The 123180-nt window shown below is 51.6% G+C and overlaps 1 protein-coding gene and 1 long non-coding RNA gene across 2 annotated transcripts; both read left to right on the top strand.

Moving 5' to 3' along the window:
* The first annotated feature begins 6503 nt into the window (after window positions 1-6503).
* LOC128101100 (uncharacterized) lies at window positions 6504-40202 on the top strand. The gene is made up of 4 exons (XR_008214995.1): window positions 6504-7278; window positions 26381-26539; window positions 37355-37511; window positions 37745-40202. It is a non-coding gene; the product is annotated as an uncharacterized LOC128101100 (long non-coding RNA).
* Window positions 40203-40866: 664 nt separating this feature from the next.
* Window positions 40867-116933, top strand: Bmp7 (bone morphogenetic protein 7). Its single transcript, XM_052723907.1, has 7 exons — window positions 40867-41763; window positions 67410-67602; window positions 92554-92702; window positions 106506-106703; window positions 110848-110924; window positions 112367-112477; window positions 114976-116933. The coding sequence occupies exons 1-7, from the start codon at window positions 41349-41351 to the stop codon at window positions 115123-115125; spliced, it is 1293 nt and encodes a 430-aa protein (XP_052579867.1). The 5' UTR covers window positions 40867-41348; the 3' UTR covers window positions 115126-116933.
* Window positions 116934-123180: the final 6247 nt, after the last annotated feature.

The raw sequence follows: 123180 nt of genomic DNA, 5'->3' as shown, positions 1-123180 counted from the left end.
GAGTGAATATGGCTTCCTCTCCTTGCAGACCGGGCTAGCCATTTCTTGCTCTGTTCTCCCTGAGCCTTCTAGAGCAGAAGGCAGGTTTCTGAGGCCCTGGGAAAGACCCTTGACTCTCAGGCCAAACAGGAGAGAGTGGGATGAGACGAAACACTGGAATCACGGTGCATGAACGGGCCCCGGAGCCATCTGACTCCAGGCCCCACTGGTCAGTTTTGTTTTTTGTTTTTTGTTTTTTAAATTCAAATTGGTTTCTGAGCAGAAATAATAGACTCTTCTGGTCCACACTGACAATTGCCGGTGTGCATGTGTCTCTGCACACAGGTCTTGTGTTAAAGGTCTTTCTTCATTGTTACCACAGTGATTGCTTCCTGTTGCCTCGCCTGTGCTAAGCAGTACAGCTTACTGAGGAATGGGGAAGCTAGTGTGCTCAGGAAGCTCACAGTCCATGGAGAGGCAGGGACCGAGTGTAAACAGGTGAACCCTCAGTTAAGTTGACTAGGAGAGACAGAAAGGTACACTTAAGAATCCCTCCAAAACCCTAGAAGGGAAAAACTCTTCCTCGTTTTCAAAATGGAGGGACTGGGGCTCCAGGAGGTTAAGTGGTATGTGCAAGGTTGGGGCGCCGCCAGTAGGTAGGTTTTCAAACCAAGAGGGAGATCTTGATACCAGGTTCATATCAAATCCTTAGGAACCGAGGTGACTTTAGGGGTCTGGCTCAGAGTGAATCCACATTTTATAGGGTACTTCCCGGCAGAATTAGCCCTTTGGCGTGGGTGGTGATTTTTTGTTTTAGTTTTCCTTCCAGATGAGAGCCCCATAGCAAGCAAGCTTCCATCTACCATCCCCAGAGAGGAGCCAGCCAGCCGAAAGGCCTTGAAGAAGGCAGGCAGGGTGACATCATGCAGACCATCTCTCCTGGGCTACACTTACTCCTGCTCCGGGGTTTTGGCCATTGGAGATAGGCGTGCATCACCTGGTTGGCTACAGACTCCACCAGAGGCAGCAGCCTCTCTCTCTGGGATGTGTAGTGGAAGGTCCTGAGGTGGGTGGAGGTATAGGGAGGAGATGACAGCCAGCGGATGAACAAAGCCATCCAAACTTGCTATTCCTGCGGGAGAGACTCAAGGTTCAAGATGCCTGGCAGGGGTTCCCACCTCCACAGACAAGGTGAGGGAGGGAGGGAGGAGTGTTCTGCCAACAGCTGCGTCTGCCTCTGCCCTGCAGGCATCCTGCCTCGCTCTGGGGAGAGCAGCCAAGTGCTGTGTGCCTGCAGCAGCTGCTCACAACACCTGCACATCAAAGGCAGTTTCCCGGCCCCATGCCGGGAGACAGAACCAGAAAAACACATTCGGCTCCAAGCAAGCCGCAGCCGGCTTTTCCTGGGCTGAGTCCCTTTCATCCTGTGGTCCTCTGAGCATCTCCCCAGACTCTGTTAGGAAGGTGTCTTGGTTTCTTTTCTGTTGCTACAATAAAATGCCCCCACAGGAGCAACTTAAGGGAGAAAGGACTTATTTCATCAGGTAGTTCAAGTCAATCACGGAGAACTCAAGACAGCAGGGTTTTGAGGAGGCTGGTCACATGGCACCCACAATCAGGAAACAGGGATGAGTGTGTGTGCGGACTTGGCTCGGTTAACTTATTTTATGGAATCCAGAATCCCCTGCCCAGAGAATGGCCTTACCCGGTTAAAATGGGTCTTCCCACACCAATCAACTTAAAAGACAATTGTACACTGGGGCTAGAGATGGCTCAGCAGTTAAGAGCATTGGCTGCTCTTCCAGAGGGCTGGGCTTGATTCCCAGCACCCACATGGCAGCTCACAACCATCTGTAACTCCAGTTCTGGGAGATTCAGTGCCGTCTTCTGGCCCCTGTGAGCACAGGCACCGAAGTGGTACACAGACATACATGTAGTCAAAACACATAAAAATAAATAATAAATAAATATTTTTAAAAGATAATTCCCCATAGGCGTGCTCAGAGGTATAATTCCGCATAGGCGTGGTCAGAGGTATGTCTCCCTGATGATCCCTGATCTTGTGAAGTTGACACTGTAACAGGTCCCCAGAACTTAGTAGGCCCTGAGATCTTAGAACAACTGACTCCTTGGTGGAAGTACTCTTCAGGCTCTTAAAGTTGGCACAGAGACAGCACCACCTGTCAAATCTAAAACAAAGGCCCAACCATCAGAATCCACAGTTAGGGAAAGTCTCTAAATACACTAACCTTGCTTTATGGCTTCTGTAGTTCTGCTTCTGGCTAATTGTTCTTGTTAACTGAAGTGTGTCAACCCAGGACATGGTTTTTTGTGCTTAAAAGCTGATCCTGATAAAGGCTTGGGGCTACACTGGGATCCCTTATACCCAGTGGAGTCGCTGGCTGGCTAATAAAGACTTTCTTTTGCTTAAACCGATGTCAACCATACTAACTGTCACAAGGCTGCTTTTTGCAACCTCATTCTAAACCTCTGAAACCATAGGCTGTGGGCAGAGCATCATGAATGTGTAGGACCCCAAATTCCAGGGACCCAAAGTGACTGTCCAGTTCATAAAATCCAGGATCGTGAAGGCAGCTGACAAAAAAAAAAAAAAAAAAAAAAAAAAAAAAAGACAGATTTTTATGATCGAATGTATGGGAGTGGGCCTAGGAAAAATGTGAGCCGATTCAGGTCCATTTAATGCTCTCCTGGAATGCCCTGTCCTGGCGCTGGCTTGACCCATGCTGCCCATTCTTGGGGGCAACCTCCCTTGTGAGGCTTCTTTGTTCTGCCTTCCCTGGCTTTTCCTGCCTCTCAGACCTGCAGCTCCTGCAGTCCTGACTCTGCTGTGCGGCACTCACACGGGGCTTTTCACAAAGCCCCAGCTAGTTGATGTTGTTAGGATTCTGCCGCTCCTCCAGCTGCATGACTGCACACACACAGTTCAGTAGCTAAGCAAGGGGTCTTACGTCTTGCTTCATCTGTGCGCTGCGTGATTACGTAATGCGCGAGGTGTGGTCACACAATCTGTGCATGCATGGCATAACTCTGTAAGCCCACATGCGCATGTGCAGGGGAATCCTTAAAAAGCCGGTCACAGGGGGCTGGGGAGATGGCTTAGTGGTTAAGAGCGCTGACTCTTCTTCCAGAGGACCCGAGGTCAATTCCCAGCACCCACATGGCAGCTCACACCTGTCTGTAACTCCAGTTTCAGGGGACCCTGACACCCATGGTAAAAACACAAATGCACATAAAAATAAAATTAAAAAAAAAAAAAAGCCGGTCACAGACTCCTCTCTTCTCTTCTGCTCCCCGCCCCCCCCATGTGTCTTCCACAGGCCTGGTCACACTCTTCTGTCCCTTCCCCCAATAAAGCTCTGATACTGGGTTTTGTCGTGTCTTGTGACACGGTAACAGCGTTGCTTATTATTTAAACCAACAGATGTTCCTTCCCTTTCCTGCCAGCAGACTCTCAGGCCATTGGGCCTCCAAGGTCTGTCCCTCCAGTGTGGTCTGGTGAGACATCTAAGAAACTACTGACCGGAACTTCACAGAGAGGCTCTCAAAGCACCATGAAGGCATGCAAGGAGACCAGAGGACGTGGAGAAAGATGCCACCTGCAGGTACGTGAGCCAGCATTACCAGTTCGAAAATGTGTGCGGGGGAATTGGGGTCCGATTACATAGCAGTAAACGTTTTTGGATTTTGGATTTTTTTTTTTTTGTGGGTTTGGTTTTGTTTCATTTTGAGACAGTCTTACTATGCAGTCCAGGCTAATCTGGAACTTCTTGCTTTGTAGCTCAGGCTGGCTCAAACTGACAATCATTTGTCAGCCTCCCAAATCTCATGGGATTACAGGCGTGTGCTACCACGGCAAGTGGAGATTGCATTGCAAATGGAAGTTGTCAAATTATTTCTTTGGCAAGACAAAGCATGAGGAACAACCTGGATGGCATAGAAGAACATGTTGGGAAGGCTTCTCTCTACAGTCAAGAGGCCTTTGCCACACACTAGTTACTATGAGGCTAATAATGACACCATCACAGAGACATGGATAAATAACAGAGAGAGGGAGCTTCCCCCAGGTGACCTTGAAGATGAGAGCAAAGGATGAGAACAAAGCACAGCATGGGGACAACTATTCTGATAAAAAAAATTCCACTGGGGGCTGGTAGGATGGCTCAGTAGGTGAAAGCACCTGCTGCCAAGCCTAAGGCCCTGAGTTTGGTCCCTGGAACCCACATTGTAGAAGAGAACTGACTCCCCAAAGTTGCCTTTGACTTTCACACGAGCACTGTGGCATGTGTGTGGAGGACTGCACATGTGGTGATATATTGTGTACCCTAATAAAATTTGCCTGAAGATCAGAGAACAGAACAAACCACTAGATTCACAGAGGCCAGGCAGTGGTGGCACACACCTTTAATCCTAGCACTTGGGAGGCAGAGATCCATCTGGATCTCTGTGAGTTCAAAGCCACCCTGGACTACATGAGATTGACTCAGTTTAGGAGAGAAAACAGAGCCAGGCAGTGGTGGCACACACCTTTAATCCCAGAAAGTGATGGCTGGGCAGAGAAAGGTATATAAGGCCTGAGGAGACAGGAGCTAAAGGCTTTTCGGCAGAAGCGTCCCTTTCAGCCAGAGGCTTTTTCAGGCTGAGGAGTCCTAGAGGTAAGAGGTATCTGTGGCTTGTTCCTTTGTCTCTCTGATCTTTCAGCATTTACCCCAATATCTATCACCGTTTTTTTTTTATTATTATTAAAAAACGGTTTAGAATTCGGGTTACACAGCACTATCTTTTTCTTTCCTCCCTCCCCCTTCCCCTGTTCTGCTCCTTCACCCCCTTCTCCCTCCCTCCTCCTCCTTCTCCTAATGATGTTTTTGTTTTTAGTTTTTGTTTGAGATGGTGTCTCACTGTGCAGCCTTGGTTGGGTTGGAAGGCTGCCCTCAACTCATAGAGATTCTCCTGTCTCTGCCTGAGAGTGCTGGGGTCAAAGATGTGAGTCACCATGCTTGACCTCTTAAGCTGTTTTCATTAGTATATATTATATGATTTCATTATGATATTTTCATACATACACGTAGCATACTTCTATCACAGCCTCACCCATGCCCATTCCCCACTGTGTCCCACTCCCAGCTCCCTCTAATTCCTTCCTTCTCCCAACTAGAGACCCATTCTGCTTCTGTGTCTTCTCTTTATGGGACACTGGGTTTCATTTGAGTTGCTTGCAGGAGAATGACCACCTTTCCCCCCTCAACCCAATCAACCATTAGCTGCACGTAAATCCTCAGGGAAGGCTGGGCCCCGTGGCCGCCTCCCATTTATTTCCTTGGACCTCTCTATATTCCGACCAGCTGTGGGAAGGTGCTGCCCACTATGGAGGAGTCTTTCCTCCTCAGACCTTTCTGGAAATGTCCTCACAGACACTCCCAGAGGTTTGTCTCCTAGGTGAATGTAGATCTCCTCAAGTTGACAATCAAGATTCCATTTGGCTAAGGGCAGGTATATCTCATGTGAGTCAAGGAGGCTGCTGCAGGCCTGGAGCAGCTATCCATGCAACCCCACTGCAGGGGTAACATTTCTCTGTGATGGGGGATAACCAGGCTGCACCATGGGGCAAGAATGTGGGAAGAGCTTGAGGACTACACTGTCTAGCTCCAGTTGGACTGCCCACACTAGTATCCTTTCCGGAAGATACCATGACCTCATCCTTCAATTCACCTGTAGCTGGCTGACCTGTGACCCCATGACCACCCTTCTGTTACTTGGATTCTGACTGATGCAGTGAGCAGACTCCTGGGTTGTAGGTTTGCTATGAGAACCCAAGGTAGTGTTTACAGAGCCTTTTGCATAACTCTCTCCCCACTGTGCCTGTGGACGTTGACAGATACTAGCCAGGGGGTCGCTAGGACACAGATGCTCGGCAGCATGGTGGCTGCTCCCAAGCTGTGGTCACCTGGAGTCCCTCACAGGACACCTGCCCCATGTCAGCTCCGCTTACCCCAGCTCATCAGTGAGTCCTTGAGGGACATCTGAGATCTGTCTTTAATTACCTTCATTTCACCCATGAGGAAACTGAGGCTCAGAGAGGTTAAGAGTCTGTAGCAAGAAAGGAGGGGAGCTGAGACCAGAATCCAAGCCTGTCTTCAAAGCTTCTCCATCCTCTAGGAAGACAGGCATGCGCGCATGTGACGTGCACACACACACACACACACACACACACACACACACACACACACACACACACCGGTGGGAGCTCCACTGGCAACATTTTACCTGAGAACACAATTTTGTGTTGGAACCACAGCGCCCCCCTTTCCCCAGCAGAGTGGCCTTTGGGCCCTCACTGGCCACATTATTGTGCTAATAGCAGCTATGTTGGCAGGGAGGCAGGAAGAGCCAGGCTCTGGCTCAGAGGTCTCACTAATAGAATTGAGATGTTCTTTCCGGTTGGGAAGGATTGCTCTAGGAACCGGCGAAACAAGCCACGTACTCAGCTGCTGGAGGCAAGAGACAGACCTGGCTTTGGCAGCTGGGGTGTCTTGGGTCTCAGGACATGGTGAATGGAGAGGGGTCTGTGAGTGGGGTGCCAGGCCATTGTGGTTGGAAGAGTTCCCATCAACTCCCTGGACTTCTTATGTTTCTGTCCTGTGTCCCCTGCTTCTGAGCCATGCTCCATGGCAGCTCATGAGACCTCAGTCCTGAGGGCCACAGACCATGGGTCCGTCACATCCTTTTGGGGAGTCTTGTCATCTGATCAGCCAATGAAGGGGACAGCAAGGTGTTGAACTCTGAGGAGGATCCCCTGGTGGTCTCCTTTGACCTCATCACATGACCTGCATAGATGAAACACTGGCTCTGTTTGCTTCTCTATTCCTTCCCAGCTCTCTCTGTGGATGTTCTTGGCTCACTTCCACTTGGACATCGTTGCACACTGGACTCCCTCTGGAGCAAAGAGCCAGATGCTAATGAAGTCACCACCAGGCTCCCTGGAGGCTTCTGGAGGCACTAGTCAAGACTGGCAGTCTGGTCCAGCAGCCTGCATCTGCAGTCTCCCGAGGGCTCCTGAGTCTTGTGACTCGGGGCAGGCCATGAGTGCACCCAGATTTGTTTTCTTTCTCTTCTTATCCACAGATCTGCAGCTCTGCACCCTCCTGCATCATGTGCAACCCGTGTGGATGGTTACTGTCAGGATGAGCCTCCTGCTCAGTGTCCAGCCAAGGGCCCCCAGCATCTGCATCCTGTCCCATGGAAGGTCTATCCCGGGGGAAGGTTCTCATACTCTGCTCACAGGTAAGTGGCACCATGTCTGAAGCTATGCTGATCTTTTTGACTCTGTCTTAAGCCTATGCAAAACTCAGGCTGCTGTGAGGAGCATGTGGCCAGTGTCTGTTGTAGAGTATTATTTTAAATGTTTTACTTTTTTTTATGTTGCATTTGTTTAACTCTGTGAAGCTGTGTTACTGTGCCTGTCTAAAACACCTGATGGTCTAATAAGGAACTGAACGGCCAACAGCAAGGCAGGAGAAAGGATAGGCGGGGTTGTCAGGCAGAGAGAATATGTAGAGGGAGAAATTTGGGAGGAGGAAACAAAGAAGTAGCCAGAGAAGAAGGAGGACATCAGGGGTCAACCACCCAGGGACACAGCAAGCCACAGAGTAAGAGTAAGATTTACAGAAGTAAGAGAACGGGAAAAGCCCAGAGGCAAAAGGTAGACAGGATAATTTAAGTTAAGAAAGCTGGCAAGAAACAAGCTAAGGCCAGGCATTTATAATTAAGAATAAGCCTCTGCGGATCTCTGTGAGTTCGAGGCCAGCCTGGGCTACAGAGTGAGTTCCAGGAAAGGCACCAAAGTTACACAGAGAAACCCTGTCTCGAAAAACCAAAAAAAAAAAAAAAAAAAAGAATAAGCCTCTGTGTGTGATTTACTTGGGAGCTGGGTGGCAGACCCTCAAAACAAACAGTGTCTGCTGGATGCCGGTCCCAGTTCACAGCCTGTGCTGCCTTGAGAGGAGTCGACCTCCAGCCCTGGGCCCCCAAGGTGGCCATCTCTTTCCAGTGCTGGTTCCAGACCCCTTTCACCTTTGCTGTGACACAGTGGCACCAGAGTGTGATGAGGTCACACATGCTCCATTTGAGGCTTTTCTCATTGCCCCTCCTTCTCAGGAAAAGAACATGTTTCAAAGGAACTAGAAATCATACCCTCTCAGCTCCTGGTCTGTCTCTCCCTCCCTTTGATTGCTCTATCTATTATCTATCTGTGTATCATCTATCTGTCTGTCTGTCTATCAATCATCTATTCTATTATCTATCTGTGTATCATCTATCTGTCTGTATATCTGTCTGTCTATCAATCATCTATTCTATTATCTATCTGCCATCTGTCTGTCATCTATCATCAGTCTACCTATCATCTGTCTATCATATATCATATTCTGATTATTTCTATTATCTATCGATCATCTATTTTTATCATTTATGTATCATCTTTGTCTTCTATCATCTATATCACCAATTCTCAATTTTCCATCTATTCCATCCATCCTATCATCTTATCTGTCTATCTGTCTATCTATCTATCTATCTATCTATCTATCTATCTATCTATCTATCTACCTTAATACCTAGATAGCCATCTTGCCATGCAGCCCAGACTAGCTTCAAACTCAGCCATCCTCCTTCCTAAGCTTCCTGGGTGTCACCACAAAGCCTGGCTTGGTCTGTGTTAGTTTTCTTCCCATCCACATCTGGCATGGCTTGTATCAGGCCATGTATCAGCTACTTCAGTAGGAACATTGGAAGCACAGAGTTGCGATTCTTTTTGCTGCGTCATGGCCAGTGTCTAGAAGCAAGAGTGTGCCCTGTGTGTTGTGGGAGCTCAGTCAGTGGTTGGTAGACACTGTGCACATCTGTCCACTAAATGTTCATGACTGGGCGTGGTATGACACCTTGAGTGCTGTGGAGGACACCAACAGTGGCCATGTGACAACAGCTTATGGCAGCTAGTCTGCACATCTTGCTTTGTCTTCCTCTTCCCTTGTGGAGTTGGACTGGGGAGCAGCAGTTCCAGGAGGGCTCTACCTCCCTGCCACCAGAGACAGTTTGTCCCCAACTCCTGTGTCAGTTCCCATGAGTGTAAAGTGAGGCAAGTGAGAGCATCCAGCTACTGGGGATGTGGCTGAGACCCAGTGAGGTAATGCAGCAGAGCAATAAAGGCACCCCCAAGGGACATGGGCTCAGCAGCAGGCGGCAGTCCAACCAGGAAGGAGTCACAGGGATCCCCCAGGGGCAGGTTAGGAAACTCAGGGAGCTCACCAACAGAACCAGGAAGCATTCCGGCATGAGCTGCACCTGCTCTCCCGGCTTTGCAGTTTAGTGTGAGAGAGAAGCCCGCCTCATGGGTGACCCAGCTGTGTAGCACAAGTGCCCACGACGGCTGACACTGAGCTGATTCCCACGTCATAGCTGGGGATCCTGAGTCTCTCAGGCACGTGGGCTGGAGTGGCACACCAGTGTCTCGTGCTGTGAATAATTTTATATAAATAGTAGGATGTGTAGAAAGAGTTCAGTAAATGGGAAAATTCCCACAACTCAGATCCCAGCACAGTGGCAAACTAGCGATGATCTGGGGTGGACATGCTGGTCTCATTCATAACTAAGTGCAGTTGGGGGGCCTAAGTAACGACCTTTAGCCTCAGCCTCTTTGACTCTGGGTCATGACCTCATTTAGGGGATTTCTGTAACTAAACAGTGTGAAAGATTTGGTGCCAGTAAAAGACTTTTGAATGCACAACAAGAAAACGTTAATTCTGAGGTGTGGTTGCTTAACTTCGATGTGTGGTGTTTTTTATTTTAAAGTTAAAGAAAATAAAGTTTAAAGATTCTATTTTAGATTTATTTATTATTTATTTTATTTTATGTGTATGAGTGTTTTGCCTGTGTGTATGTGTGTGCCTTGTGCTCTTGGAGGTCAGAAGAGGACCAGATCTCCTGGAACTGGAGTTACAGATGGCTGTGAGCCACCGTGTAGGTTTTAGGATCCTTCCTCTGCACCAGTAACAAGAGCCCTTAACCATCTTCCCAGCCCCTCTTTGCAAATTTTTATAATAAAGTTTAAAAAAATTTAAATTGCTCGTTGAGTTGCTAACTTGAATTTCACTTAAAAAAAAGAAAGAAAAGCCGGGCGGTGGTGGCGCACGCCTTTAATCCCAGCACTCGGGAGGCAGAGCCAGGTGGATCTCTGTGAGTTCGAGGCCAGCCTGGTCTCCAAAGCGAGTACCAGGAAAGGCGCAAAGCTACACAGAGAAACCCTGTCTCGAAAAACCAAAAAAAAAAAAAAAAAAAAAAAAAAAAAAAAAAAAAAAAAAAGAAAAGAAGGAAGAAAGAGAGAAGAAATGAGTTTTGATTTGGGAATCACCACAGAACTGCCAATAATTTCTGAGTGGCCTGAAAAAGCCTCTGTTGTTTTATGCTATGTGTGTATTTATTTTTATTATAAATAAAAACATTGGCCAGCTCTGAGAAGCATTGAAGATGTTCTGCATCTTCCCCTATTAAATATTTGGCCATAGTTTAATTCCTCAGGTAAAAATAAATAAGGTCATCAACATGCAAATTACTTTAGTCTCTCTCTCTCTCTCTCTTCTCTCTCTCTCTCTCTCTCTCTCTCTCTCTCTCTCTCTCTCTCTTTTTGGTTTAAAGATTTATTTATCATGTATACAGCTACAGTGTTCTATCTGCATGTGTGCCTGCAGGCCAGAAGAGGGCGCCAGATCTCATTACAGATGGTTGTGAGCCACCATGTGGTTGCTGGGAATTGAACTCAGGACCTCTGGAAGAGCAGCCAGTGCCCTTAACCTCTGAGCCATCTCTCCAGCCCTACTTCAGTCTTTAATGAATAGTAAAATTACATGTATCTCAAGTATTTTAAAAAATTAAGTGATTTATTTATTTATTTATTTATTTATTTATGTTTTGGTTTTTCAAGACAGGGTTTCTCTGTGTTTTTCTTTGGTTCTTGTTCTGGATCTCACTCTGTAGACGAGGCTGGCCTCGAACTCACAGAGATCCGCCTGGCTCTGCCTCCTGAGTACTGGGATTAAAGGCGTGCGCCACCACCGTCCGGTTTTTTTTTTAAAAAAAGATTTATATTCATTATTTTCAATTATGAGTGTGTCTTCAAGGAGGCCAGAGGCATTGGTCGCCCGGAGCTGTAGATACAGGAGGTTGACAGCCACCTGGCAAGGATGCTAGGGACCGAACTCAGGTCCTCTGGAAGGGCAGTACATCAGTAACTGCTGAGCCATCTCTGAAGTCCTGAAATAAATTTACTTATTGCCGGGCGGTGGTGGTGCACGCCTTTAATCCCAGCACTTGGGAGGCAGAGCCAGGCGGATCTCTGTGAGTTCGAGGCCAGTCTGGGCTACCAAGCGAGTTCCAGGAGAGGCGCAAAGCTACACAGAGAAACCCTGTCTCGAAAAATAAAATAAAATAAAATAAAATAAAAAATAAAAAAAATAAAAAAATTTACTTATGATTTATTATCACAAACATTTGACTTGTGTACATTTTATATACCTATAGACCTGAGGTCACATAGAAAAAATTCTTGGATAAAATGGCGTGTCAGGTGGAAAGGTTCAGATTTAAGAAGCCTGGCATGGGACAAGGCTTCATTTCTGTTGTAAGCCCCCAGTGCTGGGAATTGAACCTAGGACTTCCTGCATGCTAGGCAAGCATGCTCTACCCTCGTCCCTTGGTTTTGTTTTAAAAGCATGGATTCCAGGGCTCCAGAAGCTGACCAGTACAGTACGCATACTGCTTATTCCAAAAGCCAAGATGGACTGTACCTTGCAGGCCACTGTTTGTGACAACGCCCCCCCCCCCCCCCCCCCCCCCCCCATTCCCCAGGCACTCCCTTCTCTGCACAACAAGCTGTAACCTGCTGAACATAGGGGAATCATTACTGGGCCTGCCTTTGAACTTCCCAGATGTGGTATTCCGGTCTCAGAGGCAGGCTGAGCAGGCGCTGGGGTGGGCCTCCAGGAGGGGCTACATCATCAGTTAAGAGTTTGCAGGTAACTTCCCAGAGGAGATGGCCAGGGCTGGTGCCAAGTTGTGTCCTCCAAGTCAACGTGAGAGTGTAGACAGTGGACTTGGGCTAAGTCTTGGAGAGAGAAGGTTCTGTTCAACAGAAAGACCTGGTGCCCATGGGCCAGGTCAGTGTGTGCAATATTTAGTAGAAGTCAGTATCCCCGTGTTGATGAAAAAAGGAAGCTCGGTCTCAGAGAGGGTCAGGAATCCTCCCAGGTCACATAGCTGTGATGTTGACACTTAGTGTGCGCATGGGCTGGGAGGCCTGACTCCAAGCTCCACACTCCAAGCCTGTGCTTGCCAGCTCATGATTCCCCCTCTCAGGGAAACAGGAGACAAGTTTATACTCAGAGAAAGAGAAGATGAACAGAGAGAAGGATCCAGGGGCAAGAGCTGAACATGTGTTGGGAAGTGGGCTGAGGTGGCCTCCGTGGCTTGCTAAGACTTCCCCTGGGACCCTGGGACCCTGGGCTATTGGCCAAGAGAAGATGAACAGAGAGAAGGATCCAGGGGCAAGAGCTGAACATGTGTTGGGAAGTGGGCTGAGGTGGCCTCCGTGGCTTGCTAAGACTTCCCCTGGGACCCTGGGACCCTGGGCTATTGGCCAACAGCACCTCAGGACACTGAGAGATAAGCAGGGAGGCATGAGCAAGGCAAAGCAAACTGAGTCACGCAGTCTTTCTGCGGGTGGTGGGCGCCTGTGTGACAGAATGGTCTCCTGCGGCTTTGTTGGCCACACCAGGTGTGGAAAACGCCTGGTTTGACACTCACACAGGAAGTGGCCTGAGGATGCGTTTCTCAGAGCGAGCCTGTCACTAAGTCTGACAGTGACGGTTAAATGTTTTGCCTTTGGGTTCCAGTAAAGTCATCAAGGACAGACAACCCATCGAAACAGATCAACAGGAAAAGCAAATATTGGTGCATGTGACTTAACTCCCAGGTAGCAGCTGCAGGGAGGCCTGTCTCCAGATGTTCAGCTGTCCTCTCCTTTCTCAGGGGCCAAAAGATGGTAGTCAGATACACTCATGCTCAGCACTCAGCAGCTCCACTGGGGAGAAGAGTGTCCCGAAGATGACAAAAGAAGCCCCAGGACCGTGTGTTATGCGCACTCCTGCAGCTAGCGTTTTCCTGCCTGGCCCACAGTCAGGACAAATCTCTCTCACCTGCCAGTCCCACAGCCGCTCAGACCCGACCAAGTAAACACAGAGACTTATATTGCTTACAAACTGTATGGCTGTGACAGGCTTCTTGCTAACTGTTCTTACAGCTTAAATTAATCCATTTTCATTAATCTATACCTTGCCTCGTGGCTCGTGGCTTACTGGCATCTTCACATGCTGTTTCTCATCGTGGCAGCTGGCAGTGACTCCTTCTGCCTTCCTGTTCTTTCTTTTCTCCTCTGTTAGTCCCGCCTATACTTCCTGCCTAGCCACTGGCCAATCAGTGTTTTATTTATTGACCAATCAGAGCAATTTGACATACAGACCATCCCACAGCACACTCCCCTCCCCTTCAACCAGTGCAGGGGTCTGATGCAATTGCCATGGCAGGGGAAGAAGCTCATGGAATGGGACTGACTTCTTCCACCTGGGCCTCCCCTCTTCACTTCCACCACTACCCAGTAGAGCTATCAAATCCCAAAGTTGTCAATTCATTTAGGAGCTCCGAGCCCTCCTGCCCCAACCACTTTCCAATAAACAGCTTGTCATGTGGCAACTGTGCCATGATAGTGAATATTGGCTGTCAACTTGGCAGGATCTTGAACATCCTAGGAGATGCCTTTGAGCATGCTTGTAAAGGATGATGTAGACTAGGTAACAGAGGCGGGAAGACCTATCCTGAGTGTGGGCATCATCACTCCATGCACTGGGATCCTGACTGCATAAAAAGGAGAAAGCGAGCTGAGCACCAGCATTCATCTCTCTCTGCTTCCTGACTGTATGGAATGTGACCAGCTGCCTCACGCTCCTGTTGCCATGATTTCTCTGCCATGATGGGCGGTACACTCAAACTGTGAGCCAAAATAAACCCATGTCTTTTGTTTATAGCAACAAGAAAAAAAGAAACTAATAAACCTAGCTTTGATACAGGAGTCTCCCAGCTATCAGTCCATAGCTGTGCTTGGACCACGTTCCTACATCCCATCTAGATAGCTGAGCTTGCAGATAGCTTTGCAGAAGACAGCTTTGTAGCAGCTTTTCTTAGGTCATGGCCCCCACGACCCCATCCCTGCAGTGTCTGAGGCCGGTTCCCTGCGATGAGGTCCAGCTTGTGTCCCTGTGTCTCCTAGCCACAGACAGACACCTTGACCCTGGTCTCTGGGTCTTCGAGGGACATTTCTTGTTTTGCCCCCAAGGCTGCTTCTTATGCTTTGGCTTCTTAGTGAGCATTTATGGAGAGCATTTATGGTGCTGGGGACATCGAGGCCTGGTCTGCTCTCCTGGAGTCCCCTGTGTCACTTGGTAGGCTGGTAACTATCAATTACACAGAGCATCATGACTGAGTTGTATCATTGCAGTCCAGAGGGTAGTCCCTCCAGAGAGTTCCTCTGGGAAGTCAGGAAGGACCCTAGAGGGAAGGGACACCGGAGCTGAAGTGTACCTGGAGACACACTAGGCTGGAGATGGAGACAGGCGCTCCAGGCAAAACCTGCTGCCCGAAGCGGGTCAAGTGGTCTCCAAGAGGAGATTTCTGCCAAGAGGAGACTTCCACCTTTGAGAAATGAGAGGCCTCAGATCCAGCAAGGAAGGAGTCTTCAGTAGGTATCCAGGGACATTTCCTGGTGCACTGCTGCTCCAGGACACCGGCTCCTCCACCCACTGTTGAGCCCCGGAGCCTCTGTCGGAGGCACCGAGGACCTTGCTCACTTTCAAGGGCGCTAGGCCTCATGCTGCTGTGTGGGTTTTCTTTTTCCACTTCCTATGCCCTTTATAGTCGTAGCTAATGAACAGATAGATGTTGGCATGTGTCGGGGTACGACCACACCTTGAGATCTGTTCCACAAACAAGACCAGCATTTTTTCTTTTGATCATGAGAAGTTTCCAGGACATAAAAAATGGTGTGCCTCTATCCCATCCTTCGCTGAGGGTCTGTGACATTTTACTGCATCCCCTTCCTTTGGTTGCTCCTGTGTGACATGTCCGTCTCTCCTCACCTATCACCCACTTTATTTTCCACAGCTGCTTCAGTTTGCAAAGTTTGCAAAAGTGACCCTGAAATTTACCTGAATGAAGTTTTTTCTTCTCTCTCTCTCTCTCTCTCTCTCTCTCTCTCTCTCTCTCTCTCTCTCTCTTTTTTGTTTTTCAAGATAGGGTTTCTTTGTGTAGCTCTGGCTGTCCTAGAACTACCTCTATAGAGCAGGCTGGCCTTGAACTCACAGAGATCCGCCTGGCTCTGCCTCCTGCATGCTGGGATTAAAGGTGTGAGCCACCACCTCCCAGCAACTTTTTTTTCTTTAAGTGTTTTGCCATTGTCTCTAGGGTAAGCGCGTCCTCTTTCCCACCTCATCATAAGAGCTCCCTTCCTGGATTTCTGCCTCAGAAGTGTAGGGTAGATTTTCAGCTTTGGAAGTGCGTGAACAGGGCAAGGCAGACAGCTCACTGGGTAAAGAGCTTGCCTTTCAAACATGAAGCCCTCGGTTCCAACCTCAAGGTGATATGAGCTGGGAGGGAGACTGGTGAACCCCAGGGGTTCAGTGGCCAGCCAGTCTAGCCTAGTCAGCAAACTCCAGGCTAGTGAGGGGTTTGATCTCAAAGACAAGGTACATGGCCTGAGGAATAGCCCTCAAGGATGTTCTCTGACCTCCACACACAGACATGCACACCTGTGTACACACTCACACTCACACATGCACATACACATGTTCTCTCTCTCTTTCACACACACACACACACACACACACACACACAGCACATGTACAAGGCAGGCATAGTGGTGCATGCTGGTAATTGCATCACTTAGGGGCACTGAGGCAGGAGGATAGAAAATTGAATTGAAGCTTGAGCCACATAGTGAGTTCCAGGTATCCTCAGCTACATGGTAAGATGTGGCTTCAAAAAAATAAAAACAAAAACAAATGAACAAAAAACCCCAACCAACCAACCAACCAAACAACAACAAAAAACAAGAACAAAAAGAAGTATACACAAAGTTCTCATTCCCATTCATCTGCCCATCTGTCCATTCATTCTAAAATAGGAGTTCAAATCCGAAGTCCTGGGAGGTGCTAGATGTTGCCCAGAGTCCTTGAAGCTACTTGGGACCTAAATAGTTGAGCAGGGCACGGTGTTTAGAGGCCACCCAGTAAAAATGTGTTGTGTGTTGCACAATAAAATGAATCTCCGTGTTCTTTTTCTGTTGCTGTGATAAGACACCATTATCAAAGGCAACTTTAAAACAGGGGGGGGTATGGTTTATGGGCTAGAGTCCATTAATGAGAGGGAAGACATGGAATAACCGAAGGAGCAGGAAGCTGGCCAGTCACATTTTCATACAGAGAGAGAGAGAGAGAGAGAGAGAGAGAGAGAGAGAGAGAGAGAGAGAGAGAGAGAGAGAGCGAGCGGGCAGTGAGCTGAAACTGCAGAGCTTCACAGCCCACCCCCAGTGACATACTTCCTCCAGCATGGCTCTACCTCCAAAAGGTTCCATAGCCTCGAACAAGGGACCAGTGTCACCAACTTGGAAGCAAGTGCTCAAGCACAGGAGCCTCTTGGGGACATTTTCCACCCGAATTGCCACCATCTGTGACTAGCTTCTCCAGCAAAGACGTTCTTGTATGGTGGTTGATTTATTCATGCCTTGGTTTTGTGATTATTTTCATTTATTATGAGTTTAAGTGCAACTTACGGTTTGTGAAAATTGGAAAACACTCTAGAAATGTTCAAATGTGTAAATTCTCCCATTTCTGACTTGTGTTATTTGGGTTAAATTGTTTAAATGTTTTCAGGATGTTTATTTTATTTTATTTTTACGCGGCTAGGAATCCAACTTAGGCAGGGGCTTTATTCATATGAGTGCCAGCCCCACAAAATTTTGGTTTCTGTGCCCCAGATTTCAGGAACTTCCTTTTGGTTTATCTGTTTAGGTCGGGGGATTTTTTGAATTAGTAAATATGGTGTGAAAATAGGCCCTGGAGGTGGTTGTGGTTGCTGTTGTTAGGGGTGCTGGGGATGGAGCCCAGTGTCTCACACAGATTAGGCAAGGGTTCTACCACTGAGCCATACCCCATCCCCTGGCAGAGTGTGTTTGTCTTTCCTCCACCCCTCCTTCCCTCCCTCCCTCCCTCTTTTCTTTTGAGACAGCGTCTAAACATGTAGCCCTGGCCTGGAAGTTCTGATTTTCGGGCCTTCACCTGTAGAATTCCAGATTGCACCACCACCTTGGCTAGCAGGAAGCAAGCAGTAACACCCCAGTCTTGTTGCGCGCGCGGGGGGGGGGGGGGGGGGGGGGGGGGCTTAGGAGGTGCTCAGTACACAGTGTCTGACCCCTGCTGTGGATTATGCCATCTCCAATTGTGTGCTCGACCAAGGCAGCTCAATCATCTCACAGACCCCAAAGAAAAAAGCTCTGGAGGGGACTAGGCTGCTCCACAGGTCTGGGGCCATCTTGGCCTTCCACCCCTCCATTGTTTCATCTCCTTCCTTGATGCAGCGCATTCCTTCCCTGGTCCCAGAAGTGCATGGTCTCTGTGGTAGTTCAGGAGGGCTGATGTAGCATCAGAGGCCCCTCTCATTTACTGCCTACACCTCTGACTCAGAAGACATTGCCCCAATCCAGCCCTCAGGTCACCCACAGAAAGCCACACAGACCTCCAAGATTCCTTCTGAAAAGCATGGGACAGCTTCTTCCAGGTCACTGCAGTGGAATGTGACCTCTGAGCCCCATAGTCAGGATTCCACCGTTCACCCTGCCCCCTCCTTAGACACAGTGCTGGCTGGTTTCCCGCAGACAAATTCTGCTTGTACTATTTCTTGATCGTGAAGGTCATACAAACACTGAAACATAAATAAATAAATACTGAAACATGAGTGGAAGAAGCAAACTCCTTCCTTAAAAGCACAAGCAGTTTGGGAATATTTCATTTGCATTCCCTTGTCTTCCCTGGTTGATGATGATGATGATGATGATGATGATGATGATGATGTGTGTCTCTCGCGCACACACGTTCCTGTGGAGGCCAGAGTCATTCTCAAGTGCTCTTCCTCAGATGACAAACACAAAAACCGTCAGTGGTGCCTGGGTCTCACCAATGAGGCTGGGCTGGCTGTCCAGTGAACCCCAGAGATCTCTTGTCTCTACCTTCTCAGTGCTGGCATTACAGGTATGCACCTCCATGCCCAGTTTGTTTATTTTTTTTTAAATGTAGGTTCTGGGGATTTGAACTCATATCCTCACCCCTGTGTTACAAGCATTTGACCAGACAGGGGCTTTTAAAGGAGAACTGAACAGAACACACACACTGTTTAGTCACCTCCCTTCTGTGGCCAACTTCCCAGACATCATTGCAACCACCAGACATCACTCAAATGAGTTCTTCTTCCGTACTAGCTGCAGAGACTCCCATGGTGAGGCCCCTCTCAGTGCGTAGGAGGTCCGCAGGCCTTTACAGTCACAAATGTTACAGAGCGAACATGCTTGACTGGTAACATTAAAAACTGGAATTCCGTTCAGAAAGGCAGACTCACCAATCAAATGATAACACTATGAACCAAGTCCTCAGCACGTACTTTCCTAATTACTAATGAGCCTGTCTCTGTCTATGACCCATTTTACAGGTGTGAAACCTGAGGCACAGAGAGGAAACTGAGGTACAGTGAGATCACATCATTTGTTAGAGGCTCATAGGCCAATACAGACTTTTGGGAATATCATTTATTTATTTGTTTTGTGTCTGTGTGCGGTGCTGGGCTTTGAACTCGTGGCCTCACACATCCCAGGCAAATTTGGTGAGCAACACCCCAGTTTAACTTCCAAATGTGTTCCCATCAGCAGAGCCTGCCTCCCTGGTCCAGTGATGGCAGGAGGAAGCTCACTTACCTAGAGCTTCCTAATGCTCTACAGCAGTGACAGCCAGCCATTGGGGAGGGGCCAGAATCACCCCACTTTAAAGGAGACTCACCCAAGCACGGAAGTCAGCATTTTAAGATGATGGAGGTAGTACAAGCAGCTTGGGGGATGTGGCTCCTGCCTGATTTCCAAATTGAATGTAATTTGTGTGCAAGTAATTTTAAGAAGTTCCTGGCCAGCCAGGGGTTTTCCTGAGCCACACAGGTGCCCCACCCCACCATTCCTGGGTGTCACTGGGGACTTGTTGTCATCGCAGGTGGTAGTGGTGACGGCACTCATGAGGTTTGTGAGGGCAGCCGGGTGACAGGGTCTGACCTTCTGAGATGAAAGGCGAAGCTCTCCCCTCCTGCCTGGTTGGAGGGAGGCAGGACAAGAATCCCACAGGTGTAGTAGCAACTGGGTCCCTGAGTGGAGGAGTCTATCAGGGCATCGCTGTCCACTCCCTGCACATGGTCTGGCTGTGCTCATCTGCCTGTTTGCGGCCTGCAGCCTCCACCTTCAGGCACCGTATCAGTCTCCCCTCTCCCCTCCATAGCAGTTACTTTATTAGCAGAATCAGCTCAGCGCTACCCTCATCTCACTGCTCCCAACTCAGAGCCTGGAGGTCCAGTTGGGGACCTGAGAAAGGAAGAAAGCTGTCCCTTCTCCCAGGACTTATCAAGAAGGAGAAAGACACATTCCGCATAGGCCTGTGGGGGGGGGGCAACCAGCTGATATTGTGGGGACAAAGCTTCCCCAGAAACCTGCTTGAGAACCAAAAGACCCCAAGCCAAGAAGGAGAAGGAGATCCAACAGCGTCAGCCCAGCCACAGGAGTTGGGGAGAGTGGTGCCCCTGGGCACAGCTCAGAGGAGAGGTGGGAAGGCCGAGGCCCGTGAAGATGGTAGGGGACTACTTTCTTTGTGTCAGAAAGCCTGGCCCTTCCTCTGAGCGCCACTGCTGAGTGTGGGAGCCCATGCGAATGGAAGGAAATTCGTGTTGGTTTTCGCTTCCTTTGACCACAGTGTGGAGGGTGACCCGGCCTGGCACAGGGGTTGAAGAAGCTGTCGCCGCTGCCTGGGACCAAGGGACTGAGCCTGCAGAGACAGGTGTCCCTCCCGTATCATATGGGGACCCCATATGGGGCTATGTAGAGACCCAGCTGGATGTCTTAAGCCACAGATGTTACCAAAACATTTCCATGCTATGTCTTTTCCTGTATATCTGTATCTATAATAAACTCTCACCTTTTTAATGTAAGAAAGTGCTTTGTTTTGGTTTTTGAGACAAGGTTTCACTCTACAGTCCAAGCTAGCCTTAATCTCAAGGAGTTTCCACTGTCTCGGCCTCCCAAGCACTGGGATTGCAAGCATGTACCACCCTAGGCAGCCTAAAGAAAACACTTCATGGCTGCTCCCAACACAGCCGGAGTGGCTGGTGCCACCACTTTAAACTTTGCAGCCCTTGGGAAATAAAATACATATCACTTGATCTTCTTTGCCTCTGCTTCCCCAGCAGCTGGGGCTATAGGACAGGCACATATCAACAGGCCTGGCTCCACCCTACCCATGCATGCACATGCTCGTGTGTGTGTGTGTGTGTGTGTGTGTGTGTGTGTGTGTGTGTGCATGTTCATATGTTCTTGTGGGGTAAAGAGCACATGTGAGGCCAGAGATTGATATCAAATGCCTTTTTCAATCTTTCCCATTTTTTCCTTCCTTCCTTCCTTCCTTCCTTCCTTCCTTCCTTCCTTCCTTCCTTCCTTCCTTCCTTCCTTCTTTCCTTTCTTCCTTTTTTCCTTTTTTTCCAAGACAGACAGGATTTTTTCTGTGTAGCCTTGGCTGTCCTGGAACTTACTGTGTAGACCAAGCTGGCCTCGAACTCACAGAGATCCACCTGCCTCTGCCTCCCAGAGTGCTAGGATTAAAGTTTTGAGCCACCGCACCCAGCCTCCATCTTACGTTTTGAGGCAGGTTCTCTTGCTAAACCGGAGTAGGATAATTCAGCTAGCCTCACTGTTTTCTGTCCAGCAAACCCTGGGGACCCTCCTACATCCACCCCCCCCCCCCAGCTCTGAGATCACAGGCGTGAGCCACTGCACTGGCCTTTTCCTTTTCCTTTTCCTTTTCCTTTTCTTCACAGGTGCTTGGAATCAAACTTAGGTCCTCATGCTTGCTTGTAAGCCCTTCACTGAACGAGCCATCTTCCTAGGACCCTTAATTTTTTTCCCCTGTCTTTAAACATAGATGACTTTGAACACCCTCCTCCTCCATGAATTCCCATGGCAGCCCCCGAGGCTTGCACCGCCATCAGCTGGGATTTCCCAGCCAGGAGGACAGAGTTTCGAAAGAGTTAAGGGACTCATTCGAGGTCACATGGCCAGTCAGTGGTGTGTTCCAACATGAACCCTAATCTGTCTGAATCTTGGCCTTCAGTGTTTACAAATGTGTCTTGCCAGCTGGGAATCACAACAAAATGTCCCTGTCCTTTATCTGGCTGGTCACCCCCGCAGCGACTCAGAGCAGAAATTTTTGTCTGGCTTCTTAGCAGCTTGCTCCTGACATGTCAATCCTTCAGTGCATGGAGTGGACGTGGGGAGTGGGCTTTGGAGGCAAGCCCGTCTTTGGGTTCCACAGTTCTGTGGAGCTGTGTGACCCGGGGGAGTTACTTAGACCTCTCTGTGCTATGGCCTCCTCAGTGTCACGTCTTCCAGGGGGTCTGAATTCTGTTTCTGTGGTGGACTCTGCCGAGTGCCTGCCCCGGCCAAGGCTGGGTCTTGTTTCTGGGCTGTAGGCTGGACTTTCTGCCATCACTCAGCGGGTCACAGGGATCTAGAGAGTTCTCAGCACTGGAAACTGACCACCAACCACAACTCCTGAACCTATACCTCCATTTTGTTTTCTGTATTTTTTTGTTTGAGTCCGAGTTTCTCTGTGTAGCCCTGGCTGTCCTGGAACCTGCTCTGTAGACCAGGCTGGACAGATCTACCTGCCTCTGATCCTGAGTACTGGGATTAAAGATGTGCACCACCACCACCCGGCCCTTTTTCTTTATGTGAAGAAAAAAATTTCCTTTATGTGAATAAAAAAATTCCTATTTATCTTGTCTATGGTAGGTATGACTGTAAGAAAAAGGAGGAGGAGGAGAAGGGGAGGAAGTGGAGGGAAGAAGAGAAAAGAAAGAAGAGGCGAAGAAAAAGGGGGGGCCTAAGAACACTTGTTCTTGCAGAGGGCTCGGGTTCAATTCCCAGCACCCACAAGGCCGCTCAGAACTGTCTGTAACTGCAGTTCCAGGGGACCTGACGCCCTCTTCTGGTCCCTGTGGACACTGCATGCATGTGATGTGCATACATACAGGCATACACTCATACACAAAAAACTAAACTAAATAACTATTTTTTCAGGTAAAGAGGGGAATAAATAAATAGGAAAATGAGTCTGTATATAAACTTCAAACCTTTGACACTCTGGCTATTAAGAGCTGCGTTGCGCCGGGCGGTGGTAGCACACGCTTTTAATCCCAGCGCTTGGGAGGCAGAGCCAGGCAGATCTCTGTGAGTTCGAGGCCAGCCTGGTTTACAGAGCAAGATGCAGGAAAGGTGCAAAGCTACACAGAGAAACCCTGTCTCAAAAAAAAAAAAAAAAAAAAAGAGCTGCGTTGCAAGCCAAGTATGGTGGCACACACCTTTAATCCCAGTACTCAGGAGGTAGAGGCAGACAGATCTCTGTGAGTTCAAGGCCAGACTGATCTACAAAATGAGATCCAGGACAGCCACGACTGTTACATAGAGAAAACTTGTCTCGAAAATCAAAAAGCAAAAACCCCCAAAGAATCTCCAAAATAACAACAACAACACCTTCCTGACCCCCCCCCCCAAAAAAAAGAGCTGCATCCCTCAGTGTTGACCACGAGGAGAAAGGAGGGTGATTCTGAACAAGAGCCCTTACCAGCCAGAGGGAAAATATGAGAAGCATTTGGTGGACCATTCATTTGCCCCAGACTCACTCCAAGCGGCTTAAATAGAGTCCTGCCCTGCGTAGCCATGGGGGCTGGCAGGACACACTAATCCGGGTAGCCAGGGGACTGCACGCCATGTGGCTGGCCACTGCAAAGGAACCCCATCCTTGTTTAATTAAAAAGTGAAGAAAGGAGAAGGAAGACTGAGGAAGGGGGGCAGTGGGGTGGAAGGAAGGAAGCAGAGAGGGAGAAAACTGGAAGGGAGGGAGAAAGGAGAGTGTGGCCCACTGGGGATGTCTCTTCTTACTCCAGAAGACATTGATGGCCCGCTGGGTTGGGAGGTGGCCCTCCCTGGCTGAGCGCTGGAACAGCGGCCTTCACCACTCCTTGCGTGCCAGTTGCTGCCCCTGTGCCCCAGCATGATGGGCCAACTTTATCTAAAGACACCAAGTGGTCCTGAGAGAGCTCGGAGCAGGAGGTGGCTGAGAGGCAGCGTCTCACTCACGTGGCCTTGGGACTCGTCTTGGGCACTTGCCTACGAGCTTATTCATCTGCAGGACCAGTGAGTCACACTTGTGCCCAACACCTGTGTAGACTGAGCCCTGCACAGTCATGTCTGTAGTCAGTCAGGGGCTGGGTACCAGCAATGCTGTAGGTTATCCCGGACTGGCCAGGGTAGGCTGCTTGTGAGCACATCCCACACATGGCCACTGAGATCCAGTGCCCAGCTGAGCTGAGCCACACTGGGGACACCACTGAGTCCTGGAGATGCTTCAGATATACAGGGCCAGTTCCTGGACCAGGATACAGGGACTGTGTGGCCCAAGCTTTCCTCTCAGGGTATCTGACTAGGAGCACCCAGGGTTGCATTGTGGGAGTACTTCACAGCCTGAACCCTTGACTGCGATGAGCAAATCAGTTCTCAGTTATTAAACCAGTATTTAAATTGGTCTATCTGCTTCCTCTCTTCTGGATTCTGCTTGAACCCAACGGTGCAGTGGCCTCCAGAAGAAAAGCAAAGGTTCTGAACTGCAGCTCCCTTGGTGTCTTTGCAATGTTAAGCAGGCACTGCACCCTGCCCCGTCAGTAGATTCCCTACTGAGCCTCTGGAAATGGGTGTCCTCCTGGAAGACATCCCACATCATGTACACACAGAGACAATAGTGTGAGTGCCGTGTGCCTGTGACAGAACTCCTGACACTTTGAAGGCACTAATTACGGGAATTGTGGGTCAGTCCTGCCTGCCTGACACTCCCCCCACTTCCCCCATTTTCATCTCAGACAACAAATAAAGGAACCAGCCTCCCTTGCGGCCAGACCACCAAGGCGGAGCAAAGGCCTAGCCCTCCCCAGCGCCTTGGCTCTGCCCGACTGGGCACTTCCAAGGCGGTTCAATGGCTGCCTTGTTGAGACTTCCACAGGGCTGGCCTGGAAGGAACCATTAAAAAACAGTTTAGTCAGAACAAAAGCTTGTCTGTTGTTATTGTCTCCCTGGCTGCAGTTTGGTCTCTGAAGCTGAAAGTGGATCCGATGGGCCCCAGATTTGGAAGCAGCCAGCTGTGGGTTCCCATCGCTGGCTTCAAAGTCTGATCCTCAGTGGAAAATGCATAGCCTAAACCAAACCCAGGAGAGGCCTTGGTGGGATGCTAATGCTAGTGGAATCCCCTGGAGCTTCCTGGAAACTGGGGTGCTTATTGTCCTTATGCTGACTGTCCAGTGTCATTTGGGGCACATAGACCCTGGTGTGTATACAGCCCCTGTGACTCTAGGCTGGCTGTTCAGGAGCTAGGCAGGACACATGGCCTAGAGAGCCCTACTGTGACTGTTTCCCAATCCCCATGTTAAAAGTGCCCAATGAGCAAGCATTTCAGAACCCCAACGTGGGACTGTACTGCCCTGTGTTGTGGAGGATGGGAGCCTCTGCTTTATAGCTTAAATTTATTTATTTTTTTGTTTTATTTTATGTGTATGAGTGGTTTGCCTACATATATATGTGTGCAGTGCCCTCAGAGACCAGAAGAGGGTGTTGGATCCCCTGGAACTGGAGTTACAGAGAGAATGTGACGTCTAAAGGAAGTCAGTGTGACTTCCAACAGCAAGACCCCACAGGACAAGGGTTAGGGCTAGGCTTAGGGTAAAGTTAGACCCCACAAAATGTGACACCTTAAGGAAGGTCAGTATGACTTCCAGCAGTGAGAACCCACAGGGCAATCTGTCCCAACCCTCTTTCTAGTTTGTATTTTGAGACAGTCTTATTAAGTTGCCCAGGCTAGCCTTGAACTCACTCAGTAACTCAGGATAGCTCTAGTGCTGTGATTGTCCTGCCTCAGCCTCCTGTGTAGCATGCACTAATGAGCCTGGTTTCTCCCCCGGGAGGGTTCAGAAGCTCCCTCCTTAGGGCACCCTGCCTGTGAGGCTATAATGGAGATCCATCCTATATGATACAGCATTCTATGTCATCATTATCAGTCTCCATGCATTACCTCAAGGTGAGCCTGCATATTCTACAGAGAATGGGGTGAAGTGGGATGATCTGATAAAGCCACTCAATTCACATGGCAAGTCTCTGCTGCTGGTCCATCAATACACTCCATTCAGCAGGAACTTGTCAAGGGTGAGAACTCTCTCTAGAGGGTCAGGCTGCACATATGTTTAGATTCTGTGGACCATGGGGGTCTCCATCACATCATCTGCTGCCAAAGCAAACCAGATCACCACAGATAATATGTAAGCAGTGCTGTATTTCAGTAACATGTCTTACTTAAACTAAAATGGGCACTTTATCTGGCTCTCAGACCACAGCTTATGGGGTCCAGATCTAGTGATATATGCTCCCTCTACCTCCTGAGGATATTGGAGGATGTGCTGGTCTAAGCCTGGGATGTGTGGATGCAGCCACCGGTTTCTCATTCTCTTTCTTTCCACTAGACTCTCTTTCAGCTATGTGGATCCTGTGCTAGCTGAGGAAATGTGCGGATGAGATATGATGGCATAAGGAAAGACTATTACTTTCCTAAAAATTCAGGACAGATTCAGCTGGCAGGTGCATCTTGCCTTTCCTTCTTCTATTCATTCTGCCTGGAAGGTCAGTGTGGTGCCTGGAACTGGAGCAGCTCTACCACAAAACCACAGGCCAGGAACAGCAGAGCAGGATGCTTGTGAAGAGGAGGCACTAGCAATGTTGTTTGAGAACTTGCATTAATTATATTGGATTTCCTGCCTATAGAATTCTTGTATCGTGAGAAAAAAACACAAACAAAAACAAACCCAACTCAAACCTATCATGTTCTTTTTTGGTCAGTCACCATGGGGAGGTCTCTGCCACAGTCAAATGCAAGCTTGATTCAAATGCTGAGCCCAGTGATGGACTAACAGCCAGCCAGAGACCATCACTCAAGATTGTTAATGCCATAAGAGACATCTTTTACTCATCCAGACACCGTGAATGATGGGTAGTGTGGTAAGGTGCTGTTTTGGCATGGAATTTATTTTGTTTTATTACTAATCTCGTGTGTGTGTGTGTGTGTGTGTGTGTATGTGTGTGTGTGTGTGTGTGTGTGTGTGTGTGTGTGTGTGTGTGTGTGCGTTCATGTGTACGAGTGTGGTCACACACATATGCAGGTCAGAAGAAAGCCTTAGATGTCAATTTTTGCCTTCCAGCTCATTTGAAACAGGATTTCCCATTCACTGCTTTGCTGTGTATGCTGGGACAGCTAGCTGGAGAGCCTCTGGGAATTATCCTGTCTCCAGGATACTGTTAGAGCCCTCCTGTTGTTGCAGGAGTGCTGGGATGCAGACCCTGTGCTACTACACACACTACTACACATGCTTTCATATGGGCTCTGGAGGAATTCAAACTTCATGCTTTCATGGAGAGCACTTTATCCACTGAACCATCTCTTGAGCCCTGAGATAGATTTTAGCACCCAGTTTCCCCCCTCGACTTAGTGAGCAGCTGGGAAACCAGACAAGAAGCTGGAAAAGGTCATCCAGGTCTCCATGTGTACTGGCCCTTTTCTGGCCTTTTTTTTTTTTTTTCTTTTGTCAACTTGACACAATCTAAAGTCATTTCGGAAGAGGGATTCTTAACTGAGAAAATGCCTTTGTAGGACTGTCCAATGGGCAAGTCTGTGCAGTATCATTTTGATTAGTGATTGATGTGGGAGGGCCCAGTTCACTACGGGTGGTGCCACCCCCTAGGAAGATGGTCCTGGATGATACAAGAAAGCAGGCTGAGTAAGCCATGAGGAGCAAGTCAGTAAGCAGCACCTCTTCATGGCCTCTGTATCAGCTCCTGCGTCCAGATTCCTGCCCTGTGTGAGTTCCTGCCAGGACTTGCTTCGGTGATGAACAATGATCAGGAAGCATATGCAAAATCAACCCTTTCCTCCGCAAGTTGCTTTTGGTCATGGTGTTCTTGCTGTGTTTTTTTCTTTTCTTTTCTTTTTGTCTTTCTTTTCTGTGTGCCAGGATGATGGCTGTTTCCCTCCCTCTATACACATGTCACCTGTTACAGGCTTGTGGGGGTTTAGGACAGAACTTTCTGTGTTAGTAGAGTGGGCTTCTCAAGACAGCAACTGAACTACCCATGAAGCTTCACTTCCTAGAACCCTTATGTGACCTGCTCACACAAATAGAAGGCAAAGGGAAGTCCTTAGCACATCTGAGAGAGAAGTCATTCCAAACAAGAGAGAGAGGCAGTCCAGTCCCCCTCCTTACCCTCAATGCCTAGAGCTCTGGATTCCGCTTATGACCCCAAGGTGATGGTTCGAGTGTGAACAGGGAAGCTCTGAGGAGGATGCATTGTGAAGGTGGCTTCAACAGATTCCTGATGGCTGCCAGGGAACTCCCAAGACCACGCTGGTGCCACAGCCTCCCTCCCCACGGCTCTCCGAGGGCACCCGGGTCTGGTGGGGAAGACACTGCTACCTGGGCGTCCCACAGCCAAATACCTCAACCTTTCAGGCCGTAACCCCTAAACCTGGTGAATGTGACACTTTTCGTTGTTGGTTTGAGACTGGTTCTCATTCTACATCCCAGGCTACCTTGGAGCTTGCTATGTAGCAAACTTGTGGGCCATCTTCTTCCCTCAACCTCCCAAAGTGCTGGGATTACAGACTTGAGCCACCCTACCTGGCTTTGGTGAGCATGACTCTTCCTCCCCCACCCCCACCCCCCCAGAGCTGAGAACCGAACCCAGGGCCCTGTGCTTGCTAGGCAAGTGCTCTACCACTGAGCTAAATCCCCAACCCTGAGCATGACTCTTGATGATGTCCCAGCGCACTCCTAGGCCATCCCTCTCCTGTATCCCCTACTTTAGTAACATGGTGCTACCCTCCACCCACTCCACTGCTCAAGCTGCAAACCGTAACACTTCCCTGCCTTCCTCCCTTCGCATGTGATCCATCGGATAACCATTGAGCTCCACCCTCAGGAATCATGGCTGCCTCTGACACCAGGTCTACGGCAATGCCATCTCCACCCTGACGCTCCCGTGGCTTTCACAGCTCCAGGCTTTCCACAGCCCCAATTTCCAGTCTCCTTGTGGTTCTTGGGTAACCTTGAGCTCCTGCCCTACTGTTTTCTCTCCTGGGTCTTCCACGCATTTCTAGCGTCCTCACTGGTATCTACAGCTTATGCAGTAAAAGTGTCACAGACCCAGTGGGGTCTGAGGTGGGCTCTGGGGTGGCCCATAGCTCTTCTGAAGCATTGTCAAGGTACAGCCAGGGCTAGATCCTTAGCGGGCCTTCAGTTAAGGAAGATGGCTGCCCACACTCACTGTCCCTTGATGACTGTGGGCCAGAGACTATCCTGAGCTCCTGGTCATTTGGGTCACCAGCACAGCCACATACAGTGGCTGACTTCATCAGAGCAGAAGAAAGCTACAGCATGGTGTAATCACAGGAAGGCCACTAGGCCATTGGCTACGAGTGAGTCACAGCTCCCTCCCATAGCTGAATATGAAGGAGGTTGCAGGAAGGCCAGGAGCTGGGACTGGTCAGGACCTGCCTAAGAATCTGAGGGCTCCATGGCCTGCAACTCCTCAATGGTGTATCCCTGGAGTCAGGCTCTTAATTCCCCATCTTGGTGTCCCAGTCACTGTAACCCTCTGGTTGCTATGTAAACATACACATCTGTTCTGCCCCAGGACCTTTGAGCATGTCATTTCCTTGGTCTAGACCACACTTCTGCCCAGTAGTGTGATTTTTCTCCACTGCTTTCGGGTCTCTGCTCGGAGTTCTCTCCTCCAGCAGTGTCTCCTGACTGCTGCTGCTGCAGTGGCCTGTCCCTCTGAACCTCTGCTCAGTGTCACTGGGTAAGAGTTCTCCATGTCAGGAAATGGGTTCCCTGTCGTACCCTCCCAGACTCTTGGAAAGGGCCTGTCACAGAGTGGTGCTCAGTAAATGCTTGTTCTATGAGGATGAATGGACTCTAAGAAAAGAAATTCAAGCACACAGAGAGGCTGGAGAGATGGCTCAGTGGTTAAGAGCACGCGCTGATCTTTGGGAGGACCAGAGTTTGGTTCCCAGTGTCAGGCAGCAACGTAACTGCCTGTAACTCCAGCTCCAGGGAATCTGCTGCCCTCTTCTGGCCTGCTTGGTCTCCTGCATTCATGTGCCCATACCCACTCATAGACACACACATAATTAGAGATGAAACAAAGCATGGGGGCGTTGGGAGGGGCAGAGGGAGACACCGGTTCAAGACCCAAGAGAGGTACAAAGACTCAGCCAAGCGAGCCCACAGAGCTGAACTTCTGGAGAACGCCACTGTCCTCCTCAGTGTTGCCGTGCCCTGGTGTATGCCAGCACGGGTCCATGAGGCAGTGGGACCTGCCACAGGCATGATCTGGGAGTTCTGCTGAGGGAGGTGAGAAGCAAGCAGGAATGTGTACTCATCAGAAAGTGTCTGCTGGGGGAAGACACAGGAGATTTGGCTTTAGAGTATTTATTGAGCACTGACTGTGTGCAGAATCAGTGCCCCGCACAGATGGCGATGCAGCATGGAGGCCTGCAGATCATGTATGACCCAGGATCCAGAGTTGCCAACTTACTGAAGGCCATGGTCCCTCTGGGACAGAAGGGTCTGGATCCTGTCATCAGAGTTTCCAGGAAGGCCTCCTTGTTAGGACATCACCCTGGCCTGGGCTTTGTCGGAGGACCTGCCTGGAATTCTCCCTCTGAGGGGCTGAGGGCACCGTTCAGTGGTGGAGTACCTGCCTAGAACCCCTCTCTGCGGGGGGGGGGGGGTCTTAGTGGAGGTGCACTTGTCCCGCATGTTTGAAGTTCTGGGTTCTGTTCCTGCACCTCAACCCTCAGACCATTTCAGAAACACAATACCTCTTTCCCCACGATTGAAGATAGAGAATCTTCAAGCCCGCTGACCTTTCTGGACACCGTCACCTCCAAACCTTACCAGATAGACAGTTCTCTCCTCTTGATGGTGGTCATCATGGTGAAGGAACGTGTAACACGAAACTCATCGAGAAGGCTGAGACAGGAGGATTGTCAGGAGCTGAACACTAGCTAGGCTTCACAGTGAGACCCTGTCTCAAACAAACAAAGAACCCAAACCCAGAGGCTCCAGGGGCTTCCAGGTGGCAAAAGACACTTCTAAATTCCTGACCCTCTCTTGCTGTGTGCAGCTCACTCCTGAGCAGGGACTTGGTGCCCTCACGGGCCCTTTTCACAGCATGTCTTCTGAGTCTTGTTCTGTTGTTTTATCTATAAAAACGCTGCCTGGGAGCCAGGCCCGATCCTCCACCACAGGCCAGTTTTATCTCCTAGGTTTGTTTACTGCTTCATTCCAAGACAAGGGTGTCTGAGGCCCAGATGCCTCCAACATGCACCGTGCCTGGGGCGCGGGACGGCTGCCCTCTGTTGATCTCCTGCCTTCTTCAAAGATGAGAATAAAAGAACCAAATGTCTGGAAATTAAATTTTCTGCTTATAACAAGGCTTTTGAAGCCCTGAAAATCAGCCTTTTGTTTCTCTGCACACACACCCCTCCCCACACCCCCGCCCTGCTCTCCCCAGAAAATTCCCACATGGCATTTCGGAATCAAAGGATTTTATCCATCAAAAAAAAAATCAAGGCCACAGTGCCAGAGACACTGAGGGCCACAGGGAGCCACCGACTTGCGCCACTTCCACGGGTTTGGGGAGTAGGGCTCAAGCCTGAGACACGCCGCTAATCCCTGTCCTTCCTCCGTGTGTCATAGCAGGAAAGTGTGGTGTGATAAACGCTTTGGTGTCTGGCACCATGCCAGCTTCTGGCTCTGGGTGCTTGTGGATGGACAAACAGACAGCCCCCTGGGAGTGTGCTTGGGCAGAGCAGGCTGGGGTGGGGTCTAGCTTCCTCTTTGGCGTAGTAGCAGGTGAGAACCCAGTAGTGTACTGTGGGGACTGTGTCCTGGGGAGGGAGCTGGCAGGGATCTGTGCTGAGTTCTGTTGGCAGCAGAAAGTTGCTCCTGACACTGACTCCTGCCACCCCAGTGATCGAGGTAGATGGAAGGGGTTGGCCCAGGGCTGGTGATCCGCTGGGTTCGAAGGTGAGTCTGGCTCTGTTAGTCCATTAGCTCTTGATGCTCACATTGCACCTACTGTTCCCTGTACCAACAATACCCTTCCCTGTTCATCTCATGCCTGGCTTCTCAGAAGTCCTTCCTCTCTAAGAGCACCGCCCCCTCCCCGCTCCTCCCCCCCCCCCCCTTTGTTCTCAATTCCTTGCTTGGCTCTAACCTGTCAGGTTTTTTTTTTACAGGGAGTGGGGGTTGAGACTGGGTCTCACTGTATAGCTCTGTCTGTCATGGGACTTGACTTCACAGAGATCCGCCTGCCTCTGCCGGGGTTAAAGATGTGTACCACTATGCTGGGTCTTGTCACTCACTCCTGATCCTCCTTTCTCTGCCCCAGCTAAAACAGAAAGGTCACTGGGTGTCTCTCCACTGCTGCTGAGATTAATAAATACACATACATGAATCAGTGAATGAACAGGAACGCCGTTGCTCAGAGTGCACTATGTAAGTCTGGAGGTCATCATTCTCAGAGACGATTGGTGATACTGAAGTGTGCTGTATAGGGTGTTCATCACCTCACACACAGCCCAGCCCTGGGTCCCTCTGTGCCACCAGCTGGCTTCTCATTGGTTGGCCATGCTGGCTCTGCCTGCTACAGCTTACCTGACCAGGATCCCATAGTTTTTCACAAAAGGAGTAAATCTGAGGAGTATGCATAGTTGTCATGCTTAGAGCTGACTCATTTGCCACTCTGGCCAAGTTGGATGGTGACTTGCATGTGACATGCTCTGGCTAGGTTGTCTCTGGTTAGAGAGGCATAGGTGGTGGAGGGGTCCATTTATAGCCACCCAGACCCCCGCCCCGCGGGCCGCCCCCCCCCCCCCCCCCCCCCGTAGCATTTCACACAGTCATTTCACACATCCCCAGTAGGTGGCGCTATCACAAAACCGGATGCTATGAACCGGCTGGGGCTTCAGTTAGGCCAGCTGGGTTCACAGTGGCTCTCTGCTTTCTCTGTGTGCAGCCCTGAGCAGACTGCTTAGCCTCTTTGGGCCTCAGTTTCCTCGTGGGTGGAGTATATAAATGGTGTCTCTTTGGAAAAGTGAGGGGGAGTTCAGAGGTGACGAGGGTCATGCCAGGAGCTGCTAAGTCTGCTGTGTTCCCCGGTTCTGCCGTGTTCCCTGTTTCTGCCTTCGCAGCACCACAACCTGTCTGCAGAAATGCTGGGGTGAGCAGCCGTACACTCACAGTCAGGACAGCCCAGGGCTGTGTCTCTGGGCACAGCTGTGGGACATGAGCTGGGCAGGAAGAATGGAGGGAGCCGCTGTTGCTGAGGGAGGGCTCCATCAAGAATCCTCTGTCACCTGTGATAAGGACTTGTCAGCTGAGCCCTGCTGAAGGAAGGGGACCAGAGGCGTGTCTATCATCACTTGGCAGGTGACTGAGTGTTGGCTCCAGATTCTGAGTCAGGTGCCATTCCAGCCATGTCATAGTTCTCTCTGAAAGCTTGCTCACTTATTAATCAATCAATCAATCAATCAATCAATCAATCAATCAATCAATCAATCAATCAATTCATCACTGAGCACCAGGTGCATTTCAGACACCATTCTGGTTCTCAGATATGTGAGTGGGTCAGAACAGAACTAATGCCCACATCTTAAAATACTTTATTTTTAAGTGTGTGTGTGTGTGTGTGTGTGTGTGTGTGTGTGTGAGAGAGAGAGAGAGAGAGAGAGAGAGAGAGAGAGAGAGAGAGAGAGAGAGAGAGAGAGAGAGAGAGAGAAAGACCTATGTGGATGTGTACTTAAATGCAGTCCCCTTGGTGGCCAGGAGAGGGAGTCAGAGCTCCTAGAGCTGGAGTTAATGATGGTTCCGAACCACTCCACTCCACAGGGGTGCTCAGAACCAAACTTGAGTCCTCTGCAAGAGCAGAACGTGCTGTAAACCGCTTCCCCACCTTCTTAGCCCCACCCTACAGGTCCACATTTTAACAGGCAGAAGAAAGCAATAGACAAGGAGCTATATATTTTTGGGTGGTGGAAAGTGTGAATGAGAAAAACCCCGCTTCCCCAAGCCGGCCTTGATTTTAATTTGCCAAATCTGACGGTTCTAAGCAATGGTTAGAATCATGGGCACGGTGGAATCTACACCTTGTCCTGGCTCCACGATAGGGACCGCCCAGCTGAAACAGGACTTTCGGCAGCAGGTACCCCTGGGGTGGAATGCTGGACTCACTGCTCATGACCACACGTGTGCCTTTCTGCCTCATCTGTGGGACAGGAAAGCCAGCAACTCCATGGAGGTTAGAGTTGGAGTCCAACGCTTTGACATGGGGAGCTGCGCCCTTAATCTAGTTCTTAGGAGGCTTTACATCCCGTGTAAGACCCTCCCGGAACTGCTAATCTCCCCATATTGGCTTTCTCCCATGAGTCAGGACTGAGGTAGCTAAAGGAGGCTTTAGGGAGGATAACAGAAACCACAGAGTGAGAAAAGATCACACTGTTTCCGTGTGTGTGTGTGTGTGTGTGTGTGTGTGTGTGTGTGTGTGTGTGTGTGTGCGCGCGCGCGCGCGTGTGTCTTAGGTCTATCTTTCTCCATTGTCTATCCTTGAGGCAGGGTCTCTCACTGAACCTGGAGCTGGGCTGGCAGCCAGCAAGCTCCAGCGATCCTCCGGTCTCTGCTCCTCCACGGTGCTTTTATGTGGGTGCTGGGATTCGAACCATGCCTCTCTTGCTTGTGCAGCAGGCAGTTTTAACCTACTGACCCATATCCCCAAGAAGGTCCTGCGTCAGGTAATGACTGCACGCCTGAGCGCAGCTTCAAACTGCAGCTTGGCAATGGTGCCTGAATGAGAGCACCTCTCCTGCTCTAAGAGGGAGACACGGGAGCCCGGATTTCCAGGGCCTCTGCTGCTGCTGAAGCACTCTGCACACAATGGCTGAACCTGGGAAATTCTGGCCCAAACCTAGCAGTCCCCTCTATGAGACCAGGGCAAGCTGGACCCCCAGAAACAGATCCCTGAATCTTTTTTAGTCCAATACTCAAATCCAAATCAGAGTGCGGTGAGAGGGATCAGTGACTGAGGGTACTTGCCGCCAAATCTGATGACCCGAGTTTGATCCTTGTAACAAATGTGGTGGAAGAAGAGAATCCACCGACCACTGCAAGGTGTCCTCCTACCTCTTTATGCATGCATGGCACATGTGGGTGCATGTGTGTGTGCATGTGTGTGTGTGTGTGCGCGCGTGCACACACATATGCGCGCACGTGCGCATAGAGAGAGAGTAAAAAAAATGTAATAAAGCAATTTAAAAACAATGTGCTTGTCAGCAAATAAACATGAGAATTGTCATATGTAAACTTGGTACCAGTTTCCCTTAGAGATCAGAGCTGTCTGGTGACTTGGGAGTCAAGTTCTGGGACAGTTGTTTTCTTTTTTTGTTGTTGCTGTTTGTTTTTATTTTTTCAAGACAGGGTTTCTCTGTGTAGTTTTGGTGCCTGTCCTGGATCTCGCTCTATAGACCAGGCTGGCCTTGAACTCACAGAGATCCGCCTGGCTCTGCCTCCTGAGTGCTGGGATTAAAGGCATGTGCCACCACCGCCTGGCTCTGGGACAGTTTTGAAGTCCCCAGCTCCTCCCCTCCTTACTGTATAAAGGCCTTGTACCTGTGCTCACAGCTTCCTTCATGGAAACCAGTAAGGGTGCAAGCATTCCCTGGGCCCGAGTGGGGCTGATGCTGGTTTCTTGGTGCTTTCTGTGGCACTGGGACACATTGCTTCTGCTTTAAAGCGGGCAGAGAGGACAGGCCCCAAGATGCTATGGGCATCATGCCGCAGTGATGGGCACTCCTATGGGCAAGGCTCCTGCCAGGACTGGGAGATGCATAGGCAAGTCCCTGCTCCAGGGTGTGCCATGTTTAAGGACTAGACAGCCTGCATTAGAGTTATGGTTGATTGACAGCCTTGGGCGGGTTCCCAGCAGCTGAACTGAGCTCTTCTGGTGTATAGACTGAGGACAGAAACAGTGAGTATGGTATAGGTAGTTGGGAGAGAGGGACCATTGATTTAGAAAGGACTCCAGTCCTAACTGGCATGCATGCGATTTTCAGTCTGCAGCCTTCCCACCAGAGTTGGCACTTAGGAGAGTGTTTGATCCTCCGTGGAGAGTCCACAGACAGTAGCAGCTGCCAAGCCTGGGAATGGCATGGGGCAGAGTCCAGCTGCTTCCTAGGCTGCATGTGAGATGGGCACTCAATCTGCACACCAGCAGATCCCAGCACCCCAACGCCAGAAACAGTGCTTGTGGATGGAGCGAGAGGGAAGAACAGCTAGCTACATCTCTAATTGTGGCAGTGTGCCTGGGCCTGCACACAGTGTGGCTCTGGATCCTGGTCCACTACCGATTGGCTGGACCTTGGGCCAACCTTTCTCAGCCTCTCGGCCTTTGTTGCGTCACGTGGAAGTGTGAGGCAACGTTGTCTTAGCAGGTGCCAGCCCTGGAGCAAATGTGTCCTGTGGGTCAGAGGCTCCCTGTCACCTTCTGAAAGGAGAGGGAAGGGTTCCCTCTGAAGTGGAACCAAGGGCAGCTGATGTCCACTGCCAAACTGGTCTTTTTCCAGAGGAAGAAAGGACAGCCATGATGGTCAGAACAAAGTACCCTCCTGCCCTACCCCCACATTCCGATGGTCCATTGCTTGCCAAACCCTAGAAATCACAGAGCCTGTGTGTATGGTGGTGGTGTGGTCTGTCTGTTTCGGAACTGTGGTCCTGATAACTTGTGGGTCGATGAGAGTTTTTTCATTCCTCTCTTCCATCCTTTTGCTCTTTCCTCCTTTCTTTGTTTCTTTTTTCCTTCTTTCTTTCTCCTCCTCTTCTTCTTCTCCCCCGCCCCTACCGTGTGTGTGTGTGTGTGTGTGTGTGTGTGTGTGTGTGTGTGTGTGTGTGTGCCACTGCATTTGAGTGTAAAGGCCAAAGGTCAACCTCAGGTAGGTCCCTCAGGAGCTGTCCCAAGGGAAGCTGGAGTTCACAAACGGGCTAGGTTGTCGGGCCCAGCAGTGAGCAGCAATGTCCTCCCGTGGGGAAGCACTTTCCTGACTGAGTTAGTTTCCCAGCCTGCTTTCCTTCCTTCTGGCAACAGGCTCTGTGCAGGCCAGCTGAGCCCCCATCTTGCAAACCTCCTGCCTCATCGTCCCCAGAACTGGGGTTTCTTGGCCACTAGGTGCAGTCCCAAGCTGGGCTGATGGGTGATGTCGAGTTTCCTGTTCCTGTTTAAGTCTGCAAAGAGCAGCGTGAAAGGAGGCATGGGCGCAGCAGCTGCTGCTGTTGCTGCTGCAGAGGAGAGTTTGCCAGGAAGAAAGGCAGGGCAGGTGTGCAGAAATAAGTTCCCCTGTGGGGCAGTGCTCTAGGCACACCGGAGTGTGTGTGTGTGTGTGTGTGTGTGTGTGTGTGTGTGTGTGTGTGTGAGAGAGAGAGAGAGAGAGAGAGAGAGAGAGAGAGAGAGAGAGAGAGGCAGGTTTGACGGGGGTGGGGGGTGGGGGGGTGGAGGAAGGGTGGGTCTGGGATCTAGGTTGTTTGGCCTTGACCAGATTGGGTGGGAGCAGGGGAACTGCCTGTACCCCGAAGCTGTGCAGGGAACCCCTAGGCTGGCTCAGCTCCCGCTCCCCAGGCAGATGGAATGAGACTCTGCAGTTGAAGATGAGGTCCCACCTTGCTCTGCAATGTATATACATCAGCAGAATTCTTTTCTTTTTTATAGCCTTGGAGACATATGCTGTTGGGATCAACATGGTCTCTGCAGGGTGTGACTGATGGTGCACCGGATGAAAGCTCCTTGCTCAGCACCGGGAGGCTAGCTGGCCAGAGCAGCCTCCAGACACAACGACAGCCCCCCATTCCAGGCCCAGGTGGCCCAGGTGTGGAGCAGCCTGGGGGGGATCACATTACACTCTGAAGCCTGTGCTGGGTGCCCTGCCGGGTTGGGGGTGGGGCTGGTGTGGGTCAGGGCCTGCCTGCTCAGGAAGTCCCTGGGCCCAGGCTGGCCTGGGGTGGGGGCTGGGGACAATGAGAAGCTGGCAGGGGACCAGGACTCGGGAGCCTTAAAATGGACTGGGCCTCCTTTCCTCACACACCATTGCTATCTTCTCAGGGCCGTCTTGATCCTCTGTGCAGACCACCATGGAAAGTTCTGTTCGTTTTAACTGCCAGAAGCTTCCTCCAGGGGTGTTTTCAGTCTTACCAGATGGCAACTAACACTTACCAAGGATGTCCTCTGTACTCCAAGCAGCTGACAGATCCCTTTCCGTGTGGGGCACTTGTGAATCCTTAAGCAACCTTGGGAGTCACAAGCTCCTAGCCCCCCATTTTATAGACTGGGAAACTAAGGCAGGAGCTGGCCAGTTTCACTGTCACTGGACCCAGGCTGTCACTTTCTCCCCACAAGGCTGTCCCTAAGCATCCCCAAAGCCTTTCCTGAGATGGCCTGGGCGCTCCAAGGATGCTTCTGTCCTGCTTGTTCGCCCCATCATCCAGAAAGAGCTGGGGTCTGCTGAGGTCTTGGGGACTCCTCTGGGAGGAAGAAGAAGCAGAGATAATGATGACTGGGGGGTGGTTGGAGTTCAGAGGGAATCTTATCTCCAGAATTGAGGAATGAGAAAAGGTGGCCGCAGCGAGGTGGGAACCTGGGTGAGGGGCAGCCTTTCATGGTCTACCCCGGAGACATTGGCCTTCTGGGTTACATCGGATTGATCCATCCACCCAACAGGTACTTGGTGAGCAGATATCCGCTTTGTGTGGGTGTGTGGGGTCCTCAGGGAGAGTAGCAGGAGACACTAGAATCCGTCGTTTAGGCCTTTTTGGTGGAGGAGTCCATTGGAACCCCTCACAGGAGTGTTTTCCATGTGCAACTGGCCACAGCCAGACCTGATCCTCCTCTGCAGTGACCCCACCTTGCTGGCTGTGGAGAAGCTCCTACAGATTGAGCCCAGGATTCGAACGAAGAGGCTTCCTTGAGCAGTACACCTTAACGTGATGTCATTCTAGACTTGGAAGGAAGCCACTTCCTGCACTGAAGCTGGCATTGGGATCAGCATAGTTCCTGTGCGGCTTTGGCTAAGGCCTCAGGAAGGTCTGGGGCTAGCCTAGTTCTCACTTCTGCTCTTCAGGCACTCGACGGCTGGGCTCCTCTTCTTGATGTCTTTTCCAGGAAAGTGTCTCTTTCAGAAGCCTTCCGTCCCGTCTCTCACCTTACTTGGGTGGCCCACTCCCTTTGAGAGGTCTTGCTTGTGTGCTGTCCTATGGACCGTGGCTTTCCTGTCACTCCCCTCCCCTGCAGCTCATGAGTCAGATGTCCCCCTCCACCCAAAGGCCAGCCAGATGCTCTGTCTCTATTTTCTTGGGGGCCTCCTCCACCTGGCTTTGGTGCTTCCCAGGCAGAAGAAGGAAGGGACTGCTCCATTCTGGTTTCCAGACCTTACTGAGGGTCCCTGCTGTTTCCAGGGGCCTGAGGACCAGCTTGGGGGGGGGGGCACCATGCTGGCTCCTTCACTGTTAGGTCCTCCTGCCTGGCCCTATGTGTGGCATCCAGGCTGGCCACAGGGTTTGCTGAAGTGAAAGTAGGGCCCTTTTGTTTATTCATTATCAAGAACTGTAACATGGTGATCAGAGGTCATGACACCAGCTCACAGCTCACAGCCAGCATGGCCTCAGTTCACAAGCCAAAGCAGGTCCAGGGAGGGGCCTCTCAGGGGTCTGTACTGGCCAGGGACTCAGTACTGGGGGCATCCACTGCCTGGGTTTAAGACCTGCAGGCCTCTTTTGTTGTCTAAATCCTGCAGGCCTCAGGCAGCCATGTTGTCAAAAATCCCCAAGGGCAGGCTCCTTGTTATAGGAGACTTTCTCACCAGGCTGTCCCTTCTCACCCTAGGACTCCAAGAGGGGCCCCTTTCCAATGTCCTTCCCCAAACTCTGCCTCTCACGCTTCACCTCAGACTCCCTGGGTCCTCTGGAAGCCAGCCTTTAGGAGAGCAAGAAAGCCTGCCCTACTATCCCACAGATCCACTGCCACTCTGGGTGAAAGCTGCATTGCTCCGATTTTTCAGATAAGGAAACTGAGGCCACAAAGAGCAGCAATCCATTGAAACCATTGAAAGGCCCAGAGGCAGAGTGTTTGGAGCTTTTCCTTGTGTGAGGAGAGGGTGGCTGGTCCTTTGGGGACAGGAAAATGCAGCTGGGAGGTCTCCTGAACAGCCCCTGGGCCATGAACTTGGGTACAGTGACCAGCAGTTGCCTAGTCCTCAGCCCTGCCTGGGGCTGGGAGGTGTCCACTGTGAAGGACTAAGAGACTTGTGTCAGGATAAAGGGTGGGTGGACCCCCCCCCCCCAGGAGGAAAGGGTGAGAGCGTTTTCTAGTCCCAAATTTCACTTATGCACTCAACAAAGTTGCAACATCAGGGGATCCCCTGGTTCTGGGTTCAAAATAAGAGGGTGAAAAAGCCTAGAAGCCAAATCTGAACTCTCAGGGTGCTGTATTTGGGGGGGGGGGGGAGGGGGCAGGCAAGACCCAGCGTAAATCAAGACTCTGTGTGTGTGTGTGTGTGTGTGTGTGTGTGTGTGTGTGTGTGTGTTTCGGGGAGTGAAGTGCAGAAAAGAAAAGTAACGTCCGTAGGAGGAAACAACCTTATCTCCCCATTATCTCTGCCCCTCCTTCCCAGAGGAAGTGGCACCCGAGGGGGAGGGGCAGGGAGAGAACGTTCCCTCAGGAGGAATGGCCAGGGTAGCAGAGCTGGCAGCCGAGCGGGTGTGCGGAGGGGGTCTGCATGACTGCAGCAAATGGAGTATTCGGGAGGGACTGGAGACGAGCCAGGTCCAGGGGTGGCCACCTCCGAGGAGCCTTCTCGGATTCCCGCGCTCCCTCCCCGGTACTTTCCCACCACAGCCCGAAGGTGACACAGGTCTCACTTTGGCCACCTCCAAGTGCGAGTTCCGAGAGGGCAGGGCCGCCTCGGACTCCTCTCTCCGCACCCCTGCGGTGTCGGTCCAGGTACCGGACACATGGTGGGCACTCGGTAAATATTTGTAAAGCGCCCTGGGTGGAATGAATGAAGCCATTGGGCCAAGCTTGGGGAGGGCGGGGCCGGGCGCAGGTGGGAGGCCGCGGGAGCGGGAGGGGCGGGGAGGTCGGTCCTCCCGCTCCTCCTCCCCCTCCTCCTCCTACCCGGCCCCAGCGCGCACCACTGTGGGGCTCCCGAAGCGGCTAGAGGGAGATCCGGGGCGCGCAGGGCTGGAGCAGCGACCCGGGGCCCCTGCTCTGGGAGCGGGAAGTCGGAAGAGGGTTTGTAGCCGGTGCCCGCAGGCCTGGGCGCTACTCGAGCGAGAGAAGGGAGCGAGGGCTCGCCCGGCGCTCAGCTGCCTCCCCGGCACTCACTCTCCGGACTCCAAGGTCTGCAAGGCTGCTGCTCCTCCCATCCCGGCCCGCCTCCTCGCTCTTTCCATAGCTCTCGGGAGCTGCTGTGCTAACCCTGCGGTGCGTCCCGGCGAGTGCGGGCCGAGGGGCCCCGCGCCAGGGCTGAGCGGAGGACAGAGGCGGCCCGGGCAGAGCGCAGCCGGCCGGGGAGTGGCCATGTGTGGCAAGGCCGCGGCGAAACTAGTCTCCAGCAAGTGATCTCGCGTCGTGGACCGCTGCCCTGCCCCCTCTGCTGCCACCTGGGGCGGCGCGGGCCCCGGTGCCCCGGATCGCGCGTAGAGCCGGCGAGATGCACGTGCGCTCGCTGCGCGCCACGGCGCCACACAGCTTCGTGGCTCTCTGGGCGCCTCTGTTCTTGCTGCGCTCTGCCCTAGCCGACTTCAGCCTGGACAACGAGGTGCACTCGAGCTTCATCCACCGGCGCCTCCGCAGCCAGGAGCGGCGGGAGATGCAGAGGGAGATCCTGTCCATCTTGGGCTTGCCCCATCGCCCGCGCCCGCACCTCCAGGGAAAGCATAACTCGGCGCCCATGTTCATGTTGGACCTGTACAACGCCATGGCGGTGGAGGAGAGCGGGCCCGACGGCCAGGGCTTCTCCTACCCCTACAAGGCCGTCTTCAGTACCCAGGGTCCCCCTTTAGCCAGCCTCCAGGACAGCCACTTTCTCACCGACGCCGACATGGTCATGAGCTTCGTCAACCTCGGTGAGTGGCGGTGGGAGGGTTATGTCTCAGACGGGGATCACTTTGGGACTGGGAGAGGGTCGCTGCTTTCAGCCAGCGGGTCCACCTTTCCATTTGCAAAGCATCAGTGCCGCCAGAAACTTTCGCACCGGGGTCTTAATGAACCCTAAGCTCTGTGCGCCCCCGGTAGGGCTTGCAGGCTCATCGGGTTTGTGGGGGCTACCGGAAGGGAAGGATCGGTCCTGAGTCTCTTTGCCGGCTTCGCCGCGGGTTGGGGCGGGAGGTGCGGGCTGGGCCGCGGCTCAGTTCAAAGAGCCCGGCTGGGTCATGTGAGCTGAACCGGCTACAGCGGCCCGCCGCGCTACCTGGATTTAAAGGGCCCTTGTAGGTCAAGCTGCCTTCCCGCCCTTCCTTCGCTCCTCTGAGTCCAGCCTGGCTCTGGCATCGCGAGCATCCCTTTCCCTTCCCCGCCCTGGCCAGCCCTACCTGTCCCCTTGCGGTGCGCCTGTCTCGGCGCGCACCCGGAGCGCCTTGGGGCTCCTCTCCCAGCCACCGGGCCCTTACCTTTGGGCTCCCGGCTGGAGCCGGGGAAAGAACGTTGCCATTGCAAGCTTTCTATTTTAAATATTTAATGATAGGTCCCGGGCGGGCAGAATCCATTTTCAGCGTTTATCACGTGTGGCGCGCAAACCACGGGGTTTGGCGATTGGGTAGCTGGGGACCTCGGAACAGAGGCCGCCACCGAGTGGCTAGGGAACCCTCTTCCCTACCGGAGTCCCAGCCAACCAAGTGATGCGAGGCTGGGTTGCGGCTGGTCCGGGACAGCTCCCCCTGCATCTGTGCGCTCACATGCTCACATGTGTCTAACTTGCTCAAACTAACCCCCGGCGGTGCGCTGTGGGGTTGATCATCAAATATTTGGCTTTGGTGATAACACACCCGGATAATGCTGCTTCCTGAGCCGCTTTTATTCTGCTTGTGGAAGTTGCTGAGAAAGCCCCAAGTCAAGACACCAAACACACCATGGGCGCTGTGTCAACTTGGAAATAATGCAGCTTGAAGGCCACCCCTCCCCCGCTGGGCACCTGGGGCGCGGGAGGGGTCTCACGTTAATCCTTCCAGTTCCAGATAAAGGCCCTGGAGTCCCCGGGAGGCCATTGTCTGCCTCCGTTATTGGTCAGAAATACCAAATAATGAAACAAGGGTCATGGTGGGTGATAGAGATGCCCAAACAATATGAATCAAGTTTAAATTCTCCTTAGACACTTGTTAAGAAGAGGCCCTGCTTTGGAACAGTCTCCAAGACGTGAAGGTAGGAAAAAGCCTGTGACCCGACAACTGGGAGAGATTTTCCTGGGGGCAGGGTGCTGGGAGATGGAGGCTGTGTTTCACTGTGTCAGTTTTTTTAAAGTATGTAGATTTATTACTAAAAACTATAGAACACTCCTAAATAGCATGCTTGGCAGTATGCGGTCAGCATGGATGTGTGAAGCCATCTCAAAGCCAGGGTTAATAGGGTCCTTTCCTTGGGGCGAGGGTAGGGGCTTTCCGCAGCTTCTGTTCTCTCCTCCCTGTGATCTCCAGGAAGGTCCTAACTGATGATTCAGAGCCTTGCTGGGCTCATCAAGCAGCGATATATAATCCCTGACTGGTGGCAGTTCTCTGTTCTTCAGGTCAGGCAGTGTGGCCCCAGCTGGCCTCCTGCATCCCAGAAGGCCAGGTGGCTCCCAGGGCGGCTCCCCCGGCCCTGCTGGGAACTTGGCGGGGGCGGTCGCTCCCCCTGGCCTTGGGTACAAGCTGGGGCATGCTGGGGAGGCCACAGCTGGGTGGCTTCCTCTGGCTGCACACACACACACACACACACACACACCTTTCAGTCCATTCTTTCATGTTGAAAGGACAAAGCCTGGCTTGTCTGAGCCTCTTACTCAGTGGGGCTGGCCTTGGGCTTTTGTCGGACCGTCCTGACTTTCTCAGGCCTGGTTTTTCTGGACCATCACTCCCAATTAGATAGCAGAGCGGCTTTTAAGAGAACCCATGGACCTGGATCTTGTTTTCTTTCTCTTTCTATCCCTAAACTATAGGTCATTAGGGGAAGCCCCAGACTGCAGCTGCCGAGAGCTGGTTAAAGATGCATCTTTAATCTCTGCTGGGCCACAGCACAGGCATGCACCTCCTGCCTCTGCTGGTGTGACCTCTCCCTGGGAGCGACTTGGGGGAGCAGTCGGGTTGAAGAGGGGTGATATTCCGACTGTAAACTTGTCCCAACACTGAGTTTGTTGAGAAAGCTTAGTTGGACTGCCAGTCACGTGGATAAGAAATAGACAAAGCTTTAGAAAGCCAAGTTGACTCTTAGCCTCTCACTCCCCGAGTGAGGAAATGTCACTGGTTCCCATCAAGCCGACCCTTGTCACTGTTGCTGCACTTGGTGTTCCTGCAGACTGGCTTCCCCAGCTGCCCCCTCCCGCCCCCCGCACACCTCCACTGCTCCCCAGGCCTGCCTGCTTGGGGACCCCTGCTCAATCCTGAAGGCTTTTGCAGATCCTTTACCCTTCTGTCTGCAGCCAAACTGGTTTTTATTCTTGTAAGTCATTCTCGCTGGAATCTGAGCAGTTCGCCAGGCTGAGTGGGATCTACACTAGAGGGAAATACACAACAAAACCAGGTGCTGCTGCGTGTGAAGACTTGACCCTCCCAGACAACAAAGACCAGCCTGCATCATAAAGCCCCTGGAAAAGCCAGTCGGCTACTTGCATGGGACACCCATCTTCCCAGCTCTGGCCCCTAAGTTCAATGGCAAGATCTGTAAACTGGTTTGGATTAACAAGCCCCTGAGTCCTCTGGGTAGAGTTCATTTTGGAATTCAAAACAGGCCACACTCTCTTAAACAGTCCCCAGGCAAAGTTGATCCTGCAGAGACTTAGTCTAGCCATTAACCCCAACCATTCTTTCTTTGGAAACCCCAGCGGCTCTCTTCAGAATCTTCTAGAAAGCCACCCGGCTTGGAGAGGGTGTATGTGACTCCTGTTTATCTCTGGGCCAGGTTAGGAAGGAATGAAATTTGTTTAATCTTCGAAGCTAAGTTAGAAAAAGGAGAAGTTAGAACCCTGTCATTATTGTAGCCAGCACATGAAAGTGGCTTTTGTTAACTCAGGCTGGGAAGCAGAAGGGAGACCAAGCAGTTGGTTTTCACTTTATCCCATCTGGCTGTCCTTTCTGTAGACAAGTGTTTGGCGTTAAGATCTCTCCTTTACCCCTCAGAACAGGCCCTACCACTGGGGAGTAGTAGGGAGAGGTTCTGTTACAATTTAAACACGTCCTTTGGGGAGGTGCTCCGCGGAGCATGGCTGCAGGCGCCTGCAGCTGTAAGCTGGCCCGCCTTAGAATTTGGAAGGGGCTCCTTCACATTCCAGCTCTTTCTGGTTAGCAAAGGAAGGTTAATAGAGATGTCACATGGTTTCCTCCTTCATCTTTCTTCCTCTCTCTCTCTCTCTCTCTCTCTCTCTCTCTCTCTCTCTCTCTCTCTCTCTCCCTCCCTCTCTCTGCAGACCAACTTCACCATAGGGGTGCACCAACAGCTGTGTTTTCAGTAACCCTTTCAAAATCACTTTTAAACCTCATTTTCCTGGGTCTATAAATCAAAGGTTCCCCCCTCCCTTTTTCCCAAGGATATTATGTGACCCAGATTTGAACTGTTTTGGATCTTTTGTGTATTTCCCGTCTGCAATCAAGGCAAAGGCTGGGCCCTGGATGGCAGCTCGGATGGCTGGCTTGGGTGTTTACCCCAGGGCTGTCATTTGGGTCTGAGGTTCCCGTGGAAGGTGGGAGGTGGTGCCTAGAAGAGCTGGTGATTGTTTCCCTGCGTGGAGAAAAGAATGCCTCTGAGATCCAGCTCCCGAGGACTGGGTTGGGGCCTTAGCCTCAGCAAAGATGGTGGCGGCCACCGAGCCTTTGCCCAGATAAACACCGAGCGTGGATGATCCCCTGACCGCCGGCATGCCTGTGATGTGAGCGCATGTCACATGCCTGCTGAACTGGGAGACAAGTGATGATTTCATCCCAGGCAGAGTCCCGTGGACATTGATTGATCGTCCCGATCGCTTTCATATCTTGCCCACCCCGCTTGCTAAGGTCATATTTGGCCCTCATCGAGCCTCACAGTGTCCTCCGGCTGCCGCCTCCACCCTTCCCGCCCTGCCTCTTCGTGTAGCTGTGGAATGGAGAGCCCTTCCCACCCAGCAGCCGAGGCTGCGGCCCATCGACACACAGGGGATGTGGCTGGCCGCTGCACAGCTCCGGCTCTGCTGTGTCTCTGGGGTCAGGGCACAGGCAGGGATGTATAGGATCTGTCTTGCTATTGTCAGAAGGAATGCACTCCGGGATTAGCGGGAGAGCGTGGTGGTGGGAGGGAGCCACAGCTGTGTACACTTATTATAAAAGATTTAAGTCCCACTGGTAAAATCAATATATTGAATTGCACAGCCCTCTGCTTTTAATTAGTTTAAATCAAACGCGCCCAGGCTGTTTTGCCTCCCCTTGCCTCCGTAGGGTGAGGAAACACCAATATTTACATAGAAACTGATAACACGTTCAGCATCACGCACTCCAGTGGCCTCAGCCTGATGGATCCCAGATCGACGTGGAGTTGGGAGGGATGATGTCAGTGGGATGAGGGACGTCGGTGACGCCTAAGGCTTGGATCCCGATATTGGGACGCAGTAGGTGTGTGCTCAGAGGTAGTGTTGGTGAGCCTAGACTTTCAAGAAAGTAGCCCACTTTTTGTATTGGCACTCAGAAAGCTGAGATTCACCGATTCGCCCTCTAGAATATTCTTGCAAAACCATTCAGGGTCTCCGCCAGCATGTGGGGTTCTTTGTGCTGGGGCAGCTCGGGGCACAGGCTTTATTTATTCCAGAACTCGCCCTCCTAGTCCCTGCAACTGTTTATAGAGGCAGGAGGGCTTGCATTGCATGCACCACTAAGGCTATTATGTGAGCCAGTTGGTATTAGCTGTGTGCTCAGCTGGGATTGAATTCCCCAGGTTTTGCAGCAAATGGCATTTGACAAATACTATTTGACAAAAAATGTGACTTGGTATTTCTTAATGTGGAACAGATATTTCACGGTTAACCTCCCCCGGGTGAAAAAAAAATCGCTCGACCCCCAAGTGTAATGGCAGTGCAGATGAACGCCGGGACAGGCTGGGTACTGCCCCGCTCCAGGATGGGCTGTTTATAATTTGGGGGATGTCAGGAGTGCACGGAGCCCCGACACGCCCCGTTGTGAAGCTCAGAGTAGCATGTGCCAGGCTGTCCTTTCAACATTTGTGTCGGAAGGCATCGCGGGGAGCGGCGCAAAGCCTCCGCTGATCCTCGAGGAGTGGATCGAATTAATGAGGCCTCTGCGAGCACCAGGGTTTGGGTAACTGCTTTATTGTTTGGGAACCAGAGTGCTTATAATCTGGTTCCTGTACCAACATGTTTAACGTGTGTTAATGCATTTCCAAACTGGAGCCTCTCAGCGCAGCCCTGCTTTTCATTAATTGATGTCAGTAGCATGGTACAGTATTTCAAAGGGCCGGCCAAGCATAAACTGTGTTTCCAATTTCCTTCCTTTCCTGTGTTTGGGATGCCATTGTTAATTTGTTCCCATGCAGGAGCCGGGGCTGCCAACCAGCGTTCTATAAAGGGCTTCCCAGTGAAGGCTTCCAGCCCTCGCTCATGCTCAGGGCTGCCTGGCCAAGTTTCCTGACACTTTGCAGTTAATTCTGGATGATCTATGGGGTGGGGGGTTGGGGGCTTCCCTGCCGAGGAACGGAAGTTCTTGGTGACAGCGGTGGGTGTGGCTTGGCAAGGGAGCCCTGAGGAACATCCACAGTAATTCTCTTTAGACACGGCTTAAACCCATGCGTCTGTTTCCACCCTGGTGGAATAAGTAGCCGTGTGACCTTGGGCGAGCTACCTTAACCGTCTCTGAGTCCATGCTGGAAAGGCTGGATAGCAATCCTCTCCTCCACAGAGTCTCAAGAAAACACCAGTCCCATCATCCCAGAAATAGTCGATGTAGAATGAATGTACTTCTTGTTGTTGGGCTGGGTAGAGCTGTATTCATTTTGGTATGTTGGTCTGAATTTTAGTTAAAATTTTTTATTACATTTATTTATTGGGCAGAAGGTGCATGTGTGGCCCATGGAGCTTAGAAGACAACTTGGTGGAAGCCAGGTCTCCCCTTCCACCATAACGGTTTAGAGATCAAAGTCAGATCACAGGCATGGCGGTGATCCCACCTCGACATTTCAGGTTTTTTAAAGATCCTTTTCCTTCCTTCCTTCCTTCCTTCCTTCCTTCCTTCCTTCCTTTCTTTCTACCTACCATCTCATGTGTGTGTGTGTGTGTGTGTGTGTGTGTGTATGAGAGAGAGAGAGAGAGTGAGAGAGAGAGAGAGAGAGAGAGAGAGAGAGAGAGAGAGAGAGAGAGAGAGAGAGAATGTATGCACATGTAATCACAGATGCCCACTGAGGCCAGCGGAGGATGGCTGATCCCTTGGAGTGGAGTCACTGGCGTTTGTGAGCCTCCCTATGTGCATGCTGGAGTCACAGCTCTGAGCCTCGTGACTGAACACCAAGCATCCTTCACCACTGAGTCATCTCTCCTGCCAAAATTTCAGTTTCTAAGTAGTTAACTACAAATACTGAGATGAGGTGCTGGGAATGCAGCTTGATTGGTAGAGCTCTTGTCTACACGCAGAATGCCCTGGGTATGATTCCCAGCACCACAGCAAATCAAGCGTTGTAATGCCAACACTTGGAAGGTAGAGGGCAGGAGATTGGCATGCTAAGGCTAGCCTTGGCTATGGAGCACATTCAAGGCCAGCCTGGGCTACACAAGAGTATGTCTTTCAAAAAAAAAAGTACACAGATGCTGAGATCAAGTATTTGAAATGTAGTGGGGCGGTAGTGGTGCACACCTTTAATCCCAGCACTCAGAAGGCAGAGGCAGGCAGGTGGATCTCTGTGAGTTTGAGGCCAGTCTGGTCTACAGAGTGAGTTCCAGGATAGGCTTCAAAAGCTACACGAGAAAGCCTGTCTTGAAAAAAACAAAAAACAAAAAAAGTATTTGAAATGTAAGAAAATGTCCCGAGTTAAGTTTCCCCCTTTTTTTCTGAGATTTAGAAACTCTTTTCAATTGTCATTAATTCCATCCATCCCACTGAGATCAGCAAGGCCTCACTCAGTACCACTCGCCATGATGCCATCTGACATAAATGGGAACAGAGCACCAAGCTGCCCGATGGTGAACCGAGAAAATGCTAACTCTTTCTCTGGATTTTAGTATCTGGTTATTTAAAAACATTACAACCTGGAGATCAAAATGGAGTAAGGGTTCTGTGTAGAAACTTCAAGTAAAACCTTATTTCAACATGAAAAAGTTTAATTAAAAAAAAAATCTCATTACTGAAGTATTTCTTCCCACCTCCTTCCTGGAAGCTTTCCCTTGGGGGGAGTGAGGAGCCCAGAGCATTCATTAACTGAGCCTGCGGCTTCCACTTGTGATTGGAGCAGGTGCAAGGTGCCCCTGACTCCTGCAGCTGGGGCTGAGCAGACATCAAAAAGCCTGGTGTGGATTCCGCAGAGGCCAGAGAAGGAGAGAGGTCATGTCCAAGGCCTGAGGCAGATGTGGGTGCCCTCATTCCGGGGCCCCACAAACGTCCTTCAGCTCTCCATGCCTTTGGAAAGCCTCACACAGTGCACACATTTCTCATCATCTCCAAGGTCACGTGTTTTGTCCCATCTGTGTCCCCAGGGCCTTTAGGCTTCCGTCTCTGTAATCATGCTTAACTGTGAGTTCGAACTTGTGCTGTTTCCAGAGCCAAGGGCTTGCGTGTTTTAAGCCCTGATCTGAGGTGTGTGCATTCTTACCGCAGCCTCACTGTTACTTTTATGTGGCACTAAACATTACACCCTGTATCCGATGTTCCAGGTGTTCACCTGCCGGGTGACTTCATACAATCATGCATGTGCAAACATGAATGGATGCATGCACATGCAGATACAGGCACAAATGTGCATGCATGCACATGCATGTTCACATACATGTGCATATCCACACATCTGTACACGTACACACGCACACACACACGCGCACACACACACACGCGCGCGCACGCACACACACACACGCGCGTGCGCACACACACACACACACACACACACACCCTAGGGCTTCCGGTGGCTTTGGCTTTTGATGAGGGTCTCCTTGATTATTTTCTCACCCCTCCTTGCTGCTTGCCCAGTTGCTGCCTTGCACAATTCCCAGGGTGCACCAGGTGTTCACAGGTTGGTTGTCTGTGTACACGGCAGCGGTGGGCGGGGTGATGACATTCCAGGCAGAGTCTTGTAAACGTGTCTGATTCCGTGGTCCCTCCCTAGTATGTTTTGAATGCACAGCCTACATAGAAACAAAATGCATAATGAGTAGCGTGTTGGGGGAGCTTTACTTTCTGTAAAGGAGTAGATGAGAATAGCCGCCATGTAAGCGGGGGGCGGGGGGGGGGAATCTGGAGAGGAAAAAGAAAACAAAATCTTCGTCAAGAATTGAACGTGAACTGTCCCCCACCAGCTTGTGTGTTTGAACACCTGGTCCCCAGCTGCTGCTGGTGTTTCGGGAGTTCGTGGAACTGTTTGGTGATGGACTTAGGGTTTATGGATGGAGCCTGATGATGAGGACACTGCCCAAGGTTTCCCAGAAGGTGCCGGCTGTCCCTTGTCCCTAAGTCTTGGCCTGAGTGGAGAAATCCCTGTTCTCAGGACTTAGAGGCGGCTTCTCATTCCCCACTGGGCCTCTGTGGCTAAACCCAGACACTGGATTCAGAGACTTATCTAACTCTCTCTGAAATGGGTCAGAATGATCCTGCAAGTTCAGAGCTAGCTCTCCATGTAGCCATTTACTTAGGCTTCCCCTGCCTCAGCCCTGCTCCTTTTTAGCTCTCTCTCAGTGTTCTGCAAGGTAAGGGCCATGGGACAACCCTACCTTACCTGATGAGTATAGACCGTGCATGTGATTGAACACAAGCCTCTCCGTCCAAGGAGGGTCCGGGAGGAAGAGGACAGACTGCCTGGGAACAGATGCTGGGCCATGACCTTGACTTTGTGGTCCCTTCTGATGGGTAAGAGAGAAGCAGGCGTGCCCCCTCCCTCTAACTCTCCATCCTGATTGTAATAACAACTCTCTCTGTCATGGCTAGAAAAACATTGTCAGGGCAAAGAGCCTGTGTCCCCATATGCGAGGACTGCATCCCTCCTGCTCCCTCCGAGGAAACCGTGGGGCAGCTACCTGTGTCTTTTAGCAATCAGACCTGGTGATGCGGATGGAAAAGTCTGTGGAAGCAGCCTTACCACATGCCCAGGGTTTCCAATTGTGGTTGTGCTGTGATATGGCAGGGTCACCCTTCTCTGACGTCCTCCAACGGGGAGTTCCTTTCCTGTGTCTGTGTGTGTGCATGCGCCTGTGGGTGGGTGTATGTGCATGCACCTGTGTGTGTGTGTGTGTGTGTGTGTGCATGCGCCTGTGGGTGGGTGTATGTGCATGTGCCTGTGTGTGTGTGTGTGCATGCGCCTGTGTGTATGTGTATGTGCATGCGCCTGTGGGTGTGTGTGTGTGCATGCGCCTGTGGGTGGGTGTATGTGCATGCGCCTGTGGGTGGGTGTATGTGCATGTGCCTGTGTGTGTGTGTGTGTGTGTGCATGCGCCTGTGGGTGGGTGTATGTGCATGCGCCTGTGGGTGGGTGTATGTGCATGTGCCTGTGTGTGTGTGTGTGTGTGTGTGTGTGTGTGTGTGTGTGTGTGCATGCGCCTGTGGGTGGGTGTATGTGCGTGTGGTAGATGCATTGTGGAGAACACTCTGGGATGGCTGTGGGAACGACAGCAGCTGTGCAGTTCAAATGCACAGACCTCTGTCTGTGTCCAGGGTGACTTAGAACACATCAAGAGAGGAAGCGAGGGGCAGAGGGTGTTTAGAGTGTGAGCTTTTATAGGCTTAGCATACAGGCTCACTGGGCACTGGGAGTGACTGCAGACTGTAGTTTTCATGTTCTGTAGTGAGGCCATGAGCATGAGGAAAGGCTCATGACCTTCAGGGTGACAGCTGCTGGGGGAGGTCAAGGCAAGGGTTAAGGACCGGGAGCACATGCCTCAGCCGAGTTTCGTTCTTGTGTGTGCACATGTGGTGTGTGCATGTACACCAGTGGTCCCCCACTGTCCTCACACTGTAGCCCTTGGGTTCCGTTCTTGTGTGTGTGCACATGTGGTGTGTGCATGTACACCAGTGGTCCCCCACCGTCCTCACACTGCAGCCCTTGAGCTCCGTTCTTGTGTGTGTGTGCACATGTGGTGTGTGCATGTACACCAGTGGTTCCCCACCGTCCTCACACTGAAGCCCTTGGGTTCTGTTCTTGTGTGTGTGTGTGTGTGCACATGTGGTGTGTGCATTTACACCAGTGGTTCCCCACCGTCCTCACACTGCAGCCCTTGGGTTCTGTTCTTGTGTGTGTGTGTGTGTGTGTGTGTGTGTGTGTGTGTGCACATGTGGTGTGTGCATGTACACCAGTGGTTCCCCACCGTCCTCACACTGAAGCCCTTGAGTTCCATTGTGTGTGTGTGTGTGTGTGTGTGTGTGTGTGTGTGTGTGTGCACATGTGGTGTGTGCATTTACACCAGTGGTCCCCCACTGTCCTCACACTGCAGCCCTTTAATACAGTGCCTCGTGTTGTGGTGATTCCTTACTCCCACCATAAAATTAGTTCCACTGCTACTTCGTAACTGTCATTTTGCTACTGTTATGAATTGTAATGTAAATGCCTGTGTTTTCTGATGGTCTTAGGGGACCCCTGTAGAAGGGTTGTTCAAACCCCCAAAAGGATCATGACCCACAGTTTGAGAACTGCTGACTTTTACATGCTTAAGTGTGTGCCAGTGTTGGGGTGAGTACACACCTGTCAGGCGTGTGTCTGCACGTGTGTGTGGAGGCCAGAGGTCAGCATGAGGTGTTGGTCTCATCTTTCTTTCTCAACTACTCTCCACTTTTTGGGGTTTTTTGTTTGTTTGTTTGTTTGTTTGTTTTGAGACAAGGTCTTTCACTGAACCTAGACCTCAGCATCGGAAGGCTGACAGGCCAGTGAGCTCTAGGGATCCCTTCCTGTTGCTGGGGTAACAGATGTGTGTGTGTGTGTGTGTGTGTGTGTGTGTGTGTGTGTGTGTGTGTGCCTCATGCAGCTTTTTACATGGGTGTGGAGGATCCAAGCTTGTGTGGCAAGCTCTCTGCTGACTGAGCCGTCTCCTCAGCCCTCAAGTTTTCATTCTTTTAACAGTAGAAAGGTAAAGGGAAGCACGGTACGAGTTCCTTGGGTCAGATCTTGGCTAGGACAGGACAAGACAGCCGTGAGCAGACACTCCCAAAGCTCCCAGAACTCACGTTCTGCAGCCCGCCAGAACAAGTGCCTGTGTTTCTGGACGACACTCATATGGGGGACGGACAATAAGGGCGTAGGTTGTAGTTCTACACACCAGCTTTAAGATTCCCTTGCAGATCTCATTATTCCAAAATAATTTATCTCACTTTATTTTTTAAAGGCAGCAACCAGAATGTCACCTCTTGTGGGTACATGGGTGCCTGGCATGTTTGTCTCTAAGGTTTGCTATGTGATTAAGCTTTTCCCGATTCCAGACCCACCAGACCGATTCCTACTGGAGATGCCCGCTGCGTACGGTCTGCATCGGGTCTCAAGGCTCTCTGCGGCAAGGCGGCCCCTCCCTGCAGTCCAGAGTACTGCTGTGGATTCATGCCTCATGGGTCAATAACCAATCAATCTTCAGACCCATTAGCACAAAGGGGACCGGCCGAGAGCAACCGGAGACTCAGTGGGGTAGTGCCCGGAGACGTTTAAAGCTCCCTTGCCTGTTCGAAAGTGCTTAGAATAAAGCAGCCATTTGTTCACGGGGCAGGGGCTGTCTGGGGTCTTTCCATTTACTCCTCGGTCTTGAACTTTGTAAAACACACCCCCACTCTTTTCCCTTCTCAAGTTCCACTCTCTGACTGACTTGACCTTAACATTTGTTGAGAGACAAGCCCTTAAAAATGGCAGTGGGGCCTGGAATCTTCCAGGGCCAGTAAATGTTTATAGGATGGAGGCATTGGTTGGTCCTTCACCACAGAGGAAACAATAAATGAAGTGACTTGCCTCTCACCCGCTCACTCGCTCTGGGTTGTATCAGAGGGGGTTGGGTAGGTGGAGAGGAGGGTGGGGAAGGGGATCCAGGAATATTGGGGCCAGTGTGGCTTGAACACCCTGGGAACGTGGAGGTACTCTTTGCAGGGAGTATAGGGCTGCTGTGGGTGTGGTCTGCAGGGTCACTGTGCTCTGTGCACTGTGGAATATCCAGCCATCTCCCAGGCCTCCACACACTAGGTACTAGGAGTGCCCATGTCTTGAGTTGTGACACCCTAGTGTAACCCCAGGCCTGGTTAGGCATCTTTTGGGCGAGGGGAAGCCCCTTCTCCCAGTTGGAAGCCACGGGATCAGGGTGATTTTTCAGAAACTTAGAAAGTTAGCCGCAAGTTTGCAGCAACCGGGCTGAGTGGGGATACCGCATTCTTGGGGGTGGGTCACTTTCTGGCTGTAAGGAAGGAGTTTTGCGATCAGAATAGGGCCACTCCTGGACCCTGCTACCTTCCCGAGAGATGCCGCAGAGGCTAAGGTGGAGGGGGACACCTTGACCAGCTAGTCTCTCTTTGGAGCCCAAATAGATGGCCCTGTTCCCACTCCCTACAGGCTAAAGACACTTAAATGTGCACACAGACCAGCTGATCACCTGGACCCATTCTGGGTCCATCCACGAGCTCTCTTCCAGCTCCCCCAGGAGGAGGCTGGATGTCCTAGCCCAGTGATCTTTTCAGATGGACAAGATGGACAAGCCAGCTCCCTACGGGCTTCAAAACTCCTCAAAGCAGGGAGGCCACCTTAGACCTTGGCTGGAGTTGGACCACAGCCTGAGGGAGACCGCCTGAGTCCTCAGCTGAAGTTGGACCACGGTCAGTCTAGCCACAGTCACCTGTGTCTCTACAACCCGTGATCTCAAAACGGTTTGTTCACCTAAAACACGAGTTAAATGATCAGAAGTGACAATTACCCAAAGCCCAAGTGTCAGGGAATGCTACATAAATGTTTAGCTGGCACTGTACAGGCTGGGTGTGTTCTCGGTGACCATTATCAGTCCATAGCGGCTCACCAGTGGCTGTGTCAGACACTGTGGTAGTCAAAGCCCCAGTGCCTTCTGTCTGGCCACCATGGGCCTTGGTGGACCCCTGCCTGTGAACAGACGTTGTCTGGGTGCATCATCCTTCTTCAGGGACCCCCTCCCCCTTCTCAGAGCACCTCCTTCCTGGTTTGGTTGGACCCATGTCTCCTCTGACATTAGCACCCCCACCCCCACCCCAGGGCAGTACTCCACCCCACCAAGTCTCTGTGTCCCATCCCTACTTGAATTTTTCATAAGCCGCCCAGCTCTGAGGCCCACTCCCACCCCTTGGTAGATCCAAGACCTTTTTCTTTTTAACTCAGGCACTTGGTCCCATATCTAGCATTGTTCTGCTGCCTGTGCCTTGGGGGCTGGGTTAATAGAACAGAGGAGATTGGTGTATGCACGCTGAGGCTGGGACCTCAGCTGCAGGCCTCACTGTGGCCTGAGTACAGGCATGCATGCAGCCAGGGTTCTGAGCATGGTGCCTCAGCCCTACATCTAGGGCACTGGATGGAGGTGGCATGCCGGAGCAGAGAGACACACTGACTCTGTCAGAAGCTTGCCTGTGTTGACAGGACACGAGGCAAAACAGGAAGTTGGCGATATCACACTGGGCTGATCCTGTTACACTAGAAAGTTATGTCTTGGTTGATTAAGATCTGTCATTGGTCAGAGCTTTTAAAGAAACAGAACTGGGGACCAGATGGAGAGGTGCCCCAAACAGAGTCCTGCTAACCTCACCTGAAGTTCCCTAGATGTCTTCTTTTTTGACTCTCCAGTCACACTGGGTCATAAAGACACATCTTACTGCAAGTCAGGGTAGAAAGGTGTGCTCTGGCCTCTAGCCAGCTGCGCTCATGGAAGACAGAGGGAAGGTTAGAGCTGGCTGTTGGGAGCCATGTTGAATGGATTAGAGTGTTCTCTTCCTCTTTGTGGTTTCCTATATTGCGCACTTGTAGTTAGGAAGGTATGCATGTGTGATTTGGCTCCACTGTATGTGTGGGTAAGTAGAGCCTGAGCTAGCTTCCAAAGCCTGCAAACAGCAGTGTGCCACTGTGAGTGTATGCAGAAGGCTGGCTGCATTTGATGGTTGTTTCGTGTTTATTGGTATTGGGGACAGAACCTGGGGCCTTGAGCCTGCTGGCCAATGTGCCATCTCTGAGCTGTGCCCCCAGCTCATTACAGCTAACCAAACTAGACTCAGCAGTCCACAGACTGCCCCGAAGGTCTGGCCTTGAAGACCCAGCTGAAGGTAAGCATTTGCTGATAACATGACCAGCAGAATCCTTCCCATGTCCTTCCACAAGGGCAAATGTTCTTGACAATGACCCAAGAAGGTCAGAAGTCCCATCCTGCTCAGGGACAGGTGACAGCTATCTCCCTGGTTGGAGTGTACACAAGGACAAGATGCTTTGAATGTCCTAAGAGTCTGGTCTACACTTGATCCTTGGAGGTGGCTCAAGGCCCTGAGGACCTAAACCCTGGCAGACCCTTCATCAGTGGGTGGGGTCTAGCCTTGACCCTACTGCTGCACGTTCCTCTGGGGGATGCTGGGACAGGACCTGGATGTTTCTTCTGATGGACGGGGGGGGGGGGGGAGGTAGGAGATATCCATAGAATGCTTTCCGGCCAGCATGTGTCGCTCATTTGTCAAAATTCTCTGATCATGGGCATCACAGCTCAGTAATGAGTAGCTTGTATGCGTTGGGAGGAATCAGTGCCTCCCCAAAGGGTAAAGAAAGGGCACACTATGCCAGCACCCACTGAGTCCTGGAGAAGATGCCAGATTTATTCAAAAGGCTCCCAGCACTGTCAGTAGACAGACGTAAGCCCTCCTGCCTCCTCTGCTTCCTGGTCTATTGGAGCCAACATGGCTGCTCACAGCAGCTCGTGATTTCAGGATAAGCCCCCACCCCACCCCCTTTGCTTGCTCAGCTTCCCTTGCAGCTTGAAACAGCCTTGGGCTGTTATTCTAATTAGTAAACACAACAGGAAACCTGCTGGTTGTACAACGGGCTAGGAGGTGGTTCCGAAAAATATTTTGCTTCCCACTGAGTGACTGCTGAGCCGACAAAACTTTGTCTTTTTCCTTTCCATGTGCCTTGAGTGTGGTTCTATGAAGATGTGATGCTTGGTGTTGTGACAGCTCTTTTGTGACTACGAGGCCCAAGGATTAAAAGCCATTGTGCAAACAGTGGCAAGGTGAAAAAGACCAAAGGAGCTTGAGTTATTGATGAGGTGACTGAACTTCCGAATTTAACTAAAAGTTTTGGAGAGAGACTTGAAGCTTGATTACATGCTGTCCCATGACTCAGTTGGTTTAGAAGGTAGATCTTACCACCTAGATGGGTGGCAGGAAGTCAGCCTCTGGTCCCCTGTGGCTGCGCTGGGGACACAGGGGTGTTGTACCTGCTCTTGGATTGCAGCTGGGTTAGTCATAAGAATAATGATCAAGTTTACTTGTGCCCGATATCTCTTGGTTACCATCTTGGTTCATAGTATCTTATTTTTGTAACATATACCCCTGAACACTTGGAGCAATGAATGGGATGTTGGGGTCCCCTTCCCTGCTCTGGAGCCTCATGTTCTCACACTTAGTGGTCACCACTATCTGCCTCTAAACATGTAAATTTGTTTGCCAATCCGTTCTTAAATCGAAGATTGCAGGAGGGCCCTGCGTGGAGCAGTATGAACCTGTCTTTGGCTTGGTGTGTGACCGCAGTATGAGGAGCCTCTTCCTCAGCTCCAGGGTGGGTCCACAGGGTCTCACCATGAAGCCTGGACTGGCCTGGACTCAACGGAGATCCCTCTGCCCTGCCTCTGCCTAGAGTGCTGGGATTAAAGGCGTGTGTGCGCTACCGCCAGACTCCACAGGCGGTTTTAAAAGTGCTTTGGTAGTTCAGACCAGGAGTGTGAGCGTTTGTTTTTGTTTTTTTGTAAAAATGTGAGCTTGAGACAAGTGAGGACCTTGAAGATTTCCAGTTTCCACCAAACCATCTCCAACCATCTCCATACCAGTCTTTTTCCGGGAGTGAAGTCGAGCACTCAGTTGTCCATGATTGGACTGGAGCCTGAGGTCAGCTCTACGGAAGACTCTTATTTTGAAGGGGAGATGGAGCCTGTTCTTTCTGAGACACCTGCATCTCTGGGTCTAATGAGTTTAGGCTGATAGAACCCAGACCCCAGGAAGGATTATAAATTCTCATGTGATTTGATTTGCTGCTGAATACCTGAAAGCAGCTGTGCCTGCCCACTGACCCTGCAGCCCCAGCTGCCTGGGGGGCGGTCTGGGTCTCCCCTTGCCCAATGGGGAAGGAGGAGGCAACAGGTCCACTCCCACCTGGCTGTTGGGCCTGGGCCCCTGCTGGGGCTGGCTGTGTAGCAGGTCCTGCCACTCTGTTTGCTGGCTTCTGTTGTCTTTACTTTTCACTGCAGTCCCATAAGCAAGGGCCTCTGTGTGGCTTTGTGTCACGGGGGAAACTGAGCCTGTTAGAGATGGGCTAACTTGTCCTGAGTCCCTCTCAGTGGTTGGCAGAAGCTGTGTCCCACTGGACATTCAGGCCCCTGGGATCATACTCAGCTTTCGTTCTGAGCAGACTGAGGTCAGAAGAGGAGTCGTCCTGGGCACTGTGGGATGTTACTCAAGCCCTCTGCCACCTTCCCAGGGAAGCTGTGAGCACCTGGCAGAGGAGCGGTAGGCGGAGCAGAGGTGAACCCAAGGGCGATGGCAGCCATCTTTGGGGACCTTTGAGTGTACTGGAGGCTCCACAGAGGTCATGTATCCCAGTGGCTGTCGAAGTGGGGTCCCCTGGCAACATTGCCACTCTTGGGGATAGGCTAGGCCCAACCCCAGAGCCTGTTTGGCCATCAGCATCGAGGGGGAGCAGTCTTGACCCTCCCATGGCCTGGGTCCTCAGATCTGGAGCAAGAGCCTCATGCCAGGACTGTGGAGCCAGGACTCGTCCTAGCTCTGACCCATGGTGGAGACTGGCATTCGGTTTCTGCAGCAGGCAGCACACAGGCAGCTGGATTCCAGACGGAAAGGCATAGAGGCCATGAGATGAGCTGTGCCTGCCAGTTGGGAAGGGGCCAGGGGCCAAGGGCCAGGTGGGTCTGGAACGGAGCCCTGGACATGTCACCTGGACATGTCTGACCGCTGTCCCCACAGGACATTAGTCACGAGTGTACTGTGAGCATCTGTTTCGAGGGACCTTGTGACCTGAGCAGGGATCTTCCTGCAGGCAGAACCAGGAACATCAGTGTCCAGAGTCCATGAAACTCACACATGAGCCTCAGACCCCAAGCTCTGGAATGGAGGTGTGTGTCGTGTATGTGTACGCGCTCACACACACACACGCTCGTGCACATTAATGTGTAGGTGCATGTGCAGGTTGGAGGTTAGTGTCAGGTGTCAATCTCTTTTCCTCTTACGCTTTGGAGCAGAGTCTCTCAATGAACCCAGAGCTCACCAGTTCAGCTGGACTGGTCAGTCAACGAGCCTCAGGGATCCTCCCATCTCTGTCTTCCCAGGACTGGGCTGCAGATGCGTGCTGCCCTGCCCAGCATTTACGTGGGTGCTCGGGATCCAAACCCATACCCTCATGCTTCCGTCGCCTGAACTTTACCCACTGAGTCGTCCGTCTCCACAGCCCCTTCCATGGAATTCTGCTGTCCACGGATCTTCTCACCTTAAACCTCCTCTCTTTGAGGACAGCCATCCTGTGGGTCCCACACACGTGCTCTCCTTCCCACTTCACACCAACTCCACACAAGTTGGATGGTTTGGAGCAGGTGGTGGCTCCTGGTTTAGCAGAGTAGTGCTGATCCACAGAACTTTCCACCGTGCCACACACGTTTGTTGGGCAGAGAGTCCACAGACCACAAGTGGCTGTTTAAGTTTAAGTTAAATACAGCAGCAAAAGCAAAGCACCCAGCCACGGTGGCCACATCTCAAGGGCCCGGTGGCCACATGTGGTCCGTGGCTACTGCCATGGGCAGTGCCAATGGATAGAGGCCCATCCTGAGCCATATGTAGGTCCAAGTTGGTGGTATGCTGGCAAGTTTGCATGACATGACCTCCTGGAAGAGAAGGACTTCAGAGTGATGAAAGGCTTTGGGGTCCCACCCAGCTGGCTGACAGCCCAGATACGGACCAAGTCCAGCACCCTTGACCTCTTGAGGTTTGGTTAGCTCAGAGCCTCTCAACACTGCACGGTAACATCTGGGAGGCATTGTGGAACAAGCCTGCAATCCTAGCACTTGACAGATGGAGACAGGAGGGTCAGGAGTTCAAGGTTATCCTCAACTACACAGCAAGTTCAAAGCTAACAAGAAACTGCATCTCAAAAAAATCAGAAAAGAGCTTAGCGATGCAGCACAGTGGTAGAGGGCTTCTCTAGCATGTCTAAGGCCTTGGGTTTAATCCCCATCTTCACAATAGATTAATAAATAAAGAAGAAAGAAAAGGAAAAAAATAGAGTGGGTCTCACTGTTTTGCTGGGTTGTCCTTGAACCCGTTGGCTCAAGTGACCCTCTTACCAGAGCCTTCCCAATAGCCAGGACCCCAGGGATGAACCACCATTGATCCCCTCATGCCATTCTGCAGTTCGGGGCTCTGCAGTGCGTGAGTTGTGGGGTGTGGCAACATTATGACTTCAGCCTACTAGATTCTAGTAACCGTGTCCATCTGTGACACCCACGGGCACATCGGGTGCTGCTCAGAGTGGCCCGGTGCAGAAGCGGTCAGGGTCAAAGCTGGCCCGATTGGTTTCGTGGAGCATTTTCGTGACTTCTGTTGTTTTCCTGTGTTTTTCAGTTATTTGAGGATGACACTGCGACCAGGTAGCCCCGGGTCTCACCTTGGGGACATGAGTGACAAGTCAAGGCTGACCACTGGCTTGTGGCGGGAGGAAGGCCCTAGACTCATGGACCATCTTTTCTCTCGGCTCTTTTCACTCTGGGTCTTTTTAGGCAAACAACTGGCCCAGCCCTGGAGAGATAATTAGACCCATCTTTCCCCCTTCTCCAGCCCAGCCCCAACCCTTCGCTTCACCCCGTTTACAATGATGACATTGTTCGAGCTGTGCTGCACACATGTGGACACTGAAGTGTTTAATCTTGCAGCAAAGACCTCATTCCTCAGTGCCGTCTCCGGCCTACCATCTCTCGGCTGCAGACTAGGACAGAAAGCACCCCACCCCCTGCCGATGCCAAAGCAGCCCTGTGCTCAGAAGGAGGCTTCGTCTCCTAAGACCCCCCTGGAGAGCTGGTGTGGGAACTCTGGAGACCTGACCGTCACTACAAATACTCAGCGATGTTCCAGAGCTAAGTGGCGGCGAGATGAATGTGAACCTGTGCGGAATGCCAAGCTGTGTGCACATCTAGCTCGGGTGCCTCCCCAGTGCAAAGTCGGCTGTGGTTTAGAGTGGTGGGGGCTTGGCCCTGGCCCTTGGCCTCCAGGTCTCTGTGGCTGTAGCCAGTGACTTTATACTGAGCCTCAGTCTCCTCAGTTGTGAGACAAACCTGTCTCGGAGCAGGGGTCTTGTAAGGATCAAGGATGTAACCTGTGGGATAGGGATGGGGCATCTAAGCCATTGAGAGGGTATGTGTGTGTGTGTGTGTGTGGGGGGGGTGTATGGGATGTATGGTGTGTATGATGTGGATGTGGTAGTGTATGATGTGTGTGTTGTATGTTGTGTTGTGTGTGTGTTGTGTATGTTTTTTATGTGTGGGGTGTGTGTGGGGGTATAGGTGTGTGTGGTTGTGTGATGTGTGTGTGTGTGGGGGTGTATGGGATGTATGGTGTGTGTGATGTGGATGTGGTAGTGTATGGTGTGTGTGTGTTGTGTGTGTGTTATGTTGTGTATGTTTTTTATGTGTGGGGTGTGGGGGTGTATAGGTGTGTGTGGTTGTGTGATGTGTGTGTGTGTGTGTGTGTATGGAGACTGGAGGTCAACCTGAGGTATCATTTCTCAGAAGCTGTCCAATCTTATAGCAAACAGAACTAGTATAGGACTCAGCCATTCCTGCTTTTGGTCTCTACTCAAAAGAATTCAAAGCAGAGTCTCCAGGAACTGCCTGTACATCCATGCTAACAGTGGCATTTGTCACAACAGCTGGGACAGAAGCAATCCAAATTCCACAGGAGGATGAATAGATAACAGGGCGTGGTCAAGCCATACGATGGAATATTATTCAGCCTTGAAAAGGGATGTTCTGATGCCTGTTATAACCTTGATGATCCTGAGGACACTGCCGAGTAAAATGACCAGTCACAGGACAGATTCTGACAGGCGGTCCACGGAGGAACGCAGCTCACAGTGACAGGACGCTGCAGAGCGGTCTCTAGTGCCGGGGGAGCGGAGACTAAAACGAGCCTTTAGTGGGGACAGAGTTTCACGTTTTCCAGATGACTGCGATGCATCTCGCAGAACTGAGTGACGTGTGCACAGGCAGTGAGACAGTGTTGGCTACCCACATTTCCCCAGGTGACTGTAAAGTTTGGCGGCTGTTGAGACTAGAGAGACGGCTCCGCAGTTAAGAGCAGCCGCTGCTCTCCCAAAGGACTCAGGGTTCAATTCCTACATCCACATCAGTGGGCTCCAAACCCACCTGTAACTCCAGCTCCAGGGGAGCCAACACCCTGGTCACGCCTTCACAGGCGTGCATTCACACACACACACACACACACACACACACACCCCTAAAAATTATAGAAGTCAATCTTAAAATCACCAAGTGTAGGGGCTTTACTGTTGTCTGGCTTAGGGCCACATTGGAGAACACAGCGCAGGTCCCGTGGCCCCACCGCTTCTCTCTGGTACTGTCTAGCCAGGTCTCGAATCCTAGCCTGGGCCTCCGTGAGCGCTGTGTTGACTGAGGTGGTGGGTATGGAAGACCTGTCCATGAAAACCTGTCTCCTCCACCCCCTGGGAGCAGTGTGGACATCCTGGCCTCTCTGGTGTGGCACTGCCCTGTGAGTGGGGACACACTTTCCTTTAGAGTCCCAGGGTTTCAAGACCACACAGTCACCATGTCCCTCCAGCCCAGCCCTTTTCAAGCTCTTCAATCTTGTCCTTCCTAGATCTCTCTCTGTCTCTGTCTCTCTGTCTCTGTCTCTCTGTTTTGTTTGCAGTTTAAGAGGTGAGCTCTCAGCCACCACGCCTGCCGCTGCCATGCTTCCTCACGGTCGTGGTGATGGACTCTAGCCCTCTGGGAGCCCAAGTTCACATAAACCCGGAAGCTCTAGCCTTGCCTTAGTTCTGAGAACTTCATCACAGCAACAGAAAAGTAACTAATACAGTGTCCCTTTGTTTGTTTGTTTGTTTCTTTCTTTCTTTTTGCCTCATGATTCCTTGTTTGTCTTTGGTAAGTGACCCCGTCCTGGTGCTGTGATGGAAACACCCACAGCTACATCCTGTTGTCTGTACTGATGGGCGTTCTCCTGCTTCATCATTTAGAGGCCCCGTGACAGTGGCAGACACCCTTTGCCATTACGGCTTAAGGGCCACCCTTGATGACTGCCAAGGCCATTACTGTTATCCTCTGAGGACACAGAGACATATGGAGCACAGGTCACATGACCCAGGCCACACAGCTGAGTGACACAGCAAAGACCAAACTTGGACCCCCGGTCTCAGAGAATAGAGGTCAAAAGTGTAGGGTTCAGAGTTCCACAGTCACCCATTCTGCACTGTGCATAAGCTAATTGGCCTCCCTGAACCCCAGTTTCCTCATTTGCAAAGCAGGAATCCCTCCAACCTCACAGGTTCCCCTAGACAATGGCCAAAGCTATTCATGGTGAGATCTCTGAGCACTGGCAAGACCTGTGCCTTCTGCACCTCTGGGTTCTTCAGCCATCCTTGCCTAGGAAAGAGGTCCCACTCTGCTGTCTTCTTTTCTGCCTGATCCTTTGTTTGCTGGTGGAACCCTTCTGAAGCCCGGGGGAGGGGACACAGAACTAAAGCTTGTGGGAACTGACTGCCCTCCAGCTGGGAGCCCACAGTGATCCTGGGCAGACACAGGGTGGCTCTCTTGCGGAGCCTGGAGGCATCACTCGCCCAGGGAAACATGGCCTGCTTCAGGAGAGGAGAGGAGTGGAGAGAAGGGGAGGGAAGGGGAGGGAAGGGCTTTTCCTGGCTTTTTCTGTGGGTAGAGCAGGAAAGTGGGTAGGAAGACATAGTGAGGACCATGTCTTAGCGGTGGGGGGTGGGCACCGAGGGCACTCTCCTGACACTCCAGGACACCGCTGGAACCTAAGCAGAAGTTCCCATGATAGTCTGGTCCCATCTATAGGCAAAGTTGCCCAAACTCAGCTGTGTGGCTGGAGAGAAGGGAACGGATGGAGGGGGTGGGCATAGAGAGAACTGCTCAGGAGCCTTAGGATGAGGAGGGAAGGCATGCGTCTGGGTTGATTGTGGGGGCACCGCTAGAGCAGAAAGGAGTGAGCATTGCTTGACCAAGCTGAGAAAGTGTCAGGAGAGAGCCGGGCTTGACTGGGGTGATTTATGAATGATCTGGGGACTGACTTCTCATTGGTCTGTGAGTCCTACAACTGGAGATATCAAGAGAGGACTAGATGCATGGGCAGGAGGAGGCTTGGGGGAGACAGCCAGGTATGAGAGAAAGACATATGCGTGTCTGGGTCATTTATATGCAGAGTTGTCTCCATGTCGGAGCCATTAGCAGGTAGGCGGTCCTCTGTAGGTGGGGTCATTTGCATGCATTTGCATACGGCCATCTGCCCGTGGGCTGTAACCACGTCCTGGGTAGATGAGCTCTCCCTGGGGAGGTGTGAGTAAGCCAAGGCTGAGTCTAGGGAATGCTTGCAAGATGGACAGAAGTTAGGACCAAGAAGAGTAGCTGGACAGTCAGGAGGCCCCTAACACTTCCAGGTGAAGGAGAAAAGTAAGGGTGGCATCCAAAGGCTGGAGTCACGTGCTAGCTACCTCCTGGAAGACTATGGATGGCCATTTATGTCCCAGCTGGTTACAGGGTGGTCTTTAGAGACTTTGCTTGGGCGGTGATGCTATTGGGGTGTACATTGGAAGCTCCTCCCTGGGGTGAGCAGATGGGGTGGTGTGGGCATAGGCACTGGCTGTTCACTGCGGGACTTGTGGCTGCCGCCTGATCTTCAGGCTATTGGTGACATTATTCAGGCCACTCCACGTAGTTAAAAGGGAGGTTGATTTTGTGGGGTAACTCACAAATGAAGGGATAGGCTACAGGGTCTGGGGAAGACGTAGTACAGCCCGGCGGTGTTCTCTGGAGAACTGTGTCTACCTCTAGCGGCCAGGGTCCGGGAACCAAGAGAGGGCGGCGCATCCGGATCTTGGGTCTTCAGGGCACTCTCTTGGCCCCGCCTTGTAGGCGTGATAGTTACCGAAGCCTCAATGGGGGTTGGAACTTCCAGATCAAAGCTGGAATGGCTATCCACTACATCAGGCCCCTTGTGGCTTCATCCTTCCCTGTCCCCGTTCATAGGTCTGTGCTCTTATAGCTCATGTCCCATGTGCACCTTCACACATCTCCCTGGCACCACACTTTGGGAAGAGTATTGTCTTAGTTAGGGTTGCTATTGCTGTGATAAAACACCATGACTGTCCTAGTTAGCGTTTCTATTGCTGTGAAGAGACACCATGACCACAGCAACTCTTATCAAGGAAAACATTTAACTGGGTGGCTTGCAGCTTCAGAGGTTTAGTCCATTACCATCAGCAGCATGCATGTGGTTCATGTACACACTACACATGTGTGACGATACAATGTGCAGTCTGTTCAACAAGCAGATAACTCAACCCACCGAACTGTTCTCATTGCTTTAAACATACGTGGTAGTGAAGGTCCTGCGTTTGGTAGGTCCTGGTGTGAATCCCAGCACTCTGACTCCAGGCAGGCTGTTAGACACCTTCGGGTCTCAGGTGCATGCTTGGCCATTGCTGTATTATGCTCCCTTCCTCTGGGAGCTTGGGCACTGTGCTGGTTAAGTTTACCTGTCAATTGACAGCACCTAGAATCACCTGGGACGTTGAGAAATCGTCTAGATCAGGTTGGCCTGTAAGCTTGCCTGCCGAGGACTGTCTTGACTGCTAATCGCTGTAGAAAGACCGAGTCCTCTACGGGTGTTGGCGTTCCGTAGGCAGTTGGGTCCTGACTATATAAGAATGAGGAAAGTCAGCAAGCCAGCAGGCCACTGGGTACCTTCACTCCTTTCTGCTCTTGCCTGTGACCAAGCCCCTGCCGTGATGGACTGTCACCGGGAACTGTAGGCCAAACGGACCCTTCTCTGCTTTAAGTTGCCTTGTATCAGGGTGCTTTATCACAGTGTCAGAAATGAATTGAAGCGGTGTGGAAGGAGCTGGCGGATGATGAGAACTATCCAAGATGATGAGACTTCCTGCCTTGACTCCTTATCCTGGGGGCACCTCCCCAGACTCTCGTGACACCCAGGAGACTGCCTTTCTCAGCAGCTTCTGCAAAGGGGCCCTTCCTTTCCTCTCCTGTCAATAAACCCGAGGGACTGGCGGCATCTCTGACACCTCTTTGTCATGTCAGCTCACCTTTCCCATGTGCTCCTCGCTTCAAAGAGTGGGCAGGAGGAGAGCAGACGCCAGGGGGCTTCTGGAGAGTTCCCTCTGGCCAGCTCTTGATCCCTTTTGGTTCAGGGTGGGCTATGAGCAGCACGGTGCGGTGGGGGCTCATGGTGTGCATCTCTTCTCGTCTGAAGTCCCTTTGTTTCCTCAGCCGAACTCTCAGGATGGTAGCGTTTACACCATAGGAACTGGCACACCCTTCTGAGAGCTGCTTATAGCTTAAGCCCACCACGACCAGACATCTTTAATTACCAAAAGCATCCACAGTCATTCTATGCAGCCCAGGGCTGAGAACCATTGTCCTATGCTGTCCCCGGACAGGCCAAGCAAGGTGCTTGTTCACCAGTGACAGTTATCTACCATAACATTATCAGTCACGTATGTGAATTCAGTCCCTCACACATCACAGCCCCATTTTCCACATGGTGAAACTGAGTTTCAGATGGGGTATTCGGCATCTTTTACTGCCACAGTACTACTTAGTGGCCGAGGCTGGATTCGAACCCAGTCCTGAGCTTCTAGGGTTCCGGTTTGGTGTGGTTGTTGCTGTGGTCAGTGCTTTGCTTTCCCCAGCAAGTTGGATACAGAGCCATGCTCTTGTTCAAGATTGCCCTGGGGTCTGGACCTGTGACCATCGGGTCCACAGTGTGTCTATATGGGATGGAAGGTTTTCACAAAGGGTTGGCCAAGGCAGTGTCCACCCAGCTCAGGTCAGTTGTGTGGACAGAGATGAACCAGACACTAAATGTTCTCAGTGCTGGTGTGTTTTCTCCCCCTCCAGTGGAACATGACAAGGAATTCTTCCACCCCCGCTACCACCATCGAGAGTTCCGGTTTGATCTTTCCAAGATCCCCGAGGGGGAAGCAGTGACTGCGGCTGAATTCCGGATCTATAAGGACTACATCCGGGAGCGATTTGACAACGAGACCTTCCAGATCAGAGTCTACCAGGTGCTCCAGGAGCACTCAGGCAGGTAGGTTCTGCCTCTGCGTGGGAGTGGGATCCTGAGTTCCCCTAGCTGCAGAGGAAGGAGTGGGTGACAGGCTGAGGGTGGGGCGGGGAACAATCCTGGCAACTTCCACTATTGGGCCCTAGACCAGATGACTGCCTTAAGGTATGTGATGTGTGAATGTTCCCTCAAACTATGACCGTATACAAACTCGGTCAGGGATATTGGGAGGCCAGGAAGCCTGGGAAGCCTGTGCCTCCCTAGACAGGTCTATATGAACGGTCTAGGTGTGGTGGTGTGCTGGGGTGCGGGAGGGCTGGTGCTGATGGTCCTTCTATTCACTGCTCTGAGCCTTGGGTGATATCAGACCACCAATGAAAATGGCCATTTGTAATCAAATGCTCAGAGGAGGAAAAAAACAAAACAAAACAAAACAAAAACGAACCAAAAGCAAACAGCTGGAGAATCTTGGCTGTCCAAGAAATGCTAGGTCAGAAACCAAAAGTTTGTTTTGAAAGACTTATTTCTGGAACCTCCAGAAAGGTGAAGAGCTCAGAGATGATGGGGGGCCGCCCTCAGATACATTCCAAAGTTCTGTAGCAGCCAAGATCGCCTTTCTTGTGGCCAGGCCTTTGTATTCTGAGGCTGTGGGACTTTTATTGTCCCCACAGACACTGTGGCACAGAAGTTAGTGGGAGAATCCCCAGCTAGGATGGGAACAGGGACAAGGGGAGCCTCGTCCAGGCACTGCTCCTGGGCAGCCCGTCTTGATGGCTAAGGAAACAGAACTTCTGTGGTGTGTTTCTAGTGTCTTGCACTCACGTGTAACTTCATATACACACTAGCACACTGAAGTAAGGAGTCTGTGAAATGGGCAGGATCGAAGTGTCCTCCCACCACAGAAGGTCAGCCAGAGAGAGAGAGAGAGAGAGAGAGAGAGAGAGAGAGAGAGAGAGAGAGAGAGAGAGAGAGAGAGAGAGCGGCCACATGGGGACTCGGCCCAGGTTTGGGAACTGGAGACCAGGCTTCTGAAAAGGTTTTCTGATAATAGTTTAGTTTTGAATGGAGTCTGATGGTACTCAGCTTCCCAGGAGGACTGGCGTCTCTTAGTGACACCCTGTCTCAGACTGAAAGATAAAATGGGAGGTCTGGGAACTAGGTCAGTGGTGAGTGCTTGTCCAGAACGCGCAAGGCCCTGGGTTCAGACGCATGGAAGAAAGCTGCAGTGAGAAGCAGAGGCGCCTGTGGCGTTTAGGTCTCCTCTCACTGTTGAGGCCGCAGTCCCTTCCCCAGGTGGCTTCCTTGGCTCCGTTTCCCTTTCCATGGAGGAGCCCACCATCCACTGTCTCCTGCTTCTAGGTGGGGGCATTTTGCTCGACACCGCCCTGTCCTGAATCTTTCAGACCCACACAGTTCCGTGGGATGGGCTGTGTTGTGTTGGGCATCTCATCTGTTTGTTGTGTGAAGCAGCCTTCATCCTGCTGTGGTGGACAGTGCTCTGGGGGTGGCCTCAGGGACAACTGGAAGAAGTCAGTCCTCTCTTGCCGTGTGGGCTGCAGGGATCAAACCCAGGTGGCCAGGCTTGGTGGCAAGCCCCTTACCCACTGGGCCCTCTTGCCTACCCACCCTCTGGCTTTTTCTTTACTTGGTTCTGGGAGACCAAAGTCAGGTCCTCATGCTTTCGAGGCAAGCCCTTCCCTGACGAGCAACCTCCCCGGGCCTGCTGCCTCCTCTCACCCTGATCATGTCTGCCTGAAGTTCTCGAACTGTGGCTGGGTTACATACATGTGTGCACATGCTCATCCACACACCCACACATGGCCTTCGCAAATGTCACTGGACTCCGTCCCCCAGCGAGGGAGGAGACGGCTGGTCCCCACGCACTCGGGAAGGCCTCTTACCAAACTGTTTTGATCTTTGTCACTCTGATGGGTGACAGATGGCACCCTGGTGTGGCTTTAATTTATGTTTATAGCCCCCAGGGCCCCGCACAAGCTCTACCCTGTTCGGCTTTCTTGCCAGAGAGGTAGGCAGTGAACAAGATGGCAGGGACAGGAAGGAGCTGGGGTGGCTGGGGGCAGGAAGGCAGCCATGCAGATTGACTTTGAATCTCCCCAGACACTCAGGTGTCCTGTGGATCTTACCTTGGTCCCAGGCCCAGCCTCATGAGGAGGACATGGCCGGTCTTCTGGAGTTCCAAGCACCTACTGTGGACTTGGGGACATCATCACTCCCGGGACTCTTGGTTTACAGTGCTTGGAATCAAATCCGGGTTTTCATGTAAGCTGGGCAAGTGCTCTCAACCACTGAGCTGCCCTCTCCAGGCCATCAAGACTCTTAGCCAGACCAGGTGTTTGATCTTTCTTGAAGGCTGATGGCTTAAGGTAAGGCACATACCCAGAGGTTCCTTGCCAACAGGTGGGGCATCCACCTGTGCCCAGGGCTCTTGGCTGCCTCCGTATCTGCCTCATTGAGACGTCCAACTTTGGGAATGTGGTGGCATCTGGTGAGTCCTGCCTAGCCCACCTGGGATGGCCATACACACACTCTTCTCCCATCTCTCCCTGCGGGAACATGTGTCCTCCTGGTGGCTGAGGGCCATTTGGTCTGCAGGTCACCTCTGACCCTGAGCCCCTCTTGCCGGTGCAGAACTTGCTTCCTGATACACAGCTTTTGCATGCTGTTTTTCCAGAGAAGGGGTGTCTCTGTCTCACGCCTGTGCGCACCTGCTCTGCCCTGTGTTGGAAGGTCCTGGCGGCCCAGAGACCCACAAGTTCAGTCAGGCGGCTTTCATGGAGGTCAAGGCCATATCATTGATGAAACAATGGGCTCCATGGTTTATTAGTCAGCTACATTTGTGCGCAGATATGCCCAGTGCTGTTCTCAGAGGTCAGATAGTGGAAATAAACGGGGTGTGTGTGTGTGTGAGAGAGAGAGAGCATGAACGTCATGTGAAGTTTTGGCTGAGGTGCATCTGAATTTCCCAGGATGCCACCATAATGAAGTCCCACAAACAGGGTGGCCCAGAACATTAGGGCTGGATTCCCTGGAGGCTGTTACTTTAGAATTATCAGTGGGGCCTGTCCCCTCTGAAATCTGTGCGTGCGTGCGTGCATGTGTGTGTGTGTGTGTGTGTGTGTGTGTGTGTGTGTGTGTGTACATGGGTGCATATGTGTGTGTGCTTATGTGCAAATGTGCTCTTCTCTGTGTGTGTGTGTACATGTGTGCATATGTGTGTGTACTTATGTGCAAATGTGCTCTTTTTGAAGTGTCCTGAGGTGGCCATCAGCTGCTTGTGCTTTTAGGCTCCATCTCCTCTCAGTATGACCCCAACTGTTTTCACTTGGGTTCCTCCTGTGTCTGCATATGTCTACAGAAACACTAGTTCTGAATGAGGATGGTTCCATTGGCAGATCTGGGGTTTAGGACTGGAATCTCCTTTTGGGGGTACAGGATGACGAGGAGATGTAAATTCAGGAACAAGTGAAGAGAGCCAAGAATGGCTTGGAGCTGCTGGGGAGGTGTGCCGTGGCAGGTGTCTGTTAGGTAGTCACTGATGTCCTGCTGAGCTGAGGATGTTTGACTGACAGAAGCTCTATCACTGGAGGGCAGAGGAAGAATGTGCATTGGGGACCACAAAGGGTCCTGTGGTCCCATGAGGAAGGATGGCAAGAACTGCCCCCCCCCCCCCCCCCACGCCGGGATGGGATGAACTGCTTAGGCCTTGCCTGAAAGATAGCCTTAGTGCATCTTATCCCCTCCCATTCCTGAGATTCAGTGATGGATCCTGTCTTGTCAGGGAGGTGAGGAGGTATGGGTTGTCCCAGTTGACAGAGGGACACATGGCATAGGACTCTTCAGCCCCCTGGCATGCTGGTGTCATGGGTGACTTATTGCTCAGGGCCTGCCTCTGGGGGGCTCCTTGCTTGGCAGAGGAGGGACCTGGAGCAGTTGGAAGTGTATGGCTTAGAGGGTGCAGAGTTGATTGACAGCAGGAAGGCGGGAATAGTGGGCTACTAAATATTCTTTCTAGCTCCACAGGCGGAAGCGATCAGGCCCTTCTCCAGGAGTTAAAAAGCTTTAGCTTTTAGTTTGTTTCATTTTCTGGTTGATCTTGAGTGTAGGTGCTTCTCTGGAGGCGTGGGGGTGGGCTAATCCAGCTTTAAGAAGGCAGATTCAAATCTTGCTAGAGTGGTACTGGGAAGTCATGACCTTGGAGCCTCAGTTTCCTCCCCTGGAAAGGAATGGGTTGTGGAGTCTCCCTCCCAGGGTGTGGGGAAGGTTTTTTAGAGACTGTCTTCCACACCGTACGTGTTCACCAAGTGCTCAGTGATGGTCTGTTTTTCTCCTCACTGTAGGAGGGAGAGAGTCCATAGCGGAGTGGAGAGCTTCAGGCTCTGGCGGCACCGCCCTCTCTGGGCTTCGTCTTCTGAATGCTTGAATACTTTAAGCCCAAGAATATGCCTGGGGACACAGGCCTGAGCGAGGTAGAGATGTGTGGCTCCTTTGCATGCCTCCAACTGTGCATCTTCCATTGCAAGCCTCCTACTTACCCAGTCCTCTAAGGAGCCCAGTGCCTGCCCCCCCCCCCCCCCAAGTCCTGCCACCACCCCGGGCTCTGTGCTTAGAGAATGAGAAAGAGCTCTGTTGCCACCAGCCACCCAGCTGTTCAGGGCCTGGGACATCTGGCTCTCTGGCAGGCTCAGCTAAGCTCCAGGGACACTCCGGGGGTGCTGGGATTAGCCAGCTGTGGGCTGGCCTCAGCATCTCTCCCCTGTGGGAGTCACTTTCCACCAAGTCCTCTTGATCTCTTGGAGTTGGAGGCCTTCCATGGCCTGTCCCTGCCTCAAACCCCAGACAGCTGGAAAGACAGGAGAGGTATGCCACCCTTGTTGGCCAGCTGTGGGAGAGCCAGGGCTCGGAGATGGGCCTGGGGGTGGTGGCTTGGTTCTGGAGGCTTTGCTGGGGTTGATGGGGAGGATTAGGAGTTTAGCCTTATTTCCTGGACCCTAGGCCTGAGGCTGTACCAGCTAGCTTCCAGGACCTGAGCTTGCTTCTGCTCTGTTAGTTCCATCCGCAGGCTAGGGGTCACACTAGGCCCTCCATCCCAACCTGTGCTCTTGCTGGGAGTTTCCAGGCATGCTCCTCCTGCACTGGAGGGCGGGGCTTGCACCAGGAGCCCCAAGAGGCCAGGCCCTGTCACCACCAAGGTCGAGATGTTGTCTGCAGCTGGATGAAAAATGTCCCCTGCTCCATCACAGGGTCTTTGGCTGCCAGGAGGGTGACCTCAGTCTCTCCAGTGCCAGGACTTGGATCAACCTTGGCCTGAGTCACTGTGACGGAGAAGGGCTGTTTCTGCCTGTCCTTCCAGAGAGAGATTTGGGGCAGAGATGGCCAAAGGGGTGGCTTACCAGTTCCCTCTTCAACCCAGTCTAATTCTGCTTGTTCCCGAGTGCCCCGGGGTGGGGATAATAGCCTCCCCAGGACATCTGGCTCTTGCTTCCCACTCAGAGGAGGTGTCCTGTCCAGGGTGCCCCTGCTGTATGAACAGGTACACACACCTGCCCACAGCTCTTCCCTGCAGCCCACTGAATCCAACCTCCGAGGCATCTCAGCTGCCCTTCTCCCTCAAGTCCAGGGAAGATGGCCTCTTACCCACACCAGGACAGGCTGTGCCTCAGGTTTACTGGAAAGGCTTGCTGGAGCTGAGGGCAAGAGAAAGGGCATCTGGTCTCTGCACCCCACAGTGGTCTCCAGGTGGCCCTTGGGGTGGCGCCTCGCCTCAGCCTGTCCTCTGTGGGGACTTTCAGGTGGCTATCACTTTGGTTGTAGGGTCAGGACTTGGTGACCAGACTCTGGAAGGTTTTCCTATGTCCAGGGTTAGACAGAGGTCACGGCACAGCGCAGAGACAGCACCAGCAGAGGTTTGGGGCTTATCTCATTGGGTATTTTCTGTTTGCAGTGGTATGGTGAGTACTCCACCGCCACAATGGGCCTTTTCAATGTTACCTCTCTCCCACAGGCTGGTTCAGAGGCTGGAGTGACTTAGCTGAGGTCACAAAGTCAGGAAGTGGCAGAGGGGAGACTCGAGCCCAGGGTTCTGAAACACCCTCCCCTGCATTCTGAGCTGCAGTGAGATTTTCAGCCGTGGCTGTGCATTATTGGTTGGGTTGGTCAGGGTCTGTTAAAGCTGCCAGCGTTGGTGGGTTGAACTGGGCGTTGACATTTCTCGAGATAGCTCATGTGTTCCAGGTGCTAGGCTCCGAGCAGGTGGCTGCCGTCCCTTATGTCCTGTCTTGGCTGGCTCGCCTGTCAGATAGGTGGACCGTGAGTCACTCCTGCTTCAGCTCTAAGGACTTGTTCGCTTGCAGACGGTCCCTCTTGTCACAGGACAGAGCCCCGCTCATGTTCCAGACTCCGACTGTCCATTTCACTGTGGTAACAGGGTGTGTCTGTGGGGCACTTGGGATAGGGTCCTGTGGTGGTTCAGCTGGGGGCTTGTAGGGGGCTCTCATGGGGAAGGGATTGGCTGAGAGTGGGGGTCCTTCCAAAAGCTTCTGGCTTTCCCCTGCTCCTATAGGCCTATGTGCAGGCTTTTGTGTCTCCTGGCTTCTCTCTCTTGCCACAACACCTCAGCCCAGGGCATAAGCTCGGGATTTGAACCTGCCTTAGCAGAGGGCACTAGCTGGTTACAGTACCAGTGCTGTCCTGGGAGATCACAGGAGCGGCCATGAAAAGCCTGGGTTAGGACCACCTGGGGCACCTCTCCTTGAGGCCTCTTTCCCAGGGTGCCACTCCAGACCCGAGCCCTGAGCCTTGGACACAGTACAGTCAGTCCTTGGTGTTGCTTGGTCCCCTCAGGGCCCCTCAGTAATTTGCAAGGATCATTCTGGAAAAAGCTTGCATTCAATGCCACCCAGCAGGGCAGGACAGCAAGCCACTGTGTCCAATCTAGTTAGTTCTGGAAAGGCAGTCAGCCGGTCCTGTCCTGTGTCCTGGAGCCAAATGCCCACTGGCTTCCTGTCCTGTGGTCTGAGGCCAGCTGGTGGGCTTTGGTGGCTGTTTTGATCTGTGTTCCTTTTCCTTCCTTCCATCATCTCATCCACAGCCCGGCTTCTTGGGAACTGGGTGGGCACCGGTTGGGTGTCAGTGGTAACAGGGTGTGTCTGTGGGGCACTTGTGATAGGGTCCTGTGGGGGTTCAGCAGGGACCTTGCAGGGGGCTCTCATTTTCCTGGACCCCTCCCAGCACTGAATCACACGGAGTCAGTTCCCAGTCAGGCCCAGGATCGTTGCAGACCTGTCGCATGGGGAGGGCTGTTTCCTACTGCTGGGTGGATCTGGGCAAGTTTGAGATGCCGTCCTCAGCCTCCTGTGATGTGTCTCTGCAGAAGGGGTAGCTGTCCTCCTGAGCAGCCGTGACAGATCTGACTGGGCGGCTACAACAGTGCACCCATAGAGGCCTCCTCTTCACCCCTTTTGCTGAAAACCGAGGCACGTGACCCAAGATGAAAGAATGCTGATGAGGGCAGCTTGTCCATTCTCTTCACCCAATTCTTTGAACTGGGTGATAGGTCAACTGGATTCCCACCAGGGAAACTGAGGCAGAGAGGACAACCCACCTGCCTAGCTTGTCCTGGCAATGTCGTGAAGATTCCCAGGCTGCCACCTGTAGCCACCTCCAGTTTTGTGACTGTGGATTTGGCAGCCTGCTGGCCTGGCAGAGCCTCAGTGAGCACTGAGTTAATTCCGAGGGGCAGCCACAGAGGCTGTCGGCAGGAGTGACGTCTGAAGCACACAGTAGGCACTCAGAGAATGCCTGTTGCAGGAAAGGGCAAAGACTTCTTGTACGGAGGTGTCGTCCCTGAGGACATGCCCACAGGGGCCCGCTGCATGTATGAGTACCAGCAGCGTCTCTGCTCGTGGGCTAGGTGGGCCACCCCAGCACATTCTTCCATAATCTCTCCTCACTGCCTTGTTTTCAGTCTTACCTCAGCATCTGAGCTCAATTTCCAAAAAGTGAAAATTGCCTGTAATTATACTGCTTTCGATTCTCCGCAGGCTTTGCTGTGATGATCATAATTATATTATGCAGAGCCGGGGGGCCGCCCCGGTGCCCAAGGGTCGTGCGCTTTCATTGCCAGTGAGGGGGAGATGGCAGCATGTGCTGGGGCCCTGTGTTCCTGATGCTGGAATGCATCTGGGGACAGTGGGCTTCAGGATCCAGTCTGTCTGGATAACTTGATCAGACACTTTAATTCCAAAAGCACTCCATTCTTGGATCGAAACCTCTGCTTGCCTATAGGAACCTATTTTTCCAAATGTATTAACATGTGTGTTTCATATCAGGGCCTGTAATTGCTTTAGCCTTCTTGGCAGGAAACAAAGGGAATTAATATTTTTCAATTTGGTTGTAAGCGGTCATCTGTAGCTGGGATAACAAATGCCTTCTCAGATGCTGACTCCGGGAGGATGGGGGAAACAGGTGCCCCAGGAAAGTGCTGTTTCCAAGAGGCGACTCTTTTTCCACGAAGGCCTCTGCTATCTCACATTCATGTCAGGAGCAGGGACCGGTCAAGGCTTGGTCAGACTCCGGTTTCCTCCTCTGTCTTCCTACCGCCACCCGAATTATTGCCATCATCTTTCTCCGTGACTTTGCTTCTGCTGCTTCAAGAATGGAAGAAGAAGAGCTGACACTTGGCCTCTGTTCTAGCACGCTCTGCACTAGTCTCCCTCAGGGAACCCAGGCAGGCATGACTAATGGATCCCAGCACTCCCTCCTGAAGATCCTCGGTGCAGCTGCGGCAAAGGGAAGCAGCCGCTGCTGATCAAATGGAGCTGTCGGCCAGGGAAGCCCGCGTGGCCTCTGGTCTCAGGTCAAAGTTTCTCCAGGGCTGAGTGTGTGTGTCTCAGGTCAAGGTTTCTCCAGGGCTGAGTGTGTGTGTGTGTGTGTGTGTGTGTGTGTGTGTGTGTGTGTGTGTGTGTGTGTGTGTGTAAACCAGAGATCAACATCAGGTATCTCCCTCAATCACTCTCCACTTTCATTTTTGAGATAGGGTCTTTCACCAAATCCGCTGTGTGGCTAGCCCAGCTGACCAGTAAGCCCCGGGGGTCCCCTTGTCTCTACCTCCTCAGCACTGGAACTGTGGGTGCACTGCCTTGCTCAGCTTGTTGTGAAAGGGCATGGGTTTGGTCCCCAGCAGCCTCCTCAAATCCATCTTCCCAGACCCTGAAATGAGGGTTTGTGAAAGGTTTCTGGGAGAGGAGTGGGGGGGCGGTGCAGGAGGAGACAGGAGAAGATGGTTCTGTGCAGGACCCCAGGAGAGAGCTGTGATCTGCTCCACTGCAGGGGGTTCAGAGACAAAGTTGCATCCTCTTCCTGCAGTACTTAGCCCTCCATAGGGCATCATTTCGGGCAGAGCTCCTAGCTTTGGTGCTGTGGGCTTTTGATCTCTTTCTGGGATGGGCTGATGGTCTGATGGCAGGTGTTCAGCTCCAGCCTCAGTACACAAGATGCCGGTCACACCTTGCAGCGCCCAGGTGCAGAACCAGACTAGCCCGGGGTGGCCTCCAGAGCTGGCCACACTTGAATGGAAAGTACCTCAATTCCCTCACTTCGTTCCGACCTCCCCTTCAGCTTGTTCGTGCCTCCCTGTGCTGGCCTGGCCACCCGGCTCCCACTGTCCACAGTGCCTGAATCCACCCAGACCCTCAATTCTAACCCAGCTGTTTAGACAGAGATCTGGAGGCACTCACTCTTGTTAACACATGCTTCCAAGGCTAGTCACAGATCAGAGAAAAGCCATCACGTAAATGTGTTAAGATGCCATCTATAATCCTAGTACTCAAGAGGCAGAGGCAGGAGGATGACTACAAGTTCAAATGTGGCCTTCTCTACATAGAGACTTCCAAGCTAGCCAGGATAACATAGTGAGATCCTTCTTGTCTTTAAACAAAACAGCAAACAAGTGTCATCGTGGGACTGGGGATGTGCCTGGGGATAGATGCTTGCCTGCCTCCCACAGGACACAGGGCTCACAAAGCTTAGCTAAAATGTGAGGAGAATTTCTGCATGTTAATAGTGGGCCACTGAACATGGCTTTATATGATGTGTGGCGTCTTACCCTCCTGAGCAGGAAGCCAACCCATCAGGCCAGCCTGGTCTTTGTCGCTGTTGGTATTTGTATTCAACTGACGATGGACAGGACCTGCAAGATACACCTGTCACTCGGGTCTCTGTAGATTTGTGCCAGGTGCTGTTTCCTTCCTGCCTCCTTTCTTGTACCTCCATGTAGGTCCTGGCCTCACATCTCAGACAAACCCCTTGCATTCAAGCCTTTGACTGAAGGTCAGCCTCTGTGCATTTTCTCACACGTGATAGAAAGAGAGAGTGTGTCCCACGGCGCAGCCAGCAGGGCGTGCTTCACAGGCATATTCAGTGCCTGGCCTGGCTCTCGACACGTGGCAAGTACCTAAGTATGAACCATTCTTCTTAGCTGCCCCTTCTCCTTTCTCCCTCTGGTCCTCTGCCCTGCCTCCTGAAGCTTCCGTTAGTCTTAGCTGTGGAGACTCTTAAGCTCGGGAACGGTCACAAGCACACTGTCAATAACACAGCAGTACAGGTTTGTGTTTGTCTAGCGTAAGAGTTTATTGAATAACATTTGCAAGCTACATCAGTTTCCTTGGTGTGAGGATACTTAAGCCACTGGCTGATACTTTAGACTTGGAGACGAGGGTGGGGGTGAGTGGGTGGGGGTCTTGTTTGCTCATTCCCTCTTGGTGAGATCCACTTGGACAGTGCAAGGACTGAGCCACACTGTGCATCCAGTGACATATCAAACATCATCACAATGAGACAGCGAGACCTTAGGAGGCTCCCCAAGAAACTATGGGGAGCCCTATGGAGACTCTGAGTCAGCTCAATGACCTCTTGATGGACGGACGCCTGGCTGAGGCTAGTGATGCAAAGGCGGATCTTTCCAGCCTTTCCCTGGTTGCTGCATTTCTGAAATGCCGCAAGCTAATAAACTGCATTCCTCGTGGCCTCTGGGAGTAGTTCTCTCCTACTGTGTGGGTCCTGGGGATCAAGCTCAGGTCATCATGCTTGGTGGAAAGCACCTTAAACCACTGAGGATCCTGTGGTCTTCATACTTGGTCATCAGGCTTGGAGGCAAATGCCGTTACCTGCTGAGCCATCTCGCTGACCCAGGTGCCCTCCACTCTGCATGATCCAGACGAGGCAGGTGCGTCATTCGCTGGCCTAATATGTCTGTAAGTTCATGAGTCTGTTAGCTATGCTACGATTTTGTGTATGCCCATGTGTGTGCCTGTGTGTGTAGGTGTGCACGTGTGTGCTTGTTTGTTGAAGCCAGGACAACCACAGGTACCACCCACCTTGGCTTTTTTTTTCTTCTTTTTTCTACACAAAGTTTTTCTTTGGCCTGGAGATCACCAAGTAGGCTAGCCTGGGCAGCCGGCAAGCCCCAGAGATCTGTCTATCCTTGTCTCCTCGGTGCTAAGATTACAAGCACACACCTCAGCTTTTTCATGGGCACTGGGTAACTGAGCTCAGGTCCTGGTGCTCGCAAGACAAGCACTTTGCCAACTGATCCATCTCTTTAGCTCTCTGAGGTGGTTTTGGTACACCCACATGTCATGTGTTGCTGACTTAATTTGATTACTTCGTAGGTGGTAATATTTTATTTGCCTAAGTCACTTGCTTGTCAGTCTGTGCCTCGTGATTAGGGCTGGACAGACCAAGAGTGTTGACATGCAAAAGTAAGGTTTTGAGAGCGTTCTCAACAGCCTTGGTTCACACTGTGAACAGTGTGAGCTTCTGTCCTTGAGGGTAAGATGCAGTCTGAGGAGGGTGACTTGTATGGAGGTCCTCAGGGCAGGGAACAGCCTGCCTTCTGTGGGCATGGTGTTGCTTGCTTCCATCTAGCTCCTTGCTATGCCACTTTCAAGTTCATTTTCTTACTGCGCCCTCCTCCGCTCCCCTTTTGGTCTCTGGGTTTTGGAATCTTAAAACGGTGGTCTGTGGTTCTTTTCTTCTTAAGGTTGGAAAGATGACGCGATGGGGAAGCTGTCACTGTTGGCTAGTTGATGCCTTGAGTGTTCGTGAGGAGTCTGAGGTTACCTTGCTCTATTTCCGTCTCAAGCTGGAGGCTGGAGGAAATGTAGCAACCAGGGAAAGTCTGGAAAGATCCGCCTTTGCACCACCGACCTCAGTCAGGGGTCCATCAAGAGGACACCAAGCTGACTCAGAATCTCCACAGGGCTCCCCACAGTTTCTTGGGGGACCTCCTGAGGTCTTGCTGTCTCACTGTGATGATGTTCGATGTGTCACTGGGTGAAGTGTGCCTCGGTCCTTGCACTGTCCAGATGGACCTCACCAAGTGGGGCATGAGTGGACAGCACCCCTCTCCTCCAGTCTCCAAGTCTACAGCACCAGCCAGGGTCTCTGTGTGAGGTGGGAGGAGGTGTCCAGGGTCTTTCCTTAGTCAGTGTGGGTGACCACCCTGGGATTTGAGAGTGGCCTTCCAAGGTGCTCAGAGTAGGACCTGTGAGCAAAGGCCCCAGAAAATTAGGAATCCAATCCATTTCTGGTGACTCTTGCAAGTTTGAAAAACTTTCTTTCAGTCTTTATTCTTTAATTCTTTCACATACATACACATACATATTCATTTGTGTGTGTGTGTGTGTGTGTGTGTGTGTGTGTGTGTGTGTGTGTGTGTGTATCAGAGGACAATTTGCAGAAGTCAGTTCTCTCCTACTGTGTGGGTCCTGGGGATCGTTCTCAGGTCATCATCTTGGTGGCAAGCACCTTAGGCCACTGAGCCATTTCGAGGCCCTTCAGAGCCTTTAATGTACTTAGATACATACAGTACAACATGTTGCTTATTCCACTACCGAGCCCTTTGGCCATTGGCCTTCTGCGAATGAGGTACGCTTCATACCCATCTCCTTGCTGACAGGCTCTTGGAGCCCTGATCGTGAATGGCTGCTACTTGTTCCCTGCCTGTAACAGCACAGCCTTCTGGTTGCTGTGTAGGATGTCCCACGTCCTCCACAGTTGCCTGGTGGGCTTCCTCAGTGGGCAGCCTGCCAGTCCTGGGGTGGATGGGAAGGCTGTGGGTGGCTCCAGCTCATTCTGCGGTAGGAGGTGTTGCGGCTTTTCATCTGTTTTTCCACCTTTCCCCTGAACGACTTAATTTTGGTCTTCCTGGATGTATAGGGCCTCAAGAAAGTGGTTTATAAAAAGCATCGTGCCTCTCTGACTTCATCGGCTCGTCTCGGGGACGCCAGGACCATTTGGATCCTTGTTTCCTAACACTGAGGTGGGCAGCTCCAGGCGCCTGGTGACCCGACCCTGCAAGGCCAACTTCATCTCAGGACTTTGATCTTCCTCCTGGGCCTCCTTGCGGCCTGGAGTGTACATGCTGGGCTGGCTCCAGGTCCATGAGCCAAGTGCCCTCTCTCCTGACTCACGAGGGCTCTACCCACATGACATCATGCTAGCCTGCGAATGCTCTGTTCACTCTGATTTCTCTCTCGCTGCCGTGTTCTCTCTCCCCCTCTTTCTCCCTCCCTGCCCCCCCCCCCCCCCCCGTCGTGTCCAGCAGAGTGAAGGTGTGGAGGGCAGGGAGGAGGAGGGAGTACCTGGCAACGATTTTTGCCATCCAATGTTCTCCCTGTGTTCCAGGTCTTGGCATCTAACTAAGTGGCCAGAAGCCTGTAGGCTGAGGCCTCGCCCACCTCTGGCCCCACAGCCACCTGTACCCTCTCCTCACTGGTCTTTTGTCATACCTTCCACACATCTGTTCCCTCGGTCTGTCAGAAACACTTGGCTGTATTGGCTCAGTTCATTCCTCTCTTGCCTGGCTGGGGTGTCCCCGGGAACGCCCTTGCCTCGGAAGTCTTATACTTCTCCTTTGCTCTTTCAGAGATCTTCCCTTCTGGATGATTTCTCAGCATTTTGGTCATCCAGTTTGTGTGTTGCTGTCCTTGCCTCTGGTCCTCAGACCCCATTCCGCCTGCCGTCGTCCCTCCAGCTCTTAGCTCTGGCAGAAGGACGAGAGTCAAGGTGTCCTCTGATGGTGACTGGTTGCTATAACTAGTGGCCACACATTTAATGGCCTAAAGTACGAATTCTAGGGTTGAGGAGATGGCTCAGTGGGTAACGTCCTTGCTGCCTAAGTATAAGGACCTGAGTCTGGATGCTCATAACACACATGAAAGCTGGGAACTGCTGGGCACAGTGGACACACCTTTAACCCCAGCATTCGGGGGCGGGGGGGGTAGAGGCAGGTGGAGTTCTGAATTTGAGGCTGGCCTAGTCTACACAGGGAGACCCTGTTTTTGTTTGTTTTAAGGCAGAGCACAGTGATGTGAATCTATAAGCCTGGTGTTGGAGGGTAGAGACCTGTGGATCCTGGGGCTCTTGCTGGCTAGCTGGTCTGAGGGCTCCGACTCCACAGAGAGACCTTATCTCAGAAACTGAGATGGCGAATTACAGAGGAAGACCTGGATGTCCGCATTGGACTCCTAGGGCCACCTCAGTTCCTGGCATTTCCCGGAAGTGTCCTTTCTTGGTTGGATGTGCCCTGCCAACAGTCCCATCATGCTGACATCTGACTCCCACCTTCTCCTTTTACTCATGATGACTCTGTGGTGACTTGGACTGTCCTGGAGAATCGCCTCAGTTCAGGTGTCCCTCATAGTGTCTCTTTGGACCCTTCTGCCATCTAAGATAGCACATGCAGGCCCTGGCCTCCACTCAGGACTTCTGAGGGCGTATTGTTCTGTTGGCCTCTCAGATCAAGTTCATTTTCTTTTGTTTGGTGGTGGAGCCATTCAGTACAGGGCCTGATGCATCCTCACCTGTCACCTCCTGTGACCTGCGGTGTGATTCCCAGCCGGCATTGTCCAAGTGAAGATGGCCCAGAGTGTTTCCCTGTGCCAGCCTGAAGCACTTGCCCAGCAAGCACCCTGATCCCTAGTCCTCTCCACTGCTAAGTTGGGAGATAGATCTCCTACCTGCACCACAGGAGGCAGAGAGGTTAGGTGGCAGGTGCCTGGCCTCAGCCCTGAACCAGGCCTCTTGGAGAGACCTTGGGGAATTCCAAGGGCAATGCATTCTCTCCAATTTGAACAATGTGTGCCTGCTCCCTACAGGTGGTGGGCTGGACCTGAGGGTCCCTGCAGGTGGTGGGCTGAGTCTGAGGGTCCCTGCAGGTGGTGGGCTGAGTCTGAGGGTCCCTGCAGGTGGTGGGCTGGGCTTGAGGGTCCCTACAGGTGGTGGGCTGAGTTTGAGGGCTCCTGGGGGAGTTCCAACTGGGTCTTGGACTGTGATATTGGGAACCCTCCCCTCAATTTTGAATCTTGAATTTAGGGCCTGGTGTCTGTTAAGTAAGCATTTTATTACTGAGCTACACCCCTCTCTTTCTGCACCCCCGCCCCCCGTCTCATTTTTATTTTCAGGCAGAGTCTAGCCAGATTGCCCAGGCTGGCCTTGAACCTATAATTGTTCTGGTAGTTGGACTTCTATGCCTACACCACCATGCATGACTTTGAGAATATGTTTAAATTAATCACATCACTTAAGATTTTATGGCTGTCGCCTAGATCCTCCCTCCCATCCAGCTCCCAGTAGCTGCACGGTGACACAGACACTACCCATCTTCAGCTGAAGTGAAGATGCCTTGCAGGGATTCCAAGGTCATCCTGGGCCCTCAAGACACTGGTTGCTCTACCCCTTGGCAGGGGTCAAATAAGGCATGTTCCCCAAGACTGGGTTCTGGGTTCTGAAACAGGCCTTCACTTGCAGTTGAGTGCCCTCAGATTTTCCAGAGGCCCCCTGGGTTTTGTTTTGTTTTGTTATTTTTTAATCTTTGGTGGTCTCCATGTGAGGAAATGCGGCCATCCCCAGGGGAGTGGTTGAAGGCCCCTGGGGACTGCAGACTAGAAATAGCTTCTGAGTAGTCAGAAGTCCCAGACAGGACTCTCCACCCTCCCACATTGGATTTAAAATACCCACTTTCCATGGTGGTAGAACTTTCCAGGTGTGTGTGTGTGTGTGTGTGTGTGTGTGTGTGTGTGTGTGTGACTTCCCCTCCAGGGTTAGGTTTCTGCTGTTCACAGGTTTCCTTGGGAGGAGGTGCCCTGGACCCAGCAGCCTGCAGTCCACAGTCAGGTGGTTAATTATTAACATCCCAATGCCAGCATCAGGGTCAACCCAGGTTCACGCCTTACAGAGCAGGACTCTGAGGAAACCTGGGTTTCTGGAGGGGAGAAGGTGACCTTCCCTGTCTTGATGCTGTTTGTGTGTGTGTGTGTGTGTGTGTGTGTGTGTGTGTGTGTGTGTGTGTGTGTGGTGTGAGTGTGGTGTGTGTGTGAGTGTGTGAAAGTGTGAGTGTGTGTGTGAGTGTGATATGTGTGTGAAAGTGTGTGTGTGAGTGTGGTATGTGTGTGAAAGTGTGAGTGTGTGAAAGTGTGAGTGTGTGTGAGTGTGATATGTGTGTGAAAGTGTGTGTGTGAGTGTGGTATGTGTGTGAAAGTGTGAGTGTGTGAAAGTGTGAGTGTGTGTGAGTGTGATATGTGTGTGAAAGTGTGTATGTGTGTGTGAGTGTGGTATGTGTGTGAAAGTGTGAGTGTGTGAAAGTGTGTCTGTGTCCTGAAGCATATCCTGAAGACTGTTTTGTTTTGTATTGAAACATTTTAAATTTTATTTGTTTTTATTTTGTGGGTATTATGTTTTGCCTGCATGTTTCTGTGTCCACTATATGCATTATTTTTGTCTGCACTGTATGCATGCAGTGCCCACAGAGGCAGGAAGAGGGCATTGGATCCCCTGGAACTGGAGTTACAGGTGGTTGTGAGACACCCTGTGGGTGCTGGGAACTGAACCCCATGTCCTCTGCAAGAGCAGCAAGTGTTCATAACCACTGAGCCATCGCTCCAGTCCCTGCACTTCGATTTTTGAGATAGGTCTCTTACTGCTCTGGAACTGAACAGGTAGGCTAGGCTAGGCTGGCTGGGCTGTGAGCCCAGGGATGGCCTGTCCTCTACCTCCTGGTGCTGGGATCACAGGCATGTGCCGGCATGTGCCAGCATGTGCCAGCATGTCTGGCTCTTATACATGGGACCTGGGAGTGGAACTCAGGTCCTCACGTTTGTGTAATAAACACTTTATCAACCAAGCCATCTCGCCAGCCCTTGCTATTCCTTTAAGAGGAATTAGTGGTGGCAATAGTCAGGGACTCATGCCCTGAAATCTGCTCCATAACTCTCCTGAGCTTGGCAGACAGGGCCACACTATGCTTGTCCATGTAGGGGAAAGTGAGTCCAGTCACTCTCTGGGTTTTCCGAAAAAGACCACAAGAATGTGGGAACGTGTTGCCCTAGACAGTCAAGTTTGTTTGTTTATTTGTTTTTTAAAGATTTATTTATTTATATAATGTGCACTGATATTTTGCCTGTATATACTCTGTGTGAGGATGTCGGATCGCCTGGGATTGGAGTTACACAGTTGTGAACTGCCATGTGGGTGCAGGGAGTTGAACCCTGGTCCTCCTCGAGAGCAGCCAGTGCCCTTAACCACGAGCCATCTCTCCAGCCCTGACAGTCAGGGTTTTGAGAGCCATGTATATTTTCAGAATTGAGATTTGGAATGCTCCCCTTCCACCCTCTAGACTAGAGTATACACAAGCAGACTTCCTGTGTGTGTGAGGGAGGGCTACAAACTTTAGGAAGGTATACTGCAGGGGCCGCTGTCCTGTGTATTGCACACTCTCACCCTTGAGCTTTTTTCATTTAAAAAAAGATAGAGTGTAGCTTAGTGCATCTCTCAACTCTCATCAGAGAAGCGTCTTTTTGCAGTAGATGGTGATTTACACAGAGATCCACAACTGGCTATGATTTAGAGAGTAAGAGATAACGGGATGGGACATCTCTATCACACACACACACACACACACACACACACACACACACACACACACGACTCAGGGTTCATTCATTGCAGAGTGTAAGAGCCAGAGGTGGTGGACGACTACAAAGAAACATTGGTTTCTGGGCACAGCAGGGCAGTAGCACATCTGATTCACAGCGGGCGTGACAGTATGCACAAGATCTGTTCAAGCACGAGCCAGAAAAAAAAAATTACAGTATGGAGAGGAGAGGCAGGGCACAAAGTCCCACCCCTAGCTGGATTTGTGTGTGAGAGTGACAGAGTGCGTGTGCACATGTGTTTGGAAGCCGGAGTTTCTGAAGTTAGTTATCTGAAGTCAGATAGCATCTTCAGGAAGGCAGTCCACCTTATTATTTGAGGCAGCATTTCTCACTGAACCTGGGGCTCACCAATTTAGCTAGGTTGTCTGCTAACCAAAGCCCAGGGTCCTCCTGTCCGCCTCCCATGCACCGCCACACCCAGTGTGTTAGATAGGTACTGGGGATTTGAACTCAGGTCCTCACACTTTCACTGCGAGCACTTTGATGACTGAACTACCTGCCTTGATTTATGTCTTTCACATTTGTTTGTTAGTTTGCAGAGGACAGCTTGGCACCCCCCCACCCCCGCTCTGCCATGTGGATTCTGGGGTGGAACTCCAGGCATCAGGCTTAGCAGCAAGCACCTTTAACCCCTGTCTTGCCTGTTTGAGTTCTATTTACCTTTCCCAGGTAATGCAACTGGACCTCTCTTTTGTGTGTGTCTACTGGCTGTTTGGCCATCTTTGGAGACCAGTCTATCAAAACTGGCTACATTTGTCCTCTGAGGCAGTGACATGCTAGCTTTGCTGTGTGAGCATGGAACCTGCCTTCCACCATCTTGACCAGCACGAGTAAGAAGGAATTACTCTTGATTTTGGTCGAGCCTTTGATGTCTGAGCCATCTCCAGCCCTACTGTTGATTTTGTGAAAACCGCTAACTCTTATGGAGGTGCTTTATTCTTTAATTTCTCCGGTGCATACTTGAGGTTTAGTCTTATTCTTTTTCCGTCAGGTTTTCTCCCCAGATGTTTACATGTCACACATTCTGTGTGCACTCCTTTTGGTCAGCGCCTGTTTTCCCTTGCCACCAGGTAGGTCTGTGTGGTTCTTTGAGCAGCCATGGAGCACCCGCTTGCCTTGGACATCCTGTGGTGTTTTAATCAGTCCCCTTGGGAGACAGTTTTCAGTTTTTCTGTAATGGGAATGATGAGTGTTGTCTGGGTTATCTTTCTCTGGAACTGACCATCCTCTGTAAGTGGCTTAAAAGGAGAGCCATTCTACTGCTTGGGAATTGGGACGTGCTCAGCCGGGCGGTTCTTCTGCTCTGGGGCCCTCTGAGGTTACCGATGAAGATGGGAGCTGGAATGCCCAAGCTGGCACCTCACCTAGGGATGGCTCGGTCTCTTCCTTCCTCAAACTACTGTGGTAGTTTGAACATGGAATGTCTGTTGTAGACTCTCAAATTTGAAGACATGGTCCCAAGCTGGTGATGCTGTCTGGGAGGGAATGGAATTTTAGGAGTTGCAGCCATGCTGAGGAAGTACATCACTGGGGGTGGCCTTGGAGGGTTTCTAGCCTCACCCCACTTCCTGTTCTCTAGCTCTACTTTCTGTGTGTGGTTGAACTGTCATCTGCCAGCTTCTTGCTCTTTTTGTTGTGCGTTTTTTGATTGACACCATGTCTTCTCTGGCATGGTGGATTGATTGACTCTACCCTCTGGAGCCATAGCTAAAATCAATTATTTTTTGCTTAGGTTGTTTTTGGTTGTGATGTTCATCATAGCAACAGAAAAGTACTTAATCCACTTTCTTTGCAGACCCTTCAGCTGAACAGTCTCTTTCTCCCTCCTCAGAGAGTGTTTTCATCGGGGTTGCTATTGCTGTGATGAAACACCATGACCAAAAGCAAGTTGAAGAGGAATAGGTTTATTTGGCTTATACTTCCTTATCATTGTTTGTTGTGGAATAGAATAATTGTTTAACTATGTAAAGATGTGTTGCATTTGTTTATGTTGCATTTGTTTAACTATGTAAAGATGTGTTGCTGTTTCACTTTGCCTGCCTAAGGCACCTGATTGGTCTAATAAAAAGCTGAATGGCCAGTAGCTAGGAGAGGAGGGATAGGCGGAGGGTGGAGGGCAGAGAGAAAAGTGGGTGCCAGCCAGCCAGGGACCAGCAGCCAGACACAAAGGGAGCAGGAAAGCAGGATGGACAGTACAGTATGTAGATGAGGTAAACAAACCTCGGGGCAGCACCTAGATTAATAGAAATGGGTTAGTTGAAGTTTCAAAAAGCAAGCTAGAAACAAGCCTAAGCTAAGGCCTATCATTCATAATTAATAATAAGTCTCTGTCATGATTTGGGGGCTGGCAGTCCAAGAAAGCCTGCTACAGCTTCATCATTGAAAGGAGTCAGGAAAAGAACTCACACAGGGCAGCATCCTGGAGGCAGGAGCTGATGCAGAGGCATGGAGGGGAGCTGCTTACTGGCTTGCCCCTCATGGTTTGCTCAGCCTGCTTTCTTGTAGAACTCAGGACCATCAGCCCTACAGACTTGCCTACAGCCTGATCTTGTGGAGGCATTTTCTTAAATGAAGTTCCCTCCTCAGATGACTTTAGTTTGTGTCAAGGTGTCGTGAAACTGTCCAACACAGGACAACCCCCACCTGACCACACACACACACACACACACACACACACACACACACACACACACACACAGTGCAGTCAGGCTTGCTGACTGAGTGACTTGATTTCCAGGAGGCAAATCAAGAGGCCACTCAGATTCTCAAGGCCTGGCCCAGACTGGACCTTGCTCCCACAGGGACCTGTTGGTACAGCAGGTCACACAATTGGTCTAGACATCAAAGACAGAGACCGGCCTCCTTTGCTGTGTGAGGGAATGGGTCCTGGATGCAGACAAGAGGAGTTGGTGGTGGTGGTCGTATTTAGAGAGTCTTGCACAACTGTGAGTGCCTTTGCACGTGTGTAAAGTCCACAGTTGAGAGTCTTTGCGTGGGTGGAGGCCTTCCTGTTGGAGATTCTTCTGGGGCCTCGGAGTAGTCTCACCCTAGGACTTCCCAGAGAATTTACCAATCCTGCCATAACGGGTACAGTGTGTACCTCAGGCACATTGAAATTGTGTACCCTGTCTTCACTTGGCTCTTCCCAATTGCCAACCAAGACGACACTGCCCTCATTTTCCCTAGGAGGACGCTAAGGCTCAGCATGAACTGGTGCTACACCTGTCCCACACAGTGCAGGCACCACACAGGACCTAACAGGTCCTGGACCTCCTTCCCTCCCTGCTGAGATGTGACCTGGGGGTCAGGAGAGGAAGACAAGGCTTAGAGATAGAGGTTCTTGAATTAGATTTCCTGTGACACAGCCCAGTTCCACCATGTACAAGGCTTGCCCCGACACAGCGACAACATGTCCCCATGCCCCCATGGGTGACATCTACTGCCTGGAACCCATTGCAGAGATCAGGCTCACAGCAGTCCTGTGTCAGCCTCCCCAGTGCTGGGATTGTGGGCGTGTGGCACCATGCCCGACTCGGGAGTGACATCTTAACATGACTGAGGGCTGGGGGAAGTTCAGAGTGCCGGCTTGGAAAGCACCCAGGCTCCAGGAGTGGAGAGGGTAAACGAATGTGTGTGCATCTGTTCCTTGGGGCCCCAGCTCCTACGCCTTCCCCACCTCTGTGCTCAGCTGGGCTGGGCAGCCACCGGTGTCTCCTAGGTAGATGAGAAGACAGAGGCCCATTCCCCACTCTCTCTATCGTGACCAGTGTTCCTTTGCAATGCTACAAGAGGGACCAGGAATCCAGTGTCACACTCAGTTGGGAGCACGCTGTTGAGTGTGTCCCTGCTGTCCCGTGGCCCTGACTCTGTTCTGGTGAGGTGTCTACATCTTCACTCCTGTCCCCGCAGATGAGGTGTGGCTCTTCCTTGCATGCCTGAGATAAACTGTAAACTCTGATGGGTGTGGGGAGTGGCTGCCTTCATGGTGATCCGGGGATGAGTCACTTCTGGCCTGACACATCTGGCCTCAGTGTCCTGGCCTTTAATGAACGAAGTCTCAGCATCCATGGGCAGGGTAGCCCCTGGGAAGGCTTGCTGTGTCCCCCGGTCCAGCATCTGCTCCCGTCTTCCCGCACGTCGGATCTCCTGGCAGCGTCACCACCGGAGTTCCTCATCTCGTGCTTGGAGCAGATGTCCCGAGCTGTCTTGGAGTGACATCTTTTTGCTTCCATCTGCTGACTGTCAGGCTAGCGAGCTGCTTCATTGGCAGTCCGGAGAGTTCTCCAGAGTTAGGGAAGCCATCAGGCAAATCGGAGATTTCCCTATGTGTGGCTTTGAAAGCCATGGAAGAGATTCCCCTAACAAGTTTTGGAGTCACTTCTAAAGGGGCATCAGGGTAGAAGTAAGTAGGTCCTGAAGACTAGGTCATTATTATTGTCAACTTGGACATCCAAGCCAAACTTAGGGTCTTTCAAACCCTGTGTGGCCCTAATAAGGCTTCCTTGCCTCTGTAATAAGTAACCGAGAGGACAGACTTCTGCAGGTCTGGAGGGACTTTGGCCTGGCCCCCCAGGGGCAACATAGGCTCCTACCCAGTGGCTAATTTCCTGGTTTTAGATCAGAACTTGAAGCATCTTAGTATGTTTCTGCTGCTGTAACAAATTGCCCGAGACTGGGAAACTTACAAGAACAGAAATTCATGTCATAGTTCTGGAGGCTGGAGGTCAAGGAGCTGGTGGGATCTGTGTCCCACAAATGTGACTATTTCAAGATGGCACCATGTCACTCTGCCCTCATGCAGGGAAAGGGAGAAAGTCCAAAAGGCTCCAACACTCTCCCTCTATACTTCTCGCAAGAACTAGTCCATTCACGAGGACAGTGCCTTCATTGCCTGGCCGCCTCAGAAAGCTCCCACCTCTTAATGTTGTCAGACTGTGGATTAGCTTGGGAAGGGGCGTGGTGTCCTGGCTGAAGTAATGATGTAATTCAACGTTTTCTAAATCAGGTGTAGGGAAACCACCCCCACCTCCACACGCACCTATGGTCCCCGTGATGTTGTCCATGTCTGGAGTGACCACCATTCCCAAGCCTGTGCATGTGACTTGCCTAAGCCGCCTAGGTTCTCTGTGCCTAGACTTTTGGCTGGAGGGTTGAGAAGAGGGAGAAATGGCTCAGAGCATTCCTTTCGTGACTTGGATCCTTGCGACTACTGGTCCCCTCATACTTGCCCTGGCAAGTAGCTCTCTGAGTCTGTTTGAGTCCATGTTTGGTCTCTGGGTGACTGTTGAACTCCCAGAGAAATGCTAATGGGTTCTGAGGGAAGAGACATTGAAAACCCTGGCTACGGATCTAGGTGCTAAGGTCTGTTTACAGCTTTGCTCCCTGACTCTTGTGTGTTGATGGGCCTGGTGTGTATAATGCATTATGGCTCTCAGCAGGGAGAGAAAACTTGGAGACCTCTGAGATATACTGGACTGATGACTGTGGGTGGCCAGCAGTAGTTTAGTAGGAGGAGGGGTCTGGGACCAACTGGAGACTCTAGACTGGTGTTTGGTGTTGGCTCTGGCTGCTGGCTTAGTGAAACATACAGCAACAGGTCTGATTTGTCAAAGACTTGGAGAGTTAAGTAAAACACATCCAGACCTGCCTTCTGCATCGTAATATCTGCCCAGCAGTGTGGGCAGGATTCTCCAATTCGCACGGTTGTTTCGAGGACCTAGTGACAATACTGGTTGAGCTTTCTACCCCAGAGCCTGGGGAGCGATTTGTGCTCAACCAACAGTTGCCATACTGATGTCTGTGTGAGCCACAAAAACATACCTTGTTCCCAGGAAAGACAGTAACTCCAGGGCTGGTGGCAGCTGTTAGGGACCCGGGGAAGGGTCCAGGTCGGAGAGGAGTACTACTGTACCCCCAGTGCCCAGCAGAGCATAGGAGCTCTAGTATTTTAGTTGACCACTGAAGGGCTCAGAATGTTGAAACTGAGTCTTGATAGCTCAGTTTCACAAGATCTGTTCACAAAATCCACAAGAGTTGTTATGAATGAAAGGGTGGGATGGTATTCATCTACCCACCCATCATCCTCCACATACCTACACATCCATCCACCCCTATCCATCAATCCACCCGTTGATCTCATCCATCCTCTCTCTGTTCACCCATCCTTCCATCTACCTCTCTCCTTCATCCATCTGTCACCCACCCATCCATATGTTATCTATCCGTCATCTATCTCTATCAATTCGTCTATCATCCATTCATCCATCTATCAAACTGTTCATCTACACATCCACTTACCTATGCATGCATTCATCTATCCACCCACTCACCCACCCATCTGCTCACCCAGTCACCCAGTCACCCATCATCTATCTATCACCCTATCCATCTCTCATCTATCCACCTACTTACCTACCTACCTCCCAACCCACCCATCTTTCCTCTATCTATTAACCTACTCAGTTAGCCTATCCATCTATGTATCTACCCGTCCATCTTCTATCCATAAATCCATCCACTGCTCCAACTCTCAGCCAGCTAGCCAGCCATCTTCCACCTCTCATAGGGTGAATTATGGCGTTACCCTGCATGGAGCTCTTGGTGTGGTGCCAGACACATGGTGAATGACCTCCTTGGCATCGCCCTCTGCCCCAGCAACTTGCAGGCTGTGTAGTGCCTGCCTCTCCTGTGTCTTGCTAGGGTCCCCTGACATCTGGTAGAGTGAGATGGCCTGTGCCAGCTCCCTATTTCTGTGTTTCTTCTATACCTTCTTTCCCCATCAGAGCTGCTAAGTGGCCGTTGTGCCCAGGTGCTCCTTTGCTGACAAGGCTATGTGTAGGGGACTGGGGCCTTGCCCCGCTTGCCCTGTTACACAGGGCTTCCCCTAGCTGCTAAGCTGCTGGCTGTCAGGGTGGCTGAACTGTGACCTGCCTAACCTCAAGCTGTGTCTCTCTCCTCTTTCCAGGGAGTCGGACCTCTTCTTGCTGGATAGCCGTACCCTCTGGGCTTCTGAGGAGGGCTGGCTGGTGTTTGACATCACAGCCACCAGCAACCACTGGGTGGTCAACCCACGGCACAACCTGGGCCTGCAGCTCTCCGTGGAGACCTTGGATGGTGAGCCCCAGACACCAACACCTCTAGTCCCAGGGGAACCTCACGGAGGCTCAGCAGCAGCCCACAAGCTTGTTTTCAATGTCCTCTGATGCTCCACCCCCATCTCAACCAGGCTTTCAAGACTAGCTTCTTTTCCGAACCCAGCGTATCTTCTCGTATCACACGAGAAGATCGGGGGATGGGCGAGCTGGGCCAGAGATGGCCTCACTGCTCACAGCTGTCCTGCCTCAGCTGGGTTTGCAGTCATGTTACACATGTAGACTCTCGGGTCAACACAGACTGCTGCGTGAGAACTGCACAAGGCTAGGGCCCTGAGCTGTCATAACACACGCAGCGCAGCAGAGCACACCAGACAGGTTTTTCAGCTTGTTACAAGCCCTTGGCACTCCTGGCACCCTGGGCAGTGGAGCATGGTTGCTGGCATCCCTGATCTTCTAAGCATTGGGTTCTGGTAGTACCATCCCCAGATGTCTTCAAACATTGCCAGATGTTCTCTGTGGGATGATATTGAAGCACTGAAGTCACATTGGTGGTCTGAGTTGCAAGTTCCTGGAGAAGCCATTGCTAGCTGGTCCTTCCTGGCATGTCTCACTCCCTGTCATGTGTGTGTCTGTGTGTGGGGATGAGCACATGCGTGAAGGTGACCTCAGAGACCAGAAGAGGGCATCAGATCCCCTGGGATTGGAGTTACAGGTGGTTTAGAGGTGAATGATATGGGTGCTGAGAACTGAACTTGGGTCTTCTGCAAGAGCAGAAGTGCTCTTAATCATGAGCCATCTTTCCAGCTCCCTTTCCACCAGTTCTTATTTGTATTATTGTTTTTGTTTATTTGTTTGTTTTTTGAGACAGGGTTTCTTTGTGTAGCCTTGGCTGTCCTGGATTAAAAGCATGCACCACCACTGCCCTGACACCTTTTTCCCAATTTTAAGGGAGAAAGGAAAACACATTGTTTTTCATTCATTTTGGAATAGGAAGTTATCATTCCTCCATAGTCAGCATGATGGAAATGTGTCACAGTAAATAGTTTCCCCCCAATTTCCTTCTCCCAGATTCTGAGTTCCACTTTCCAGAGATAACTCCTGCTTAGCACTCATGGGTACCTTTACAGGGATGATGTCTGGGTGCTTAAGAGCTTAAGTATAGATTCTGATTTCTGTTTTGCTTCTTATACAAATGATGGTTTAGCCAGACTTTCTTTTCTGATTTTCTTTGGGACCGCCAGCTCCCAATAATGACATGGAGAATTATTTATTAATTATGAAAGCTTGGCCTTTAGCTTAGGCTTGTTCCCAACTAGGCTCTTATAATTTAAATTAACCTGTTTTTATCAACCTATGTTCTTCCACGTGACTTTTTTACCTTCCATTCTGTATGTCCGACTCCTTCCTTGTCTCCTTGGCATCTCGCTCATGCCTAGATTCCCACCCCTGAGTTTCTCTCTCTCCCAAAAGTCCCGCCTAACCTCTTTTCTGCCTAGCTATTGGCTGTTCAGCTTTTTATTAAACCAATCAGAAGGCACCTTAGCCAAGACACATCTTCACAGTGTACAAAAAGATTACCCCACAACATGAAGGTGTGTGCCTTAGTTACGTTCCTGTTCCTGTGATGAAACACCATGACCAAGGTGACTTGTAGACAAAAGGGTTTTTTGGCTTAGAATTCCTGAGGGTTAGAGTCCATGATGGTGAGGACGGCATGATGGCCGGTAGTAGACACGGTGACGGGAACAGAAGCAGAGAGCGCACATCTTCAAACAGAAAACACAAAGCAGCAAGCCGGAAGTGGGAGGGGTATTTGCTCTCAATATCCCTCCCTCAACAGTTCGGCTCTCACTCCTGCCCTTCCTTACTAATGACCCGCAGGACAGCGGCGCCTCGTGTTTAGTGAAGCTTCTCTTCTCCGGAGGGAGACGCGGCGTTTCCCTCAGGTGCTGTCTGCAGTCTTTGCTTTCTCCTTTGTGTTGTGTGTATGGTGTGTTCTCGAGTGTGTGTGTGTGTGTGTGTGTGTGTGTGTGTGTGTGTGTGTGTGTGTGAGGTCAGGGACAACTGGAAGAAGTCAGTCCTCTCTTGACGTGTGGGTTACAGGGGTCAAACCCAGGGGGCCAGGCTTGGTGGCAAGCCCCTTACCCACTGGGCCCTCTTGCCTACCCACCCTCTGGCTTTTTCTTTATGCGGGTTCAGGGAGATCAAAGTCAGGTCCTCATGCTTTCGAGGCAAGCCCTTCCCTGACGAGCCACCTCCCCGGGCCTGCTGCTGCCTCCTCTCACCCCCTGCCTGTGGCTCTGATGACCGTGTTCTGTTTGGTTCTGACTCTTTGCAGCTTAGTTTGGTTTTCTTTGCCCTTGTGGTCCCAGACAGGAGTGGACATGATCACTTTCTCCTGTGTGGTTCTGGGCTTTGCCTCTTCCCCTCTCGTCAGAGGCCATGGCTTTAGTCTGGGATTGGAGGCCCTCGCTAGAATCTTGAGCATGACTGAAGGACAGTCTGGCTTAGGCATTCCTTTTCTTTTTCTGCAGACTGATGCAGAGAACTGGGACAATCCTGATCTTCCCACACCTTCTAGAACATTCTTTCGTCTGAGATTCAGAAAGCTTGCCTAAGTTCAAGGCTGTGAGGAGACCACAGTGTTGGGGGGCACTCTCTGCTTTCTGGACTGTTCCCTGATCCCCTCTCTTCCACTCTCTATCAGCTTTCCCTGCCCCCGAGACTTACAAGGGCCTCTAGAAAGTTCTGGAGTCTCACCTTCTATATCAGGGGCTGGTAAATGACACCCTGCTGACCACTTCCAGCTTGAAGCTTGTTTTTGTCACTTTTGAGCTTTTTTTTTCTTCTTCTGTGTATGTGAATGTGTATATGTGCATAGGTGTGGGTATGCACGGGTGGGTGTGCATGGATACATATGCACATGTGTGTGTGTGGAGGTCAGAGGTCTAGATCAGCTCTCTTCCTCTATCACTCTCCACTGATTGGCTAGACAGGCTGCCCAGTGAACTCTAGGGGTCCACCTGTCTCCGTTCTCCCGAGCCCCAGTGCTGAGATTACCCATGCATGCAGCCATGCTAGTCTTTTTACATGGATCCTGGGGATCCAGTCACATCCTGTGGTTGCCTGGTGAGCACTTTACCCATGGAGCCATCTTCCCAGCCTGAATTTTCACATTTTTAAGTAGCTTCCAGCAAACCAGAAGAAACCTCTGGTTGGCACAAGAAATGCTATGGTAGTCACTTCATTGTCCACAAGTGTGTCTGGTGGCACCAGTCACGCCCATCTGTTCCTGTGGTCCACAGCAGCTTTTGAGTTTCAGTCACAGAGTTGAATAACTGTGGCAGACACCTGATAACCTGCCGAGCTGGGTGTGTTGGCTCTTTTGAGGACAATCACTTCTGGGGAAGTTTATGGCATTGGCCCTGCACCAGCTTTTCTCAGCCCGTGCTCCCTGAAGAGCCACAGGTGCCCCTCAAAGGGAAGGGTTCACGGTCTGTTAAGTATGAGGAATGCCAGCTGAATAAACCGAGCAGGCTTCTCTTGAGGACTTACCGGAGACAATTTTGCCAAGTGTCCCTGGTTAATCTCAGGGTGAGGGTTTCGCACAGAAGAATCCAGAGTGTTTCTTTTGCAACAGAATAATTCCGCTCTTAAAAGGCCTGGTAGGAGATATGGAAGACAAGAGAAAAATGAAGTATAGAGGTCAAGACGAACTTGATTTCCCTCTTCAGAATGGCTGTTTCTTTGGATTTGGGGGACACCTGTTGGGACTTCCAGCTTGATTCAGTGGGTCCTGAGTGTCTGTGTCCTGACAGTCCTACTGACTCATGTGGCTGAAGTTTGATTTTCCCCTTAGGTGGCTTGTGCTCATCAGCCAGGCCTCCTCTCTCCGCTCCTTTCCCAGAACCGTGACAGGTCTCAGCAGGCTTTGAGGTAGGGCAGTCTGGTGCATAGAACTCGGTCTCAAGAGCCAGGTGGCCCCGGCTGGAATGCCAGCCCTGCTGTTCCCTAGTTTGGTGACTAGGGCAAGTTATCAAAGAACAACCGTCTTCTGGAAGATGGCCAATAGCAGTTCTTGCTCCCAGGGCATCTGTAGTAGCTCAGTGTGCTTACACAGTGCGTGAAGTGGCGGCGGCCAGGCAGGAGGGTCTCTTGGCTCAGGCTGGACCTGCCTCCTGGGTAAGGCACAGAAGGGAAGGCGTGCTGCCCACTGTCCGGGAAGGCCTTTCATTGGTCCCCTGGGCAGGAAGGACTGCTCACAGACCATCCGGACAGATATGCATGAGGCCACTGGCTGTGTGGGTGAGGACCTCCAAGGATGTGCTACAGGGCAGGGTGATGGGCACTTCTTAGCCCGAGGCTAAGTCTTCCCCATCTGGTGGTCTACAGTGAGAGAGGTCCTTTAGAGTCACCTGAGCACAGAGGCCCCATCCATACTCACCCATGGCAAGTCCCTGAGGGTGTCTCATAGCTGTGTTCTTGGGCATCTTGGCACCTGGGTAGGTAACAGCAGCCCTATGAGCCTCTCACACCCCATGTTGGGGACACTCTGCTTATTTAGAGAGCTGGATAACGGACAGACTCCACTCTTGCTACCACGTGGGTGAAAGGCTCATGGGGCCCACTGGGGAGTCAGTGTAACTAGCAACTACTGTGTGCTGGGCCTTTAACTGGCAGCAGAGTCCCCCATGCCCACCCTGGGGACCTGAACTAATTCAGGTTACCTCGATGTTTTGGACAGTTCCTGCTGAGGCCAGGCTCAGGGCAGCACCAGGGCAGAAGGAGGCAGGGTAGCAATCCTCACCCTGACTCTCAACAGTTCATCAAGACCACCAAGCCTCAAGGCCACGCCACCTGGCTGGAGGAGACGTGCCTGGTGGCGGCCAGAATTTGGAGCTGGTTGCCTGTCAGGCCTCAGTTTCCCAGCTCAGGGACATCTGCTTCCATCCTAAAGTGGTGTTCTTTCTGGAAGCCTGATGTTGTTTCTCCTGACGTCAGATCCTGCAGGATGGCAAATTGCAGAGTCCTCAGGCATGCTCACTGCGCACTTCCTCCATCTGGCCCTGAGGGAGGTCCCAGGTCAGAGGTGCCCTTCCCAGACCACCCAGGCAGTGTTCAAAGTCTGCCTCTGTCCCTCGGTCTTCCAGCTGCAGGCCCCTGCTAGTCACCAAAGCAGCACAGCTGGATTCTGGGGGCGAGTGTGCGGTGTGGGATGGAAGTCAACACCCTCTGGATACCTAGGCTCCCAGAAGACAGGCAGACAGCACTGGGGAGGGATGCTGTGGGGGTGAAGGCTGGTGACTCTGCTTTTCATACAGAAGAGACCACAGGAGAGGTGTTGGGTCCCCCTGTCCAACCCCCATGGCCTACTTTCCCCATCCCTGGGCCAGCCACTAGGCTGGTCCTGGGCGTGGGGATGGGAGGTGGGGTGGAATAGGAGGAAGGAGAGGAGGGCTACCCAAGCAGGCTCCTGTGGCTTTGATTGAGTTGGTGGCATTCCAGGCTCTGGTTCTCCTGTAGCTACTGGAAGGGCAGTCCAGTGGTCCCTGGGGTACCATTGCTGCTCCTTAGGTCGCTGTTGGGTGGTTTCTGCAGCCAATCCAGCCTCTTAGAATCTCCATTCCTTCATGGTCTCCATGGACATGCTAACATTACCTCCTTTATATCTGGTCATTTCTGGACTTGGTCTTTCTCCTGGCATCTGCCTACTCTTTAGTGAATGGTGCAAAGTGAACTAGGCCATCCAGAGTCAGCTAGCCAGGTATGGATTCTGTCTCAGCCATCTGCTGCAGGGACTCACGTCTGTATGTAGAAAGGTGGTCATCGCACTGGCACTTAGCAGAAACACAGTGGCGTCTTATCTTTGGGGTGTACCAATGGTTTTCTTTTTATAGCTTTTTTTTTTCTTCTTAAAGTTAGGACCTTGTGTATCTCAGACTGGTCTCAAACTTGTTATGTAGTCAAGGGTGACCTTGAACTTCCGATCCTACTTCCTCCATCTCCCAGGTGCTGGAATTATAGGCACGGACCTCCAGGCCTGGTTTTATGAATAGCAGTGATCAAACCTAGGGCTCTGTGCGTGCTAGACAAGCGCTCCACCAACCGAGTGCTCCCCAACTTCCACCACAGTTTTCCCTTATGGTCTGGAAATAAACAGGTCCAGAGTCAGTGTAGGTGAGAGTAGATATCAGCAAATGCCTTCTAGAGCCTTCCAGAGGCTGGGTGTTTAAAGTGTGAAGGGGGGGATTGTTTGCCCTCACCAGTGCTCGTTAGCATGAGGGTAGCCAAAGGCTGTATTTGCAACTGTACACTGGCTATGTTCTAATAAAACTTTATTTGCTAAAGCAGGCAGTCGGTCAATTGCAGGATGCAATTTGCTGATTCCTGAGCTAGAGTATCTGTAGTATTAAGACTTTCACCTTGTGCATCACCTGAGCACACTGGCATTTTGTCCTGGGCCCTAACAAGGCACATTTGGCAAGATGGCTGCCTCCAGCTCAGGTCCAGCGTGGAGGGAGAAGGGACTCTGTGGATAGGATAAGTGATTCATACTTCTCAAGCCAGACTTGTTAGGGATGGAGACACATCTAAGAAGTCCACAGCACCCAGCCCCAGAACAAGTGAGGCAAGAGAAATTATGGTCTGCAACCTCCAGGGAGGAGGGGGCCAGAGACCAGGGGTGGGCCATGAGGTCTACATCTCCCCCTGTCCTCTAGACTCTACTCTGATCACACCTTTGCTACTCTGCCTGGGCCCTTTGGACAGGCCTAGCTGGCAGCTCCCCTGGCCCTCCCACTGGGTAGAGTGTTGAGTTGGGCTGGAGGAACTGAAGACCAGGATCTGGCTTCTACACAGCAGGAAATGAGAAGCCAGGTTCCCATGAAAACCTGTGTGTGGCTGCTTCTCACTATGTCCACAGTCACCAACCCTGGACACTACCCAAGACCTCACCAGATTATTGGATAAACGGACTATGATGTGTGTGTTGTGAAATACTACTCGGCATTGAAAAGGGTTAACAATGGAAACATGGGGCTTCGTGGAAGGATCTGGAAGACATGTAAATTGAAATAAGTCAGTGCAGAAGACTGGGAGAGGACATGTGATGGGTCAAGAAGATTTAGAGCCCCAGGGAGGCCCCAAATCGCACTTAGTAGATCAGGATAGTAACCCAATGCGATAACTCTACCTGAGGGATTACTTTTTGTGCAATGCCAGTGGCCTCGGGCTCCCTCTGACATATATGTCCTAGACATGGTTCGGGGCCTCTGAGAGCAGCAGCCCCCTGCTGAGAACTGGAAGAGTGTGTGTGTGTGTGTGTGTGTGTGTGTGTGTGTGTGTGTGTGTGTGTGTGGTGTGTGTGGTGTGGTGTATGTGGTGTGTGTATGTGTGTGTGGTGTGTGTGTATTATATGTGGTGTGTGATGTGTGTAGTGTGATGTATGTGTGTGTGTGTGGTGTGATATGTGTGGTGTGTGTGTGTGTGATGTGTGTGGTGTATGTGGTATGTGTGTGGGGTGTGTGTGTGTGTGTAGTGTGGGGTGTGTATGTGTGGTATGTATGTGTGTGTGGTGTGTGTGTCTTTGTGTGTGTGTAGGGTGTGTGTGTGTAGTGTATGTGGTATGCGTGTGTGTTGTGTGTGTATGTAGTGTGTGTGTGTGTGGTGTGTATGTGTGGTATGTGTGTGTGTGTGGTGTGTGTGTGTGTGTGTGTGTGTGAGGTGTGTGGTGTGTGTGTGTGTGTGTGTGTGTGTGTGTGTGTGTGTGTGTGTGGTAGCACTGACTCAACTGACTGTTGCAGTTGACATCAATCTACATGCCAACATGCAGATGTACAAACAAAACAGCTAAACACACACACACACACACACACACACACACACACACACACACACACACCACCCCCTAAAAAGTCATTTTTACTATTTCTTACTTTTAAAAGGAATAAAATAAACAGGGCTGGAGCTGGGGCTCGTTGAGACTTCCTACCCTGTTTGAAGTCCTGGGTTTGATCTCTAGCACCTCATAAAGGGGTTGTGTGGTGCACGCCTGGAATTCCAGCACTCTGGAGGTAGAGTGGCAGGACGGGAAGTTCAAGGCCAGCCCCAGCTGTATAATGAATTTAACACTAGCTTGGGCTACAGGAGACCTTGTCTCAAGACACAAAACAAGAAAGCAGCCACAAAGGGGCCAGCATGTCCCGGGGAGGAAGAGCCCACTCTGGCCCCGTCCACTACTGCCTGGTTGGTGGGCAGGAGCCCCACGCCTTCCTGCTTGTTGTAGCCCAAAGGAGGCTCTCGGCACACAGCGAGAAAAACGTCCTGTCTCAGCCTTAGGGAGACACAAGATGCCAGTAGAGTTGGAGTGACCAGCAATTGCAACGCTTTCAGTGTGGTCCTGCACGCAGCAAACAGTCCTTGCTTTTCGGAAGTTCAGATGGGGCAGCCTGCTTGCTTCCTTACTTCCCAGACCTGCCTTTTCATAGGCATGTCTGTGGGCTTTGGGGTGGAGAAGAACACCAGTCGGTTAACCCTCGGCTAAAATAGAAATCGTTTCTAATTTTGCCAAAGACACAGATTTTGTGGTTCAAAGTCTTTCTGCCTTCATTAATTAATTCATCCACTTCCACCCCTTGCCGTCCTCACTCATAGCCTTGCTGGCTGTTTAAACACAAATAGTCAAAACAAATGATTGCAAGCACTAATTGAAACTGTCATGCAGAAGCATCTCAAAGGAAAAGGGATTCTTACCATCACCCCTCTTGTTTTGTTTTGTTTTTTTTTTTTTGTTTTTCGAGACAGGGTTTCTCTGTGTAGCCCTGGCTGTCCTGGATCTCGCTCTGTAGACCAGGCTGACCTCCGAACTCACAGAGATCCACCTGCCTCTGCCTCCCGAGTGCTGGGACTAAAGATGTGCAGCATCACTGTCCGTCTACACACCGTTTTTTTACTGCTCCCTTGCTCAGTTTCAAAGTGAGGGGCACAGCATGGTGGCCTACGCCTGTAATCTCAGCATTCAGGAGAAGCAGGAGGATGGCTGTAGGTTCAAGACCAGCCTGGGCTATGTAGTGAGACCCTGTATCAAATATGTACGTGTGTGTGTGTGTGTGTGTGTGTGTGTGTGTGTGTGTGTGTGTGTGTGTGTGTGTATGAATATATATAGGCACACCACTGTGTCACTGTGTATAACAGGCCAGGGCATCATGACAGAACATCTGCCCGTACTGGGGATGAGTTCACGGCCTCCTCCGGGCTGGGTAAGCACTCTACCTGGGAGCCACATCTCATTAGTTTATTTTGATTACTTTGTATATGAACACCTAAGACAAGGCAGACAGAGTAACAGCCAGCCATGGCTTTCCATCCAGGACCCCTTTCTTCTTAGGGGTCATGTGACATTGGGGTCCGGGGTGGAGGCTGCTTGAACACTCTCCGGTGCATAGAACACCCTCCAAGGGTGCACACCTGTGGTGCATCCCCCAGCTTCTTATCCTGCTCCCATGTGCCATTGCTGTGGGTTCTGCTTCTGGACTACAGGAATAATGCTGCTGTGGACGCTCATGCGCCGAGTGTGGTGTGGGCTGTGTTAGCTGCCTAGCTGTGACAAAGTGCTGGTCACAGTTCGTCAGCAGTCGGGAAGGAGAGAGATGAATGCTGGGGCTCAGCTCTCTCTCTCCCCCGGGGACCCCAGCCCAGCACATTCGTGGTGGTCTTCCCTCTTCAGTGAAACCTCTTGGGAGAGCTCTTTACAGACACTCCCTGAGGTGTGTCTCTGATTCTAAATTTAGCCACAATGTCAAGATGGCAGTGAAGGAGAGCTGTCACACTAAACAGGGTGTGTTTAAATCCTTCTAAAGACTGGCAGCCATTTTCTGACCCCGCTCTTTGTTGAAGGTAAACAAATGCAGTGGGGTTGTCTTCCAGCCTTTACACAGAAAACCCGAATCTTTCCCCAGATTAGGTAATGAGGACAGAATCAGCACTTGCTCCTGAGGGCCAGCTCCATTCCAGGCCCAAAGAGGGCTTGTGCCCATGATGCCTGTCGCCAGCCTCTGAGGAGGGGGTGAGAGAATTCCAGGCTCTAGACTTAGTCATGGAGGTGGGGCGTTCACCGTGGTGGTGGGGGTGAGAGTGAAGGTTGAGCTGACGTGACCCAGTGACAGCTGTGTCACACGAGACCCTGTCTGTGCTGTTCCTTCCACGGGTAGCCCTTGTTTGAAAATATGGCTTCCCTGGGCTCAGTACATGAAGGCAGTTTCTGGAATGCCGTCTGTCTCCCTGCACTCTGCTGAGAGGTTACATTTCTCCCGAACCTTAGAGCAGCAAGCGTGTTTTCCCGAGATTCCCAGAACACCTCTCTTCCGTGTTCTGGCTGAACTGGGTCACGTCTCACCCCGGAGCAGTGACAATGATTGTGTGGGATTGGGTGCCTCTTGTCAGACCACATCCCACCCAGCCCCGAGGCCAGGGCCCAGTCAGCTTGAGCGAAGTTGCCTAGGTTCAAAGTGTGCCATCCACCAGGGAAGCAGGGACACGAGACCAATGGCCTCATCCTACTTCACACAGGAGGAAGTCAAGGCTGCGCAGGCATCTGGTGGCAGGTGTGGGCTTGGTTCCTGCTTAGCAGAGGTTATGACCAATGGAGGGGGCTTTGCTGACATCTGCCAACACCGGGCAGCAGGTCAAAAGGGCCGCAGGACTGGGACCACTCTTGGCACCTGGGTTTAAGGGGTCCAGAGAGACATCAGGGTTTCAGGCGAGGCATTTTTATTCCACCCTAAAAGCCTTCCAGGGGGGAAGCCCAAGTCCTCGGGGCCCGGCTTTAATGGTTTCTTTTATAGACTCACTTGTGTTATAGATGGATGAACTAAGGGGGACCCCGTTCAAGAATGCAGGAGAGCTGGACGATGAAAGGGGGGGGTATTGTGGGGGTTGGGGAAATGTGTTTTCTTAAACATGAACTCTTAAAACCACACTAGCTCCCGGGACTGAGCGAGGCACTGAAGGCTGGCCTTCCCCAGGTCTGACCTGCCTGGGGACACCAGCTGATGTGACTTCCCAATGCGGGGGGCCAAGGCCTTCCAGAGCCATCCCTTCTGCTGGCCTTGGTTCTATCACTGGACTTGGGGTCGCAGTAGCTACAGTGGTGAAGTGTTGTCCCGTCCCGTCCCTGCAGCGGCGCCCCCCCACCTCATCCTGGGTCGGATCCTGGGTCGTTGCTTCTGAGCTGCGCGCTTTTAGGCAGGTCCCACAGCCTCTCCCGTCTTGCTCTGCACAACTGCCACTGTCTTCATCTGATGTCTCCCAGCTCTGAAGTATTTGTCACCACATGTGACCTTAAATTCTGTTTCTTATAAGCTCATCATGGTTGGTCCATGGGGAGAAGGACAGCCCAGGACCTGCATGTGAGTCACTTTACTCAATGATGTGACAAAATGCCCAGCAGAAGCCACATAGGAAAGCTTAGTTTTGGGGGTGTGAGGCAGCTGGTGACAGGTACCCACAACCAGAAGCAGACAGAAATGAATACTGATGCTCAGTGTCCTTTCTTCTTATACTCACTCCAGGACCAGCCCACCCTGGAGATAGGGATAATACTGCCCACCTTGAGGGTAGGTCCTCCCAGGTCAGTTAACCCAGTCTAGAAACGGCCCTGTAGAAATAACCAGAGCTTTGTTTCCACTGACAGTCAAGATTTGTCAATAAACCCTGGATGTTCATGATCGTACTTTCTCACTCTGGTTTCTGGGTCTCCAGGCTCTCATGGAGCACTTCTCTCCTCTCCGGGCCTTTCATGATCCTTCCTAATTAGGGGAGCCTGCAAACTCTGCTGAATGCCCTCGATTCTCTTTAAGAAAGAGGTTACTTGGAGTCAACCGCCATGTTTTGTCTAGCCTCCTGGATTCAAATTCCCGAATACAGAGAGCTGAGCTCAGCATAACACCATGGTGGGAGGAGGGGGCTCTTAAAGTGAGGAGAGAGTAACCCAGGAAGCCAGGCTGAGTCTGGACGTCCTCACTCCACAGGCCTGGTGAGGGAGCGCCTCAGGTAGCAAAAACGATGCTAATCTTAACCCTAACTCAACCCCCACAACCCTGACCCTTGGTTCCAAGAAGGGATTTCACACAGCAGCTGTTAAGTTAAACCGTACTTTGTCTCCCATGTTCCACTCCCCAGCCCCGTGCCTCAGTTTCCCGTCTTTGTAAAGCCTTCACAGCTTTAGCCAAGGATGTGCCGGTCTCACAGAACTGTCTTTTTTCTCATTCCCATGGCAGAAAACTGAGTGATGGGTAAATGGGACCTCTAGGGACATGGTTGGTCTTTCTGTCTGTCTGTCTGTCTGTCTGTCTGTCTGTCTGTCTGTCTGTCTGTCTCTCTCTCTCTCTCTCTCTCTCTCTCTCTCTCTCTCTCTCTCTGTGTGTGATGCTAGGGCGGAGCTCACAGTTTTGCACATGTTACACTCTACACTGAGGTAAATCCCATCCCAAGTCCTCTTTATATTTTTATTTTGAGGCAAGTCTTTCAGTCTCCCACATGAACTGAACCTTCTATCCTCCTGCCTCAACCTCCAGAGTAGCAGAGATGACAGGCGTGCAGCACCAAGGTTAGCTCCCCGACCCCAATTTCATGTGAATCTCTTTCCAAACAGAGAGTTGAAATCAACATCTTTCCAAAGGTTAAGCGGGCAGTAGGTAGGCAGCTGGAGGGTGTCTGGGGAAGGCGTCCAAGAATCACTTATTACCGTGCTCACTTCCACTGCCCCAGGCTGGTCCTTTGGAACCCTTCTGTCTGTCAACTGTATCGGCCTGGACTTTGACTTCTGTCTTTCACCTTGTCCGGTCTCAGGGCCAGCCCAAGGTCATCATAGAGAACACTCTAAGTCCCCAGCCCAGTAGCTCTGCTTTCTGTAGTCCCCTCCTGTCCCACTTTGGGTATCTGTGACTATGTCCCACAAGCTGATGGCTCTCAAGTACCAGGGCTCAACCCATCCCATGTAAAGGCAGAAGTCCTGCACCCGGCGGTCACTGCCTGTGGACCTTCCCTAGGCACAGGAAGGTCCTGCCTAGTCCCTCCACTGCAGGCAGCTCCTGGCATCTGTGGTGGTGTGTAGCCTCTCTCTTACTTTTCACGAAGCCCCTGGCCCCTGGCATGAAGCCCTGTCCTGCATGGCCCAGCTGTTTCTCAGAGGCTTACACCTGCCAAGACCTTGTTCAGGCAGAATGCTTGCCACAGGCCTGGAGGCGATCTGTGCCTCTAGCCTGTTGTCACTTGTCACCCTACCTGCCTGCTTCTCTTTCTCATCCTCCTGGAATCCAGCTTTTCTCTCCAGGCCTTTACTTCTGTAGGGCTCATCTCCCATAGTGCTCTTTCCCACATACTTAGCGGTCACGCCTCACTGCCACCTGGTCTCTCCTCTGGTGGCCTCTCCATTGCCATCAGGCATTGGCAGTCATGCTCACCTCCTTGACACACAACAGTTGTATTCCCTACCCCTTGAAGCTTGGCCAACCAAGTGGCCCACTCTGGCCAGTGCAGTGTGAGCTGCACATCGGCCGCACTAGCCTGAGACCCCCCTGCAGGTCTTGGCCAGAATCCTCAAGCTTCTTAGTGTCAGAGTCACCATTGGGTGATTGTGTGCTGCCTTCCATGCTCCCAGGGATCACCAGAGAACAGGGCACCCCTAAAACAGCTCCTGAAATTGCCCAAATAGTCCTTGCCGGATGAATGAGTAGCAGTGAATGGGTTGTAAGGTGAGGATAGAATCATGCCCCTACCCCTTCCCTGTCCCTGCACACCTCTATAACAAATACCTCCTCTGCAGGGCAGAGCATCAACCCCAAGTTGGCAGGCCTGATTGGGCGGCATGGACCCCAGAACAAGCAACCCTTCATGGTGGCCTTCTTCAAGGCCACAGAGGTCCATCTACGTAGCATCCGGTCCACTGGGGGCAAGCAGCGCAGCCAGAACCGCTCCAAGACGCCCAAGAACCAAGAGGCACTGAGGATGGCCAGTGTGGCAGGTAGGCCAATGCAGTCTGAGCAGCCAGAGGGGACCATATGTGCAAATGCATTGTGGATGGCTCCAGAACAGATCAGCCTGTGAGCTGGGACGTGCCTGTCCAGCATGTAGCTCCTCCGGGATTCTGGTGACCTTGAAGCAAGGCAAGGGCTAGGCACAAATCAACCAAGCCTGCTTGTGAGGGCTCCAGGCTGACTCAGTCTTCCAGCTCCTGGCCTTGGGATTCTGAGGAAACGCCCAAGGGAGTTTGGGCTGTTTAGAACTAAAGAGTGAGGCCACCAGGCCATTGCCCTAACCCCCCATCCCACCCTCCCACCCTCCACTTCAGGTCACCTTGCATTGCACATGGATTCTTTCTCTTGTCTTGAAATTGATAGTCATTTAATTTCTGAAGGGAGGAGGTAACCTGCTGTGGCGGTCGGACCTTACTGTTTCTGGGGTGTCCCCCAGTGCCCTGGGGAGACTTCGGTGGGTAGAGAGAGTTGTGTCAAAAGTATAGACGGACACAATCCTCTTTTCACAGCATCAGAACTTACCATTAATTCAGAGGCTATGCCAGTTTCATTGTCTTTAATTCACCAAATACCCCTTTCCCTCGGTAGACATGGCCACTTCCAATCATAGGTTCTTATTCCAATCTTAAGTAGCAGTGAGCCAGGCTTAGCTACTCAACAGTTAACGACACAGCACACACTGCACATGTGTAGCATGACGTGACTTATTAGCATACACATCGCAGAGTGGATAAGGAGTAGTGCAGGAAGAAGCAGCGCTCCTCAGAAGACTGTCCTAAAGCTGGAGGGGCAGAGCCGACCCGGCCTCGAGGAAAGCCTCTATGGGGATGAAGGAGTCTCAGGCCGAGCTCAGGGCTCTTCAGAGCGGAGCTGCCAAATGATGCAGGTCTAGGTGAGTTTTGGTGTTGATTTGCAGAGGGCTGAGGGTGACAGGCGGGGGCTGGGGCTAGAGTCCTTCCCTATGGCAATTTTCCTGGGCAAGGTTCATGACCAGTGACCAGGGCCTGGGTCACTGTGCCATCGTGTCCTAGCCCAGTGAGAGAGTTCCGTCTGGTATGATGGATGGCTCGTGAGCCTGATGTTTCTGACATAAACTATATTCTTAGATGGCATTGTTTACGAACACAAATAAATTACCCGGAAGTCTCCCCTCTGGTGTGGCTGATGGTGCTGCTTTACTTACATAAATAAGATGCAGAGTCCGTCTGCCTCAGCATTCAGACTCATCATGGAGCCACTCAGGGTAGCACAGTTGATCTGTTAAACAGGTTACCTGTGGGTGAGGCACAGCCTGAAAGCTGCTGTTCTGAACAGTGACGCAGTCACCTGCCTGCTCTGTCAGCAGCCCGAGTGCGGATAGAGACCTCATAAGCATTCTCTTCTGCCAGGTAGGGCCTTTTATAGGCATCTCAAAGAGGTCTGTGAGTCCCGAAATAAAACAAAACAAAACAAAAAAAAACTGAGTTTCCTTCATATTTGGAGGCCTTGTTTATGCTGGGACTGGAATTCTGTAGTGGAAACCTGGATGTAGAAACTATTTGGGGCAGGTAGATGTGATTGTCACCCTCATCTGTGTGTGTGGATAGGCTCAGGATTGGGGATGGTGACTGGGTAACTCAGCTCATTCCGGAGGTGCAGAAAGAGTTCCCATGGGAACTGAGCTGAGGCCTGTGAGCAAGGCCAGGCTGGTGCCATTGCTAAGGCCTGTGTACCCTGAGGGTACCAAGCCTCATGGTTTAGCTTTTCTGACACCTTTGAGACTGGTAGCTGGAGTGGAGGAGGCAGCTGGAGCCACAAGTAGGTGGAACATTCTCTTGGGAGTCTCATCTTCGAGTTTGAAATCCATCCCAAGCAGGAGTGGGAGTTTTATGGTTTCAAGCTGTGTGCAGTATAGGTGTGAGGTCATGCTGGGTGCTCTAGGAAGGGTGGGTATAACACAGGGTAAAGGAGGGCTCCAGAATCTGAAACTTCCCAGAAGCCTCTGCAAACTCAGCTGGCAAAGAGCTCTGGCATGTCCCATGCCAGCAAAGGCGACCTTGTCTTGTAGATCTACAGTATTTGCCTCTGGACTAAGTGGAATGCGGAGGGCTCCACCCTACGGGGTCCCACAGAACGCCCACTTTCATAGCCCCAGGACAGGGTCCTCACTCCCTCGAATGACAGCTAGTCCGTCTGGCTCAGACTCTGCCTACTCCTAGAGATTTCAACTCCCTACTCTCGTTTTAAGTTCTTCCAAACCCTGCCTGGAAGTTTAACATAAAAAAAAAAATTCCAGGACTGGGGCCCCACCCTGGTTTAGGGAGGCAGCCTGTGCATGTGCGGAGGCGTGTGCCCAGTGCCTTTGAAGTGCTCACACCTCACATGATGGGCCACACAAGTTGAATTCTCTCTTGCACGCACATCATCCTTTATGTGTCCGGCTGGAGACACATGTCTCAGCATGCCTTTGCCTGGAAGTCTCTTTCCTGTGGGCCACCCCGGCCCCAGGGCTCCAACTGCTATTGAGATGCAGGTGGAGAACCTGGGTCCCTTCTCCCCTTCGGTCCAACACCCTGCTAATTGGCCATCTTCTCCAGCCGACCCTGGGGTGTGGAAGCAAGTCTGAGCACCTGTCCTAATTTGCCTACTACCCGGGCAGGGCCTTTCAGAGGTGCAGCGGCTGGTGGCTGGCACTGCCTACTGTTCACTGGCTCTCTGCTCTGCTGGGTGGGGTGGGTGGAGCCAGACTGGGGGCAGAGGAACCAGGTGTCTCCTTTATTCCTTTCCCTCACTTTTCTGCTAAGAAGGACCCGAGAATGCTGGGGAATTCCAACCACTTTCTCCTGGGGCAGCCACAACCCCAGATAGGAAAAGTAAGGGCCCATCCCCCCCAGCACACCCACAGCTAGCTTCCAACATGAAACCAAAGATCTTCACTGGGATCTGCTCCTTTCCAGCATGTAACAGACATCAATAATTATCACAGCGTTTTTTCTCATATCTCACTTCAGGATCCACCCTGACCCAGGACTGGGAGCTGTGGGCAATCTGGCCCCAGCAATTCTACTCAGAACTTTACCTTGCTCAGACTGCTTTACCCTGGGCTGAGGAGGTGGTCTACTTCCTTCTTTCCTTCCTGCCTCTCCACAGGAAAAGGGAATAGGGCTTATGGAGTGGATAGTGCTAGCTTCAGCCCCCGGCTTTGCCACAGTGGTGAATGGCACCTTAGATAGCCACTCCGTAGCTGTTCCAGGAGGTAGACCAGTTGTCCAACTCTGTGGACTGTGCTCTGATAGTGCCCTGGCCCTTGACCTTTGTGTTGAGACAGCCTTGACCTGTGCTATTTCTTCCTGACCTCAGAGCTGTGCAGGTGGAACTCCTATGCATCCAGAGAAGCCGACTCTGAGGGATGTGTCACTTGTCACCAGACACCCTGTGGCCTGTCAGTGGGCTCAGAGGGAGCAGTCATCACATTTGGGAGGTGGTAGGGTATGTGGGGATGAGGAGTCGCCTGAGCGCTCAGGCACCTGGCCTGTAGGGCTCTATGGTGTAGACCAGGGGCCCGGGCTTTATGTGCAAGGACAGATGATGGAAAACCCTAGGACAGTCAGGTGGAGACAGGCATTAAGTAAGTACCAACCATTTATGCAGCTGCAGCTGCAGAGTAGAGGAAGATCCCACAGCTCTGCACGAAAGACAGACAGATTCCCACAGTGTTTACAAAGTGCAGTCTCCAGACCAAATGCTACAAATTTACATCCTTCTAGAACACCCAAGCACACTGTTCCTGGCCTTTAAGGGAACTCAGCTGCTGCTGTTGGGGGCCATGAGCTTTCCGTGGTTTCTTCCTGATGGTGTCCCCATCCTTGGTTCTGGACCTCCTGGACCTGCAGGTGCATGAGCGTCTTGGGACTGACTCGGTGGGCCTCCTCAGGCCGAGTGGTCTGGAAGCAGGATAGTCTGAGCGGAACTGGGGGGCCTCTACTAAGGGTCAGGGTGACATGAAGGCTGCAGGTCCTCAAACTGGCTTCTGAGCTATCACTGTCCTTCAGCTCCTGAGTCCAGTGGCAGCTCCCCCACTGCAGAACCAGAGAGACTTGAACATGTGTGTGTTTCTCTCTCCTTCCTGGGTTTTTCTCCTTGTCCATGCAGAAAACAGCAGCAGTGACCAGAGGCAAGCCTGTAAGAAACATGAGCTGTATGTCAGCTTCCGAGACCTCGGCTGGCAGGTAAGCATGGCTGAATTACCACACACTGGGGCTTTCTCTGTCCCTGCCAGCCACAAGGCTGTCTCTATGGGTGCAGTGTGTCACAGTTTATGTCTTTTTCCCCGTCAGGGACAGGGTTCCATATGTCCCAGACTGGTGTCACACTCACTGTGTAGCCTAGGATGACCTTGGACTCCCCTACATCCCCCTTTCAAGTGCTGGGGTCACAGGAGTGTGCCACCATGCCTAGTTTGTACCATGCTGGGAACGGAACCCAGAATGCCCTGCATGATAGGCGAGCACTCTACCAGCTCAGTCCCAGGCCAGTCCACAGTTCTTGTCTTTACTGGTGAGATGTCCCATGCCAGGAGCCCTGACCTGAGAGAACGCCTTGGACTGAATGCTTGCAGACATCCATGACGTCCCATGGCACCTGAGGTGCGGTTGACTCTTGGGCCAGAACTTGAAACATCACCTTCTACCTTCTGAAGTGTGAACTTTTTCTTCATGCACACCCTAGTCCCACCCCTTGGCTGGCTGCTTTTCCCTCATCTCCCACATATGACCGTGTGTTCGAAGCCAGCCCTGGAGGGCCAGCTCCCTCCACCTCGTTCTGTGACTCAGATCGGGTGTTTGTTTCTGAGCCAAGCAGACTGTTGTGTTGGAAGTGAGGGCTCTGCACATGCTGTTTCTCCAGCATGCTGTGTCGAACACTACTGCAGTGGGAGCTCTCCACTTGCCATCCCTAGACCGTATGGCATTATGGAGCAGCGTGACAACATTTCCAGGGCTCCCAGAATACCCTGTCTGGATTACCCGAGCCACAGAGGGTCACTAGCCTCTTGCTCAAGAAGGTGCACCGGGCAGGGAGGTTTGCTTTAGATCCACAGGCATGCCCTGTTTTGACAATGGAACAAAATGTTGTCATCTACAATGTTCACTCTGAACCCATACATACAAGAAGGTGCAAACAAATGAACGAACAAACAGAATTCAAATGTTTGACCTCTTTACCGTACTGTGCTGGGTTTCATCTGTAGCTGTCCTTACCCAGTGGGTGCAAGGCCTAGGCTGTGAGACAGACACACCTGGGGGCAAGCTGAGGCATGCCGCCCCTAGCAGAGACAGGGATGGTTCTAGGTGTGGCCTCTGACCCGTGGCTCACTCCCTGCTGCTACTGCACCTCTGGTCCAGGAGATGCAACACAACGCAAGGGTGTCCCCTCTAAGCCTCGAGCTCTTTTTCTTTTCTTCTGCTGGCCTCACAAAATACCATGCTCACTTCTCTGCCCCTGAAGGGACTCCACAACTCAGAAGAACATAGTCTGAGCCTGTGTCTCCTGAATGTGAGGAAGGACTCCACACAGGGTGGGACACACAGAGGTGGGACACACAGGAGTGGGACCCTGCCCTGGGCTCTGCAGGGTCTGGGTAAGACGGGGCCTCACTCCCCTCTCTTTGCAGGACTGGATCATCGCACCTGAAGGCTATGCTGCCTACTACTGTGAGGGGGAGTGTGCCTTCCCTCTGAACTCCTACATGAATGCCACCAACCACGCCATTGTCCAGACACTGGTGGGTGCCTCCTGAGGGTGTGGCCTATGGGGAGTGTGAGTGGCTCCTTCTGCCTTTATCCAGGGCCTGAGCAGCTGTCTGTCCAAGTGTGTCATGACTCTTGTGGGTACCTGCTGTATAAAAGGCTGAAAAGATATATTTTAGTCATATAGTGGTATAAAGATGAGTGTGTGTGTGTGTGTGTGTGTGTGTGTGTGTGTGTGTGTGTGTGTGTGTGTGTCTATCTTGGACCCTATCACTGTGCCTCGCTGAACACTGGATCCCCTCCTGGTGAGAACCGTCCTCTTGAGTGTCAGCATGCCATACTGTGTTATGATAAAACATGACTTAGTTCCTGGCCCTCCCCCAGCCTCTGGCCCTCTCCTGCAATAGGTAGACTTCAGTTTGTCAGGACCACAGCCCCCTTTCCCAGCTCATGACTTTCTTTCCCAGCTTTGAAGTTGAACATGAAGTTTCAGTAATTTGAGAGGCTTTATTCTGTTGATTGTCTGCTGTGTGCCAGGGGCTGGGGACACGGCAGGGAATAGCTCCGTATTCTTGACCTTGGGCTTTCCTGACCAGGGGAGGAAATGATCAACTGAGCAGGTGAGAGTTTCAGAGGGAGAGAGTGGATGAAAGGGAGGAGGGCAGGAGGCAGCTGCTGATTCAGGTCACCCCTCTGTGGGTCACTGGGAAGAGCCAAGTGATGGGAGGGTGCTCTGAGCCCATGCTGGTGCACGAAGCCTCCGGTTGATGCTGCTCTATCCAGGCCCAAGGCAGCCTTGCTCTCTGCAGTGGATGTTGTCTGGCCTTCTCTCAACAACCAATCATCCATGCTGGTTTGAATTCTGGTGCCGACGAGCTCACCACATGATCCTCTTCCTCGAAGTTCTGTTTGTTATTCAGATTTATGTTTAACCCATGCCAAACTTGTAAGTCCTGAACAGAAAGCCCACTCATGCCCTTCATCTAGTCCAGGCTTTGCCCTGTGGCAGAGGAAGGGTCCCCACCACTCCCTCCCTCCCTCCCTCCCCTCTCTTCCTCTCTCTTTTTCTCCTGCACTTGTTTTTATGGTTAAGAGGCTGGACCCCAGAGCCTCAGGCATGTTCGGCAAACTCTCTACCTTAGGGGTGCCCCTAGCCCTCAGGTTTCACTAAACTTTCTGGCCTGGTCTTGATCTCACTGTGACCTTGTGGTCCTCCTGCCTTAGACTCGGAGTAGCTGGAATTACAGGCCTGCACCCCAAGACCAGCAGCAAGGAATATCTTTTTTTTTTTCGACACAGGGTTTCCCTGGCTGTCCTGGAACTCACTCTTAGACCAGGCTGGCCTGGAACTCAGACTTCTGCCTGCCTCTGCCTCCCGAGTGTTGGGATTAAAGGCATGCACCACTAGCTAGCAAGGGATGTCTTTAAGTACTGATTTTCCAATATTTCCCCTCCCCGTGGACTATAAACTCCAAAACTGCATTTGGGATGGAGTCTGCAGCCAGGGACGGAATGGTCTGTCTGGACCTCGTGCTCTGCCAGTGCGGCTTATCGGACCTGCTCTGAAAACCCGGGAGGTGTTGTGTCCTGTCCTGCGGCTTCAGGGCCCTTCTCCAGCATCCTTCACCACTGCCTTCCTGGCCCAGGGGCAGGGGCACAGCCTCCTCCCTTAGCATTTCACCATGGAAGTGCTGGAGGGAGGAGGCCTCTGTGGTCACGTGGACCAGGGGTAAATCCTTCTCTGGGGCATGCTAGTATTGAATAAACTGGGTGTGGTGGTTTAGGTCTATCATTTCAACCCAGCACTCAGGAGGTGGAAGCTAGATGATAGGAAATTCAGGATCATCTTTGGCTCTACAGCAAGTTCAAGGCCAGCCCTGGGATATAAGAGCCCCTATCTTAAACAAACCAATAGCACATGAGAACTGAATCTCTGGCCTATCTTAAGCACCGAGTTCACCTAATGACATGGATTAGTCAGCTGGGCTGGGGTCAGCCTGGATGAGTAGCGGCCTCTCCCTTCAGTTTGCTCCACTCCTCCCTAATCCCTGCTGCCTACTCCCGGTTGGCTTTGCTTGTCAAGGGTACTTACATGGTAACTGCACGGCGTTTGAGTTTTCTCTTGTCTGAACCCCTGTGTGGTGCATGAGTACTGTGAGCAAAACAGCCCTCTCTATCATTGTCATGATGCTGGGGATGGAACCTAGGACCTTGTGTGTGCTCAGCAAGCACTCTGCCTCTGAGCTACAACCCATCCCTTCAGACAGAGCGCTTTTTGAATGGGCAGCAGTCAGGAGGTCTTCAGTTTGGAGCCCAAGCTGTCTCTCCCGCATTAGATATGTGCGGGAGGACTGTGGGTCCTGGTTCCTTCATGTGCACAGTGGAGGCGAGTCCTGAGCTGAGCTGGGTCATGAGACATGCTCACCTGTCATTTATGGTCATCTTAGCCAGGTAGTAGACGTTCTTTGGAGAACTGTAGAAGCCCGCAGAAGGCCTCACCGCCTCTCACCATGATTTATGTTGGTGGCTGCAGGTTCACTTCATCAACCCGGACACGGTACCTAAGCCTTGCTGTGCACCCACCCAGCTCAACGCTATATCTGTCCTCTACTTTGACGACAGCTCCAATGTCATCCTGAAGAAGTACAGAAACATGGTGGTCCGGGCCTGTGGCTGCCACTAGCCTCTTCTGAGAGCCTGACCCTTTGGGGCCACATTGTTCCAGATCTGTGGTGTCTCACCTTTAGTCTCTCACGGCCCACCTTGGCAAGAAGCGAACAGATCAGCCACCTCTCCTGAGCCTTCCCCTCACCTCCCCAACTGGAAATACGTAAGGCATGAGAAGCCTGAGCACCCAGTGGCTGGCAAGCAGGCTTTAATTCTGGCACATTATGGACAAGATCCTTCAAGCTGCCACAGGCAACATCCAGCAGGAAAAATACCTTCCAAGAATGAGACTGCTGGCCACATGGTCCCTGTGGCGCTCTGAGTCCTTGAGGGCTAATTGCGAGTGTCCTTCAGGCAGGCCATCCGCTGCAGCAGGAGGAAAGGCACAGTCAGTGTGGGCGCTTACGTCTGTGCTGAAGAAAAACCAGGCAGAAGTCCCTGTAACAACATGTCACAATAAAACCCATGAATGAAAATGGTTAGGATGTTACAGATATATTTTCCTAAACAATTTATCCCCGTTCCTTGGTTTATTCTGACTTCATAAACAGAAGCTGGGGCCTGTGGAGGCTGGGGAGGCCCCCTCCTTTTCATTTGGTTTCCTTCTGAGGCTGCAGGGCCCAGTGTTTACCCAGAACTGCCCAAATACACCGTGTAGGGAGGGGAAGGAGGGATGTCTGCTTAGAAGAGGCCAGAGAGTACTGGCCTCAAAGGAGGTATGTTGGGGTGGAGAAGGAGGGAGGGACACACGCACATACACGCACGCGTGAAACACACACAGACTTTGGAATGGCTCTGCCAGCCCCTCAGCCCCAATTCCTGCCCTCTACTAGGAAATAATGAGGAAATTCAAAGTAAACAAAGACACAGGGTTTTCACTCCACCCCTTTGTGAGGAAGCACGGGATGCCCAAAGCCCACGGGTGCAGGTATTCGGGGCAGTGTCCTATAAATAAGGCCTCTCTGGCCACACACCATATGGCTGCCGTTCCTCATTCTCAACCCCTATCAGAAGACCCTGCAACAAATTGGTTCCTCACTTTGAGGGAGACTGGGTTCAGGGTTGTACTGGACTTAGAAGGACTTAGAGGCACCCTTCTAACCACGCTTCCTGCCTCAGGTGGCATTTCTGTCATGGCTCAAGCGAGCCCACTCTACCTGGGTCTCTGGTGCCCTAACCATCATGCACCAGCTCCTAGCTTCAAATGCAAGGCTGTGATGAGGGCTGGATTGTCTGCCAATGTTTCCTGCATCCACACAAAGAATGGGGTTAGCCAGGTGGGACCCATGGCCCTGTAGCGTCTGGTCACGTGGGGATCCAGTTCTCTATGTCTGTGATCCTGGAAACACTGGGTTCTCTTCTGTTATTATTATTATTGTTAAAAATTTTTCTTCTTCAGTAGCTTGGGCTGCAGCCTCCACTCTGCCTGGTCAATGGAGGGAAGAACATTTCTTCTTGTAATTTGTTTTGTGTGTTGGCAGATCTGGGGCTTTTTGTGTGGCTCCCTCATGGTACACATTTTACTACTCATGGCCCTAGTCCGCCCGCAGTCAGTGTCTTTTGTACATTTAAATGTGTAAATAATTGTGACAAGACAAAGAAATTATTTATTTCCATCTGAAGTTCTTCAGGCTCCTCATGGAGGACAATGGGGTCGCTTTCCTTCAATCTGTTTGTTTTCTTATTTAAGACTATTTATTAACAGTCGGACCGATGTACCCATAGCTGTCGAATAAAGTGGTCCTTAGTGGAAAATCTGTATAAATAGAGTAAAAAGGGGTTTGACTTTGCAATAAAAGGAGACGTTTGGTTCTGGTTGTCAGACCCATGTGTGTATTTCTGTCTTTCCCCTCACCCCTGGACTCCTGGACGTTGGAGTTTCATTTGCTGAGAACCTGCGACCTTGATCTCTACCATTAATGGAATGTTTATCATCCAGGCCCAGGGGGAAGCGTTTATCATCCAGGCCCAGGGGGAAGTGGGTGCTCGTCAATATTTGGTGCAGCTGCATGGGGCTTCAAGCAGGAGAGCCGAACCAAACAACAAATGCGAGTTTGGTAGGCTGGATGGCAAGGATCCTTGATTGAATTACAGCCCAGCTGTCAGCAGCTGCTTCAAAGAGGTAGGGGGTAAATTAGCTGTGTTTACTGCTAACATAGTCAAGGATTTAGTCATCCCAATAAAATAGAGGCACAAGAGAGGAAAGGGGGGTGTATACCCCAAACTTGAAAGCAGCACTGGCCTCACAGCTGGCGTCATTCAGTGCCCGTCACCCGGACAGTTGGGGGCTGCCCTTGCAGGCCAGCTGTGGAGGTAGGTGGCCCACCACAGGCCTGGACAGGGTGTGGGCCCCATCAGGCTTGGAGCAGCGCTGGTCTGGCTCCATCTGTCTTTGAAGTGTGCACGAAGGTCACCTGATGGATGTTTCTAGAATCCCAGCTGATACTTGGACAGGCTGCTCTGTCTTCCCCTGTTGACTCAGACCCAGCAACCGCTCCTAACACACTCCAGCCCCTGCAGTTTCTAAAGCCCTGCTGTCACTGTCCTGACAATTTAGCTTTTGTTCTGTTTTCCAGGCTGAAGACCAGAGCCACAAACCGGAGGTCCAGATGTGGCCTCCCAGATGTGCTTTATCCTCTCAACCCCACCCCCAGGGGTGTTTACACATTTTTAAAAACACAAATTCGTTGCCAGTATGTTTTTGCAAATCTGAAGTTTGGGTTTCTCTTGAGCCGTCGACAGAGTGGGCCACCTGGTTCCTCCCTGGGTGCTGTTCCTAGCTGACCAGAGATGCCAGCGCCCCAGTCACCACCTCACTCCGTTGCCTCTCCCACAAAGGGGTGAGGTCAGTTGACATTTTAAAAACGGCAGATGAACATCTATTTGTGCCCAAGTCCCAGAAGGAATAAGAAAATGAAAGCTACTCTGAGCTTCAGGACGGGCAAGTAGCTTTTATGTTTGTCGTAAGCTGGCCTGTTCCCACAGCCCTCGGCAGACCCTGTGGCCATGTGTGGGAGACCAGATGTACTTACCTCCTCTCCCCTTTCCACTCTCTTGGCTTCTACCTCTGCCAAGTGCTGTTTAATACTGGGCACCAACAGGTGACAGACCTTGCTTAAAGCCCTCCAGTTAACCGTTTCTGAAACCCAGGCTCCCCAGAGTTGGAATTTCCTGGAGCTGTTTAGGAAGTAGGGGTTACTGACTCCTGGCTTTGAATCCAGGCTGAGTTTCTGAACTGCACCCTCAGCGTGGAGGCTCCCTCCTGCTTCCAGACTGTTTGAGGCTCTGCACCTCTGGACATGGCCTTGACCTGGATTCCCCATGATTGCTGGCCTGAGCAAGCAACTTACCCATTGTGGTCCCTCCCTTCTCCCCTGGCCTGGTGGACATTGTGGGAGCAGGGAGGGGTGTCGGTGCCATGGGGTCCCCTCTGGAGGACCTCTCACAGGAACATTGGGGTACCCTCTGGAGGAGCCTCTCATGGGCACATTGTCCTTGCCTCTGCAGTTTTTTGTTTGTTTGTTTGTTTGTTTTGTGGAAGATTAGTGTCAGTTTCCTGGGGCCAACACAGCTCACTTTCCCACACACTACTTAGCAGCCTTGACCCTACCTTCGGGAGGCCCTTTCTTTGGGAACAATGCCCGCCATATTCAAGGAAGGCCCTGTCTGACAGATGGCAGAGTTCTTGCAAGCCTCTTGGAATGCTGCGTCATTGCTCACATCAGGAACCCACAGACGCTGCATGGACATTGAAGTGTCAATCAACGAGCATGATGCACAATCACAGGGCTATGCTGAATCCGGGGTTCCCACCAAGACCCAGTTAGAATGCTTATTTGTCACCCCAAATCCTCTAGAACGTCATTCATCGCCCAGCTCCTTGATGTGCCTCAGAGGGTTACCGGGTGGCCTGCTCCTAACTGCTCTGTCTGGAGGATGGCTGCTCAGGACATAAAGAGTAGTACTTAGCACTTGAACAAGCTCAAGACAAGCCTAAGGGCTGCATTGGCTCCAGCTTCAGTAATGGAAGCAGCACAGGTCCTAGTTGTCATGGGGCTGGTGGTCTTCCCTGGATGGGACCCTGCACAACGGTTCACACACAGCATCAATCAAATATGCCGCTAGTGGGGTACTGTTCGTGATGTCACTGGAAAACACCTCCAGGGAGTTCGTGCTGGCAGCCTTGGCCAGCCTCAGTCTCTTCTAGGACTCAACATTGTCAGGTTGGCTGGTCCCAACCCATACTTGGGGTGCTGAGTGTCTGTCCCTGCCAAAGACTTGCGTGATGACCTCCTCAGACATTTCCGATTGGCCTGTGAGTCCCATTCTCCTGGCTCAGACCCTTCAGTGCTCTGGCGCTGGCCTCTCTTGGTCCCAGATTTGAGGAAATAAAAATAGAAGAGGAAAACACTCTTCTCTCCAAGGCTGTTTCGACAGCTGCTTGGATGGAGGCAGAGTGCACCTGGCCAGGAGGACCATGCTGCCCCCACGCCACCAACTCTGGTGCTCCCTGACTCCTGCAGTCCTCCCAATTACCAGGACAAGGCCCTGACTCTGTGATCAGCTCAGATGAAACATGGTGGCTGAGTCACACCCAGAAATTACCCTCCCAGCTCTACTGGCCCACCTCAAGTCAGGTCCTACCCACCATTCAGCTAGGGCACAGGCTCCACCCTCCAAAGGGCCCTGAGTGTAATTATGTGTTTTGCTGTGGCCGGCTTGAATTGATTAATGTTTGTGGACAAGTGCCCCATATTTTTATTTTACCTGGGGCTCCACAGATCCTGTGGCCAAGGGATAGAGTAGGCCATCTATCACATGTCACTCACCAAGGACATTCTTAGAGTCTGTGAGCCTTAAGTGCTGTCCTGGGCAGGACAAGCTCTTGGCAGGTGAACAATAAGCAAGCCATCAAGGAAAAGGTCAGACACCAGCAAGGTCTCACAGGAGTTACTCAGGGGTCCCAGAAGAAGGAAAGATCTACTCAAGCTAGGGCCTTCAGAGGTGGGTGGAGGGAAGTGGGCAGGGTCAGTGTGAAAAGCAGGGTCAGGGCAGAGGATAGGGGTGGACTTCTGATGAGCTTCATTTAAACTGCCCCCCCACCCCCCGCGCCACTGCCAAAGTCTCCTAAAAATGATGGGCAGAAGGCTGAAGAGATGAATCAGCAGTTAAGAGCACTGGGCTGCTCTTGCAGAAGGCAGGGTCCAAATCCCAGCACCTACGTGACCTCTCAAAACTGTGTGTTACTCAAGTTCCATGGGATCTAATGCCCTCTTCTGGCTTTCTCGGTCACTGCATGCATGTATATACAGACATATGCATGCAAAATGCCCAACGCAAAATAATAGTTAGTAACCTATAAATACTAATAATTATAAGAAGAAAGATTAGGTGCATGGTCCAGTACAGTTTCTGATACCCTTGGGATTCCTTGATAGGGATGACCAGAACATCTCGTCATTCACAGCAAGCCCTGTCCACCCTATCCAAGTTTATGGCGAGCCAACCTTGGGTCAAGAGAGCAGAACTTTCAGCTCCACGGACTGAAGGAGCAGGAGTGCTGGCCCAGAGGCCACTGATGGCCAGTGACGTTATCCATTGTGTCACCACTTGGAAGCTCTCGGCGCATAGCACAGCTGACTGGATGTGTTTTGATAATTAGATGTTAATAAGAGACTAGGAGTCAGGAGATGTGGGCACTGATCCAACTAATCACGTGACCTTAGTACTGGTCTCTTGAGCCTTCTCCTCCCCTGTCAAGGTTAGACAACTCAGTGGGATTTTGTTCTGCAATTCTGGTGGTACCGAGAAACGTTCGGGGGTCACCAGTGCCGTTTCTCAGGTGTGCCCAGTATGAGTTCTGAGGGAGCCATGGCCTTCATTCCACACTGTAGCTGTTTCCTCTGCTTCTTCCAGGAAAGGAAGTGACTCGGAACGCTAAGAGTAACACATCTGACCTTAGCCGCTGTTTGCCCAAACTCACGTCATTGTTTAATGGCATAAGCAAACCATGGATAACAGACTAAATAATCCCCAAAGACAATTTACGTGAGTGTGGTGGAGGCTGTGGGATGATGGTGGAGGTTGAGGGCAAGGAGCCTGGCCACCATGAGCTCAGAGGTCTCTACCTTCATACCTGACCTTTGGTGGTGGATGTTCAGTTTAACTAGCAGTTGCGTTGCATAAAAATGGTTTCAATCGGCGAAGGAAGCAGAGAATTACACATTTGAGCTCTGACCCTTCCTAACAGAATCCAGAGACGGCCAGAGGTCTGTCTGAACAGGCTTTAACATGTCCCCTCAACCCACAGTTGCGTGGTAGGAGCTTTGTGTCTCCACCCTGTAAGGCTACCCTGACTGTGGCCTGGGAGTTGTTCACCACGGAGTGTTGTGAGAGGCGGAGGCATTCTGAGCACATTCTTTTCCCAGCTTCCTTTTGGGAGGGGCTGTTTTCAGCTTGGGAATTCTCTCCAGTGGCCCCCCACCCCCACCCTGCTCACACAAGTGCTGGTCTTTGTTTGACCTATTCAGAGTGTCGGTGATGGAGAGAGTGACAGGTGACCTGGGCCTCCATTCCAGCCTGTCCTTTGAGTGGTCCCTAAAATAATACCATTAGTGGGGCCGAGTTAGGGCTGCTTATCTCTGGAGTGGCCTGCTGATAATGCTGAGCAGGTCCTCATGGAGTTCTGGGGCCCAGATGGAGAAGTGGCTGGGAGCCCCTGATGAACGGGGGCAGATCTTAGTATCCGCTGTCTTGATGACATTCCAAGGGGTATAAATAGTCCATCAGGTTTGGCACCTGCCTGTGCAGTATGATGTCGGCAACCAAGAGAAGGCACACCTGGTCTGTGACAGGCACCTTGAGCCATTTTGCAGTTCTGCCCACCCAGCTGGGGCTGTGAGGTCAAGGGACATCCGGGGACTGACTCACAGTGCAGCCTTTGTCCAGCTGTGTTGGTTAGGGATGCTTGCCCTCAGCACCACGTCCACGCATCTCCTGGCTGTAGCTGGCTCACCTGCAGCATTTCCTCTTGACCTCATTTGGTTTTCCCTAGCCATGATTTGGAAATACAGAAGGGCACACAGGAAGAGGAGAGATTTCCCAGAAAGCTGCTCTTCTTCCTGGACATTGTGGACATTTGTTAGACTCGCCTATGGGTATTTTCCCCACCCCTTTTCCGTGTTGTTTTATAATTCAACAGGTTTCATCCTCCACCTCTAACTTCTTTGACTTACTATATCACAGAGTCCAACGATGTAGGCCAGGCTAGCTTCAAACTTACCGATCTCCGGCCTCAGCCTCCCTGCTACTGCAGTTAGCTTCAGTTTTGATGGCCATCTGACCAAGCACACACAAGCCTCCCTAGTTTCTGTCTCTACTACACTTACCATCTATGTGACCTTGGGCGAGCTCCGTAATCTGCTTTGGTTCTCATGTGTGGAAACCGTTTTGAACTTCACAGAAAGGGTGGAAGGACTAAATAAGTTAATATGTTCAGTGCTCAGAGATGTGCCTGGTTCAGACTGAGCACAGAACAAGTGTGGAGCTGACACCATCAGCACCATCACATTTACTGCCATCGTCAATATGCCTACCACTGCCAGCACTGACACCACCATCACCATCACCATCACCATCACCACCATCACCACCACCATCACCATCATCACCATCACCACCACCACCATCACCATCATCACCATCACCACCATCACCATCATCACCATCACCATCATCACCATCACCATCACCATCATCACCATCACCACCACCATCACCACCATCACCACCACCATCACCATCATCACCATCACCATCACCATCATCACCATCACCACCACCATCACCATCATCACCATCACCATCACCATCACCACCATCACCACCACCATCACCACCATCACCATCACCATCACCATCATCATCACCATCACCACCATCACCATCACCATCATCACCATCATCATCACCATCACCACCATCACCATCACCATCATCACCATCACCATCACCACCATCACCATCATCACCATCACCATCACCATCACCACCATCACCACCACCATCACCA

This window comes from Peromyscus californicus, unplaced genomic scaffold (genome assembly GCF_007827085.1).
Source record: "Peromyscus californicus insignis strain IS unplaced genomic scaffold, ASM782708v3 Scaffold_7__1_contigs__length_154581171, whole genome shotgun sequence".
NCBI classification, from domain to species: Eukaryota; Metazoa; Chordata; class Mammalia; order Rodentia; family Cricetidae; genus Peromyscus; species Peromyscus californicus.
The sequence above is the reverse complement of the archived record's forward strand: the minus strand, read 5'-3'. Positions and strand labels throughout refer to the sequence as shown.

What these genes read in the sequence shown, in the direction of transcription:
- Bmp7 (XM_052723907.1), top strand. Translation starts at nt 41,349, where the DNA reads ATGCACGTGCGCTCGCTGCGCGCCACGGCGCCACACAGCTTCGTGGCT. An exon ending in CATGAGCTTCGTCAACCTCG is followed by an intron (nt 41,764 to 67,409) that starts GTGAGTGGCGGT and finishes CTCCCCCTCCAG; the next exon opens with TGGAACATGACAAGGAATTC. An exon ending in CTCCGTGGAGACCTTGGATG is followed by an intron (nt 92,703 to 106,505) that starts GTGAGCCCCAGA and finishes CCTCCTCTGCAG; the next exon opens with GGCAGAGCATCAACCCCAAG.